Below are 137,779 nucleotides of genomic sequence, written 5' to 3'. Positions count from 1 at the left end.
AAACTTTGATTTTATTTTTTATTTCACCTGCCAATCCTTGTCTTCTTTTCCTTCTGTTTGGACAAGAAGAGATATAAAATATTTGACTAAGATTAGATTGTATGGCATGCAAGCTTACAGTGTCTCATACCTTACCACTTGATGCCACTGCTTTGCTCACTTTATTCCCTGCCGAAGATCTTCGTGAGGTAGGTTCTCGCGCTAGAGCTATTCCTAGACCTAGCGATAGAGATGAGCTAGAGCGTTAATACGAATCATCAATTGAAGCAAAGGGTTTGCCCCAGGACTAGCGTGAATACGGTCTTTCTCCACGGCAACAACGAGGAGGAGGAGATCTACATGGTGCAACCCGAGGGGAAAAAGTATAGGGCGGTATGGAGGGTCCCGGCTTGCCGTAGAAGGATCGAATTGTATCTGAGGAACAGGGGGATACAAAAAAGTAATAAGAGAAACGATTTTTTTACGGAAGAAGAGCAAGTTTTTTGTTTGATGTTCACCAAAACAACTCACTTTTCTTTCAATGGATCACACAGGGTTGGTAAGTAATACTACTCCTAGACCCCCTAGTAGAAGAACAAATCCCCCAAATAGCACAATGAATCTCATGTATTGGTCCAGGTAAATCCATTATGGATAACGGATCTCTTCCCTGTGAGCCGCCTTCAGGAAAACTGCACCAAAGATGTGTCTTTGTTCCGTTCAGATCAACAAAGCATTTGCTAATACCAGTCTGAAGGCGACGCTATGCAGCTCCATTATTCGTCCGAGCCATATCAAATTGAAAATATCTGAAATCAAATTCAATATAGAATTTGGAATAGATTCTATTAGAATAGAAAAATCCATTTGCGAATTAGAGAAATAAAAAGAGCTCTGCTCCTGAAAAGAGAAGGGAGACTTCAGGTTTGTGGCGTGGGTTCTACCCAACAAAAAACAAGAACATTCTTTCATTCCATGACAAAACAAAATGCTAGTTGCCTTGTAACGCATACAACTTCCGCGAGCTAAGGTAAGGAACTTCGTGTAGCGGCTGCTCCACTCCGCTGCGGTCTTTTGAACTGAACTTGAAATTGGTGGAAATGATCAAGTAGTACTTTCTTCAGATTCCGGTCTAGAGTATGTTCCCATTCACTTGTTAAAGAAATGGCTATCGAGAACGAATTAACCCTTTATTCTTTTTAAGTATACATCCTTCTATTCTTCAAGATAACTCGGATTTGTTGGCGAAAAAGCGAAGAAATGGGTTCGTCGTTCCATTACAATATCATCAAGAACAAGAGAAAGAGCTAATATCCTGTTTGGGTATTTCAATTGAAATACCCTTTATGGGTGTTTTATGTAGAAATACTATTTTTGCTTATTTTGACGATCCATGATACAGAAAAGATAAAAGGGGTTCAGGAATTGTGAAATTTAATCGGCCAGCTTGGAGGTAAGTCCCTGTCCGGAGAGAGGTAGAAAAGACGAGAAAGTTCTGAGCAAATTCGCTCAAAATCTTCGCCCAGATCTCTTTCATAGGTTGGGTTCAGACCAGGATGGTCTTCATAAATTCCAGTTTCTTCTCTCTGCCCGTTGGAGGAGAGGGAGGGCCGCAGGAAGGGGGAGGCTGTGCAGGGGCGGCGAGGTGGGAGGCGCAGGGGCAGGGCGGTGGTGGGGAGGGCGTTGCGATGGGAGCAGTTCCGCGAGGGCGACAATTGAAAGCGCATTGCGGTCCATTGAAAGCGTAATGACGAACCAAAAAAATCTTACTTAGTCTTTTTAGTAGTAGAGATAGAGATAGAAATAGAAATAGAGATAGAGGAGTTCCTGTGTATGTTAGTATGTAGGAATGCTTCACATCTGCACTATCATGTATAGATGAATCTTCATAAATGAAACCTGTCAACATGTTTATTGGTTTTAGGAAAAAGTCTAGTTTACCTCCCCCAACTTTCACGAAAATCTGATTTTCCTCCTCTAACTACAAAACCGGGTATATTTACTCCTTGAACTATCCAAACTGGTACAAATGTCCTCCCTGACAGGTTTTGACTCCGGTTTCATATTTAAAAAATCATAGTAAATTATAAAAAAATCATAAAAGGGACAATCCAATTTTGTTGGACCTCATATAAGTAGATCTATACAGTGAACATATAATATGGTATACTTTAGTACAAAGTTTTTGCTGCAGCTTTAGATATATACTATTCTGTAATTAATTCGTAGCTACAATTTATGTGGTCCAATTATGGTGAAATTTTTATGGTGGGCTAATCATTACATGCTTAAGCTATTTTTATGGTGGGCTAATCATAAAAATTTCACCATAATTAGACCAAGAAAACTGCAGTTATGAATTAATTACAGAATAGTATATATCTAAAGCTACATCAAAACTTTGTACTAAAATATACCATATCATATATTCACTGCATAGATCTACTCATGTGGAGTCCAATAAAATTGAATTTTCTATTTTCTATTTTTTTTATTTAATATGATTTTTTAAAGATTCAGCCAAAATAAACATAAAAGAAAAGAAGAAAAACTACTATATAATGATTAGCCCACCATAACTGAGGCATGAATCATCTAATAAGTACAAAATTTTTAGTACAGCTCAGGCATGTAATGATTAGTCTACCATAAAATTTTCACCATAATTGGATCACGAAAACTGTAGTTATAAATTATTTACAAAAAACTATATATCTAAAGCTGCAGCAAAAACTTTGTACTAAAGTATACCATATTATATATTCACTGTATAGATCTACTTATGTGGGGTTCAACAAAATTGAATTTTCCATTTTATGATTTTTTTATAATTTACTATGATTTTTTTAAAGATGAAACCGGTGTTAAAACCTGTCAGGGAGGACATTTGAACCGGTTTGGATAGTTCAAGGAATAAACATACCCGATTTTATAGTTAGAGGAGAAAAATCAAACTTCCGTGAAAATTGGAGGACAACTAGACTTTTTTCTTAATTTTAAGGATTGTGCTGATGGCCAACATGGCCCGCCTGGCCCGGCCCACCTGGAAGTTCCCCTGGTCCTGCCTGCAGCCCACAGGAAGAAGGCGGAGGTGGGGTCCCCCCCCTGTTCCTCCTCCGGATCTCTTCTTCCTCTTCCCTCCTGCTCGTGTCCCCCATCGGAGTACGATCCGATCTCCGACTGCGTTGAGCTCCATCGGATCCGTTGCAGGACCAGGAAGCGGAGCGAGGGCAGCATCCGCGGTTGCGAGCCATGGCGGGGAGGGCCAACATCCCCACCAACAACTCCGCCCTCATCGCCATCATCGCCGACGAGGTAACATGTACACCCCACCGGCCCACCCGGCTCAATCCTCCTTGCTCCGGTAACCGCATAGGAGAGGAGGAGACCCCATCGGAATATTGTGATCGGGGGCTCGGTTTCTTGGATCCAGCGTGGGGCTGGATTTTTGGGGTTCTTATCATCAGCCGCGATTTGTCGTTCCTCCTTTGCTGACATCGAAACGACCAATTGCTTGTTTTGTCACTCATCCTTGCAGGACACCGTCACTGGCTTCTTGATGGCCGGGGTTGGCAATGTTGATCTGCGCAAGAAAACCAACTACCTCCTCGTCGATAACAGTAAGTAAAACGAACGCCTTCACAATTTGCAGATTGTTACCGGGTTCCTTCATGAATCGTGCTAGTGACCACCAGCAAATAAGTACTGCCCGAAAGCTCTTATTTGCACAACAGTCCGATCGCTTTCACCCATACACCTCTTATATTTTTGTTTCCCTATACCTTTCCTGGTAATGGATCTTACAGTAGCATGTATCATATATTTCTTCTTCATGTCATGTTCTTTGCACAGCAATCCCATGCACTCAAATGCCTCCTAAATGTTTCTTTCCTCAGGCATTTCTTGGCAATGGATCGTGCGCAGTTATGAGTTAAATTAGTTCTGTTAGGCCAAGGCAGGCCGCAAGCCTACTTTATTAGGATATACTGCATCTGAGCTTCCTTCCTGCTACTAGTTTCCTTAGTCGTGAGCCTTCATGTACTTATATGTGTTTAGCTTGTAATCATATCAATGATGAGGAGCTCGAGTCATTATTTCATTTTGCAATCCTGATTAGTTGTTTGTGTTTCATATTACTTCGTGCTTTTGTTACTGCTGCTGATCCTGATGGTTCGGTACCAATACTTCCTGTTGTTCCATGCCACAGAGACGACAGTGAAACAAATTGAAGATGCATTCAAAGAGTTTACTGCGAGGGAGGATATTGCTATTGTGCTCATCAGTCAATATGTAAGTGAACCATCACATACACATGCATATATTTGTGTATTGATGCATTGTTAGGCCAGATCCTGGTAAACATATCATCTAGGCAAGAGAAAAGGGGAGTTCTGGTGCTTTTCGTTTAGTTAATTTTGTTTAATTTCTTTGGAGCCAGCTGCAGCTGCCGTAAACAATTTTGGTGATCTTGTTGGAACCTGAAAGGTTATCCCCGAGTTCAAAACTTGCCAGATTGTCGTGCTTCAGGATAAATTTGTCATTTCAGTGCGGAAAATGTGCTTTCGCTCAACTTAGATTCCCATTTTTTTTCCTAGCATTATCCTTTGTTACTTGAATCACCTTTTACAGTAATTAATATCATCTTTGTTGGTGGCTCTTGTTACTTGTAGCTTAATGAACTGAATCCTCTCCTTCAGCTCTTTTCAATCATGCTTTAATTAATTACATTGCATGTTCATTAATGACATTTTTGGAGAAATTACTGTTGAATACTCACACTGTTATGCATAAGCGTTAATTAATTTGCGAAAGAAGGAAAGAAAAAAAGTCTAGAAGCGTTGTGGAAATCATGAAGCACAGTAGTATCAACTAGCTAATAGAAGTAAGATCCATTCTATAAGTTGGATCCCTGCTGATGCCTATTTTGTTTTGTTTTGGGTTCCCCGGGCGGCAGATTGCCAACATGATACGATTTCTGGTGGATAGCTACAACAAGCCAGTCCCTGCTATTCTGGAGATCCCATCCAAGGACCATCCATATGATCCAGCCCATGACTCGGTCCTCTCTCGCGTAAAGTATTTGTTTTCTTCAGAATCAGTGGCATCTGATAGGCGATGAAGACACCCATGTGTAGTAGTATTTATTTTGTTTTTTGTGTTGAAGAAAAAGGTTGCTTGTACCATCTAGTGTGCGGGACAGCAAGAAGCATGAATAATGAGCTTGGAAACAATAATTGGGTTGAACCAAACTGAAATGTATGTATTTTACAAGATTGGGGTGCTGTTTGGTGCTTGTACTGATTTGGTTTTATATCGAGAATAATTTGAGGCGTGATTGTCGATTGACAAGTTGATTGCCACACATGACACGCCACAGGTAGGAGAGGAAATTGTGTGGCTGTATGACCTGAGCGTTGTGCAGATGAAGGGGTCCAAGGGGATCTTCAAGCTATAGGTTGTTTGTTATTTAAAGAAAAAAGCTTGGTTGTTTGATGGTAAGCAAGGAAGAAGAGATTGCTAAGAATGTTGAAGCTACACATTGTTTAGCTCGTGTCGTGCACATCTCCTGATTCTCCAGGCTCCAGCTCTAATATTCTGGGGAGCGGGAGCTGGTCATTTCTAGCTCTAGGAAATCTCGGAGCTGTAGTTTGCTGGCAAATGAACATACTAAACGTATTTATTTGAGCATTATTGTTATTAAATCCAAGTCGTACATACGCATCGGAGCTAGAGCCAGGGGAAGGACACCAAAATTAGCTCATTCCTTCCTGATTATCCGGTTCTTAAATTTAATTTAAAACGTGAAGAATGGGGCAAAAAAACTCAACCCAATGTTTAATAAAATTATCCTTCAGGGGTGTTGCGAGAATCGAACTCGCGACCTCTCGCACCCAAAGCGAGAATCATACCAATAGACCAAACGCCCGTTTCGAAATTTTTGCTTTCCAAAATATTTATCAAAAGCACTCCACTTAACAAAAAACAGGACGTAGGTGGTTTTCTCGTCCCCATTTCCATTCCCATTCCCTTTCCGACCAAAGAGCCGCCGGCGGCGCCGCCATGTCCTCGGAGACTATCGCCGCTGCGGCCACCTCCGCCCTCGGCACCCGCCGCCCGCGTCATCCCCCTGCCGCCACCGCCTCCTTCCTCTCCTTCCGTTTGCGCCCCACGGCGCGGCTGCCAGGGGCCGTCGCAGCCTCCGCCTCCCGCCTCTGCAAGGCCAAGGCTCACGGTGACGACCAACTTGGTAACTGAACTTCCTCTGAAACCCCCGCTCCTGCCCCCTCTTGCTCACCACCATGCATGCATCCATTCCAGTGAAATGAAATCCCCTCGCAGTCAGATTCGCCGTACCAATCGCGATCCGATCCCCTCCCCCTTGTGTGATTGTGTCTGTTTCAGATCGCAGTACAATCGATTGCCGCTGCTCTTGGTTGGTCTCGCCGTTCCCTAGTTCACCTGCTTAGTTTATTATTGCTTACTCAGCTCATGATGTTTATTTAGGCCGTGTTTAGTTCTTTATATGTAAAAATTTTACGTTGGAATTTTGCTAATTTGAAGTACTAAATGAAGTCTATTTACAAAATTTTTTGTACAGATGGATTGTAAATCGCGAGACGAATCTAATGATGTTAATTAATCCATGATTAATCCATAATTAGCTGATAGTTACTGTAGCATCGCTGTTGCAAATCTTGGATTAAGTAGGCTCATTAGATTCGTCTCGCGATTTACAGCCCATCTATGCAAAAAGTTTTGTAAATAGACTTCATTTAGTACTCCATGCATGTATTAAAACATTCGATGTGATGTTTTTTTTTTTGCGTTTACGGGATTTACGGGTAAAGATCTAAACAGGGCCTTACTACACCACTGACTGGTGTAGCACATCTACCCTTGTCAGGTACATGTACATCCATTAGCAGCAAAGACCCTTTCTATTGTGTTTGTGTGTTGTATTGTAGGGGTACATTTTAAAGTAGCACACAGCAGTAGGATCCTTTCCTCTCCTACCGTGATCATTAAGCAATCCAATGAGCAATACACCAGGTTGGTTCCACACTCGATGGTATCTGGTAGTAGAGATGGCCAGTTTCTCTTGTCTTCTCGTCATCATTCAGTAATCTCTATAGGATACTCCTATAGCAGTAGAACGCTATCAGGTAGCATCAGTGATTGCGTCACATGGGAAACAAACCTTGTTGGATTCTCACTGAAATCTTGTGATTGTCTCCTTATGGTATGTGAACCAGCATGGGAAAAACAACTTCAACTCAATTGTTCTGGTGATATCTGGATTGGATGGTTTCCATTCCTGTGTCCTTGTGATGTACAAATCCGCATGGGAACACAACCTGCTTTGCATTATCACATCCCAAATTCAGTTGCATGCAACACAAATTGTTAGCTGCTATTGTGACTGAGGCCTACATTGCCATAGTCTAATATGCGGTCTCATGTATTGCCACATCATCTTGAGACAGTGTAAAAAGCAATATATACAATGGATTGTCTTATAAGTTGTCTCATAGTATTACATAATTCCATAACTTGTGCATTGAAAAAGGAAATATTATGAGTTACATGACAACAACTCGTACAATTGTGAGAAAGTGGTCTCATAGTTCTAAAATGAGTAAAATGCACTGGGGGTCCTTAAACTAGTGAGGGTGTGTCAAGTAGGTCCACGAACTCCGAAAATGCAGATTCGCCCCCCTAATCTAATTAAGTGTGTCACTGGAGGTCCAAAACCCCTTTGACCGGGTTTGACCGCCTACGTGGCCTGCCACGTCGGTCCTATCTGGACCAGTTGGCGAGGGCGGAGCTCGGCCCGGCGGATCCGGCCGCCGCAGGATCCGGCCGCCACGCGGGGCTCCGTCGCCGCGTCACCATGGCCACGGCCCACGGCGGGCGGAGCTCGGGGAGGCCTGCCATGGGGGCGGGCGGAGCTCGGGGAGGCCCGCCATGGGGGCGGGCGGAGCTCGGGGAAGCCCGCGTTGGTGGGGATGGCCGCCGGGGAGGAGGATGGCCGGTGCGGGGAGGCGCCGAGGCCGCCGCGCCGCGCCCGCTCCCGCGTCGAGGTAGGGAGGGAGGAGGGGCCCGCACGCGGCCCTGCCTCCGGCCGCCGCTCTTGGCCCGGCGCAGGGGAGGGAGGTGCGACGAGGCCGGCGGCACGGACGGGACCCCGCGGGATCCAGCGCTCCTACCTCCTCGGCGGCGGCCATGGCGGAGACTGGCGATGGCGCTCCGCGACGGCGATGCGCGGGAGGCCCGGCAGTAGCTCCGGCCTGCCTCCTCCCTCCTCGGCGGGTCCGGCCTGCGCGGTGCGGCGGACTGCTCGGCGGGGCCGGCCGGCGCGGCAGGGTGGCCTGCTAGACGCGACGGAGGTGGGGCGGGTCGGCATGCGTGGCAGGGTGGCCTGCTGGACGCGACGGAGGTGGGGCGGGCCGGCCGGCGCGGCAGGGTGGCCTGCTGGACGCGACGGCGACGGCGGCGGCGCTCCGAGCTCCGGTGCCGACGGGGCCCGCCGAAATCCGCCCCTCTCTCTCTTTGGTCCGGTGGCCATGCACCCTCCTACGCGCAGCCATGCACCTCGGGTGAGGGAGGGGGAGGGAGCTCAGCGGGGCGCGCGCGAGCGCCATGGCCCCGGGCTCGAGCTCGGAGCGCCGCCGCCATGGCCCCGCGCCCCGCCGGCGAGGGAGGGGGAGGGAGCCCCGCGGGGCGTGCACGGGCGCCATGGCCACGGGCCCGAACTCGGAGCGCCGCCGTCGCCGCCGGACCTGCGCGGATCCGGCCGCCGGCGCCGTCGTGGCCGGGAGGGGAGAGGAGGGAGAGAGAGGCCACCGCCAGGCCGAGCTCCGCCCTCGCCAACTGGTCCAGGTAGGACCGACGTGGCAGGCCACCTAGGCGGTCAGACCCGATCAAAGAGGTTTTGGACCTCCAGTGACACACTTAATTAGATTAGGGGGCCGAATCTGTATTTTCGGAGTTCGTGGACCTACTTGACACTCCATCACTAGTTTAAGTACCCTCAGTGCATTTTACTCTTCTAAAATTTAGCCTATGAGGTGGTTGTCTCGCAAAACAACCACCTTATTCTCTCGCCACCTAATCAAAAATCCTACATGGATTTGCATGTGACAACCTATGAGACCGCTGACGTGTACCAATGTACTTGCCCTAATCTGGTTGTTTCTTTTTTTCTCTTTACTTCACAGTGCTGGATGTAGCAGAGTCGACATGGGATGATCTCGTCCTTGGCTCTGAGTCTCCGGTGCTTGTCGAGTTCTGGGCACCGTGGTGTGGCCCGTGCCGTCTGATGCACCCTGTCATCGAAGGTGTGGCGAAAGCATACACTGGCAGGCTACGGTGCCTCAAGCTCAACACTGACAAGAACCGGGACATCGCAACAAGTTACGGCATCAGAAGCATCCCTACCATCTTGATTTTCAAAAATGGGGAGAGGAAGGAGACGGTGATCGGCGCTGTCACAGATACCACACTGGCAACGACGGTGGAGAGGTTCTTGTAAGCCACCCACAGGCTGTTCACCATCTACTGAGAGGTCAAAATTCTGCAAACATAAAAAGATACTGAGATTGCATACAGTACTCGTGAAGTGTTTTGTTTTTTATATATTTTGGGCATATTGACGATGATTGCTGCCGTCATTACCAATACCGGCGGTTGCAAACATGAAAAGAAACATCTTGGTATGCATGGTACACGTGGTACATTATTTCCCTATGTGAAAAGATGTTTGCTGGCATGTTTGTCATCTCACCTCACACCTCAGGCTCTAGTGTAACCCGTTGTAACTGAAAATGGGCAAAATTACATCATATGTGCATCTTTCAACTCAAAATTGACCGTGGTTTTCATTCATTGTATTATTCGGTTCAGCCATACAAACAATCCTGTTGCATTGTATGTTATCAAACTATTGCTAACTAATTTGGCTCCTGCCTCTCTTCCCCGCTTGTTAAAAACAGAGACACATGCTCCTGTCCTGTAAATCGTAAATCCCATCAATCCTGAATTCCTGATTGGTAGCATATACTCCTATCGGTAACTGCTGGGCAGAGCAAACAACAGGCTATAACCATCGGCCATGGTAGTTGAGCTCTGATATGCATGATGACAGCGCCTCCCTCACCATCTTGTTATCTGCTTCCACATATAGCACGTCTTCAAACAAGCTCTTCGCCTGCTCCAGAAGCCTTATCTTCTCCCTGCTGTTCCGAGGCCGCAGATGGGATCGCTGCTGCAGTGTGGTGCCCCATCTGTAGAGAGCTGCAATGCCACAACAATTCTGCATAAGCACACATACCCACACCCACCCAACCCACAAAATATGGCAAACACCAGAGTAGTAATCAAACCTTCTGGGGCGTAAGTGTTGCTTCTCGACAGCATGGCATCAAACTTATCAATTGCAGCCAGATACACCTGGTCAGCATCAACTGCCGCTTCCTGCATCAAATCCCAAGCAAATGGAACCAGTATGAAAACATTTCAAGTCATCTGCACAACTAGCAAGGCGCAAGCCAACATTGGGTTTTAGCAAATTGTCACTGTTTCTCAGGCAAAATTCTGCTCAAGTGAATATTGATTATTGGCTGTTTGAATTCCTGGAGCGTAAAAGAAGACCTTCCAACTCATAATAGTTGATTAAAAAATTGCATATATTGACGTCCATACCGGTCCGATATCAGCAAGTAACTGCGCTCGGAAGATAAGTGCCAACCCCCAGTTGTACAAGGCCTTGACATCTCCAGAATCAATCGAGAGGGCCATCCTGTAGCTTCTGCCAGCCTCAACAAGGAGGCTTTCGCACTCTTCACATACATCAACAAGGGCTGATGAAATGCTCTCTCTGCTTAAGATTCTGCTATCTACCTTCCTGGATCGTGAAACACGCTCTCTTCCATTCAGAAAAGCCCCGCTGTTGGCCAAGAGCGTTCTGAGCTCGCGACTAATCTTGAGCTTGAGCTCTCCGTGGAGGAGGTAGGTGTTCCCAAGCTGACCCACTGCTACCAGACTAGTTGGCCTCAAAGCCACAGCCGTGGAAAGGAGCCTAGCTGATTTGTACAGCAGTGCGTCTGCAGTCTCTTCATCAGCCATGGCCACCATGGATTCCCTCGCCTTCCTCAATATCTGTGCAGCCTCCTTGACGTTACGGCTGAACTCCTCGCTGTCCGAATCGGCAGCGGCACTTCCATCATAGGCTGGATCCAAAGCAGCGGCATCATCAACGAGGTGTCCATCTGCTGCCCTGTCTTGTGCTTCATTCACTTGGCTACTACCAGTGTCACGGCGCTCAATCTTGAAACTGTAGGACCTGTCCCGAATTTCCAGCGCCCTCTCAAGCAGAGATGACTGGACGGATTCGGTGGAAAACCTACTGGAAGCAGCTTGGAATGGATCGTCCCGCACACGGTCACGGCCATGCCTGTGCTTGAACACTAGCCTCTCCAATCCAGCATCTCCCAGCTTCGCCTTGAGTCCAGTGTCATCCTCGTCAAACTGCAGCATGCCACTTGCAATACTAGCGGCGACGACAGATGGATTCTGTGGTTGCTGGGTGGCCTTGGACGACGCATCTGCATTGCTGGTGTTCTTAGTAGTAGACTGCTTCCTCCTTGGCGAGCTGAGGCTGAGATCCCGCACGGCGTGGCGAGCCCAGGCACCGAGGCAGTCCCCGACCTCTCGGAGCGCTCCGAGCACGGGTGGGAGCGCATCTGAGACGGCGCGGGTGGTATCGCCTTGGGCGGCCAATCTGGCGGCGTCGGCGACCGCATCCCGCAGGCGATCCACGGCCTGGACGAGGAGGGCCTGGTCGGCTTCAGAAAGCAAGTGGCCCCTCAGGGCGCGGAGCTGCGCGTCGAGATGGGCGAGGAGGGCGGAATTCGATTGCGGGGGCGGGGAGGAGAGGTGCCTGGCTGCGAATCCAGCGGTGAAGGCGGCGGCGAGGAGGGGGAGGGGAGGAAGGCGGGAGAGGGCGAGGGCTGCCGCGGCGGCGGGGAGGAGGAAGAAGAGAAGGCCATGCCGATGGGTGGTGGGCTGCAGCGGGAGGGAGAAGAGGGGAAGGTCGGGCGCCGCGGCGAGGTCGGACCAGCCGTTGTACGAGGAGGAGCAGCAGCAGGAGCTGATGAGGCGAGGTGGGGGTGGAGGCCTCCTCGGCTTCGATAGGAAGAAGAGAGCTGACGGCGGAGTGGGGGTGGTAAGGAGGAGGAGGCGGCTCCGGCTGCGGCTGGAGGAGCAGCAGGGAGGAAGAGGAGCCATCCTATTCCTATTCCTCTTCCTCTCTGCACGCACAGCCAGACCAGACCTTCCTTCCTATCCTTGTTGTTTTGCGGCCAGACACTACCGATCATCACAAGAAGCAAAGCAACCACTGAAAATTCATTCTCTCTCTGTGTTCATCTGCAGCAGCTTGTAGTCGATGCTTGTAGCAAATCTTAAAAAAAATGCATCAGAAAGATCAATGACTTCTTTTATCCATGTGTGTATGTATCATCCATTGTCAAAATTAGACTTGGAGTAAGACATGTACACATAAAGGAAATGCACTGCACAGACAGATCAAAGCAGGATTGACAGTCAGGCTTGAGAAATAACAAGAATATATAAAGACGAAACACCAAGGAAGCATAAAGTACATATATATGCAGCAGATATAGTCACGTAATAATACAACCAATTTGAACAAAGGAAAATCCCAAACACCTGGAAGACGAAACCATAATACAGCCTCATTTACCTTATTTGTACCAGAATACACATCCCACCTCTCTACAAAATGCAATAACAATATTGTAGTAATGTAATGAATCAAAGGTGCCTTAACAAAATACACACTAGGTGCCTCCGGCCATGCCAGCGATTCAGACGCGCTTTCAGTTTCACCAACACCACCTCCTCTGCAACAACTCTATCCTCCTACCGCAAATGATTAGCTTAGGCAGCCGCGATAGGCTCAGCTGCTGGTGCGGGCGCTGCTGCCGCCGCGGCCTTCTCCATCTCTGGAACACTGCCGTTGGCAGGGGCTGCTGGCTTAGCTCCATCCTTGGCAGCGGCAGCCGGAGCTCCATCCTTTCCAGCGGCAGCCGGGGCACCGTCCTTCCCAGCAGCTGCTGCAGGTGGCGGAGGTGGCTTCATGTGTGGCGGAGGAGTGTGCTTCAGCTTCAGCAATATCTGCCGCATCCGTGACATGTCCGTCGGCTTCCCAGGCTTTGGGCCCTGGATCACCACGATCCCAGGCTTCTTCTCCTTCTCCTTATCTTTCCTCGCCCCTCTCTTCTCGATGTTAGCAATCTCGTGTGGGATAAGTTCTGATATTGCCTTCCAGTACTGCTTATCCGCACCGGCGTGGAACTTCTCCTGGTTCGCTAGGAAAAGCTAGCAACAAGCAGACCAAACAGGAGGGTGATGATAAAGAGCAGTCAGGTTTCCATAGTGCGGGGAAACAAAGGATAAATAGGATTTACAGGGCCCTGATCTTAAGTACCACCTACCTTCTCCCTGTCACGGTTTTGTCCCTTGCTTGTCTCAACATTGAGCTTCTGCTTCTCGACAAAAGCTTTCTTAAATTCTTCGGCGTCAAGGATGATTTGGCTCCTCAGCTCCTTCTCCTTCTTTTCCTTTTCCTCAAGGAGGATTGCATTTTGACTGTAGATGATTGCAGTACACATATACTTAAACAGTGAGAGAGGGTGACAATCAGCAAAAATACAAGGAACAACTATTTAACATGACTGTCCGGCTCTAGTCGAAGATACAGCACAAGATACGGCAATCTACACGAAGATATTATGGGACTAGCCGCTGTGCATCTTGATTATCCTATTATTTCACGATTGTTATGGCTAGAGGATAGAGCAAAGTAGAACAAGCAAGCTGAGTAGATAGATAGATTCCACAGAGTACGGGACAAATAACACCAGTAGCAAGGCTTACTTTTAGAAGAACCAGCAGAATCACTGAGTGAACATATATCATGCACCAGCACAGCTGAAACTGATCGGCTTATGGTTTCATGAAGCAGTAAAGATAATTCCGATATATCTGTGTGTTATGGTAACCATTTTGGAAAAGATACACTTGATCTTAGATTGTATTAGCTCATTTGCATGTCATGGTCTAGACAATTGCAAGATGAAGTTGCGACATACTGCATCATGATGCTAAAATGAATAATATGCAAAATAGTTTTTTTATTACTTGAGCAAAAGGATTTCTAAGTCTGTACAAACAGCACCTATCTGAACGCCAGTAACATATGTGATTGTGAAGAATGCTGAAGACACAGGTATTTTACCATCTCATTGGTATAGCGGTAAGGCGATGCACTGAACTTTCAGCAGATGATGCATCAAATCTAGACTAGGACATGTTAACAGCTAGGTCTGTCTGTCTAGTACTCCCCCAGGTGATTACCTTTCAAGGACTAGGCCATATGACTAGGCATCTTGGTAGCTAGATCTAGCCCTCTATGCAACTTGGCGATCGGACGCGTAGATCTAGCAGAATTCAGCAGGCAGCGGACCCAGATCTGAGCAGCGGAAGGGGGAGGGGAAACTAAGCTTTACCGGCGCCACTCGCGGAGCAGGAATCCCTCCTCGCGACCCATCTCGGTGGGCGGCGGGAGGACGGGCCCACCGTCGGAGTCGGCGAACGGGTCGTCGTGGAGGCCGCCGTTGGCCTGGGGCATGCCAAAGGGCGAGGGTGCGTCGGAGCTGAAGGCGTAGGGGTCTGGGGAGGCCGGGAAGCCGTCGGCTGAGGCGGCCGAGCCGTCCACGTGGAGGAAGGCGTCGTCATGGAAGGGCGCGGCGGCCGGGGAGGAGGTCGGGGAGTCGAAGGCGGTGGCCATGGCCCCTCGGGATCTGGATCCGGGACTGGAGGGGAAGGTGATCTTGAGCTGAGCTGTCGGAGAAGGGAAGGGAAGGGAATGGCCGCGTCCAGTCGAATTGCCTTGCCTCAGGGCCTCCTCGAATATATAAGACCAAGCAGGCAGGCAGGTGGTGAGAGGAAAGTCCAAGCGCCGCTGGACAAGACCGTATTGCCCCTGGAGAATGGTTGTCTTCTCTGGCCATGCAATGCAACCTTCTTATGACTTCCTTCTTCAAAAGTACTATTTTAGGAAAGAGCACAAGTGAACTGATTTCGACTGATTCAATAGTATTTTGTGAATAGAATAAATTAGAATAAATTAAAAGCAGACAAGCTGAACATGAACAAAATAAAGAATGTATTTGGAATTATATAGTACGTCTAATTAGTGGTTCCTCGTGTAGAATTGCTTCTTCTTCATTATCTAATGCATTCCTTTAAGATTGGAGCTTGAATCTATTTATACTACATCAATTCTTTATCATGGCCTTCAATTCAATAACACCTACTTGTATATATTATTGTTTAGGCATGATTTGAATGGGGGTTTTCTATTTACCGCTTTAAGCGATTTTGCTCGATTCAATCGCAGAAGCCAGTGCCCCATGCGCCTCTGGCCGCCTCCGTTTCCGCTTGCCTCCGCCTCCGCCTCCGTCTGCGTCTCCGGCCGCCTTGCGTCCTCGCCGCCGCCTCCACTCTGGCCGCCGGATCTCGCCGAAGAAGAAAGACAGTGCTGGTGCTCGAGGTGGAAGATGAACAGTGCCTCGGGCCCACCTGCAGTGACAACGCTTCTTCTTCTGCGATGCATTGGCGCGCGATAAATAGATTCCCCCTGATTTGTTTCCCACCTTGTAAGACTACTTGCATTTTGTTTTTGGGGTTGGGTAATCTTCATTTATACATAATGTTAGAAATATAGGCAGTTTTCGCTATATTTTAATTCCAAATACTATTATCAATTTCATGGCATATGTCGTGGTGTGGCAAACCACAGCCGGGTGGCGGAATGAAATCGCCTAAGCCCAGAGGGTGAGTACTCGGGGGTTAGCTAGGATTATCCCAATCTCAGAGGAAGAACACGATGAACACAGCTGGTTTAGAGTGGTTCGGGCCGCCGGAGCGTAATACCCTACGTCCACTGTGTGTTGTATTGCTTGCGCTCTCCAGCTGAGTCCCGAGAGAGTATGAGGATCTGGTGCTGAGTCCAGCGTGAGTCTGTGTGTATCTCTGTGTTCTAGCGGGCGTGCTCTCCCTTTTATATGTCCAAGGGGAGCACGTACACTGAGCGGGGCCACGACATGTGGACCCGGCGATGTATTATAAACTACACATTGGCCTTCAATGCCTCAGATCCGGAGATCTTGTCGTCGGCTTCCGTGCGTAGTTTCTGACCAGGGATGGTCTTGAGCTGTCCTGTCAGAGTAGAGTCTAGCCTCTGCAGCCGCGCGTCGAGGTCATGATGAAGCGCCGAACTACTGACTCAGTCCACTGTAGCAGCGTGCACTGTTGCTCCAGTCAGTAGCTGGTCATCATGACTCGTCGCCCATGCGCACGGCGCTGAGTCTTTAATGCTTGTCTTGGTAACTGACGAGCCACCTCGGTAACTGGCGATCCACAGTGTGGACTGACAAATACTGCCCCGTGCCCAGAGGCAGCAGAGCCCGCCTCAACCACTCGCACTTAATGCGGGTGGGTGAGGGAGCTTCCAGCGGAAGGCTTGCGCCCGCGCCCGCGTCTGCGTGACACGTGGTGGCTCCAGACCCCTCCCGAGTAGCTAGCTGAGCCGAGAGCTCACGGGGGTCTGGATAGGCACGTGGAGGTCCCGGACCCATCTGTGGGAGTCCGGATGGCACGTGGAGGTCCCGGACCCACCTGCGGGGGTCCGGATCCGCGGTCACAGGTGCTGAGCATTTCCACCTCTGGGACACGTGGTGACACCGGACCCGTCCCCGAGCGGGAAGCGGGTCCGGGACCGTTGGTCCGGTGAGATGGAGTCGGACCCCAGGGGTCCGGCTGCTCAGCTCCTTAGGGCGTAGTTACGGATAACTATGCGAGTCTTGGCACAGTAGGAGTGGGTACCCCAGCTGGAGGGTACCGACAGAGGCCCGCGGGCCCGCCTCGGGAGAGGCAACGAACCCGTAGGTGGGGCCACTACTGTGAGCAACTTGGCTGCTTCTGGCGCCCAGCGGTGCGCGCCGCAAGGGTCTTGTCCTGCGTCGTCCATCCTTTGGGCCACCTGCTGCATCATCACGTTTGGACCTGCACATGACTCAAGGTAGATGCTTAGTAGCGTGCCCACGGGTCCCAAATCCTGTTGGCTGTAATCCTTTGAGATAGACAGCTAGGTTCAGTGAACGGGGCTCAAGGGGCCGGCCTTTAGGTTAAGAGAAAGTCCGGACCTCCAGGTTCCCAGTCCTAGGTACTGCGGCACTCATTCACAGGAGGTGGTGCGTGCAGGCTTAGGGTACGGAACCAGGCTAAGCGGTTACACAGCTCCGGACCTCCCCGGAGAATGAGTGCGCTTCCCTGAACCTGCAGGTTACCAGGGGTCCGAACCCCTCTCTTCCATGAGGGGTCTCGAGCTAAGTCACTAACTAGCCAACTCAATTCGGACTACAATCACCGCACAAGAGTAAGAAGCCACGTGGGGGTTAGCGCAAACAGAATGCGTAGATTGAAATTGGAATATAACATCCTTAGAGGCAAACTGAGAATAAACTTTTCCTTTATAAATAGATGTACATGAGATGTGCGATGTAAGCCAGAACACGTGTTTATGAGGCCGGAGCTGTCCGGACCTCCGGGCCCCCAGTCTTAGGTACTACGGTACTCGCCCTAGGGAGGTAGAGCATGCAGGCTTAGGGTACAGAACCAGGCTAAGCGGCTACACAGCTCCGGACCTCCTCGGAGGGTGAGTACGCTTCCCTGAACCTGGTTCCCAGAGGTCCGGACCCCTCCACGTGGGAGGCTCACCGGATTGGACCACACAGAAGTACTACCTAGTTACAAAGGAAAAGGTTTATTCCCCGCTGGGCCTCTAAGGATAGGACTTACATAGATGTAGAGTCGGGGGTGCGACCGGAGTCGGCTTTCCGCCGGAGAGAGCCACCAGAGTCGACTTAGTGCGACCGGAGTGGGCTTTCCACCGGAGCGGGCTTGGTGCGACCGGAGTGGGCTTTCCGTCGGAGCGGGCTTGGTGCGACCGAAGTCGGCTTTTCACCGGAGCGGGCTTCCTCACATGAGTGAGGTATGCTGCGAGCTGGGATTTGTTGCTCCGCCGCTCGCAGCTTGTGAGGGGGCCCTTGACGGACGCCCTGACTCTTGCCGAAGTGCAACGCGCGCCGTTGCCGACGGTGGCTGCTCCACGGGCACGGTTGCCCTGGCGCAGGAATGCGAGAGGTGTGTGGCGCGGATGACGCCACACCCTCCGTCATCTCCACGTCGTCATCGTGGTGGGAGTGCTCAACCACCCGAGCCATGGAGATGGGCAAGAGATGAGCTAAAGCGCCCCTACCTAGCGCACCAAATGTCATGGTGTAGCAAACCACAGCCGGGTGGCGGAATGCACCCGCTAAGCCCAAAGGGTGAGTACTCGGAGGATTAGCTAGGATTACCCCAATCTCAGAGGAAGAACACGATGAACACAGCTGGTTTAGAGTGGTTCGGGCCGCCGGAGCGTAATACCCTACGTCCATTGTGTGTTGTATTGCTTGCGCTCTCCAGCTGAGTCTCGAGAGAGTCTGAGGATCTGGTGCTGAGTCCAGCGTGAGTCTGTGTGTATCTCTTTGTTCTAGCGGGCGTGCTCTCCCTTTTATATGTCCAAGGGGAGCATGTACACTAAGCGGGGCCACAACATGTGGACCCAGCGATGTATTATAAACTACACTTTGGCCTTCAATGCCTCAGATCCGGAGATCTTGTCGTCGGCTTTCGTGCGTTGCTTCTGACCAGGGATGGTCTTGAGCTGTCCTGTCAGAGTAGAGTCTAGCCTCTGCAGCCGCGCGTCGAGGTCATGATGAAGCGCCGAACTACTGACTCAGTCCACTGTAGCAGCGTGCACTGTTGCTCCAGTCACTAGCTGGTCATCATGACTCGTCTCCATGCGCATGGCGCTGAGTCTTTAATGCTTGTCTTGGTAACTGACGAGCCGCCTCGGTAACTAGAGATCCGCAGTGTGAACTGACAAAGGCTGCCCCGTGCCCAGAGGCAGCAGAGCCCGCCTCAACCACTCGCACTTAATGCGGGTGGGTGAGGGAGCTTCCAGCGGAAGGCTTGCGCCCGCGCCCGCGTCTGCGTGACACGTGGAGGCTCCGGACCCCTCCCGAGCAGCTAGCTGAGCCGAGAGCTCACGGGGGGCCGGATAGGCACGTGGAGGTCCCGGACCCATCTGCGGGAGTCCGGATGGCACGTGAAGGTCCCGGACCCACCTGTGGGGGTCCGGATCCGCGGTCACAGGTGCTGAGCATTTCCACCTCTGGGACACGTGGTGACACCGGACCCATCCCCGAGCGGGAAGCGGGTCCGGGACCGTCGGTCCGGTGAGATGGAGTCGGACCCCAGGGGTCCGGCTGCTCAGCTCCTTAGGGCGTAGTTACGGATAACTATGTGAGTCTTGGCATAGTAGGAGTTGGTACCCCAGCTGCAGGGTACCGACAGCATAAATGAGTTATATTGTGCTAACAAAATATGTGCTCGTGTTCATATTATTCTCACTAATAAACATGAACAAAATAATAAACCAAAATTGGTTTAGGGTGTACCCTAAGGCGGGACCAGTGCCGGAGGCACCGGGTGGGTCGTTCCCATGACTGGACATTGTGTCGGTCAGGGTTGTTCGATGTAGCCGAACTTAGTCGATGCAGTGCAGATGGCCGTCGGGAAGTAGTCGAGATGATCTTGATATTCACTTGGGGAACACAGGTACGGCCACCAGGAAGTAGAGGGCGTAGGCGTTCGGCCACCAGGAAGTCGAGGACGTAGACGTTCGTTCGGCCACCGGGAAGTATACGAAGTAGTCGACCAGGGAGCGAGCAGTCACGTCAAGACGCTCCCTAAAAACCTGATTGTCTCGCTATCCCGAGCAGGATCTCAGTGTTGCAGAGGTTTCGGATGCCTGCTCTCGCCAGAACTATGCTCGCAGCGCTAGCGATGGGGATTGCAGAAAGCAGCTGAGGGAGAAGGGAGAGGTCTCCTAAGCAGGAGTACCTGAGAGCTTGAGAGTGTTGTGTTAGAATGAGAGGGGCTGGTCTCCTTTTATAGTCGATCCTAGAGGAAGGGGGGATGAACCTGGACACCTCTAGGTGCAACAATGGCCATCAATTTGCACCATTAACCGGTCATCAATCCTCTAATTTAATCGCTATTTATCACCCAGCCATCACTCTCCTCAATTACAATATGGTATTAACATCCTCATGACTCCCTAGCATTAGTAGTGAGGTTTAATTCTTTTCCATTGAATTATTGAATAATTGGGCTAAAAAGCCTCTCATATTCCAACACATAGGAGGGAAACTTTAGGTTGTGAATACTTTTTTTTGAACTTGGAAACTTTTTCAGGTAGACACGAGGAAAAAGTACAAGTCTAGACACTCCCATGCACATACTTCTATTGCTGCAAGGCTAAATTTTAGGACCATATAAAGCTAAATGTATCATGCAATAGTATTTACAAACCACACGGACTCTATATGTGTCCCTTTCATATGTCTCCGTGTATGTCATAAGAGCAAGCAATCAAGGTGCTTGAGAGAGGCATTTGGAAAGCTTATGTTACCACATGTTTGGTTCAAAAAGGGCCCAAACATTGCATAACTTGACAAGGATTAGCGCCGTTCAATCTTACTTCCCTGCATGCCCTTTGTCTCTTGCTCTTTTTAGGAGCATCATTGTTATCCTCCTCAGGATTTTCCACAAGTGAGGTTCATTGTGTTCTATCGGCTCAGCAGAGCTATCATCTTCGATAAACTCTTGCCTAGATGAACTTGTTCCATCTCTTATGGAAAAAATATTTTCAAAAAATGTAGCATCTCTGGACTCTATTATAGTACCAACATGCATGTCAGGTACTCCAGATTTTACTATTAAAATTCTATACCCAACGCTGTGAATAGCATAACCTAGAAAGACACAATCCACAGTTTTAGGTCCAAACTTACGTTTCTTGGTTATTGGCACACTTATTTTTGCCTAACAACCCCATGTACGTAAGTATAAAAGTGTTGGTCTTTTCTTCTCCCATTCCTCGAATGGTGTTATCTCTTTATTTTTTGACGGAACACGGTTTAGGACATGACATGCAGTCAATATAGTCTCACCCCACCATTTCTTGGAAAGTCCTACAGTATCTAACATGGCGTTAACCAAATCAGTTAGAGTGCGGTTCTTTCTTTCGGCAACCCCATTTGACTGAGGTGGATAGGGAGGCATCCTCTCATGAATCATACCATATTCCTCGCAGAATGAAGTGAATAAATTTGAGAAGTACTCGCCACCACGATCTGACCTAACTCATTGTTGTCAGTCAAAACCCACCGGCGAGCAGCGACGGGCAACACGAAGAGCCGGGAGGTTGCTGGGGCGCTGGCAGGCACTGCTCTCCTCGTCGACGGCCCGCAATTCCGTCACGCGCCCGGAGGATGTGTGAAAACCGGGCGTGCCACCTGACCTATACCCGATCAGGAGGGTGCAGACGTGCTCCAAACAGTTTCCTGCATACAAAGACACGTGTAAATGTAAGTCCGAGCCGTGGTCGGCTCCCCGGGACGACTCTTGCATCGGCTTTAAAGAGCCGATCGAGTCCCGGTGTCAGATGGGATCTGATTGTATCCAGATATGATAAATAAAGCAAATAACTATAAAACTGCTTCAAATAAATCTAATTGATCTAATCCACGATGGTAACAGCTTCACTGCTAGATCAGAACATCCTACGCGTGACTAGGCCTAATGAACATAACAGACAACTAAACCACAACCCAAAACAGAGGCCTAAGAACTAGCAAGAGCCGATTCTCGGAACAATCCCTATCTGGGCTAAGATAAAACATCTATTATACCACCGGATCATCCAATCCGTTTGCAAGGCCTAACCTAGCAGATATTATGCCAACTCTTAAGATAAGAGCAAACCATAACAGATCAGATCTACTAGACATAAAAGAAGCAGGGTGTTGCCTCTGTGCAACTAATTCTATGCGACAAGAGCTAGCATGAGATTGAAACGTGATTGCACAGAGACAACATGATATTCGTAGATGATAAGCAACGAAGCATAACAGATCTACTAAAAGCCATGCTACGAACATCAGGATAACTAGTACTACTCGCCATCAAAAACGCTTCAGTACGAGTAATACCAAGGTAAAAGCAAGAACAATACTGCTCTGATCGCAAGAAGCGATCAGGGCAGCATGGCACTTACATGGATGAAACCCTAGGTTTAGGGGTGGCGATGCGCCGAGAGTTGTTGTTTGCGAGACATGATGACGCTCTCCTTTACGAATAACAAAGGATACATATTTATAGTCCGGAGACTTGGGAAACAATCTAAACTAATCTTGTCCCGATCGGATTCTATCTCTAACCTTGAACTAAATCTAAAGATACATGGCCCATGTGGCCCAGATGCTCAGGCAGGAGCCGATTTACAAGTCTTCTTCAGTCTTCTGCTTTAAGCCCATCTTGATTTCGTCCCATAAATTAATCCTGTTAATTTATGGTGATAACACATGCCCCCCTGGTTTTGGCAATGATAGTTCCAAAACCAATCCGTCGCTTCATCTTCCCGTTAATGCTCATTAAACACACTGTAACCACCAAGGAAGACGCAACGTCTCTGCAACTGGCTTCTCGTAGAACGTGAAAACTGCCGATCCGTCTTCCATCTTTTCACTATTTAATCTCACCCGAATCGGCTCTTTTCCACAGCAAACTCCTTCCTCCTAGAGCCAGTAGCGCAGAAATCCCAATCCTCCACCAGCCATGGACATCTCTTCTTCCTCCGGCTCCAACTCTTTTGGAGATTCCTCTTCTTCCTCCTCCTCTCCTCCTTCTTCTTCTTCCCTCTCGGCCTCCTCCATCGACTCTATCATAGAGAGCCAAGAGCCGACCCCCGAGTGGGACCCGACAGCAGCCTATGAGGCGCTGGCTCCTCTGCACTGGGATGCAGAGGAGTTCGACTTTGGGGTCGCCTCTAAGGAGGACAAACCCATGACTGAAGGAGAGGATGACCTCCAGTTCCTCTTCCAAGAGGAACTGGAGAGCAGTGAAGACGACGCCTTCTCCTGGGAAGGAGCCGACTCCTTCGAAGAGATCGGCTCTTCTTCCAGCGACGATACGGCGGCAGGAGGAAACCCCCACCATTTCCTCAAAGCCCCCATGGAGGGAAGCGAAGAGGGAAGTAGCAGCAGCGGCGGGCGAAGCAGCAGCAACGCCGAGGACGATGGCAGCAGCAGCGGCGACGATGGCGATGATGACGACGACGATGGTGGAGACGCACCGTCGCGAAGCCCGAAGCGCCGTAGGAGTTCAGACACCTACGACTGGTAGATGTAGGTAGCATTGTAGGGGTAGGATCATAAAGCCGAAGGATTAATTCCTTTGTAGCAAACGGCTTTCCTTGTAATGAACTTTCCATTAATGAAATCAGTTTCCTTTCAATTCCATATGTCTGATATTTACTTTCCAAAAAGCCGATGGCAACGCATCAGGCTTCCATAAATATCCAAGAGCCGACGAAATTCAAACCAGAAGCAACCCGCACAGGATTAGAGTAACACTTCCAACTTGAAACGAACTCTTGACTCCGAGCACAATTCGAAAACCAAGCTCTACAAATCCGAGCAATAACTCCCCAAGCAGCCGGAATTCGAATCAGAATCTCCAGCAATCAAACTCTAAGTCAACAGATCTGACCATGGCAGATTCTGCAACTCAAACGACAAGCTCTGCAATCCACGATGCGGGCAATCCACGGCCTGAAGGTAATATTCGGCCTAACCTTTTAGTTTTCTTCAGCTTATTAAACTTCTGAAACTAAAATTCTGAAACATGACACCATACGTATGCTTCTGAATCTCTGAACTTCTGGTGTCAAACATCCTTCTGCCGCATCCCTCCAATCCAAAATCTTTCTGTCTTGGCCCACAAACCCATGAAAACCCCATAGATTTGATCTCTTGTGAAGCAAATAGGATCCCTTTTGTGAGTCAAAACATCGACCTGAACCTCTGGACCGACTGCTTAAGAGCCTGGCCTAATCCACCTGAGAGCTGGATTACATGGTACAACAGAGTAGCAAAAGCCTACATGCCCTTGTTGCAAGATTTGAACATAGCCGATGCACTTAACCTATCACTGTCACCCCTTGACAAAGATGAAAATCTTCTGAAAACCATCGGCTATTTCTGGTTTGATGCTCTGAATTGTTTCCTTTTTGGTCATGGACCCATGACCCCTACTCTGCTAGACATCACCATGATCACTGGACTAGACATTAGCTCTCCTAATCCTGCTGCTCATAAAATGGCAGAAATCCCCTTTAAACTTTCTTCCAAAGTCAACTGCACAAACTGGGGTACTTACATGAGTCAGCACATGAAAACAAAAGGTCCAGTGACTGAGAAGGAACACACAGCCTTCTTAAATCTTTGGCTAGAGCACTTCATCTTCTGTGGCCCTTCCTTAGCTCCAACTAAGAACTATCTCCCCTTGGCCTACCACCTGGCCCATGGTAATCACACCGGCCTAGGCAAACTCTTTCTTGGAGAAATTTACAGATATCTCCATTTGATGACATCTAACTTGATTAATAAAAAGAAACTGAGAACTGGAGGCCCTTGGTGGTTCATTCAGTTGTGGGCACAACTGTACTTCCAACATCATATTCCCAACTTCCAAGGCCTGACCAAGAAATCTTTCCCCGATGAAAGTGGCAAACCAATCAGATGTACTAGTTACGGCCAAGCTTTGTTCAGTCTCCCTGGCAGTAAACTGAATTCAACAGATGCAGCAAACTGGTTTAGAGTCTTCTACAAAGGACTAGACAATCCTCTCTACTTCCCGTTTACTGAATCTGAATCCTTTGAGAACCCCACTGCCTTCAGATTAGATAACTTTGCCGATGACGACAGCACTCGGCATCTATATTCTTTGATGATTCGACCCGGTTTCCTTCCTGTTGGCATCAGCACTTCTAACAGAATTATCAAGCCAGGTTATGAATCTTACCAACCAGTTATAGCAGCTCGGCAATTTGGCCTAGGACAGGTCCCTCCCCACTTCCATATTCACCACTTGGTGGAGAGCAGAGCCGATCTGCCTGATGGTCTCACCAGCTCGAGATGCTACAACATGTGTGACAATCTCCACGTTCCAATACCAGCCGATCTGTCCTTCACTTCTTCATCAATCGGCTTTGATATCTGGTGGAAGATGTGGAAAACTCACGTCTTCAGAAAAGCTTTAGGTCCTCGACTGCAGCAAATCGACCTTGAATATGCAATCCCCGAGGAAGAGGTACTAAATCTATGCATTCATCCTTCTAAGTCCTCCATCCTTTACATCTGTCTAATTCTAACCCACCCTGTTTGCAGCGACAAGATGGTCCAGAACCTATGACCAGCACTGGGGAGCCATTCCACTTTCTTCCAACTGCTCCTGATGTACTTTTTTGCAAAGGATCACCACCAATGAAGAAAATGATAATGACTGTTCAGCCAGACTTACTTCAGTCGGCTTCCAAGCGAAGACAAACTTCTGCAATCGTTGCCCCCCGAGTCTTGACCAAGAAAAAGAAGATGATCACAAGGCGAGTGGTCAAGAAACCAGCACCAGCATCCCCAAGTCCATCAGAGTCCAACACCAACCAGGTAACTCATCTTTCTAAAACCCCTTTTTTTATTTCGTATACGTATACTCCGGTTGACTGTAGTTCTATGTTCAGGATGCAGCTGAAGACATCCCCAATCCGAATCAACATGAGATGGCTGCAACTCCTGATGCACTGTCGGATGCAAGCGAGGAACAAGCCGATGCAGTAGATGCTCTTGACGTCAACACCAGCTCTGATAGGATGATTGCTCCTGAACCGCCCAACACTTCTTCTTCAGAACAGGTAACATTACAAAACCAATTCTGAACTAGCCGATAACTCCATAAATGCATCTTGCACTAACTCCAGATATGCCCATAGAGTTTCGATATTTCAGGTTTGCTTTCCTTTGACCCTACATCAATGGGCCTGACTACCCCTGGAGCAGAGACATCTTCTCTGCAACAATCGGCTAACTTGGCACATCAGCTTCAACTTATCAAGGATCTTCTATCTGCTATGATCACTGCTCTAGTTAACGACTCCAGCAAGACAAAGAACATCTTCAAGCAAATAGAATCCCAACTCCCGGAGCCATTGCAAATCAAGCTCTGGTCAGCCAGCAACCTTTCATTCTTTCGGATAGAAGTGAGTAAAGCACAATAAAGAATGGAAGCACGTCGCTCCCAAGCTTCCCTGAAAGCTGACATTACCCAAAAGTGCAAGGCCCTTAACCAGAAGAAAGCAACTCTAGATACCAAAGCTGATGTGTCTGCCAACATGAATCGACTTGACCTCCTGAAGAAAGAACTGTCGGAACTCGAAGAAAAGGCCCGTACTACCAAGGAACTCATCCAGGCCGAGGAAACTTCCATTGTAAACTCCAAACAAGAAACCTAGAAAATATCTGAGCAGATACAAGCAGAGTTTGCAGAGATCAGCACCTTGAGTCGGCAGATAGTTTCAGGTAATGACAAGGATGACGAAGCGATTGTAGCACGAGCAGATGCCGTCCGTACTGAAGCCATCCACGCCATAGAAGAATTCCTGAACCAGTAGATAGGCTCAAGAGACAATTAGTACTGCCTGTTAACCTAAAACTTGTACTTGTTTAAAAACATCTTAAGTCGATGGTTACACATCGGCTATCTTACTTCTCATATGCATTTTTTCTTTACTGGCCAACTCAATGTGTTGGCCTATCATCAATTTTTTTTTACCGGCCAACTCAACGTGTTGGCCTGTCATCATCATATTTTTTTACCGGCCAACTCAACGTGTTGGCCTATTACACTGCAGCCAGATGGATCTCATCGGCTTTTCGTTTTTTTTTACCGGCCAACTCAACGTGTTGGCCTATTACACTGCAGCCAGATGGATCTCATCGGCTTTTCGTTACTCGCCTTTCCACATGCTCGGGAAATACTTCTTCAGATGCTGTCCATTGACAGCAACAGGAAACTTGACGCCGTCCAAATCCTCGAGCACGTATGCATTCCCAGGCAAAACCTGATCAACCTTGTACGGCCCATGCCAAGTTGGAGACCATTTACCGAACTTTTTATCTTTAGTTCCCAACGGCAGTACTGCCTCCCAAACCAAGTCTCCCACCTGGAAATCCTTAGGCTTGACCTTCTTGTTGTATGCACGGGCGACTTTAGCCTTATTTTCTTTGATCTTTTCCAACGACCAAAGTCTTAGTTCCGTTAGGTCCTCCATGTTGTCATTCATCAAGGCTGCATACTGTTCAGCAGATAGACCATTCTGAAACTCAACACGCCTTGATCCAGCCGTGATCTCCCATGGTAGCACAGCATCCTGGCCATAGACTAGATGGTACGGCGACGTCTTGGTGGACCCATGACACGAAATACGATATGCCCACAAAGCTTCTGACAACACCTCATGCCAGCGCCTAGGATATTCATCGATCTTTCTTTTTATGAGCTTGATGAGGCTCTGGTTGGATGCTTCAGCCTGTCCATTAGCTTGGGCATAATATGGAGATGATCTGATCAGCTTAATCCCCATGTCATCGGCAAACTTTCTGAATTCCTCTGATATAAAGACCGATCCTCCATCGGTCGTAATGGTCTGAGGGATCCCAAATCTGTGAATGATGTGCTCTTTGACAAAACTGATCACATCTTTCGATGCTACCGACCTCATGGGCACTGCCTTTACCCACTTTGTGAAATAATCTGTGGTAGCTAAAACCCATTGGTGACCCTTACTGGACGACGGGTTGATTTGTCCGATCATGTCCATGCCCCAACCTCAGAATGGCCACGGTTTGATGATCGGATTCATCACTGAAGCTGGCACTATCTGAATTTTGCCAAACTTCTGACATGCCTGACATCCTTTATAATATTTGAAACAATCTTCCAGCATACTGGGCCAGTAATAACCCGATCGCCTAATCAGCCACTTCATCTTATGAGCCGATTGGTGAGTACCGCAGGCTCCTTCATGAACCTCATGCAAGAGCCGATTTGACTCTGAAGGTCCCAGACATTTAAGTAGCAGTCCTTCCAAGGTCCTGTAGAACATGTCATCCCCTATCAGAACATACTTCATGGCCTTGAGTCTTATCCTTCTGGGTGCCCCCCCGAGCCAAATCCTTCAAGTAATTGAAGATATCGGCTCTCCAGTCTCCGGGTTCTAGAAACTGAACCTCCACCTCGACTCCATCGGCTGTCTCCTTGTAGCCAGAAGCCATCTGTGCCAAATCATTGGCTTCATTGTTCAGAGTCCTGCGTATCCACTGGAAATTGATGTACCTGAATCGTGACATCAACTCACGGCACTGCATCCATATCGGGAAAAGAGCATCGCTCTCACACCTATATTCCTCCGTGAGCTGAGAAATCACCAGCTTCGAATCTCCAAAAATTTCCACCGCTTCTGCACCGGCTTCAAGAAGCAATTCCATCCCTTTGCGAACGGCTTCATATTCTACCAGATTATTGGTGCACGGGGCAGTCATTCTGATGGAGAAGGAGTAAGTCGCCCCACGAGGCGACACCAACAGAATTCCCACACTGCATCCACCATCACAAGCCGATCCGTCAAAGAACATAGCCCAAGCACGAATAAATAATGCAGCAATATCAATGCTGATCCTGTCCGCAACAAGATCCGCCTGTGCTTGTCCTTTGACTGCTTTTGCAGGCTGGTACCGGATATCGAATTCTGACAATGCAAACATCTATTTTCCAAGTCGGCCTTTAAGGACAGGGGCCGACAACATATGCTTTATGACATCCGATTTGCATATGACAATTGTTTCCGCCGAGAGCAAAATATGGCGAAGCTTCGTACATGTAAAGTATAAGCAAAGACAAAGCTTCTCGATTTCAGGATACCTGGTCTCGGCGTCTAACATGCGTCTGCTGAGGTAGAAAACCACCCTCTCTTGGCCGTCATGCTTCTGGACTAGCACCGAAGCAATGGAAGTGTCACCCACGGATAGGTACACATAGAACGGCCTATCTTGCTGAGGAGGAACCAATACTGGAGGCTTTGACAAATATTCCTTGATTTCATTGAAAGCTTGTTGCTGTTCTGCCCCCCAGCGAAACTCATCATCGGATTTGATCTTTACTAACCCCATAAACGGCTCAATGCGTCCGGACAGATTAGAAATAAATCGCCTGACAAAATTAATTTTACCGATGAGTTTCTGCAACCCCTTCTTTGTAGTAGGTGGCTTCATCGTCTTTACAGCTTCTTGACTCTTTAGGCCGATCTCGATTCCCCGTTCATGCACCAGGAATCCCAGAAACTGACCGGCCGACACACCGAAAGCGCACTTCTTTGGGTTCATTTTGAGCCCAAACCTCCGAGTCCGCTCCAAAACTTGACGCAGATCTTCTAAATGCCCCGCAGCTGATTTGGACTTGACCACGACATCATCAATATAAATCTCTACCAGCTTGCCCATGAGATCATGAAAAATATAATTCATTGGTCTTGATCAGATCGGCAGAAGAACGACCCAATCGGCGCATCACAGAGTATGGCATCAGGTTGACTGCGCCGCCAGTATCGACCAACATCCTGTTCACAGGCTTGCCGTTGATGAAACCCTTGAGATATAACCCCTTCAGGTGCTTGTAGCTCTTCTCCTTGGGCTTCTCGAAGATGATCGGCTGTGGGCCCAGATCCAACTGTGCGATGGCCGATTCTTCCGGTTGGGGTGTTCGAAATTCCGACGGGAGCACGAACACCATGTTCACATCAGCCGATGGTTTCTCATCGGCTTTTGTCTGCTTGGGGCGCCACTCTTTTCTCGGTGGGCGCCTTTCCTCCCTTCCCGGTCGTCTGACTTGCTCCGCGAGATCCGGACGCGCTTTCCTCAGCACGTCAAGATACTTTGCTTCTGCCTCTTCCAGATTGTGCAAGCGCTGTACTCTGCGCTTCTGCGACCGATTAAGCCCGTCAGGACACCACCGTGGGCGATGGTACTTGTTTTCTTCTTCTTCTTGCTCGGAATCGCCCCTGGTTGGCCTCTTCATAAGGTCATCATGACATGTTCCGGGCCCCAAGCGCCGGAACACTGATGTCTTGTCCTGCTGGTGTCCTCGAGGCCTACACTCCAAGCAATCATCTATAGTACGTAATCGACTCATGCCGGAATTCCAACAGTACCTGAAGAACGGACAATGCCAGTGATCGCGTATAGCCTGACGTTTCCCCAGTGTCCTTCCTGAGCGGTGCTCGTACTCGTCTTCTTCCGATTCGTATCGGCGGCGTAGCTGGTACTGGTACTGGTATTTTTCCAGAAGCCGATTAGAAGCTGGAAGCTGATTGCGGATGTGGCGCACCTGCTCTTCAGTCACATGCTGCTGTTCCAGCTCGCGTTCATCCTGCGGCCGTTTGCCAGAAGCGGCCTCTCTCCTCTGCTTGTCATGGCGGCGCGTGGGTCCCACCATGTTGATCTGGAATGCCAAGTCCTGGCCCTCGGATCCGAAAGCTGACAGCTCCACCACGTTAGCTTGCGGGAAGGGCTTGGTGTCAACCTTCATCGTGTGTTGAGCCAGGATTAATCGGCCTTGCTCGATAGCCGATTGTATCTGACGACGTAGCGCCTTGCATTCACCCGTGGAATGAGTGAACGAGTGGTGCCATTTGCAGTAGAGTCTTCCCTGCAACTCTTGTGGTGTTGGCAGCTTGTGATTTTCTGGGAGCTTCAGCTATTTTTCTTTGAGGAGCAGATCAAATATCTGCTCTACCTTGGTCACGTCGAAGTCGAAGCCCATTACAAGCCCCTGCTGTTTGACCCACTTGCACGGGACAGGGTTTGCCCCCCGAGTCCACTCTGCCACGGCCACTTCCTGCTCTTCACTAGAGTCATCAGATTCATCCGCCTGGGCCATATTTACATGGCGCTTGAACTTGTCCTGGTACAGCTCAGGATGGTAATGCTCGTATGCTGTAAGCTTCTGCACCAGGTGCGCCAGAGACGTGAACTCCAACTGAAAAGCCGCATCCTTGATCGGCTTAGCAAGTCCCAGGACAGCCAGATCGACTGCCTCCTTCTCTGGGATGTGCGACGAGTAGCATCGGTTCTTGACTTCTCTGAAACGCTGTATATACTCCGACACAGTCTCCCCTCACTTTTGCCTAACCTGGGCGAGGTCGGCAATTCCAGCTTCAGCAGCCCCCGAATGGTACTGGGTATGGAATTGATCTTCAAGCTGCCTCCAAGTCCGAATCGAATCCGGAGCCAGTGATGCATACCATCCAAAAGCTGGGCCTGTAAGGGATTGGCCGAAGAACCAGACCCTCAACGGATCCTACACTGAGATCATCCCAAGCTGCGTTAAGTATCGGCTCACATGCTCGATGGAGCTGGCTCCCTCTGACCCGTTGAACTTGGTGAACTCAGGAAACCGATACTTAGGTGGCAGTGGGATCAAGTCATAGTCGCTTGGATACGGCTTGGAATAGCCGATTGCTTTCCTCTTGGGCAGGATGCCGAACTGGTCTCTCAGTATTGCACTGACCTACTCCACGCTAAGAACTCCTGGGGCCGATGGCTCAGCACTCGGCCCAGTAGCGTACTTTGCCAGCCACACTTGTTTCTCCTCGTCTGCTCCAGAAGCTCCTGGGTTTACCATTTGCACCGAGTGTGCTGGACTGACGCTGTCAGGAATGTAGGCGCACGTGTAGCCGTGCAGAATCTCCTTGGGTGGCTCGGTGAGGAACTGGCCTTCTCCAGGATCACCGCCGATCTTGTGGACGATGTAGATCGGCGAGCTCTGTGGTCTGGGAGCTGCAAATGAGAATGGCAGTTGCGGCCTAGAATGCAGTGCAGCTTCCTCTGTGTGACTCCCCAGGGTTGGCCCTGATGGAGAGTACTGGTTCTTGATTATCTCCTAGAAAGACACAATCCACAGTTTTAGGTCCAAACTTACGTTTCTTGGTTATTGGCACACTCATTTTTGCCTAACAACCCCATGTACGTAAGTATAAAAGTGTTGGTCTTTTCTTCTCCCATTCCTCGAATGGTGTTATCTCTTTATTTTTTGACGGAACACGGTTTAGGACATGACATGCAGTCAATATAGTCTCACCCCACCATTTCTTGGAAAGTCCTACAGTATCTAACATGGCGTTAACCAAATCAGTTAGAGTGCGGTTCTTTCTTTCGGCAACCCCATTTGACTGAGGTGGATAGGGAGGCATCCTCTCATGAATCATACCATATTCCTCGCAGAATGAAGTGAATAAATTTGAGAAGTACTCGCCACCACGATCTGACCTAACTCATTGTTGTCAGTCAAAACCCACCGGCGAGCAGCGACGGGCAACACGAAGAGCCGGGAGGTTGCTGGGGCGCTGGCAGGCACTGCTCCCTCGTCGACGGCCCGCAATTCCGTCACGCGCCCGGAGGATGTGTGAAAACCGGGCGTGCCACCTGACCTATACCCGATCAGGAGGGTGCAGACGTGCTCCAAACAGTTTCCTGCATACAAAGACACGTGTAAATGTAAGTCCGAGCCGTGGTCGGCTCCCCGGGACGACTCTTGCATCGGCTTTAAAGAGCCGATCGAGTCCCGGTGTCAGATGGGATCTGATTGTATCCAGATATGATAAATAAAGCAAATAACTATAAAACTGCTTCAAATAAATCTAATTGATCTAATCCACGATGGTAACAGCTTCACTGCTAGATCGGAACATCCTACGCGTGACTAGGCCTAATGAACATAACAGACAACTAAACCACAACCCAAAACAGAGGCCTAAGAACTAGCAAGAGCCGATTCTCGGAACAATCCCTATCTGGGCTAAGATAAAACATCTATTATACCACCGGATCATCCAATCCGTTTGCAAGGCCTAACCTAGCAGATATTACGCCAACTCTTAAGATAAGAGCAAACCATAACAGATCAGATCTACTAGACATAAAAGAAGCAGGGTGTTGCCTCTGTGCAACTAATTCTATGCGACAAGAGCTAGCATGAGATTGAAACGTGATTGCACAGAGACAACATGATATTCGTAGATGATAAGCAACGAAGCATAACAGATCTACTAAAAGCCATGCTACGAACATCAGGATAACTAGTACTACTCGCCATCAAAAACGCTTCAGTACGAGTAATACCAAGGTAAAAGCAAGAACAATACTGCTCTGATCGCAAGAAGCGATCAGGGCAGCATGGCACTTACTTGGATGAAACCCTAGGTTTAGGGGTGGCGATGCGCCGAGAGTTGTTGTTTGCGAGACGTGATGACGCTCTCCTTTACTGTGGCAGCCCCGCCCGACATAAACCGGCTTAAGTGCGCTAACCATCATCAAAACGACAATCAGGGTTAACACGCACTTAAAACGGAGCAATCCGGCAGTGCTGTCGGGTAAAATCCCGATAAAACCACTTAAACCTGGATCGAACAAAGCAGCATAACTCACACGAAGGCGAGTCCAGAGATTACAACACCTCACGATATATTACACCACAGAGTTTGACATAAAAACAGAATTACAAACCAAGTTCCAAATTTAACAAAGTACTTTTCAAACCAAAGTAACAGAAGTTCAACAGAGTCCTTTATTTTAGCGGCAAAGTAAACATGAGAACTAACGACGATATGGATGTCTCGAGAAAGCCCGATACAAGACATCACTCGTTCTTGTCATCATTGGCCGGGGACGCATCCCACTCCACGGACCAACCAGGCGGAAGAGTGCAAGGCCAGGTCAAACTGGCAATCATATCCTCAAAGGTTTCACCTGAAACAAAATATAGCCACAAGCAAGGCTGAGTATTCTAATACTCAGCAAGGCTTACCCGACTGAGGGTATACTTAGCCCTTTATCTAGACATGCAAGGCTTTTGGCTTGAGGGGTTTGTTTTGCCGAAAAGCGATAAAGAGTGGGTCCTTAATTGCAGGTTTTAGCTTTCAGGTTCTAGTTCAATTACCCATTCTAAGTGAGCATCTATCCAACAACATACATGGTGAACAAAACTTATCTTTCATCAATCAAACATATTCATCATCGTCATCAAGTTCCACTTCTTACTCTATGTAGCAGAAGGGTTAAGCAGTCCCAAACCGTGAGAAGCGGACGATTCGAATCGAATTTGTTAACCTTGCAAGGCAGACCTAAACACACGTCATGTGGTTACTCGCAGAGTCACACGTGCAACATTTCCCCTTTCTTCCCGGGTTGTGGATCAGGGTCACCGTCCTCGACTACAGAGTACGACGACTCTGCACCCGCATGTGCGCGCATGAGAAACGACGTTCAAAGAAGGTGAAAGTAAAGTCCACTTGCCGGTCCAATCAGGTACTTAAGCTTACCGATTACCATATTCTCGGCATGTGTCTAGTACGTTCAAACGCTTAACCACCACTACCACACACTGCGGCCTTATCAAATTTCACTAAACAGACGGGGCATCACAAGTACCACAGCCCCGCCCGTAAGCCTTATAGTTACAGCAGGTATTAAACAACCAACTCCTATAATTCTCGCGAGTGACAGGAAATCACTCGACTTCTACCGAACAATTAGCATAGCCAACTAGCGACCTACACATACTAGTGTTTAAGCATAGGTACCTAGGATCATGCCACTAAGGTTCTAATCAACTCCTGTAACTTAGATGCACCAGTGGATAGAACAATAATAAGTTGCATAAGTTTACAATAATAGGAAATGCTCCGGGGCTTGCCTTCCTGGGCGTAGCTGGATCTGGGCTCTTCCGAAATCGGGTTCGGGTCTTGCGCAGCTTCAGTTAGATTAACTTGAGCTTCGCGCTGCTCACTCTCGGACTCAGGCACCAGCTCGTAAGTTCCGTCAGCGAGAGTAGTAGTATCTATATGAGATGCAATGCACATGAGTAAGTCGTTGTGATGGTAGGAATTTATGAATTATTTCACAATAACGGTGTAACGCAAACAAAACCCGAAGTTAAAGAGTGAAACACTTTCATTCATATTTTACTGGGCAATCGTTTATAGAGTAGCAACTCAACCTATCTAACTACACAAGACATCATGATCAATAGCTCAAGAAAGCTATACTAATCTCCTAAACAAGTGGGAGTAACTTCCTATAGCAATTAAATCATGGTTGGTTAATAATTTAACAACTCAGCACACATATAGTAGTAAACTCAACAAAAATTACTTCAAACAGAACATAAACAGGACTAGCTATCCCACAAAACTCATCTTAAATCTTGTAGCCAATTATCCAGAACAATTTATGTAATCAAACAATTCCTAGAAAAGATTGAATTATACAGGTTATACCAGAGTATAAAACAATTTCAAACTTTAACAGTAGGTCTAAAAAGAGATGAATTAGCTACTGTGAATTTTTCAGGATTTATTATGCCCAGAAATAAATAGGAGAAATTAAACAAAACATACATTAGCTCATCAAGATTCATTTTTAGATCCTGTTCTAATTATGAACTGAGGCTCAAACTCCATGGACAAGCTAAAATATGCAAAAAGAACACTCAGAAATATTTTCATGATTTATTATCAACATAAACTATTTATCATAATTAATATCTACTAAACAAGCATTAACCCAAAGAAATAGCTACACAAATCTAAAAACATTGAAACTTGGACAGTGGTGCTCATTTAGTATTAGAAATACACAGAAAAAGTTTCATACATATATATAAGTCATAGCATCCAGAAATAAAAAGCAAAATATTTTACTAGATCTAGCCAAGACTAGGGTTTCATCTAGTTACAAAGGTCAACTGGTGCTCAAATTTTTACACAACACTAAGCATGGCATGTACTACCTACCAGCCAAAAAATCAACTATAGATTCTAAGTAGAACTCCTAGAACAATTATAGTCTTGGAAATCTAATCTTTTTCCTAGATTAAAATACAAACAGAAAATAAACATGTGCATGTAATGAAAGTTGTAGATCTTGTTGCAAGGATTCCAAAACATTTGGATTTACATTTTTCTGATTTTCCTATGAATTTATATCGAATTTACAAGTTTGCGCAGAGGCCCCTGGAAGAAGTTTTCTTCTCGCGGATAGGCCCCTGACCGGAGTTTGAAGCAGGGGAGCGGCGGGCTGCGGGATTCCGGCGTGGGGGCTCACCGGGGGCGTGGGGAAAGTGGGGGAAAAAGCGTCACGGCGTCGAGAGGAATCCAAGGGTGGGCTCGTTTAGGCGCGGAACAGGGGCGGCGGCGGCGGCAGTTGGCGGCGGCGGCGGCGGTCCGGTGGCCCGGGGCGGCGGCGAGCGGGTCGGGGAGCACCGGTGGAGGCCAAGGGAGCTAGCTGCGGGTGATGTTGGGCACTAGGGAGGGTGGAGGGGTGAGCTCCGCGGGAGCCTAGGGCGCGGTGGCGGGCATGGCTGGCGGCGGCGGCCGTTCCAGGCGGAAAGGGGCGCACGGAGCCGGCTCACACGCTCAGGAAGGAAGGAGAGAGGGGTGAGGGCGTTGTGGAGCTCGCGGGATGGTTCTAGGCGATCCTGGGCGAGAGAGAGGGCGAGCGCGGTCGGACGGCACCGCACGGCGTCGCCGTGGCGCTTCGTCGGCGGTCTTCGGCGTGCGCGCACGGGGTGGCGCCGCGTGGCGAGGTCGAGCGGGTTGGGGTGGCCGGTCTGGGCGAACCAGGTGGCGGGGGGGGCGACCTGGCCGGGTGGGCGGCGCGCGGCGTGAGGCCGGCAGCCTCTGGTCGGCCGGCAGAACAGGGGAGGGGAGGAGAGAGCAGAGAGAGTAGAGAGAAAGAGAGAGAGAAATTTGATTGATTTCAAATTTGAATCTTTTTCAAAATTTTCAATTAACACTCGAAAAATTTTGAATACGAAAGATATTCCAAATTTCAAATCCTACCACTTTTGTTTCAGGCCTACTTTCATTTGGGACCCAATTCAAAAGTTCAATTTGAATCCCGACAAATGTAGTTATTACCCGGTTCGAGATAAATTCAAATTTTGTTCGACTATTGTTTGGAAAACTTAAAAATATTGGAGCACGAAAATTATTCAACATTTAAAACTCCACAAGTTTTATTTCAGGAAAAATGTTCAATTAGACCACGGGTTGAAAATTATTTTAAATTTAACACAACCAAGATTTTGAATTGCTAACCATTTTATGTAGACTTGCATTGGGTTAAGGGTACATGATTTGGTGTTAACGACCCTGGTTTGACTAATTAAACACCTGGTGTGTTACATTTACGAATAACAAAGGATACATATTTATAGTCCGGAGACTTGGGAAATAATCTAAACTAATCTTGTCCCGATCGGATTCTATCTCTAACCTTGAACTAAATCTAAAGATTCATGGCCCATGTGGCCCAGATGCTCACGCAGGAGCCGATTTACAAGTCTTCTTCAGTCTTCTGCTTTAAGCCCATCTTGATTTCGGCCCATAAATTAATCCTGCTAATTTATGACGATAACACTCATTTGATCTTTTTTTAAGTTAGTTTTCTACTTCAGCTTTATAGATTTTAAAGTAGTGTAAAGCTTCATCTTTTGACTTCAACAAATAGATGTAACAAAATCTAGTGCAGTCATCGATCAAAGTTATGAAATATCTTTTACCATCTTTTGTCAACACGCCATTCATTTTGCACAAAATCGAAATGAATTAATTCTAAAGGTGCCAAGCTCCTCGCCTCCGCGGCCTTATGAGGCTTACGAGTTTTTTTTGATTCAACACATACATAGCACTTAGAATTTTTGACAAAAGTAAACTTTGGAATTAAACTTAAATTAGCTAAGCGCATCATACAACCAAAATTAACGTGACAAAGCCTCAAATGCCAAATATTTGATTAATCAACGTTAATAATATTGTACGCAACTTTATTACAAACATCTGACAAAGAAAGACGGAACAAGCCTCCGCTTTCATAACTTTTTCCAACGAAAGTACCAAACTTAGACAGGATACATTTATTGGACTCAAAGACTAATTTAAAACCATCTCTACACAGTAGAGAGCCGCTGACTAGATTCTTCTTGATGGTGGGGACATATTGTACGTTCTTCAGCTGCTCGGTCTTTCCCGAAGTAAACTTCAGATTTACCGTACCAACCCCAAGAACACGCGCATGCAATCCGTTCCCCATCAGCAAGGAGGAAGTCCCTCCGACCAGATAAGAAGAAAATAAAGAAGCATCAGCATAAACATGAATATTAGCACCAGTGTCCACCCACCACTCGGGTGAACAAAAAACTGAAAGAACTATAGGTAATGAATTACCGTACCCCGATGTTCCTCCAGGCTCGCTAATTACCATATTGGCGGAATCCTTGCCTTTGTGGTTCGGACACTTTGCAGTAAAGTGTTCCGTACTAGCGCACACATAGCAAGCTCCCTTCTTCTTCTTCTTCTTCATCTTCTTCTTGAAGGTGGTTGTCTGCTTAGTCTTTGGTTGGTTCAGCGGTGGCTTTTTCTTATTCTTGTGGGAGTTGTTCTTCTGAACAAGATTGGCACTTGAAGCACCAAGAACTCCTTTTCCACATATGTCCTTTGCTCTCGTCTTCTCCTCAACATCAAGAATCCCAATGAGTCCATCTATGGTGGACTCCCGTCTCTTGTGTTTTAGTGAAGTAGCAAAGTCCCTCCAAGAAGGTGGCAGCTTAGAGATAATACCTCCGGCCACAAACTTATCGGGTAACACACATGCGGGCTCTTTGCTACAATTTCTGAGATCTTTTGCTAGAGTATGTATTTCATGAGCCTGTTCCACCACAGAACGGTTTTCGACCATCCTATAGTCAAGGAACTGCTCCATCGCATACAACTCACTGCCGGCATCAGACACACCATATTGAGTCTCAAGAGCATCCCACAATGATTTGCCAGTTGGCAGTCGGACATAAGAATCCACCAGGTTTTCAGCAAGAATACTAATGATACAGCCTCGAAAGAGGGTATCAGCCTCATCGAACGCACTCCCTTCCTCTGGAGCGAACTGTTCAGGCTTACCCTCTTTTACATGCATCACTCTCAGCACTGTTAACCATAGTATAAGCCGCTCTTGCCAATGTTTGTAATTGGAACCATCAAAAGGTGGTGGTTTGATTGTTGCAGCAAAGTTAGATACCGAAAGCCTATTAACAATTCATTCAGGTTTTTGAAATGTTAGAAATATAGGCAGTTGGGAGTTCCTGCATGTTGGGATCTTCAGAATTTTCAAATCTGCACCACGGCTAATTTTGTGTAAAGGGGTATAAATAAATATACTCCACATCCACACTCACTCTCTCCAAACCTATTCGGATTCACTCTCTCCAAACTAACGCGGCCAGAACTACTCCAGTCACATTTCTTCTCTTTAGTCCTCCTTAATGCTCCAAGTGAGATTTAGCGAGGGGAGCAGAAGAGGGATCGAAGGGATCATGAGCTATTGAGAGGGATAATATCAGTGTTTAGCCGCTAAGCCCACCAAAAAATACTCTCGAGGTGGTAAGTTTGCTTCGGGTATGACAGCTAGTGAGCTGATTTCCGTCTCTTAAACACTTTGCTCTTTATCAAATCAATGGATTTTGTATTTGCTACTCTTAGAGCCGCTCTTCTATCTACCAGTGCATCACGAGCATCACTATCAAGAGTCGGTGCGGTAGGTAGCGATGCACCTTTCCTTTTTTTCTAAAAAGGAAAGAAAAGATGTCGTTAGGCAATAATAATGTTTGTTTGGCACAAAAGCAGGCGCTAATTAGGCTTTTAAGCATAAAGGTTTTAAAAAAATATTATTTCTACTTTCGCTTCGTTTTACGGGCCGGGCCGGTTGGTGTTAAAAAAAAACCCCTACCTTCTTCCTCCTCCGTCCCCTCCTGCTCTGCTCCTCACCGCCACTTTCCCTTCCCCTTCCTCCATTTTCTTTCCTTTCTAGAACCCTCCCTCCCTCCAGAACCTTACCCTTTTCCCGCTGCAAGGAAACCCTCCTCGCCTCTAACCCTCCTCCACCACCTCTAGCGGGGAGGGCGGGTGTGGGGAGGACGCCGGGCTAGTCCAGCCCCTGAGCCCCGCCGCGATGAAGCACCAGCCGCGCCGCTGCGGCGTCGTGGCGGCGGTCGTCGCGCTCGTCCTCCTCGCCTGCCTCCAGATCCAGTACCACCACCTCAAGGTGAGATTGCCCTCCATCTCCGCCACTCCGCCCGCCGGGCCTAGCTACGGCCGCTTTTCTTTCCATTTTTAGCTCTCCCCCGCTGTCTCTGGACACAGCTCTGAATCCATAGTTCCATACGTGTATCTGCAGGTGGATCTCGGGAAGGCCGGCTTTGCCTCTTCCACGCAAGACAACTCGAATCGTAACCCCATTCACTTGGGGACCAGCACCAGCAGCAAGCCGGCCACTGCCACCACCAACTCCTTGCCGCGCGGCATCGTCGAGCGCCACTCCGACATGTACCTCCGCCCGCTCTGGGATGACTCCGCTGCTACCACCCACAAGGTACTAATATCTGTCTGCTTGCTTGCTCACTCACTACCTCTTGTCACTGTTTCTCTCAATTCATGCTTCTCTCAGTACCTGAATTTTTGCAAAGTTGATTCCTTTCTGCAACGTTTTATCACAGCGCAAACTATCCATGCCAGGAATACCCATTTTTATCCACTAAGGCCACTTCCTTGCCAAGTGCTATACTATCTGCTCTAGAATAAATTCAATTATTTTATTTTCAAAAATAAAATAATTTGGTGGCCTCCTAACAGCACGACTTGTTGTCAATTACCGAGGCAGGCTACTTCATTTGCTAATTATCATACTCCATTCGTTATGCACGCAGAATAAACATGACGACCATAATGCTCTGTTGGCCATGGCAGTTGGCATCTCCCAAATAAAAAACGTGGACACTATGGCTCGTAAGGTCTGTGTTTGTCTCAAGTTTCCCTTTCCCCTATCCTTAGCTGTCTGTGTTGCTTGGGAAATTAAAGACGAGAGAGGTTCATCTAATATGATCTGTCACTGTTTGCTTTCTTTAGTTTCTCAAGGAAAACTACGCAGTTATGCTCTTCCATTACGATGGAAATGTAGATGGATGGCGTCATCTTGAGTGGAGTGATAAGGCCATACACATTCTCGCTCACAACCAAACAAAATGGTAACTGTATGAAAGCTCATCGTTCTGTTATGTACGGCAGCGGACTTTTGATAGACCCTTTTCAGTATGTGCAGCTGTTCGCCTTGCACCATTGGACCCCCTTTCTCAGAAGAATGTATTCATATTCCTGCTGCAGGTGGTTTGCTAAGCGTTTTCTGCATCCTGATGTCATGGCTATATATGATTTCATCTTTTTATGGGATGAAGACCTTGGAGTGGAGAACTTTAACCCGAGAAGGTACGTGTAAACTTTTCCTCTAGTCAGACATTACTCACTTCTCCGAATTCAAACCTACCATATTGTCATCCAAGGGTGCTTAATATCGGCCAGTCCTAGAGCAGCTGCATTAATTTGATTCTCATACTCTTTTATGCTCTGGCCTGAGTAACCTTCTTTTAGATCTGGAAAGGGCTTTGTCAATCTGAATTATTTTTTGTGTTACTGTTTGGTGTGATTTACTCAAACGGAAATGGAGTAGGAATTTCTGCAAAATGGTCTGCACCTTCTTTATTTATATAAGCTTCCTGAATTTTTTTTTCTGTTGAAAGACGCTTCTCAGCCTTCATGTTATCTCCCTAGGTATCTAGATATAATGGTTTCTGAAGGTTTAGAAATAACACAACCTGCTCTGGATCCTGATTTATCAACTGATATCCACCACCGAATCACAATCCGCAATAAGATGACAAAAGTGCACAGGTGCTTCAATCTTTCTGATTCTCACTCATAATTTCCTTTGTGACCCCCCCCCCCCACCCAAAAAAAAACTTTCTATACTCTAAAAAGCATCCTTTTCATTTTTATGTAGGAGAATATATGACAATCGGCCTAGTATGAATTGTTCTGATGAAAGTAAAGGACCTCCTTGTACAGGGTAAGGACAAAGCTTTAACCTTATGCAGTTACTTTATTCGGGAGATACTCTAAAATTCATCGCTTCACATTTTATAATTTTCTTTTCACACAATTAGTAACATTGATGTATTCTATTCCTATTTTCGTTAGACCTGTCACATTGTTGGATTGCATTATTTGCCCATTTGATTAATGAAGCCAAATCGCATTTTGCAGCTGATTGATTCTTGACCAATTACCTTATGAACTATCCCAATGCATTCCATGAAACATTTGAAGATGTTGTAATTTACATTCTTGGATAGGTGGGTTGAGGGCATGGCACCGGTTTTTTCTCGCGCTGCCTGGAATTGTGTATGGCATCTAATTCAGGTGCAAATACTGTTCCTCTAGCCTGCACATTTTCTTTTAAGATTATCTTGGTGATAGTCAATAACAAGTTAACAACCTATTGTTTGGTTTCATAAAGTGGGAGTGGAAGGTCATATTTTAATAATCTTTTGCTTGTTTTTTTATCTCTTGTGCTTGCAGAATGATCTGATTCATGGTTGGGGTCTTGACATGAAGCTTGGCTATTGTGCTCAGGTACTCAATATACATTTCACATTCTTAAGAGATATATAATATGATGCCTTTCTAGGCATGCCATTTCAGCTACCATGCCCTCTGGTAAACAATATTTTGGCGCAGGGCAATTTTCTAGGAAAACTGAAATGCTGATTGACACAGGCACATGATATTTCAGGGTGATCGAACTGAGAAAGTTGGTGTAATTGACAGTGAGTATGTTGTCCATCAAGGGATACCATCTTTAGGAGGACCATCACGTGGCAGAAAGGTATGCTTATTGTAACAAACTGATGTTTTTAAAAAAGGTGTGAAGGAATTTAGGCCAAAGTGCACTGTTTTTTTTTCTTTCCAAAATTCATTTGAAATCTTCTCAGATCATCCATTCAGATATACAGCTTTGGTCACCATCTGAATCACATAAATGACTTTCCTTGGTGTGTTTTGCTTCCAGTTCTTAATTCTTTACCTTTGCTGGTGTATACCTGCATGATAGTAACAATAGAGAATAAAGGTAACTGACACATGTCATTACTAACATTCTTTTTGCTGGTTGCAGACACCTCGAAGATCACTGGATTTGAGGACCCATGTGAGTATAATCTATGGCATTGTCTTCCTGGATTAGAGGATTAAAAGTTGCCATATTACTTACTATCGCTTCAATAGATAAGAAGACAATCATCAGCTGAGCTGGAGAAGTTTAAAGAACGGTGGAACAGAGCTGTAAGAGAAGATGAAGGATGGAGGGATCCTTTCGAATCTTGATTGCTGCGAGAGCAGAATGCGACACCTGACATGAGTGAAGCTGGCCAGTGGCCTCAGCCATGGCAGTTCTTGGGGAGTCGAGGCTATCCCATCAGCTGGGCCTCATGTCAAACAGCTGGTTATAGGAATATAGGATACACATACCGTAACTTTATCCCCCCGAGACAAAGGAAGTACTGGAAATGGTATCATCAATACAGGGAGCAGGTGATGATGGATAAGCTGGAACTAAACTAACAAGGGACTATACACAGTGCTGTAATTTTTGGTCGAGTTGTATAGTGACATCATATAACATAGACACTTGATGCTTGTGCAGTTATTTAATCAGAAATCTTATACATACATAACCTAGAGCCATGTAAGAAGAAGAAGAAAAAGCATACTTACATAGGTGAAACCCATGGCTCAGAAATAGTACCAGGTCTGTGTAATTTTCATTCAACTCAATTCTGGGTGTTATCAGGTCTATACGCACATGAGTATACCTTCTCTTTTCATTCCTTTCCTTTTTTTTCTCTCTTGTTCCCTTTTGGAGAGGGAAGGAATTCTCTTGTTTTTCTGACCTTCAAAAGAAGAGAATTGAAGGTCCGAAAAAAGAAAAAGAAGAGAATTCCTAACCCGTGTATGTATTTGGGCCAAGCCCAGTCGCTATGTGAAAGGGCCATCCATCCGGTCCATTCCGGCCCACATTAAGGAGGGGAAGGCTCGGCTGGGAAGTGCAGAGGAGGGAGGAAGACGACGACCCCGATGGCGATGGATTCACTCTCCCTAGGGACTAGTCGGAGGGCGGACGCTAGCTAGGGTTTCGTCTCCTGATTTTCGATTTCGAGGATGCGGAAGCGGGATCTGGGGATCCTTCTGCTCGCCGCCTTCGCCGTCTTCTTCTCCCTCCACCACGAGGGCGACTTCTCCTTCCGCGAGTCCTGGTACCACCTCGCCGACGAGGACTTCCCCATCAAGTACGAGGCCGACCGCCTGCCCCCGCCCCTCGTCGCCGACCTCAACGGTGACGGCAAGCCCGAGGTCCTCCTCCCCACCCACGACGCTAAGATCCAGGTCCTCCAGCCGCCCCACGCCCGCCACCTCCATGATGACGCCGGATTCCACGAGGCCCGCGTCATGGCCGATATCTCCCTCCTCCCCGACAACGTCCGGGTCGCCTCAGGCAGGCGACCCATCGCCATGGCGGTCGGCAGCGTCGACCGCTCCTACAGGGCCGGCGACGTCAGGAAGCAGGTCCTCGTCGTCGTCACATCCGGATGGTCTGTCATGTGCTTCGACCACAACCTCAAAAAACTGTGGGAGCAAAATCTCCAGGATGACTTCCCTCATGGCGCTCACCATCGCGAGGTCGCCATCTCCATAACCAACTACACTCTCAAGCATGGAGATGCAGGCCTCATCATCGTAGGAGGAAGGATGGAAATGCAGCATCATGTATGTTACCTGTCTGCACTCTTTGTATTTGCCCGCCATGGCCCACATCCTCTGCTTGCTTGGATATGCTACTTACTTACACTTGTAATTCTCCTATCAGTCGGCAGATCTTTTCGATGAATTCATGATGCCAGAAGACCACCGCAGAAGCACCAAAGAGAAACAGGTTTTTTTTTCTTCCTTCCTTCCCCCGTGTCGGAAACAGCTTCTTAGATTGTGATGAACCCACTTGTTGCTTTATCTTCGCTCCTAGCATAGATCTAGAGACTAACCTAACCTTTGTCGGTGCTGCACCTCAATCCCATGCAGGGCTCTGAGACTGGCACTGCAGACCTGCGCCATTTTGCCCTTTATGCCTTTGCTGGACGTACTGGCGAGCGAAGATGGAGCCGGAAGAATGAGGTGTGCTGAATTCAACTTTTCATTTTATTTTAGTATAATTTGGCTCCACTGCTAGTCAACTGTTGTTCCTCTTTATTTCCTGTTCCGCCTTAGCATGGAAAGGTCAAAACTACGTGGCATTACATAAACATCATTGTCTTCAAAGGACTGTCTTATATATTGTTGCTATGTTTCTCTTTTGGTCTGCCAGAACATCCAGTCGCAGCCATCAGATGCTTCAGTGATAATACCACAGCACAATTACAAGCTTGATGTTCATGCCCTCAACAGTCGTCAGCCTGGTCAGGTCAGGGTTATGTTTACCCAGCAGCAGATACACACACTTGAGCAAGTGTTGTGTCAATGTTTTCATATGCTCTCTATTACTTGTTTTAAGTATCGTGTGCTGTGGATTGTCCTCAGGAACATAATGTCATCATCGATTTATTCCTTGTTTAGCAGCTATAGTCGTCATGGACTGAATTCTTAGATATTTGCAATGATATTCCAACCTAAAACTTGTGTTATGTTTGTGTTATGACGGGAAAATATTACCAAAGGCGCAAGAAGAAGGAAAGAGTAGATGCAGGGGCGCATGATGGAGGGGATTAGTTCCCTTGTAATCGGATCATTTAATTATTTCCTTAGTAGAACTCTTGCTTAGCTTAAATAGAGGATACATGTAATCAGGAAGGGACTAAGAAAGGAATTGATTCTAACTTCCCCTATCCTTGCTTCCCGTCTTCCTCCCTCCCCTCGTGCATCCTCCACGTCCAGCCGACGGCGCCCAAGCGCCGAGGTCCGGGACCTCGTCCGTCTACCTCGCACAGCTACGATCTACGTAGTGCTCCGGCCACCAACATCCCACCACGTGACAATCTGGTATCAGATTGCTCAGGTCCCTCGTCCATGGCCACCATGGACGCCGTGTTGAAGGCGCTGGAAGACATGAAAACCACGATGACTCAGATGAACTCCACCATGGAGACTCTGGCGCCATTGGCTCCTAGTGTCGCTGATATGGCGGCGCTACCTGGCAAAGTCTCGGATCTGCAGAAGAGTATGAAGGACGCGGGCGATCATCTACAGTCTGTCAGCGTAGCGGTGAAGCGACTGGAGTCCGGTGACCGTTCATCGGGATCCAGCAACCAGAATTACCGGCCACCACCGGTGCGTGATTCCAAACTTAAAGGTGCTGCCGATGATGATGGTGTCTTGGGGTCGCCGCCGCCGGTGCTCTCCACGCCCCCAATCCAGCCCCTGCAGCAGCCGCGCGTGGATCAGTACGAGGAAGATTGTTTCCTCAAGCCGAAGATGGTGTTTCCGTCGTTCGACGGCACCAGCGATCCACTTCCATGGTTGAATCGCTGTGAATTATATTTTCGAGGCCACAACACACCGGAACACCGCAAAGTTTGGATGGCGTCTCTCCATATGACCGATGCCGCGCTGCTGTGGTACTATCATTTGGAGACGGTTAGCGGCGAACCTGATTGGAGGCGTTTCAAGCAGTTGCTGCATAAGGGATTCGGCCCTGGCATCACAGAGTCGCCCCTGGGCGAGATGGCTTTATTGCGCCGCACAGGATCGGTGGAGGAATACAGCAAGCAGTTTGTGTCGCTGGCGTGCCGCGACGTCGAACTCTCGGAGAAGCAACAAGTCCAACTTTTTATCGCTGGTCTCAACAACCCCTTGAAGACCGACGTGGCAATTCACTCGCCGCCAACGCTAGACGACGCCATCCACCTCGCTAGAGCATATGAACAACGCCTTGCCCTCGAGCCGGCACAGGGGCGCACAGGGGGCTGGCCGCCATTCAGACCTCCGGGCCTGCAGGAACCTGCGGCCGTCCAAGGGAGTTGTACCAGCGCTGACCGCCCAGGTGGCCGTGCGTCCACCAGCGGCAGCTCGCATCGCCGCTCTACCACGCCGGCAACTCACACCAACTGAGATGGCGCAGCGCCGAGTAGAAGGCCTTTGTTTCAATTGCCCGGACAAATATTTTGTGGGGCACAAGTGCAAGCAGCTGGCAGTCATCGAAATCGTGCCAGACAGTGCTGATTTGGAGGACCAGGAAGACGAGGACGTGGCCGGCGCAGAGCTGCACTTCCTCCATGCGCCACCAGCTCCTCAGCCTGTGGGCGAATAGTCGGCGTCCATCTCCCTCCATGCGCTTACAGGAATCGATCCGCCTGATGTCCCAACCATGAATGTTTGGGTGTTCCTGGGTTCGCGTCGGCTCACAGCCTTGCTTGACTCTGGATCGTCCAAGACATTCATTAACACTCGCGTGGCAGAGGAATTACGTATTCCCTTATATCCTGATCAAGCTTTGAAGGTCACGGTTGGCAATGGAGACCAGGTGCATAGCCCTGGACGCCTGGCAGAAGTACGTGGCATGGTAGGAGGTGACTATTTCTGGTTCGATTCCCATTCGCTCCCCATGGGTTCTTTGGACATGGTTATTGGCGTTAGCTGGATGAGTCAGTTGGGTGATATCAGTTGGAATTTCAGTGAGCAAACCTTTGCGTTTCGTGTGGCTGACAAGAGGATCATGTGGTGCGGCGTCAACAGACCGGGTCCTGCATCTTATCGGTCCATCTCCACCAAGGCCGGCCAACTCTTACCAGAATTACTCCAGGAATTTCAGAGCCTTTTTGTTGAGCCGCATGGCATGCCTCCTTCCCGTGAGATAGAGCACAAGATTCGTTTGAAACAGGGCACTGAAGCAGTGGCAGTCTGACCTTATCGTTATGCTCATCTTCAGAAGGACGAGCTGGAAAAACAGTGTGCTGACCGTCTCAAGCAAGGCATTATCCGGCCTAGTTCATCAGCATTCTCTTCGCCGGCACTACTGGTCTGCAAGCCAGATAATTCATGGAGACTCTGCATTGATTATCGGGCCCTCAATGCGTGTACAGTCAAAGATAAATTCCCAATACCAGTGGCTGAGGAACTGTTTGGTGAGCTGCGAGGCGCCAAATATTTCACCAAGCTTGATCTTCGATCAGGATACTATCAGATGCGGGATCGGCTGGAACAAGCGCAGCAATATTCTAAGGTGCAGTATGATCGGAAGCATCGTGAATTGTCATTTGAGGTAGGACAGTGGGTCTGGCTGCGGCTTTTGCATAGGCCGGTTGCATCTCTTGGAGTACAGGGCCGAGGCAAGTTAGGCCCTCGCTATTTTGGTCCTTATAAGGTGCTAGAAAGGATTGGTGATGTTGCATACCGTTTGGACCTGCCACGAGGGGCTCGCTTACACGATGTCTTTCATGTGGGACTGCTAAAGCCATTCAGGGGCACGCAGCCTGATGCTCCTCCACCTCTTCCACCAATTCAGAATGGTCGTGCTTGTCCAAGTCCAGCGAAGGTGCTTCGGGGACGCCTCGCTCGTGGTCGCTATGAGCTGCTGGTCCAGTGGCAAAATCAAGATGCAGCTTCTGCTTCGTGGGTAGCTTTGGAAGATTTTCGTCGCTCTTATCCAGATTTCCAGCTCGTTTCCAGCTCGAGGACGAGCTGTTGCTCCAGGGGGGAGAGATGTTATGACGGGAAAATATTACCAAAGGCGCAAGAAGAAGGAAAGAGTAGATGCAGGGGCGCATGATGGAGGGGATTAGTTCCCTTGTAATCAGATCGTTTAATTATTTCCTTAGTAGAACTCTTGCTTAGCTTAAATAGAGGATACATGTAATCAGGAAGGGACTAAGAAAGGAATTGATTCTAGCTTCCCCTATCCTTGCTTCCCGTCTTCCTCCCTCCCCTCGTGCATCCTCCACGTCCAGCCGACGGCGCCCAAGCGCCGAGGTCTGGGACCTCGTCCGTCTACCTCGCACAGCTACGATCTACGTAGTGCTCCGGCCACCAACATCCCACCACGTGACAATCTGGTATCAGATTGCTCAGGTCCCTCGTCCATGGCCACCATGGACGCCGTGTTGAAGGCGCTGGAAGACATGAAAACCACGATGACTCAGATGAACTCCACCATGGAGACTCTGGCGCCATTGGCTCCTAGTGTCGCTGATCTGGCGGCGCTACCTGGCAAAGTCTTGGATCTGCAGAAGAGTATGAAGGACGCGGGCGATCATCTACAGTCTGTCAGCGTAGCGGTGAAGCGACTGGAGTCCGGTGACCGTTCATCGGGATCCAGCAACCAGAATTACCGGCCACCACCGGTGCGTGATTCCAAACTTAAAGGTGCTGCCGATGATGATGGTGTCTTGGGGTCGCCGCCGCCGGTGCTCTCCACGCCCCCAATCCAGCCCCTGCAGCAGCCGCGCGTGGATCAGTACGAGGAAGATTGTTTCCTCAAGCCGAAGATGGTGTTTCCGTCGTTCGACGGCACCAGCGATCCACTTCCATGGTTGAATCGCTGTGAATTATATTTTCGAGGCCACAACACACCGGAACACCGCAAAGTTTGGATGGCGTCTCTCCATATGACCGATGCCGCGCTGCTGTGGTACTATCATTTGGAGACGGTTAGCGGCGAACCTGATTGGAGGCGTTTCAAGCAGTTGCTGCATAAGGGATTCGGCCCTGGCATCACAGAGTCGCCCCTGGGCGAGATGGCTTTATTGCGCCGCACAGGATCGGTGGAGGAATACAGCAAGCAGTTTGTGTCGCTGGCGTGCCGCGACGTCGAACTCTCGGAGAAGCAACAAGTCCAACTTTTTATCGCTGGTCTCAACAACCCCTTGAAGACCGACGTGGCAATTCACTCGCCGCCAACGCTAGACGACGCCATCCACCTCGCTAGAGCATATGAACAACGCCTTGCCCTCGAGCCGGCACAGGGGCGCACAGGGGGCTGGCCGCCATTCAGACCTCCGGGCCTACAGGAACCTGCGGCCATCCAAGGGAGTTGTACCAGCGCTGACCGCCCAGGTGGCCGTGCGTCCACCAGCGGCAGCTCGCATCGCCGCTCTACCACACCGGCAACTCACACCAACTGAGATGGCGCAGCGCCGAGTAGAAGGCCTTTGTTTCAATTGCCCGGACAAATATTTTGTGGGGCACAAGTGCAAGCAGCTGGCAGTCATCGAAATCGTGCCAGACAGTGCTGATTTGGAGGACCAGGAAGACGAGGACGTGGCCGGCGCAGAGCTGCACTTCCTCCATGCGCCACCAGCTCCTCAGCCTGTGGGCGAATAGTCGGCGTCCATCTCCCTCCATGCGCTTACAGGAATCGATCCGCCTGATGTCCCAACCATGAATGTTTGGGTGTTCCTGGGTTCGCGTCGACTCACAGCCTTGCTTGACTCTGGATCGTCCAAGACATTCATTAACACTCGCGTGGCAGAGGAATTACGTATTCCCTTATATCCTGATCAAGCTTTGAAGGTCACGGTTGGCAATGGAGACCAGGTGCATAGCCCTGGACGCCTGGCAGAAGTACGTGGCATGGTAGGAGGTGACTATTTCTGGTTCGATTCCCATTCGCTCCCCATGGGTTCTTTGGACATGGTTATTGGCGTTAGCTGGATGAGTCAGTTGGGTGATATCAGTTGGAATTTCAGTGAGCAAACCTTTGCGTTTCGTGTGGCTGACAAGAGGATCATGTGGTGCGGCGTCAACAGACCGGGTCCTGCATCTTATCGGTCCATCTCCACCAAGGCCGGCCAACTCTTACCAGAATTACTCCAGGAATTTCAGAGCCTTTTTGTTGAGCCGCATGGCATGCCTCCTTCCCGTGAGATAGAGCACAAGATTCGTTTGAAACAGGGCACTGAAGCAGTGGCAGTCCGACCTTATCGTTATGCTCATCTTCAGAAGGACGAGCTGGAAAAACAGTGTGCTGACCGTCTCAAGCAAGGCATTATCCGGCCTAGTTCATCAGCATTCTCTTCGCCGGCACTACTGGTCTGCAAGCCAGATAATTCATGGAGACTCTGCATTGATTATCGGGCCCTCAATGCGTGTACAGTCAAAGATAAATTCCCAATACCAGTGGCTGAGGAACTGTTTGGTGAGCTGCGAGGCGCCAAATATTTCACCAAGCTTGATCTTCGATCAGGATACTATCAGATGCGGGATCGGCTGGAACAAGCGCAGCAATATTCTAAGGTGCAGTATGATCGGAAGCATCGTGAATTGTCATTTGAGGTAGGACAGTGGGTCTGGCTGCGGCTTTTGCATAGGCCGGTTGCATCTCTTGGAGTACAGGGCCGAGGCAAGTTAGGCCCTCGCTATTTTGGTCCTTATAAGGTGCTAGAAAGGATTGGTGATGTTGCATACCGTTTGGACCTGCCACGAGGGGCTCGCTTACACGATGTCTTTCATGTGGGACTGCTAAAGCCATTCAGGGGCACGCCGCCTGATGCTCCTCCACCTCTTCCACCAATTCAGAATGGTCGTGCTTGTCCAAGTCCAGCGAAGGTGCTTCGGGGACGCCTCGCTCGTGGTCGCTATGAGCTGCTGGTCCAGTGGCAAAATCAAGATGCAGCTTCTGCTTCGTGGGTAGCTTTGGAAGATTTTCGTCGCTCTTATCCAGATTTCCAGCTCGTTTCCAGCTCGAGGACGAGCTGTTGCTCCAGGGGGGAGAGATGTTATGACGGGAAAATATTACCAAAGGTGCAAGAAGAAGGAAAGAGTAGATGCAGGGGCGCATGATGGAGGGGATTAGTTCCCTTGTAATCAGATCGTTTAATTATTTCCTTAGTAGAACTCTTGCTTAGCTTAAATAGAGGATACATGTAATCAGGAAGGGACTAAGAAAGGAATTGATTCTAGCTTCCCCTATCCTTGCTTCCCGTCTTCCTCCCTCCCCTCGTGCATCCTCCACGTCCAGCCGACGGCGCCCAAGCGCCGAGGTCCGGGACCTCGTCCGTCTACCTCGCACAGCTACGATCTACGTAGTGCTCCGGCCACCAACATCCCACCACGTGACAGTTTGACCTTTACAGGTCTCATGTCCTTGTAAAAGTCATATAAACTCTAGAAATTCATTTAAACAGACCATCTATGTGCTGTTCTTTTCTTAATTTTGAACCATGAAGATGCTAAACAGTTGGGTTCGTGCGGTGATATCTTGACTAATTGGAATGTAGCATGACATATGTTAATTTTCAGTTTGAATGTCGCGAATTCAGAGAATCAATTCTTGGCGTCATGCCTCATCATTGGGTAAGAACAGTACATGTTCTCTTGTATTCAGTTTTGATACTCTGGAGTCGTTGAACTTAGATTTGATGTTCTCCTTTTTAGGATAGGAGAGAGGATACTACCCTACAGCTTGCACATTTTAGGAAGCATAAGAGGAAACAAGTGAAGAAAACTCAAGGGAAGGCTGGTATCAATAGTTTGAACAAGCCCATTGAGCACAATCCACCTGGAAAGGATGCTTCCAATAGAATAGCTAGAGCGCTTGGGAAGGCTGCAGATATGGCTAGCTCAAATAAAGCCAGGAAGGTATCAATACATAATCACAACAGTTGCATTCATAATTTACCTTTTCTTCTACGAATAATTGTGGTTATCTTGAAGTCTCTGCCTGAAGTAGCATGGATGTCCTACATATGCCGCGCCTTGTCCCTTTGTTGCACTTCTGTTTGTAGGTTTTTCCAAATAGAATACAGTGCTCAAACAAGTCAAACACGTCATTGTTTTCTAATGTCCTAACCTGTTGCTTTTGTGCAGACACAGAGGGCGATGTACATTCCGACAATCACTAATCATACTCAAGTATGGTGGGTTCCTAATGTTATCGTTGCACATGAGAAGGAAGGGATAGAGGCTGTCCATCTAGCTTCTGGACGTACAATCTGCAAGGTCTACAAGATATATCCCTGTAATTTTACTTTACTCTAATGCGATGCAACCATTCAGTGTATCACCTCTGACATTAATTTGTTTGGATACTATTCTTGTTTCCAGCTTCATTTAACTGAAGGAGGCCTTCATGCAGATATTAATGGAGATGGAGTTCTAGATCATGTTCAGGTGCGTTGGGTTATCCAGACTAGGGCCGGGACTTACTTTTGATATGCACCAGCTTCTCTTTGGTTCTGGGTTGTTCATGTAGTTTGTATTTTGTATCCATAATCTTGAGAAGAATTTGGGATATTTGGGTATACCCATTGAGTAGGTTGACTACTTGACTCGTAAGATGATATGGCATTCCAGTAGATTGATATTGTCCTTAAACCATTGAACAAATGAGTTCAAGTGATGGATTTCTAATTCCTTCTGGAAGGGGAAAATGATCTCTGTCTGACCTTATCTTTGATTTGTTTTCTATCGTTTTATCCCTGTATGTCGTAAAAATGAATTAACATTTCTTGCACTAGGATTGCATTGCTATCATGTGTATCTCATGGCGTCATGTTTAATATGCCATGCTTGCATCAATATAATGTTAATATGGTACAGGAATTTTCTCTTTAGCTATACCTTCAATTATCAGGCATTTTGTTTATTATAAACTGATGTCTAAAAAATTGATTTTTGGGAATGATAGTACTAACATGTGCCATTGGGACAGGCAGAGCCATCATAATATTGTTTACCTAATCAGCCTCCTCTTCTGAGATTGGCAAAGCATTGGGCTTACTGTTTCTTCACTAGCTACATGCATTGATGCTCTGTTCATTTCTGTGGCCTCCCGTTGTATATGTAGAAGTAATGGTTGGTGCTGGATCATTTGTGTAGGTTGTTGGTGGAAATGGTATTAAAGAGCAGACTGTTGTGAGTGGGTCAATGGAGGTGCTGAAACCATGTTGGGCAGTTGCTACATCGGGTGTTCCAGTGCGGGAGCAACTTTTTAATGTGTCTATCTGCCATTACAACCATTTTAATCTGTTCCATCATGGTGACTTTTCGAGAAGTTTTGGGAGGAAATTGGATACGACTGGTTTAGAGGTTGCAACTCCTATCCTTGTCCAGACAGATGATGGGCATAAACACAGGAGAGGAAGCCATGGGGATATCGTCTTTTTGACAAGCCAGGGAGAGGTGCGCATGTGTGCCCTGAGGTCATGTTGATGAAACCTTGAGCCCTAATACTAACAAGCGTGCACAAAATGGTGATATGTTTGTGATTGCAGGTGACTTCGTACTCTCCTGGGCTGCTTAGCCATGATGCGGTATGGAGATGGCAAGTATCGACAGGGGCAACATGGTCCAACCTCCCATCTCCATCGGGGATGATGGAGAACATAGTGGTGCCTACTTTGAAGGCTTTCTCCCTGCGTGCCTATGACCCGAAGGAGGTGATCATCGCGGGCGGCGATCAGGAAGCCGTGGTGCTGTCTCCTTCTGGTGCCATATTAGCCATAATTGAGCTTCCGGCGCCTCCCACTCATGCGCTGATCCTGGAGGATTTCTCCGGTGATGGGCTGACTGACATGGTTGTGGTAACATCCGGTGGAGTGTATGGATTCGTGCAGACAAGGCAGCCTGGGGCTCTTTTCTTCAGCACGCTTGTGGGTTGCCTGATAGTTGTGATCGGGGTGATATTTGTATCTTTGCACCTCAACTCGTCGGGCAGCGGTAAACCTAGGGCTTCTTCAGCGGAATACAGATGATGTTACTTATTTGATAGAAGAATTTTACATATATGAACCAACTCGACACGGGATTTTGAGTGGAAAATGGATTCATGTATGTTGTTGTATGATAGAGGAGAGCAGTATATTTTTCCACAAGTATTCCAATATACTATGATACTAGTCGGTATTTGTAGTGAGATGTCGCTGAAGAAGCCGCAGTAACATGGAACTGTAACTCTTGATGCCCCCATTTCATAAGACTAACTTTTATTATTTAAAGAGAGTAAATTGCACTCCAGATCCTTAAATTTGTCCACTTAACACGGGTTGGAGATCCAAATGGACGATTTGAGAGTTTGGAAATCTAGGTGAAACTTTGGAAACCTGGACTGCAATTTACTCTTATTTGAATATGTCCCTAGTAATACTAACCAAGTAGGACTTAGGCTTCGTTTAGTTTCCAAAAAATTTCACACACTATAGTAACTTTGAATGTTTGACCACTAATTATGAGTATTAAATGTGGATAACTAATAAAATTTATACCATAATTTTCGGATGAAATCGCGAGATGAATCTAATGAACCTAATTATACAATGATTAGATAATGTCGTGCTACCATAAACAACATCTAATGACGGATTAATTAGGCTTAATAGATTTGCCTCATGATCGCTCGTCCAACTGTGTAATTAGTTTTATAATTAATCTAATTAATGTTTGAAAATGTGCCAAAAAATTTTGCTAACTAAGCGGGGCCTTAGCACAACAGGTGGTGCCGTGTGGCCCATTTGTCAGCCGTCCTTCTCGTTGGTGCGTGCATCGTCGTCTGTCCGTCCGCGTGTTCAACTGCTGCTGCTGCTTCTTTCGTATTCCATCCGTCCCGTTTGCCGTGTGGTGTGGATGGGGTTGCAGGCCGGCAAAGAGGAGAGGAACAGAGGCGGAGGCACGCCAACGGCAGGAGGGCAATAAATTCAGTTCCGCCGGCCGGCCGGCCGGCGGAAGACAGCAGCTTCCAATTCCATTCCATGGCGGTGGCCTTGCTGCTGCTGGGCTTCCTCCTCGGCGTCCTCTCCCTGGCCATCGCCGAGGGGGCAGCGCTCCTCTGGGCCATCCGCAACCTCACGCGCCGCCCGTCGCGGCCGTCGAGGGACACAGCGACAATCCCCGTACACCCGCCGCCGCCGGAGCTCAAGCGACAGGTTGGAGCGCGGACTCGATTCAAACAATTCCATTCAATTCGTTAAGCAAGCAATTCAATCTCTGTGCGTTTCAGGGTGTTTTGTGGATGTTAGGGCAAGAGAAGATGCCCAAAGTCATCACCACCAATCGCCCATCGAATGGCGCCCGCCAGGGGATCAAAGAGAAGAAAACTATCGTGGAGGTCTTCCCTGTAAAAACGTTGGCTCAACTTGAAGGCCGCTCACTTACCTTGTCTGCACCTGATGGTTCTCAGCAAACTATTCACCTGCTCAATTGTACAGTTGTTGCTGTCTCTGCATCAAATCTACCCTCACGTAAATGGTTAGTGCAAATTCTAGCTTCTTCCCATGCTTCCACCATTCATCTTTGACTTGTCATAAACATTTTATTCTCCCTCTCGTAATAGCCAAATTTGTTATTATACTACAAAGCAACCAAATTTGTTATACTACAAAGCAGCAACCGGAGTAGTTGTTCCTATCAAGTGACTTTCGGTTAAATGGTTTCAATGCTGATGGTAGGATATGATCTCACATGCGCATGCAGTTTGCCTATAACCTCCATCAGTATTTTCCTTCAGGGCCAAGAGGTATCCAATCAAACTGGAAAGCAAGGAATCTGAGATTTGCAGGGGGAGCAAGGTATGCTATCTATATGCAGACACCTCTTGGGAAAAGGAATCATGGTGTAAAGCACTTCGTCTTGCATCTACTACAGACAAAGACAAACTCGAATTCCATGCCATGTTGACTCAAGAGTTCCGCGGTTACGTATCATCTTTGAATGCTGGTTACCCTTGTTTTCTTAAACCCTCAACGCTCTCCGGTCAGGAACATGTGCTTGGGGACAACATTGTCAAGACTGATGGATCCTCAAAAGTCAGAAGTTTTCTAAAAAGGTTGTCAAAGAAGTCAACTATAAAGGCTTCTCCGGAGAGTAAAACAAATCTGGTGCCATCTAAACAGGATATAAAACAACCCAGTACACCTAGTTCTTCTGCGAGTTCCAACAGCCAGCTATCTGATTCCCCACATACAAATGTGGAAGAAAAGCTAGCAAATGACGGTACACTTTGTTGGAACCTCCTATTCTCTCGGTTGTTTTTTGATGCTAAAATGAATGATGAGGTTAACAAGGCCATCAAAGCACGCATTCAGGTCAGATCATGCAGACATTTTCAGGTGCATTCAACCCCATTTCCATAACTTTGTATTGATTGATTCTCGTATGTTGGTCAGCGAACATTATCAAACACGAGAACTCCAGCCTACATTGGTGAAATTACACTTGCTGGCCTCAGTCTTGGAAAGCTTCCACCATATCTGCACAGAATGAGAGTCCTCCCACTGGATTTAAATGAGATGTGGGCTTTTGAGGTAGATTTTGAATATTCTAGTGGAATGCTTCTGCATATTGAAACAAGACTCGAGATTCCGGAGCCAGAGTTGGAAAAGGACATAATGAGTACTAGTCTTCAAGATGATTCTAATGGGGACATGGGTTCGGATGTCCTTGATAGCATTGAGCAATATGGTAACCAACTCAGGTCTTCAGAAGTTTTGGATTCTGTAATGAAGGATAATGATGAAGCAGGTCTGTGCCAATTCTACTTTTATGTGTTTTCTGTCTGATTTTTGTTATTGGAATTGGCATTTACTATGTGCGCAAATGATCAAATAATTAGTATATGATATGAGAACTTTATCACTTATCTATTTTGAGCATGATGGTCTTGTGAAAAGGATCATAACTTGAGGCAAATGATGACCTCTTGAGGTTGTGACAGATGCATTAAGGAAGTCGAAGAGCACTGGATGGACATCAACATATATGTCAAGGTGGAAAAGAATCTTGCATTCAATTGCTGACCAGGTCTCACAGGTTAGTTCTTGTTTGTTATTTACATGCATACTGACACATTACCTGAGGGAAAATTGGTTTTGCGCTGTGTAGTCATGGAAAAGAGCCTCTAGTCTGGACATTTTTCATGTTTCTATATATGTAGTGGTTTGCTACTGTTTGAAATATGTCCAGGAAGTCCTGACTTGTACTGTGCTTTCTCGTTTTCCATGCAAAAAGGTGCCATTATCTTTAGCAATTAAAATTTCATGTGTTCGTGGGACAATGCGCGTACATATGAAGCCTCCTCCGAGTGATCGCATCTGGTATGGGTTTACATCCATGCCGGAAATAGAATGGGAGTTGGAATCATCAGTCGGGGACAGGAAGATCACCAACAACCATATTGCCTCACTTATCAGCAACAGAATCAAGGTGTTTTTTACTTCCATGAGCCATGACTAACCTGTTATTTGCTGGTAACTTTGTGTTAAGCACTTGGTGTCTTACATGCATACAGGCTTCGCTTCAACAGAGCTTGGTCCTGCCCAACTGTGAAAGTATTCCAATCTCGTGGATGTTATCTGATACGGATGACTGGGTGCCTCGCAAAATTGCACCTTTTATATGGCTCAACCGTGAGCCACCCACTGAGACTACTGCAAGGCCCACTGCAGGCACGACTAGAGAGCTGCCTGGGGGAGCTTCAGTGTCGAGGGCCATTGCAAAGAACAAGTCAAGTCCGCCTACTTCTTCAACGAGAAGCAAGACTGAATCACCCAAGAAGACAAAGGTATGTGTTGATGGGTCACAGCAAGCAGAAGCATCAACGAGTTGGCTGTCCCGGCTGGTTGCAGCAAGTGAAGCACCTCTGCAGTCTAGCGAGGATGCGACAAGGGATCTGCTCAGGATACCACTGATGAGCAGCAGCAGAGATGACAGAGCAGTGGTGGTGGTAGCAGGGACCTCTGCCAGTGAGGAGGCTGAGGATGTGAAGAGAAAGCGCGGCGGTCGGCGTGCTCGGGTGATGGATCTGGGGAGGAGGATGGGGGGCAAGCTGGAGGAGAAGGGAAAGCATATTGTCGGGAAGATGAGGGAGAATGCAAAGAGCAACAGCCTGCTCCTGCCGGACTTGGAGCAGGCCACCACCCCTGCGCCTGCTTCTACTACTAGTTAGCCAGTTAGGATGTTTGAGAACTGAGACGACAACAGTTACTCAACAGAAATGAGAATTCCTCATTTTATAGTGCCCCGGCAACAGCTCCTGCAAATTGAAATGATACGGGAGACTGTTTGCAATTGTATGTACAAAAAGCTTATGAATGTTACCACACAGCTAAAGCTAGGTGTGCAGTGTTCACCTGACTAGATAGATAGATGAGTACTCCCGATAGATATATGCATCTTGTCATCACTAAATAAATATCACGAGCAGGTACACTTGACAGTCCTTTGTTGTGACCTGAGCGGCCTATTTCAAACTTATAGGCATCCTTTATACGTTTCACACGCAAAGTATTATTGATGTGTAGTAGGGGGAAATGTTTAGTTTGATAATGAAGACCCCAGAAAAGAATGCTTACAAGTTTTGAAAAATTCTCAAAAGGCAAAACTCAGAAAAGTTGACGAAGGATGAAATAGAAATGCCAAAATCAACCTCACTTGTGCGGATATGAAATCAAGATGAAATTGATAATATATTTTCACTTTCAGCTACATTCTTGTGATAAATTAGTAGCAATTGAGGAAAGTGGACTGGGAATAGCAGACATTAAAAGGTTGGGGAGCAAGGGCAAGGCATAGGGGGACTTCATGCACACCAGGAGTTTCTTTTCCGAATTTCCGTTGCAAAATAAGTTTTCTGAAAGAGCCAGAATGTCAAAGATTCACTCTGTTAAATGCAGCATGAAGGCATGCTTCGTAATCAACACACTAGTTTGATACGGTAAACGCAAAACAGGACAACTACTACAGCTCGGGCTTTCAAGAGGCACTGGGCACATTTCACTCTAGTTTTATATGTTAGCTTTCCTCTCAAAAACAAGGACTAGCCAGACACCACGTCTCATACTCATCAAGGTTGGTTCACTTCAGTTCATCCCCACCAGTAGATACACTAAGCACCCCCAGTACCTTACATATTACAGTTTTTGTCACTGACTCAGTTTGATCAATCTTGAGCTTCCTCCAGGGCTTCTTTCTCCCTCTGTTGCTCCACTGCAAGCCGGTGGAGTAGTTAAATATCAATATGTGTAAATGCCAACCAAGCAAACAAAAAAATATCACACAATAAATTCAAATTCAAAGGAAAACGAAGGAATAATCTGCTAATCAATCATACTTGAACACTTACATGCAATCTCAGCCAATGCTTTCTGTGTGCGCTTCTCCAGTTTATCAATTCTCTTCTGCACATCACGTTTCAGATCCCAGTTTGGATTCTTTGGGGCTATGTTTCCAAAGGGGTTCTGCATGCACAATATAATTAATTGACAGCTTACCTTGTCAAAAGTACAAACAAGAGATCTTGAATTTGAGAATACCAAGATAGTACCTCCACTTGCTTTGGTTCTGTAGTTTCGGCACTGATTGGATCTTCAAACTTAGGAAGAGAAACTGGAGCCATCTTACCACCTCGAAGTTGTTCATCGTGAGGAAGGTAGTTTCTGAACTTCATGGCAGGAAGCTCACTGCATCAAAAAGAATGCACACTTGTAAAGAAAAAGTATCTCACTCAGCACTAAACAGAACTCGAATCTACCAAAACCATTAAATCAATTATGGAGGTTTTCTTACATCCACATACAGGAATTCAGTGAATGGCTTAGAACTATAATATATGGCAACACAATTCTTCAATGAAATGAAAAATGCACAATCCATGTTCAAGGAAAAAAATAGTTGACTCACCCAACATCTTCAACATCCTCGACCTCCTCAATGGAGCTAATATTCTCCTTAGAAGCCTCATCAGGTGCATCCTGTGGAGCTGGTAATGCTGGCTGTTCCACATGTTCTTCATTGGCACTATGGGTCCCATTTCTGATATAATCAACAACCATAAGAACCAGCATTTAGTAGAATGTACTGAATAGAGCATAGATAGAATCTGTACTTTATGTCCATACTTCATGATACCCACTAAAGCAGATCATCAAGACCCAGCAATGTATCTACTTGGTACCACCCTTCCACTTGTTCAAGCATAAAACAGTGTCCAGCATCAACAAAACAATTCAACTCCAACTCCACCATTTCTGTTTCACCCCCCCCCCCCATTGAAGAATTAACAGAGCAGCTTATGCCCTAGATGGTGAAGGAATCGCTAAAGCAGTGGCCCTAAGGTTTGTGAGAGTGGTTCCTGATGTGCGCACAGCTCCATTACAAGCAGCTAATCAATAGAAACCGAGAGAGATAGTTTTACTAGTTGAAAATCAGCCGCCGCTACAGTAGGTGCGGAATTATCTAGTGAGATAGGGTAGGGGATGGGAGGGAGAGATCGTACTGCTGCTCTCCGTCGGGGGCTGGGGTGGAGAGGAGCTCCTTGGCGGCGCGGAGGGCACGGAGGCGCTCGCGGCGGGCGGCAGCGTCCTCCTCGACGCCCATAGCTTCCTCCTCCTAGCAGCCGGGAAGCTGGAGACTGGAGAGGGGGAGCGCAGGGCTAGGGTTTCGAGGTTTCTTTCTTCTCTCCCGACTTGGACTTGCCGAGGAGCGCAGCAACACGACGAACAGGAAGGGCTTTTGCCAGATGGACCCTTTGGGCTTGTTGGGCTTGTTTTAGTATATAAAACATAAACTAATTTTCTGTGTTTGATGATAGGTTAATTAGATTATTATTTTTATGATGAGATGAGTTAGTCCACAGTAATATCTAGGATAACACTTTACTACCTTAATTGTCTAGAATTTAAATAGCTTTAGGTCTTGTCGGTGCCCAGATCCGGCGGCCTAGCACCAACTAGTGATGATGCTGCGTGTCCCTAATTCCAGATGGTTGATGCAAGAGGCAACACAGGAACGCACGGTTTATCCTGGTTCCGGCCGCAAGGCCGTACGTCCAGCAAGGGGGTGTGCGAGGGCACTGTATTGTCTTGCACCGGGGGTGCCTGTAGTAGGGGATACAAGCGAGGCGAGAGAGGGAGGAAAGCTCCCAAGTCTCTGCTAGAAGAGAAGTCGATTGAGGCGAGTGCCAATATCGAGACTCAGAAGAGCGTGTGCGCTTTGTGGGTTGTGCTGACTGTGGTGTTCTGCCCGGATAGAGAAGACAGTGACCGCCTCCCCCTTTTTATAGACACAAGGAGGGGCGGTGTACATATACGGGAGGGGGAGGGGGAAGTCGTCGTTCTTCCCCAAATCGGGGGCGCACAGTGGCCGTCTACTGTATGAAGTATACTGTGGGGTACTGGAGATCATGGCGCCGGGCGTACGGCTGTCCTGAACAGCGTCCTTGGCCTTGCGGAGATCGCGCCGGCGTCCTTGTGGCTCCTGTAGGCGTCGTGGCGGTTGCTGTGGTGGGTACCGTCCTCCAGGCGTGGCGTGGCGGCATTCCGAGGGTCCTGCAAGCCGGGGTCTCGTCCCGGTCAAGGTCGGGGCCGCTTCCGAGGGTCGTGCCCATGCCGTTCGAGGGTTCCGCGGAGGGGAAAGTACAAGGGAAGTACGGGGAGTTGGCAGCACAGTGGCTGGAGCAGTGCCGAGCACGTCTCGCACAGCGTCGCAGGTTCTCACAGTGTCACCACAGCGCCGGGGATGACCTGAGCAGTGACCGGAGTTGGCGGATAAGACCCTGGTCACAGCCGCTGTGTGGAGTGGAGGCCTGACGCCATCTGATCCGGGAGCTGCGGCGGAGTGGTTAGCATTTAATGCCTCCGTACGGCGGGCGAGTGAGCGGATGGCCGTTTGTCCTTTCTGTCGAGGGGGGGCCTCGAGCGAGGCGGAGTTGATCCGCTTGCTCGAGGGTAGGCTCGCTACCCTCGAGCGAGGCGGAGACGCAGGGTGCTGTCGAGGGTCCCGACGGGGAGCCCTCGAACGAGGCGGAGTTCACCCCACGGGTTCGAGGGGGTTCGGATGGGCCGCACTGTGTTCTTGGGCCGCGGATTGAGCTTCTTTGAGTCCTTTCCTTTCCTTCGAATCGGAGGGAGGCTGTAGGCCTTCGTAGGCCGATTTCCTAACATACGCTTTGTGTTTTAAGGGCGATTGGGTCCCCTAATTAGGGTGCCCCTCGTTATGGTATCCGACAGTAGCCCCCGAGCCTTTGTAGGGATGAGCATCAGCCCTGCAGAGGCTTAACCCTTCGAGGGCGTGACTCGGGTGCTGACCGTGGGGATCTTAATTTTCCCGGCGGGGGCGCGATGGTGCTCCGAAGAGTGTTGTCGGAGGAGATTGATCCAAGGTCGGGGTTCCTTGTTGGAGAAGCAATGAGGAGGCCACTCCGAGTTGTCTATGCAGATCATAGTCGCCTCGAGCACTATGGCGTAGCCGCTGGGGATGTCGCCGTTGTGTTGATGAGGGCGTTCAAGCTGGTCTGTGGAGGGTTTTGCTCCTCGAATGTGTGAGATTCCTCCATGGGGGCGCGTCAGCGCACCCGCGGGTGTAGCCCCCGAGGCCTTGGAGGAGTGCTTGCACTCGTCCAAGGGCTATAAACGTCGCCCTGCATGGTTAATTTACTGGGGTGGCTGTCCAGCGTCTTTTCCAGCCGGCCCAATTTTTGTGCTGGTGCAGCGACCCGTGATTCTGTTGAACCATCTGGCAGGCGTGCATTAAGTGTGGGGGAATTGTTGAACACATGGAACTCCATAATCGACGGTTGCCGATTCATTCGAGGGTGCGACCTGGGTCGTGACGTGCGCGGAGCCCCCGAGCCCTGGCCTGTGTGAAGGCGTTCAGGGGATCCTCAACTTTTATTATGACCCTCGTCGCCCTTCCGCGGGGAGGAGGGGTGAAGCGCGCCATGCTACCCATGCCCGGGCCGCGAGTCATGGTTGCTTCGGTGAGCTGTTAGCGGGTGGTTCAAGTGGATGTCCGTGCCCCATTCGGTAAGGGTCGGCTTGTGGTCCGTGGACACGTCACATAAAGCGCTCGCAAAGGTTCACTAGGCGGGGCTCCGACCCATTCGATAGGGTCCGAGGGCTCGGTGCTCTCCCTCGCTGGGATCCCCCTACTAGGCACCTTCGACTAGCCTTGAACACTGCGTAGGATGTCTCGAACTCCGCGTTCGAGGGTAGCTTGTACGGCACATCCATGCAGTCCCTGACTCTGGCGATCTGGGGTGCCTATCGAACCCTCGATGGGCCAAGCTTTGAACCCCTGATCAGTAAGACCTCGAAATTGGTTTCCTTCGACGGTAAGGAATTTCTGGAGGAATATTCCGTAACAGTTCGTGGACGGCGCAGGGTTGTCGGTCGTGCGTGCGGGTCTCCCGCTGGTCGTGGGCGACGTGGCCCAGTACGCGTAGCGTGGTGCAGGGCGCACCTTTTCAGGTGGCTGCCTCAGGTAGGCGGAGAGGCGTGGGCGGCGGCTAACGGATAGGACGGCGCTACAGTCCTGCCGCGCTCCGTCGGTTACTGCACCATAATTATTCGATAGGTGCGCGCGTGGGGGACTCAGCGGTCGTGGGGCCCAGCTGTCGATGACAGCAAAATCCACCGCATTCAATGCGATGGATTCGGGCTGCGGCGGCAAATCTGCCCGTCTTGATGGATAAAGCGGGGAAGGGGGGATCGTTTGGGCTCACCTGGCCATCTTGCCTTCGTCTCCCTTGCCTTCTCCGCCTCTCCTGCATCCGAAGCCCAGAGCCGAGAGCGAAAGGAGGAAGAAGAAGAAGAGAGCGAGAGCACACCTTAGCAATCATCGAGCTTGCTTCCCCGTGTTCCCCGGAGATTCGAAGCGATGATGCAGATCGAGGAGCTGTTGCCATGGGGGAAGTCCACCGCCACCACAGTGGTCTTGGAGCAGCTGGTTGCCGAGAGGCTGCTGCCGATGAACATCAACTCGGAGCGGCCGGCGTGGATTCCCCCGCGACCGGAGGAGACCGAGCCGAATCCCCCCGACGGCTACGTCGTGAGCCTTGTGCGGCTCCACGAGCGGGGATTTGGTGTCCCCGTCGGCAGATTCATGCGGGCGATGTGCAACTACTACGGGGTAGAGTTGCACAACTTCGGCCCCAACTCCATCTCGCAAGTGGCGGTCTTCGTCGCCGTCTGCGAGGGGTATTTGGGGATTGAAGCACACTAGGATCTATGGATCCACCTGTTCTGCGGCGAGCTCTACATCGGGAACGTGCGGGGCCAGCTGAAGAGGTTCGCCCACGCCGGCGGTATGATGCTCCAATTGCGCACAACCCGGTCGGATTTGTACATCCCCAATAGGATGACGACGAACAACGCCGGGTGGACCCGAGGGTGGTTCTACCTGCGTAACTTTGGCAACCGGCTCCCGGCCTTCACCAACAAGGTGCTCCGGGAGAGGCCGGAGAAGTGGGGCTGGGGGGTGTCGCCCCCGAGCAAGCAGGCCAAGCTCGAGGTCCTCACCAACGCGTTGCAGCGTTTGGCGAGGAAGGAGCTGACGGCGGCGGCCGTCATCGCGAACTTCCACCGACAGAGGGTGATTCCTCTCATGGAGAGGAAGCTGCCGATCTTCGATCTCACCCTCGAGGCTTCGTACGAGGGCTCGAGGACGTCGAACGTGCTGCTCCCCCTCAATGGTGCTGCCCGGAGGGCGAAAAGTGCGGTGGCAGGGTTCCCTGACAACCCAGATGATCTCTGGAAGGTCAAAATGTGCCCCGAGGCGGGGGTACATTTCTGTGGTGAGTTTAAGTTTCAATTCGTTGTCAGGGGGTGAGCCACAAGGGCCATGTCTCAAAGCCCCCAGTCCTGGAGGAACGCGAAGCCAACAGCCTGCATGGAGAGGCAGTGAAGAAGAAGAAGAAGGACGCGGCAAAGGAGGCCGCCACCAGGAAGAGGGAGAGGAAGGAGAGGCACGACAAGGAGTGCAGGATTGCACATGCGGAGGGGAGGCCATGGCCCGCCATGCCCGAGTCCACCGAGGAGGAGGAGGACTCCTCGGACGTGGAGCTCAATTTCTCGGACGATGATGAGGGCTGACGGCGAGGGCTCATCAGCAGTGCCGAGCGAGGCGAGGCTCACGCCAGGGTCGCTGGTGGGGCCGCCCACCGCGAGGACAGAGCAGAGGTCGCCCACGCCGGTAGCGGGTCAGAGGTTGCCCGCGTCGACAGCGGGTAGGAGGTCGTCCACGCCCGTGGCGGGGCAGAGGGCGTCAACGCCGGGGGCGAGGCAAAGGTCGCCCACGCCAGCGGCGAGCGAGAGAGCACCCGTGCCTGGGTCGGGCAGCGGGGGGTCCATGGCGAGCACGGGAACGCCCGCGTAGACAGCCTCGAGGCGCCAGGCCGACCCGAGGGCGGTGCCCTCGGGTCAGTCGTTGGGAGGTGTTAGTGTGCCGCGGGCCCGGAGGAGCAGCACGGGCAAGCGCAATATGAGCGCTCGGTCGGAGTAAGTAGTCCTGACTTTACCCTTTGCGTCCGTCTACTCGTCCTTCTCAATCCTGCTGACTTCAGCGCTTCTCCCCCGATTACCCAGCTCCGGGGCCATCACCAGGAATGCTGCCCAGCTTGCGCCGACCAAGGCCCTCAAGACCAGGGCGCACCCAACGCCGCACACGGCGCCGCAGCCTCTGCCCATAGTGGACATAGTGGCGGAGGCCGTGAAGCTCCAAGAGGCGATGGCCGGCGATGGCCCGGGGGACCTTGGAGTCCCAGCTGGCCCGAGCGCGGGAGAGCAGAGGCGACGCCGGCTAGTGCAGGGCCGCGGAGGCTGCCCGGGCCGACGCCGAGGATGAAGCCGGCCGGGGCGGCGTGGGGAGAGCCGTCCAGCCGAAGGACGAAGCTGGCAGGGGCGGAGCGGATGCCGCCGCCCAGCCGAAAGTCAGAACCGGCGAGGGCGAAGTAGGCAATGTCGCCCAGCCGGAGACAGGGGGAGCAGGAGTTGGTGGGGGTGCACAAGAACGCCCCACCAGCCAAAGAGAGGAGGAGACCCTCGCCCCCCAGCCCCCGAGGGCTGGGGTTGAGGGTGTCACCGAAGTGGAGTCAGCGCTAAGGGCGGTGATAGTGGAGGAGACCCGTGTCCCGGAGCCTGCGAGGGTCGGGGACGAGGGTGCCGCAGCGGCGGCGATGGAGCAAGCGGCGCTGGAGAGCGTGGTGCCGCTGGTGGAGCTGCCACAGAGCAGCGGGGAGTATGGGGACTCGGAGGAGGTGCTCGGCGCAGGGACGTCCGGGGGGCCTGGCCATGGAGCGATCATCCAATCTGGGATCCCCTTGGACTTTCTCCGCAGCGAGCAGGTGGAGGAGGCGGTCTAGAAGGCGCAGTTCGAGGTTGGCGGTCAGATTCAGGGCCACCTTGACCGCGCCCTGGAGCTTCACCGGACGACGGAACTCCAGATCAGTCAGATAGGTGCCTCTCTCTTGGGAATCGTTCGCGTTTGGTCTTGATTTTGTGTGTTTCACTCACACTTTTCTATTTGCAGCGGCTGAGGTACATTTCGCGCAGAAAGAGCACCGAGTTGACCCGGCTGTACTCCCAGCGCTGGTTCGGGCAGCACAACGCCAGTCTGGTGCTCCGGAACATCGACGCCAACACCTAGATGACTGACTTGGGGGCGTGCCAGTGGGCGCTAGAGGAGGAGCTGGCGCGGACCGCCGGCGAGCGCAACGCCCGAAGAGCCGCGGCGGAGTAGAAGGCTCAGGAGGCCGAGGCGCAAACTGCCAAGCTGCAGCGTGTTAGGACGGCGCTCGAGCAGAAGGAGGCCGAACTCCAGCGCAAGTAGGCCGAGCTCCAAGGCAAGGAGGCCGAGCTCTAGCGCGAGAAGGCGACCGTCGCTTCGCTGACCGGGACCCTCGAAGAGAAGGAGGTGGCCGTCCGAAACCCGGAGGCCGCCCTCAAGTAGAAGGAGGACTCCTTGTCCTCGCTTGAGGAAGCCGCCCAGGTCAAGCAGGAAGATGTCTGACCCGGGGCAGCGGGACTGCTTACAGACATAGAATGTTCTAGAGTAAGGGATAGCTCATGGATGTACCTTACCTCTTTTGTAACTACCTGAATAGGCATAGAACTAGCTGCAGTACAAGAAAACTACCCAATCGTGTTGTAGAAGGACTCCAACTGTACTCAGCTAGGACTTTCCATGTAACCCTGTCCCCCCGGATATATAAGGGCGGGCAGGGACCCCCTCGAAACACATCTACACCTAAGGCAATTCAAACCACCACACAGGACGTAGGGTATTACGCAACTCGCGGCCCGAACCTGTCTAAATCTTTGTGTTCCTTGCACCATCGAGTTCCAGAGCCGTCGATCCCTACCTACAAACCCTACTGCTAAGGGTATCCCTGAGCAGGCTTGGGGTAAACACCGACAGCTGGCACGGTAGGTAGGGGACTCGGCAAGTTCATCGGCGAGTTCGATGGCCACTTTCGCTTTCAGCACCATAACGCCTCCCAGAGGCGCCACCTTCATCTTCGGTTCGTGTTTCTGCGTCGCCAATGGTTCAGGTGGCTTCGATAGCCACTTAACCAACTCTCCCACGCTGAAGAGCTCCACGTCGGAAGACTCCAATAAGCTCGCCAGATCTCATGATCGCGGCATTATGTTGCTTCCCGACCTTGCCAAGGAGATCGAGTCAAAACTCGAAGACAACTCGAGTTGTACTCGGACTTAGATTGATCTCAAACCGAAATCCACTCGGATTGGGACTCTTATCGCGCAACCCGTCTTTGGTTTGCGCAATTCATCATCTATTTACAAATAGATGATTAGATCCTCCTATGAAAATAGCTTGGATCGCATACTTCACATCGAAAACCAATCAGCCACCGCTAGCCGGGAGGCACCTGGTGATGTTTACTCAGATTCAGTCGAGTCACCTCAAGACAGCCTTGATTTCATCACCAATGCGCTGGCTAAGATGCAACTCAAATCTTGCTGAGGTTATACTCTCGCAAAACTACTCGACAACCTACAAGAAGTCGCCAGCATTGATGATCTCCCGTTTCAACATGGCACTCCCCTCGAAACTGAGAGGGAAACTGGCTCCAGCGGAACTGTCCTAGCTGATTACGAATCAGACCTGGAAAGCTTCTCTCACGAGCGTTTGGTTCCGGTAATCATCCAGCCCGGAGGTGCTCCAAGCCATCATGATCCAAACGAAGCCTTGGATCAGATCTCAGCAGACAACCTGACCCAAGACGCTCCAGCTGATGAAGACGAAGTTACTCGTACAGTCCGCATGGAAAGGAATCAACGCAAAGAAGTGTGCAGGACTCATGCGGCCGAGCATGCTCATCTCCCGCCACGCAACCTCAACAACAAATTCAACAATGTTGCGGATCCCATCTTCAGAACACCAATCGCCACAATGACAGAAGCAACCCTGCGACTCATGACGATGCCGCAGAATCCCGAGTTGGAACGAGTCATAAATCTCACCAAAAACGATGTTGAACAACTCGAGAAACAGAACCCCCTGTCCTCGCTTCACGGTACGCGATCAAGGGCTACCGCAATAGTAATACCTCAAGCAAGCCGTACCCCCGGAGGCCACCAGTGTCAACAGCAGCAGGAATAGCAGAACCGAAGAAACCAAGAGGATCAGGAAGCTACGAGTAGTCATCGCCCCAGAGGTGGCCAACCACAAGCAAATCAAGCTCCTGGCCCTCAGCCAAACCGCAACAACAACAATCGTGGGAACAACAGGGAAGAGGTAGCCGATTCCATTGTGGACGCGCGGGACACCATCAACGCAAGATGCAGAGCGCAACCTGCGGACAACTCCGACCGCTTCCAAGCCCTGAGCAAGGCTTTTGACAACATCGAGTACCCGAAGGATTTCAAGCCTACGAACATCCAAAAGTACGACGGTAAGCAAGACCCTGCTCAATGGTTACATTTATACTCGACCGCTATTAGTGTTGCAGAGGGAGACACCAACACCAAGGTCCTCTACCTCCCGATGGCCCTGGAGCCCGCACCCCTCACATGGCTCGAAAGCTTGGCGCGCGAGTCAATCCACTCGTGGGAGGACCTCAAGAAGGCGTTCGTTGACAACTTCCAAGGGTCGCTACATCGAGTAGCTACTCGTCACGCCCTATCCATGATCAAGCAGGAGCAAGGCGAGTCGATCAGATCCTATGTCAAGCGCTTCTTCGACACAAGAGCCACCATCCCCAACGTTGCCGACGACGACGTCATCGACTACTTCCAGAGCGGCATCACCGTCCAGTCACTATACCACGACTTTGGGCGTAATCAGCCCAAAATGGTGGTAGATCTACGTGACATGATGCAGCGCTGGGCAGATGAAGAGGAGCAAGAACGCAGTCGCTTTCCCCGCCGCAACAACGACAACAACGGGAAGCGCCACAACGACCGTGGAGGGCCCAGCAACCAGCGGGATCCTATGCGTAAGCGTAAGCCTGACGACACTGTCAGCACTATGGATCACACACCGCGTGGTAAGAAGGGCGACAAACCGCAGGACCAGTTTGACAAGATACTCCACAACAAAAGATGTCCAATCCACCCCAAGCGCAACCACTCGATGTGGGAGTGTACGATCCTGCGTAAATCCTTCCAGTCGGCACCTGCAACTGCTCCAAAGAAAGAACAAGACAAAGATGATGAAGACGACAAGAAAGACCGTGATGGTTTCTAACAGCAGCAAAACGCCGTCAACATCATATTTGGAGGAGATTCTAGCTTCTCCAAGCGAACTCAGAAGCTCCTACTCAGAGAGATCCTCTCAGTCGAACCAGCAATTCAGAGGCCACTCAAATATAGCGAGGTCCCCATTACCTTCTCCAGGGAGGATCAGTGGACCAGCTTCTCTGAACCTAGAAAGTTCCTGCTAGTACTCGATCCAGTCGTTCAGGGCTCCAAACTTACTCAAGTACTCATCGACAACGGAAGTGGGCTCAACCTGATCTTTGCAAGCACACTGGTAAAGATGGGCCTCAACTATATGAGTCCGCTTACTCCAATCAAGGCTCCGTTCTACGGCATCGTCCCTGGAAATTCCTCTACACCAATTGGCTCGGTTAACCTCCCAGTCACAACTTTCGGACAGAGTACATCAAATTCGAAGTAGCCGGCTTCGAGTCCTCTTATCATGCTATCTTGGGAAGACCTTCAGTAGCCAAGTTCATGGCAGTGCCGCACTATGTCTACCTGCTCCTCAAGATGCCAGGCAACACAGGAGTCCTTTCACTATGGGGTGACCTCCTCAAGTCCTTCGAGTACGACAAGGAAGCAATAGATCATGCTTCTACTATCTGGGTTCCTAGCCCTATCAGCGAAATACTTGCCGCTTCTAAAGAACTCTCACTCAAGGAGTCAACCCCTTCCAAGAAGCCAAGCCAATCATTGGTGAAACCAACCAATGGTGTGGGCACTAAGACTATCCAGCTACAAAAGGGAGACGACTCCAAAACATCCATCATAGGAGCAGGACTGGGTGACAAATAGGAACTCGAGCTCATCAACTTCCTTAGGGCCATCCGAGACATATGCGCATGGAAACCAGCGGATATGCCAAGGGTGCCCAAGGAGTTGATCGAGCATGCCTTGAAGGTCGACCCTAAAGCAACAGCAAAAAAGCAACGGTTACGGCGGTTCTCACCGGACAAGCGAGAAGCCATCAAGAATGAGCTGGCAAAACTACTCGCAGCTGGGTTCATCAAGGAAGTCTACCACCCTGATTAGTTGGCCAACCCTGTGCTCGTCCAGAAGAAGAACAACAACGAGTGGAGGATGTGCGTCGACTACACTGATCTAAACAAGCATTGCCCGAAGGATCCTTTCGGGCTACCAAGTATTGATCAAGTAATCGACTCGACAGCAGGATGTGTCCTGTTATCCTTCCTCGACTGCTACTCAGGGTATCATCAGATTGCCCTAAAAGAAGAAGACCAAATCAAGACGGCCTTCATCACCCCTCACGGGGCATACGCCAACAAGACCATGTCCTTCGGGTTGAAGAACGCTGGCGCTACTTACTAGCGTGCGATATAACTGTGCTTCTTCGACCAGCTACATCGCAATGTTGAAGCCTATGTTGACGACGTCGTTGTCAAAACGAAGACCCAGGATCAATTCATCACTAACCTAGAAGAGACCTTCAACAGCCTCCGAAAATTCCGCTGGAAGCTCAACCCAACCAAGTGCGTCTTTGGAGTACCCTCTGGAAAACTACTCGGATTCATCGTCAGCAACCGAGGAATTGAAGCTAACGCAGAGAAGATCAATGCCATCATGGCCATGGACGCCTCAGCTGCCATCAAGGACGTCCAGAAGCTTACAGGCTGCATGGCAGCCTTAAATCGATTCTTGTCCAGGCTTGGCGAACGGGGATTACCCTTCTTCAAAATCCTAAAGCGACAAGATAAATTCGAGTGGACTACAGAAGCCACGGAAGCACTCGAGAATCTCAAGCATCATCTCCAGCCACCGCCGATTCTAACAGCCCCACTACCCGGTGAGGAATTACTCCTCTACATCACTGCGACTACGCATGTAGTCAGTACGATGATAATAGTCGAACGCCCGGAGGAAGACCACGCTTACGGTGTTCAGAGACCAGTCTACTTCATCAGCGAAGTACTCTCTAAATCAAAGGTTAGATATCCATCAATTCAGAAACTTTTGTATGGAATTCTAATCACCTCCAGGAAGCTCCGGCATTACTTCGACGAATACAAGATCTCAGTCATAACTGACTTCCCATTGGGGGATATACTCCACAATCGGGATGCCACTGGACGAATCTCAAAGTGGGCAGTTGAACTGGGAGCTTTGGAAATCAACTTCAAGCCAAGAACAACAATCAAGTCACAGGCACTAGTCGACCTCTTGGCTGAATGGCAGGAAAACCAAATTCCAGCACCCCAGAACATTCCAGAGCATTGGGTGATGTACTTCGATGGTTCACTCAAGATCGATGGAGGCGGTGCAGGAGTTTTGTTCATCTCCCCCAAGGGAGAACAATTGAAGTATGTGTTCCAAATCTTGTTCAAGGTCTCCAACAATGAAGCTGAATATGAGGCATTGCTACACGGCCTCCGACTAGAAGTATCTCTCGGCATCAAGCGACTACTTGTCTACGGCGATTCTCTACTCGTCGTTCAACAAGTCAATAAAGAATGGGACGTCAACAAGGATACAATGGATGCATACGTTGCAGAAATCAGAAAGCTCGAAAACAAGTTCTCAGGATTGGAAATCCACCACATCGATCGCAACAACAATGTGGGAGCTAATGTCCTCTCCAAACTTGGGTCCACTCGAGCAGCTGTTCCACAAGGAGTTTTTGTCCATGAACTTCACCACCCATTAGTCAAGGAACAAAGGCAACAAGCCACTGACACGGAGGCCCCGGCCACAGTCAGAGAAGTGCTGATGATTGATGAAGATTGGCGAACTCAGTTTATTGATTTCATCAAGGAATTCAAGCTTCCACCACATGTTGATCCTAAAAGCGCTGAAGCTGCCCGCATCACCAGGCGCAGCAAGGGTTTCGTCCTCGTTGGCGACAACCTATACAAGTGCTCTGCTTCAAGCATCCTCATGAAGTGTGTTACCTTTGAAGAAGGCAAAGACATCCTCCGAGAAATACACGAAGGAGTTTGCGGCAATCACACTGCATCAAGGACACTAGTCGGCAAGGTGTATAGATCTGGATTCTTCTGGCCAACAGCTACTTCGGACGCAGAAGACTTCGTCAGACGGTGCCCTGGCTGCCAATTCTTTGGCAAGAAGACTCGCGTCCCAGCACACAACTTGATAACAATCCCTCCATCATGGTCGTTCGCTTGTTGGAGTTTGGACATGATCGGACCATTAACCATCGCTCCAGGAGGATTCAATCATGTGCTGGTAGCAGTCGACAAGTTCACCAAGTGGATCGAGTACAAGCCCATTGTCAAGATCTCATCAGATAGAGCAGTGGACTTCATCTCCGACATTATCCATCGGTTTGGTTTTTCTCACACCATTATTACAGATCTTGGCTCCAACTTCACGTCACAATCTTTTTGGGATTCCTGCGACAACTCCTGCATCGAGGTCAAATATGCTTCCGTGTCTCATCCTCGGGCAAACGGTCAAGTTGAGCGCATCAATGGTTTAGTACTCGACGGCTTGAAGAAAAGACTCTACGACGCCAACACCAAGAAAGGCGGCAAGTGGATTCAAGAACTACCTCATGTAGTCTGGGGGCTGCGAACCCAGCCTAGCAAAGAAACTGGACAATCTCCTTTCTTCCTTACTTATGGGTCAGAGGCTATACTACCCACTGATATCATGTGGAGATCCCCAAGAGTAGAAGCCTATCAAGAAGGAGAAGCAGATGAAGCTCGACAACTGGAGTTAGATTCAGTCGAAGAGGCCAAAGTCAACGCCTTAACTCAATCAGCTAGATATCTTCAAGGAGTCAGACGCTATCATGACCGCGACGTTCAGTAAAGATCCTTCAACATTGGAGATCTAGTACTTCATCGGATTCAGGATGAGACAGGACTGCACAAGTTAAATTCCAGATGGAAAGGTCCCTTCATCGTAACTAAGGTTACAAGACCAGGTTTATACAGAATCACTGAAGCAGATCGTAATGAGGTACCGAATTCCTGGAACATTGAGCACTTGCGCAAGTTTTATCCTTGATCCAAGCAGACTAGTGATGTCAGTTGATTTCTTTAATAAAGTGAGGATCATTATTGACATATCGACTACATTAAAGGCAATCTGACAGCATCACCAGTCCGGGATAAGTTTACACAGTTTTTCATCAGAACAACTACACAAGCTGCATCCTTTCCCTTAAAGGGCACAACCTACTCGCCTAGCTCGAGAAGGTGAATGGATACCTTCACTGGTTGTCCATCTTGGATAACCCGACGGAGTTCATCCTAACAGGTCAACTATGAGGAACTCCAGCATTGCTGTCAATGCAAAACTACTCGCTCGCTCGAGTACATTATGGATACTACTACATTTTGTCCATCTTGGGCAACCCGACAGGGTTCGTCCTAACATGTCAATCTTAGTAGTTACTCCAGTCTACAAGTTAGACACCTTACTCGCCTCGCTCGAGTAAGTTTTGGATATCTTTCTAGCATTTACGTCTTGGACAACCCGACGGGGTTCGTAACTAACAGTTTTGCCTTAAAGATTACTCCAGTCCTTAGTTAAAGGACACCTTACTCGCCTTGCTCGAGTAAGACTTGGATATCCCTATGACATTTACGTCTTGGGCAACCCGACAGGGTTCGTACCTAACAGTTTTGTCTTACGAATTACTCCAGTCCTTGGTAAGGACACACTACTCGCCTGATCGAGTAGTTTATGGGTATCTTTACAAGTTTTTCTATTTGGATAGTCCGACGGGACTCATCCTAACTGATTAACTTTAAGGATTACTCCATGCGGGTATTCTACTCGATTGATCGACTAGTTCATACTTATCCTACGGTATCAGATTATGCTTCTGAAGACACACCAACAGGATACAAGCCATGAACAACGACAAGAGCTTACTGAAGATTATAAGAGTTATTACAAGCAGTCTACTCTGCCATGTTCTTCAAAATTTCCTCCGCAATCACTTCTGATTCCTTACAATACTATCAGAATTTCTCATCAGAGCAACTGGGAGCTATTCCTTTAGCTATTGGAGCTAAATTAAACTGATGCAAGTATGACTTGACAACTCCTATCATGTGGGTTAGATAATTCTTGGAAGTAGCTGTCATAACGTCAAAAAAAATTTGGGAGCTTCTTCCAAACGCTCCACGAAGGACTTGCTACTCGATGACTCTTCTTTAGTATCAACCACATCCACAAGAGCTTGAGCTGCTGCTATTAGTCGAGTATGGTCTTCTGGAGAACCTGATGGGAAGATATCTCAGAAATTGATATGACAAAGTAAAATCAAGACAAAAGATCGAGTACTTACAGGCTTGGGCAGTCTGCAATTGCTTCTGTAGCCTGGAATTTTCCTCTTGAAGCTTTGATCTTTCTTCTTGAAGGTTCTTAATCTGGCACTTCATGTCACAAACCTCCAGATGATGCTGTTGACTTGCCTCATAAAGTTTGTTTCGAGCAGCAAGGGTATCATCCAGTCATTTGGCAATCATGGCGTTTTGCTCCTCTAAGATCTTCCGATTGTCTATAGTCTTATATAAAGCATGAGACTTCAAGAAAGATCGATTGGCTACATTCTGAGGTATACAAGGCAAATCTGGTCAGACATCAACAACTACTCGACGAAGAAAAATAGTGGTAGAAGTCTCACCTTGGTAAATTTAAAGCTCCATTGCATACAATCTACAAGTTTCTTTATGTTGTCTAGAGACAACAGCGGATCATCAAACAGTTCCTTTCCCAACTCTTCCTGGGTTGACTGAGGCATAGACTGGAATGGCACCAATCGAACGAAAGGACCTTTTGACCCTTCTGCTCTACTACTCCCAGATCCACTAGCTTTGGAGGCTCTTTCAGCAGCCGCAGGAGTATCAGATGTTTCAGGGCTTGGCTCGCTTGGTTTCTCAGCTGTGTCTGCACTCGGGAAATTAGCAGCCGGGTTCTCGATCAACCCAATTACAGGAGAATCGGGGGCTGATCGACTAGTTTCTTCCGAACCACTCGACACCCAGTTGCGGAAGTCTTGGACTTATTTTTTTCATGCGCCGAAAGATGTTGGACCCTAGCCAAGCAAGATTCTGAATAAGAAAGCTGAGGCAAACGGGATACAATCAACAAAATATTATATACTTACCAGCCGGCATCGAGACGAGGAGCTTTCCTCTGCAACATTGATCCGCGAGCCACTTTCCATTTCTTGCTGTCGTCAGAATCAGCATTTGCAGAAGTTGGAGGCATACAATACCAGGATTTATAATTCTTCTACAGAAAGACGCCAATACTTAGTCAGAAGATCAAAAATGTTTAACTACAAGTACTCGACATGGTATCCAAAGCACGTACCCAGGCATTCTCGGGAGGATTTTATGCCGAGAAGAGTGTTGGAAGCGTAAAAGACTTGTTGAAGTTATCGAGTACTTTGCAGCATCTCTTTATTACTTCAGACTGAGCCATTGATTCTGAGGACATCCTAGTGGGATCCTGTGTACCTTCATATCTAAAGGCAGGATGCTTTCGCAGCTGGAGAGGCTGCGTCCAGCGACCAATAAATGAGAAGACCACATGATCTCCAATGACTCCCTTTTTCTTAATAATGGCAATTGCACGAAGAATGGCTTCAACTTGCTTGCCACCAGGTCCTCTACTCGACCAGCTCTCCTGGACTCGGGGGGCACCAGCAGTCCTTTCTAGAAGTGGGGATTCAAAGTTCCCAACATGGAACCAGAACTTCTTCTATTCGGCCCCTTTACCCGTCGGATCATAAGCCAAGTACTCGCCTCGATTCTCAGGGCGGAGTACAAATTCACATCCCCCGATGATGGCGGGATTGGTGGCATTAGGGATTGGAGCAAGGAAGAAGAAATGTTTGAAAAGGTGGAAATGGGGGAGAATTCCAAGGAATGCCTCACAAAAATGAGTGAAAATTGAAAGATGCAAGATGGACTGAGGAATGAGATGGTGTAATTGAATTCCCCAGAACTGAAGCAGTCTATAGAACAATTCTGACACAGGAAGAGTGAGACCACGTTCTACAAAATCGTGAAACATAACGGTCTCAAGAGTACCTTCCATAGGGTAATCTTCTTCTTCACCAGTGCACCATTGACTCACGCCCTGCTCTTGGAGGAGACCCATATTCTCCAACTCCCGGATCAGTGATTCAGTCATCTTGCTTTTACGCCAACCTATGGACATATTGGCGACAGTTCCCTCCTCAACTTTGGATTTGTTCTTCTTGAAAGCCATCTCAAAGTCACGAGTTTTGGCTCGGGGGCTACGAGAGGGGCTTTTGGATTTTGACTGAGAAGAGGCAAATGTGAAATCTGAGTTTGACAGCGTCTAGGAGTTCAAGGGGTAAAACCCTTAGAAGTTTTCAACCAGCTTTATACGGTCTTCAAGGGCAATTTTGTGAATATTTGGGATGCCAATGGATTCTTTCCTTCTCAGGGAAGTTTTCAGTTTTTGTCACGAGTTTACATTGATTCTTAAATCTAAATGGAGGGATTTAAATTCAAGACTCGGGGGGCTGCGGAATATATGTATCAGAGATTTATTTTTCAAATTTTATGAAAAATAAAGAAGAAGAAAAAGACTGAAGTGATCATCAGCCTGATTCTACGATTCAACCTAAGGCTCGGGGACTACTCCATATGGAGCGCGAGTACTTCGCGCACCATATATGATCAAGATTTCGGGGCTTGAGCACCTCATAGCCTCGAAGCAAATGGAAGTACTTGAAGCACTACTCAACGTATCTGAAGGAAGAGTCAGAAGCAACCAGAAGGATGTTATGACTACTCGAAGAACTCGAAGACGCCCAGCCAAGTACTCGACGCCTGCAGGACTCGGCTACGAAGAGCTCGGGGGCTTGTCAGACCCGGGGCAGCGGGACTGCTTACAGACATAGAATGTTCTAGAGTAAGGGATAGCTCATGGATGTACCTTACCTTTTTTGTAACTACCCGATTAGGCATAGAACTAGCTGCAGTACAAGGAAACTATCCGATCGTGTTGTAGAAGGACTCCAACTGTACTCAGCTAGGACTTTCCATGTAACCCTGTCCCGCCGGATATATAAGGGCGGGCAGGGACCCCCTCGAAACATATCTACACCTAAGGCAATACAAACCACCACACAGAACGCAGGGTATTATGCAACTCGCGGCCCGAACCTGTCTAAATCTTTGTGTTCCTTGCACCATCGAGTTCCAGAACCGTCGATCCCTACCTACAAACCCTACTGCTAAGGGTATCCCTGAGCAGGCTTGGCGGTAACGCAGAAAAATATCGCGGGTAAGTGTTCGAAATTTCATTGTCGTTTGATTTGAGTTTATCGCAACTTATCTTGGTTCCCCTGATCAGAGCTGAGGCAGAAGGTGGCGGACGAGACCGCGGCGAAGGAAGCTGCCAACACGGCATTCACGGCAGCGCAAGACGAATACGCCGAACTGGAGCGGACCGCCGTGGCCGTGTGTTAGGAGCTCGAGGGGAGCGGTGCTCAATCTGGTAGCTCGGTGGCCAGCCGCTTGCGAGTGCTGGGCGATCGGGTCTCCGAGCACGCCAAGAGCACGCACTACCTTATGGATCTCAAGATGGTGTCGTCGGGGTATGTCGTCCCATCCGACGCCAGTCCGGACACCGCGTCAGCCATCATGAATGATGCCGACGCCACCGTCCCGGCCGGGAAGCTTGAAGGTGACATCCCCCCATAGCCGAATTCGACGCTGTTGAAGATCCACAGGGAGGGGAGGATGACCTGTAAAGAATCCGGGCCTCAGAGCCCATGTAAATAAGTTAGTACTTCATCGTAATCGTACTTTTGGATTGAGAAATTTGTTAATGTAAATCGACAGTGTGGCCCATCGAGGCCTTGTTCGAGCCCTCGTTTTTCCTACTTTATTTCCGTGTTCTCGTATATACTTTAGATAGGTTTCGGCGAGGAAGTTTGCGTCCATAAACGACCTAGGCGTAGGCATGTGAGTGGGGATGCCATATCCCGGAGGCGTAGGCAGTCCCGCGGCTCAGCCGACCCGTTCCTTAGTCGCTTACGCCTTGCGTCTACCTTTCTAAGTATGCGAGAAACTTAGATACGGAAATTTTTCGAAAAAACATTGGCGATTTTTGGGGATGTTCGGTGGTTCCCCCCATAGTAGCCCCCGAGGGAGGCTTGGCTTTGCCGAGGGTAAAGCCAAGCGTACCTCAGTGTTCGTGTGCATCCGAGCCCCCGAGGGTTTGGAAAGTTCCCAAAGATAAATAAGTAAATCATACTCTTTATTGCTTCGGGAAATTTTAAATACGAGTACAAGTTATGTACAAAGAGCTTGGAATTCTAAGGATAGAAGCGACGTAGCTACTGTCAGACCCGGGATAGCGGGACTGCTTATAGACATAGAATGTTCTAAAGTAAGGGATAGCTCATGGATGTACCTTACCTCTTTTGTAACTACCCGAATAGGCATAGAACTAGCTGCAGTACAAAGTAAACTACCCGATTGTGTTGTAGTAGGACTCCAACTGTACTCGGCTAGGACTTTCCATGTAACCCTGTCCTCCCGGATATATAAGGACGGGCAAGGACCCCCTCCAAACAATCATCATCAACACCTAAGGCAATACAAACCACACAGGACATAGGGTATTACGCAAACTCGCGGCCCGAACCTGTCTAAATCTTTATGTTCCTTGTACCTTCGAGTTCTAGAGCAGTCGATCCCTACCTACAAACCCTACTGCTAAGGGTATCCCTGAGCAGGCTTGGAGGTAAACACCGACAGCTGGCGCGCCAGGTAGGGGATTCGGCGAGTTCACCAACGAATTCGATGGCCAGATCAAGCAACGCCGACAGCATGCCAGAAGGCACGACTTTTGTTTTCAGTTCCTGGGCTTGCACGGCTGATGGAATGGGAGGCTTTTCCAGCCACCTTGTCACGCCTAACTCACCTAAATCGAAAACCCGCTCCTAACTCGACGGCATCCTCGAGTCCGTGGATCTCGACGAGAAAAGAGCTCCACCCGAACTCGACTCGGACAATCCAGGAAACGTGACAACTCAAAACCGAACTCTTGGTTTGGTCGAGTTCGACACAAATTCTGATTCCGAAAAGCCTTACTTTTCCAAAACTCTTGGAAAATACCTGGCTCATCTGAACACAATCAAACGCCCTAAGATCAAAAACTCAGAACTACTCGCCGGAGTGGATCAAGTTTCACGATCGATAGAGGGCTGCATCAAACTTGCAGAAACCGCTCTCAGCCCATATGCGCTACAGCAGAACCCTAAAGCACTAAACCCGCCGCAGAAGAGGTCGGGCGACATGCTCTCAGGGATCGATCGGGTAAATTCAAAGCTTGTTAACTGCATTAAGGTGGCTGAAAGCACTCTGAAAACAAATAGCAGAAATCGGGAGGAGGAATCTGCGGGGGAGCTGGTGAGACAAACCCCCGGCTTGTTCGGATGGGACCGTCTATCTCCAAGATACCTCAGAGCCCTTCACCGAAACCAGCTCACACTCGGACTCCGAAACCAGTCAAGTCCAAGTTCGATCAGGACTTTGATCGCTTCATGAACGGTCTCGAGAACTTTGAACCATTTGACGATCTTGAAGAGTGGTCAGACAATGTCGAGCTGCTCATGGACGCTATGGCTAAACCAACCGAGCATGCCGACGCTCTTTGGGAACTAGCCAAGCTTAAAAAAGGAAAAGCCAAGGCCCAGAATAATCCAGCGACTCAATCTATGACAAACCCTGGATTAAGGAGCCTGAGGGGCTAACTCCTACTCAATCATGGCTACACTGGATGAACGAGAACACCCTCCATGTAGAGATGGGCATACCGCTTCTCACTCACCCAAAGCATACATACTCAAAAATCGGTGGGCTAACCGACTCCGAATCCGAGTACTCCTCCGACCCGGAGGAACAACTAGACGACCTAATCCAGTATAGTAAACAAGTCGAGTCCAACTCGGCTAAGAACCTCAAGTCCGATCAGGACTCCCTCCTTAACCTGATTATATATGCAACACCGCAAGGACGGACAGTGCACCTCAGGAAGGCACAAGATCCCAAGGCTTCTGCCTCACAGCTAGAGGATCTGCCCTACCAACAGAGCACTCCTTTAGACCCGTCCTCAAGTAAACAAGACCAAGAAGATCAAGACCTCTGCCGTGAAATTCTCATGGTTCGTATCACCGAAGAACCTGAGGGTGATCCCACGAAGCGTCTCAACCTCGACGACTACAATTCTGATGATTTCAATGAGTATCTTTCCGACAACATGGAAACTACTCCTCCTACAATCACAGAAGCCCAAGTCGCTACCAAGGAGAATCTACCTGCTCCTCCCCCAACTCCAGTGGTGACCGTCACCGTCCAACTGGACGAGCAGCATCGAGCAGAAGATCTCTATGAACATCGTCGCCAGCTCAACCAGAAGAGGGCGTTCAGGCGTCAATGCCTCGCTAACACCCTACAAGAACAACAAGGCGACAACTACGACTACTCCAACTGCGACCTCTGCAGTGTGATCAACGTTGGGCGCGATGCGCGCAACGTCATCATCTCAAGAAGAAAGGAACGGGAGGAAGTCGAGGCATACAACCCTTCTTCCAACTACCGCATCCCGCCAAAGGCTTCCGCATCTTTCAAGAAGTACAAGCCGGCAACCACCAGTACCCGTCCTCAGGGTAAACCACGCACCCAGCATCAAGCTGAATCATCTCAGAGCAGAAACAGGATCAACAAAGTACTGCTACGCAAGTGCTTTATCCACCCAAAGAGCTCTCACTCGATCTTCCAGTGTGACTCACTCCACAAGGCCCTTGGGGCACCTCTCCTAAAGGAGACACCACCAATAAATCTAGTCGACCTCTGCATCGACTAGTGGTACTAATCGACCATCATATCGACTAAGTTCCTTTTTCTACAGTCATATAAACCATTGCATCGACTAGTGGTACTAGTCTTATTCAGTCATATAAATCATTGCTCACGTCCAACGAGCAAGGGGTAGGTCTTAAGAGTCAGAGTCTGTCACTTTACAGTTATTATAATTTCGACAAACCCAAATAAAGTTGATTTCTTCTATATCAATTACTTGTCTCTCGTTCACACGACCAATACCCCATCTCGAAAGTCTTGCTCAACATTAGAGCAGCTATCGAGTAGTTTTTATGATTCTTACTCGGGTGCTTTTTTGGCATTTACGTCTTGGGCAACCCGACGGGTTCGTACCTAACAGTTCTGTCCTAAAAGACACTCTAGTCCTCTGGTAGGACACCTTACTCGCCCTGCTCGAGTAAGTCTTGGACACTCTTTCGGCACCTTCATCTTGGGCAACCCGACGGGGTTAGTACCTAACAGACTTGCCCTAAGAGTTACTCCAGTCCTTGCTTAAAAGGACACCTTACTCGCCCTGCTCGAGTAAGTCTTGGATACTCTTTCGGCACCTTCATCTTGGGCAACCCGACGGGGTTAGTACCTAACAGACTTGCCCTAAGAGTTACTCCAGTCCTTGGTTAAAAGGACATCTTACTCGCCTTGCTCGAGTAAGTTTTGGATATCTTTCTGACATTTACGTCTTGGACAACCCGACGGGGTTCATACCTAACAGTTCTATCTTAAGCATTACTCCAGTCCTTGGTTAAAGGACACCTTACTCGCCTTGCTCGAGTAAGTTTTGGATATCTTTCTGATATTTACGTCTTGGGCAACCCGACGGGGTTCGTACCTAACAGTTCTGTCTTAAGGATTACTCCAGTCCTTGGTTAAAGGACACCATACTCGCCTTGCTCGAGTAAGTTTTGGATATCCCTTCGACATTTACGTCTTGGGCAACCCGACGGGGTTCGTACCTAATAGTTCTGTCTTACGGATTACTCCAGTCCTTGGTTAAAGGACACCCTACTCACTGGCTCGAGTAGGTCTTGGATACTCTTTCGTCACCTTCATCTTGGACAACCCGACGGGGTTAGTACCTAACAGACTTGCCTTAGAGTTACTCCAGTCCTCAGGTAGGACACCTTACTCACTCTGCTCGAGTAAGTTTGGGATGTTTCTAGAATATTCACGTCTTGGTTAACTCGACGGAGTTCAATCCTAACAGTCATATTCTAGAAATCAATCCAGTCCATTAATAGGACGTACTACTCGATACGATTGAGTAGTTTGGGTCATTTTCGTAAATAGCTGCATACGATCTGGGTAACCAAACAAGGTCTATCCTAAATGGTCAACTACGAAAACCCCTCAAGGAGTACAAATAAGTTCTTGATACTCTAAAATAAGTTGACACAAGTTTCCCGCTTGCTTGGTTTACTATGGGAATCTCCGTTACAGAATCTTTTTGCCTCGAGTATTTGACGGGTACTACTCGCTTGCTTGAGATACAAAAAGAACTCCTGTTCTCCCTTAGTAATCTAAGTATTTGTCGAGAGCTTCCTGTCTTCTTATCTATCGAGAAACTTCTTAAAACTCCTAAATACTCAATAAGAGTCCCCCCCCGATTGGACAACAAAGTTCATATTAGCCACGTGCTAATTGAAATTTTTTCCTCCAAAAAGGAAATTCACACTAAGCTACGGCTTCTCACACCTTTAAGTGCTATTCCCACTTGGTTAATCCCACGGGATTCAATCCTAACCGGTCAGCACTATGATTATGATTTAGAACCATACAAACTTGATTTGATTTGAGAATATGTTGCCTCCAAAGGCACCCATGGATACAATGCATCGTATCTACTATTATAACTGAGTGGGTCCGACACTGCCTACACTCAGAACCCACGAGTACAACTACTCGACACATTAAGGGATTCCACAATCCTAGCAAGTACTTGACTTTACACAAACATCCAGCATTTTTTCAAAGTACTTTTGGCTCACACGCCAACTCAAATACAAGAAAAGCTTAAGGAGACTATGCCCTGCTCAAGGCTTCTACAATCTGATCAGCCACCCCAGAAGTTTCTGCCAAATACTGACGGAACTGATCATCAGTACAATCAGCCTTGGCTCCTCGTCCAAGAGCATCCAGAAGAGTGGTTGGCCAATAAGATTTCACCAGCCCAAGTACGTGACCTACGTACTGGCGGGTAATGTGGGAGACAAACCTCTTGAAGGCCCAGGCACCCTACGAAGCCTCCCGGCCAGCGTGAGTGGTTCATCTCCATCCCTAACTGCGATATCCGTGGCCTCTGCTACCTCCAGGGCGGCATCTCTGACTTCTTTCAGCTCCACGAGCTCACGCTGCATCGAGTCTCGAGACTCTGACAAAGTCTTGAGTTGTTGCAGCATCGATGATGCCTCACGGTCAGAGTCCTCCTTGATCTTCTTAAGCTTCTCTATTTCATCTGCGTTTCGATACATAAGAATCTTTAAATCCAGTACCAAACTTTCCTGAATCTTTAAAGATTTGGCACAAGCTGTATACTCGATTAACAAGAAAATCTTATAAACACCAAGCGAATCTACTAGTCGAGTGCATATCAAATGCTAAAGACTAACCTTTCTTAGACTGAGAAAGCTTTTTCAGCTTTCCCTCAAGCGTAGTCTTCTCAGATGAGAGCGTCTTAACCCTCTCCTTGAGAGCATTCAGCTCTATCTCATCTAGCGACTAGACACCCTTTCGTCCCAGTGCCTCCTGCAAAACAAAAAGATCAGTATACTACTCGATCTACTCTAAAAGTACTCGAAGCATTCGACTACTTACCTCCAGCAGCTTGAAAGCTAGCTCCACCTTCTCTCTTGGCAAGTCACTTCCCGATATGACTTGGGAAGTACTCGTAGGCGTGCTCGAATGAGGAGCCGACGGTGATGACACACTTCGGGCCAGGTATCTTCAGCTTCAGGTAGGTGTAGTTGGGGATGGCCATGAACTTGGCGTAGTAGGGACGGCCAAGGATGGCATGGTAGGCACCCCGGAACCCCACCACCTCGAAGGTGAGCACTTCCTTACGGAAGTTGGCCGCCGTGCCGAAGCAGACGGGCAAGTCGATCTGGCCGTGGGGTTGGACTCGCTTCCCCAGCGCAACGCCATGAAATGGTGACTTGCTGGGGCGGAGATTGTCTAATCCGATCCCCATGAGCTCCAAGGTGTGGGCGTACATGATGTTGAGACTGCTACCCCCGTCCATGAGCACCTTAGAGAAGCGGGTGTTGCTGATGATGGGGTCGACAATGAGTGGATACCGTCCCGGGTGCGGGACGTAGTCGGGGTGGTCCTCACGGCCGAAGGAAATGGTGTCCTCCGACCAGTTGAGGTAGGATGGCGTGGCCTTGGTGACGGAGAAGACTTCCCAGCGCTCACGCTTGCGCTGCCGAGAGGTCATGTTCGTCGTCGGCCCTCCAAAGATGAAGAAGGCGTTCTCCACCGGGGGGAACTCGTCGTCTCCACCTTTGTCGCCAGCGTCCTTCTTCTTGTCCTCGTCGCGGTTCATGACGCGGTTGTAGTATTTACAGAGCATCACGCACTGCTCGAGGGTGTGGTTGACCGAGCCCTTGTGGTAAGGGCACGGCTTCTTGAGCATGTCGTCGAACTGGCCGCCACAGCCTCGAGGGGGGCCTTGAGGACCTTTGCGGTCCAGGGCGGCAACGAAGGCCTCGTCGGAGTCCTCTGCCTGCCCCTGTCCACGCTGGTTCTGTGGGGCTGGCTTCTTCCCTTTCTTCCCCCGCTTTTGTTTCTTGGCGGGGGCCTTGGTCTTGCTGCTGCCCTCTGCGGGCGCGTCTTCCTTGCGCTAGTTCACCTTGCCATCGAAGATGACACCAACCGCCTCCTCGCTGGCGGCGTAGTTGGTGGTGGCGTCGAACAGCTCGTTGGTGTTGGCGGGATGGCTTCACGCAAGCTCGTGCACCAGGTTCCTGCACGTCGTGCCTTCGAGGAAGGTGTTGATGACCTCGACGTGGGTGACACTGGGGAGCTCGGTGCATTTCTTGGAGAAGCACAGCACGTAGTCGCGCAGGGAGTCATTGGGCTTCTGCCGACACCCTTTGAGGTCCCAGGAGTTTCCAGGGCGCACGTAAGTGCCCTGAAAGTTGTCCACGAAGATCTTGACCAGGTCAGCCTAGTCGTGGATCAGATCCGCGGGCAAGTGCTCGAGCCACGTTCGTGTGGCGTCGGCAAGGTGAAGAGGAATGTTGCGGATGATCACGGCGTCATCAGTCGTGCCGCCCAGCTGGCATGCCAGGCGGTAGTCGTTGAGCCAGACCGCGGGATTGGTCTCGCCCGAGTACTTGACGAGGGTGGTGGGCTGTCGAAAGCGTGGGGGGAGAGAGTGGTGCGAATCTCCCGACTGAACACGCGAGTACCTGGAGGCTCCGGTGACAGTCCCCTGTCATGCTCGGGATCGAAGCGGCCACCCCATCGAGGAGTGTATATCCTCCCATTGATGATGTTGCGGGCATCGCCATCGCCGGCGTGCCCGCGCGTGTCATGGAGGCGCTCCTTCGCAGGAGTCCTTTTGATGCGGTCGTGCACCGAGGGTGCCCTCGTGTCGTCCGCTGCGGCCGCCTTGCCCTTTCCTTCTGGGGGAGGGTGCACCGAGGCCTCGTGGCCCTGGTATGCTGCACCTCTGGCCTTCGAGACTACCGAGCGCATACGAGACGCAGAGCTCTCAGCCTACTCGATGAGCACCTTTTGCGCAAGTTGCGACCCTCGGTCGTAGAGGGCTCCGGCATGGCTTGGAGTAGGTAAGCCGCGGCGACGAGCTTCTCGCTAGCCCTTTTCAGTTCCAGCGATTTGCTGACGTTGTCGTCGGCTAGGATCCGTTCCCGGGCGACCCGTCCCGCTGCCTGAGCTCGCGCACCGCGCACGGCGCGCTCCTGCTCAAGCATGGTTCATAGCAGTCGTGTTTACCGACGCTCCTCTTCGATCTTTTTCTCGAGCTCCGTGAGTTGTGCCAGCTGCGCCTACCGTGATGCCGAGCTTGATGAAGCGGCAGGGTTCGGAGGGGGCACTGGTTCGCTGGTGGGGGGTGCCACCACCTGGTTCACAGGTGGGTGCTCCCTGCAGTCCCCGTCGTTGCTTGACGTTTCCTCGACGTCTCCGTCCGCCAGCTCGACCATGAATCATTCCCGAGTGGGATCGTAATCCCCCTCGCTGGAATCCTCGGAACAGGTGAGGCAGTAAGCCGCTGCAAGCTGGAATGAGCGGAAGACATCGGGGTCACGGACTCTAGAGTAGTCTACGGCCTCCTCGGCCGTGAAGTTGTCCATGAAGAAGTTGATGTCGTCAGCGATCGAGCCCGCCGTCTCGGGGTAGGAATCGTCGGGAGATGACGCGATGAGGTTGCGGATCGAGAAGAGGTGATGACCCGGCAGATCCTCGTACTCGGTGAAGTTGGTGCTGGCTGAAGAGGCGTAGGTGGCAGCATTGCGCATCCCGAAGGGAAAAGGCGATGGCGCAGTCGCGCCCTCCCTGGGAGGCACTGGGGCTGCAGTCGATGGTGGTGCCGGCGCAGATGGCGCCGGAGCATGTGGTGACGAAGTGGTGACTCCGTCGGCCGCGATGCTGAGCTGTGACATGCCAACCTCGACCTACGTGGGGGAGCTGAGGCGTGCCGCCCTGCGCCGCTCCATGCGCACTTGTCGCGAGCGCTGGCCCGAGCGCCTGTTGCGCCGGGCTGGTGGAGTCAGAGCATCGGGGTTGCGTCTGGGCGATAGGAGCTCCATGAGATAACCATGTCCGGTTGCCCTGAATTCCAGACTCCCGAACCGAATCACGTATCCCGCCGGGAGCGGATCCGAGACGCCCATGGGAAATGAGTTGGATCTGCCCGCCATCCTGGATATCAAACGGGAAGAAACGAGGAATGTCACGCAGCGGACACCTACCTGGCGCGCCAACTGTCGGTGCCCAGACCCGGCGGCCTAGCACCAACTAGTGATGATGCTGCGTGTCCCTAATCCCAGATGGTTGATGCAAGAGGAAACACAGGAACGCACGGTTTATCCTGTTTCCGGCCGCGGGGCTGTACGTCCAGCAAGGGGGTTGCGAGGGCACTGTATTGTCTTGCACCGGGGGTGCCTGTAGTAGGGGATACAAGCGAGGCGAGAGAGGGAGGAAAGCTCCCAAGTCTCTGCTAGAGGAGAAGTCGATTGAGGCGAGTGCCAATATCGTGGCTCAGAAGAGCGTGTGCGCTTTGTGGGTTGTGCTGAGTGTGGTGTTCTGCCCGGATAGAGAAGACAGTGACCGCCTCCCCCCTTTTTATAGACACAAGGAGGGGCGGTGTACATGTACGGGAGGGGGGTCGTCATTCTTCCCCAAATCGGGGGCGCACAGTGGCTGTCTACTGTAGGAAGTACACTGTGGGGTACTGGAGATCATGCTGCCGGGCGTGCGGCTGTCCTGGACGGCATCCTTGGCCTTGCGGAGATAGCGCCGGCGTCCTTGTGGCTCCTGTAGACGTCGTGGCGGTTGCTGTGGAGGGTACCATCCTCCAGGCGTGGCGTGGCGGCGTTCCGAGGGTCCTGTAGGCCGGGGTCTCATCCCGGTCAAGGTTGGGGCCGCTTCCGAGGGCCGTGCCCATGCCGTTCGAGGGTTCCGCGGAGGGGAAAGTACAAGGGAAGTACGGGGAGTTGGCATCACAGTGGCTAGGAGCAGTGCCGAGCACGTCTCGCACAGCGTCGCAGGTTCCCACAGTGTCGCCACAGCGCCGGGGATGACCTGAGCAGTGACCGGAGTTGGCGGATAAGATCCTGGTCACAGCCGCTGTGCGGAGTGGAGGCCTGACGCTGTCTGATCCGGGAGATGCGGCGGAGTGGTGAGCATTTAATGCCTCCGTACGGCGGGCGGGTGAGCGGATGGCCGTTTGTCCTTTTTGTCGAGGGGGGCCTCGAGCGAGGCGGAGTCGATCCGCTTGCTCGAGGGTAGGCTCGCTATCCTCGAGCGAAGCGGAGACGCGGGGTGCTGTCGAGGGTCCCGATGGGGAGCCCTCGAGCGAGGCGGAGTTCGCCCCGCGGGTTTGAGGGGGGTTCGGATGGGCCGCACTGTGTTCTTAGACCGCGGATTGGGTTTCTTTGAGTCCTTTCCTTTCCTTCGAATCGAAGGGATGCTGTAGGCCTTCATAGTCCGATTTCCTAACATACGCTTTGCGTTTTAAGGGCGATTGACTCCCCTAATTAGGGTGCCCCTAGTTATGGTACCCGACAGGTCTCCACTCATGTACATTTGGTAAATTGTAATCATGTACATTTTGTAAATTGTAATCATGTACATTTGGTAAATGGTAATAGATACATATGTATATGTTTAAAAAAATTTACAAGTTGAGAAAAAAGAAGAGAAACTAGGGATAATGAATAGTACTTCAAATCCAAGCAACCTTAGCCGGAGGGAGGGAAGGAAGGAGGAAACTCTAAATAAAATCCAAGCAACCTTGACATGAACGAGGGGGGATGCTGCGGGTGGTGGGCTCGTCGTTGCCCCGCTGCAGACTTCGTCCGCTTCTCCCACGCGCGATCTCTCCAACGCTCTCGCGCCGCCGCGCTCTCCTCCTCCTCCTCTCCTCCTCCTCCGGCTTCGGGGCCCCTTCCTGCTGTCGCGGCTCTTCCCTTGCGCACTCCTACTCCTCCATGTCCATGGCGGCGCCGCCGGTGGCGAAGAAGGTGCCGCGTGAGCTCGTCGACCACGGCGACGTCCGCGTCGACAACTACTACTGGCTCCGCGACGACTCCCGATCCGACCCCGACGTCCTCGCGCACCTCCGCGCCGAGAACGACTACACTACCGCCGTCATGTCCGGTCAGTCCAGCAGTACCACTTTACCACTGCAGTTGTCGCACCGCCCCGCCGGATCGGATGCTTCCTACCTGTTCCTTCGCAGCTTTTGCGTATCGCTTCGATCTGTGCTCGCGCGCCTTGGATCAGCGACGATCTGTGCTCAACGCCAGATAATCTAGATGGCTTTCACTCTTTCGGGCCTTGGCTTAAACTAGCTTCGATCCACTTCCTAGACGCACCATCGTTTCGTCACGATATAATTCTAATTCTAATTTGTCGCTTATTATTAGAAGCTACAAGATCAGTCCCTTCAGACTAGTTGCCGAATTGATTGTGTATCATGCTGTAGAGCGGACAGGACAATCTATCCTCATTGTTTCCTGCTCTGCTAGAGTGTCAGTTCTATTTCGATCTTACTGCTGTAAGGAGTCTGTCCCTTCAATTTCACTCCTCATATCTATAGCTTACCCTGGCAACTCAGATGTCAAGCAACTCGAGGATGAAATATATGCTGAAATCAGAGGAAGAATTAAGGAGGATGATATAGATGCACCTCTTCGCAAAGGGCAGTACTACTACTATGAAAGGACATTGGCTGGCAAGGAGTATGCACAACACTGTAGGCGCCTTGTACCACCCGATGCTCCAATTACAGTCCACGACGTGATGCCCACAGGACCTGATGCTCCTGTTGAGCATATTATTCTGGATGAGAATGTCAAGGCTGAGGGCCATGATTACTACAGCATTGGTGCTTTCAAGGTAAACCTGTCAGTTTGACCTCCCTACCCACTTCTCCCTTTCAAGGTGTTTTCCTCTCACGCGTGCCCCTTGGATGTTCCTTGTGTCTAATACAATTTAACTGTTCGTTTCAGGTCAGTCCCAACAATAAGCTAGTGGCTTATGCAGAAGACACTAAAGGCGATGAAATTTACACTGTCTATGTCATTGACTCCGCGAGTGGACAATATGTTGGGCAACCACTTAAAGGAATTACTTCTGACATTGAGTGGGCTGGTGATGATCACCTTGTTTACATTACAATGGATAGCATTCTTCGGCCAGATAAAGTATGTCGCTTGTTCCTCTCGCTTCTTCTAAGTCCTACATGGCATGATCTTGTTTTATGAGTTCAGTTGAAATTTCAGGTCACTTTTTTTTTAGATTGATTAGTTATGTTGCTGTGCCTGTATACGTTATTTTAATGAATGGTTCTTAGTTCTAGCATCAGCTGTGACATAATTTTCACGGTGGAATTTTTTATAATTATATTCATCTTATATTTTATGGGCCTTTGCAGGTATGGCTCCATAAGTTAGGGTCTGATCAATCAAGCGATGCTTGTCTTTATCATGAGAAAGATGACACATTTTCTCTTGGCCTTCAAGCCTCTGAAAGCAAGAAATATTTATTTGTTGGGTCTGGAAGCAAAAACACTAGCTTTATATTCTACCTGGACACATCCAAACAGAACAAGGAACTTGCGGTTTTGACGCCTCGTGTGTATGGCATTGATACAACAGCTAGTCATCGTGGAAATCATTTCTTTATTACAAGGCGAAGTGATGAATTTTACAATTCTGAATTGGTTGCTTGCCCACTGGATAATGTAGCTGAGACCACTGTACTGCTACCACATAGAGAAAGGTACTTACCTGTTATACAAGTTTCAGAAATCATTCTTGTGGTTGATATGTCACGAACCCAGTATCATACTAGTTCAGGAATAACTTCGAACAATTTGTTTATATTGTTGCGATACTATCTTGTTAAGTTGCTCTTGATGAAGAATGATTTGTGAACCTTTCATAACCATTTGGCAACAAAAGTACATAACATGTCACCATCACATCAAAATTGATACTCCCTTCAGTGTGAAAATACAGGACATCCAGCTCTTTGACAACCATATTGCTGTATATGAGCGTGAGAATGGCCTGCCCAAAGTAACCGTATACCGGCTACCTGCTATTGGAGAGACAATTGGACAACTTCAGGGAGGTCGGACGATTGATTTTATTGATCCAACATATGCTGTGGACCCTGAGGAGTCACAGTTTCATTCCACTGTTCTTCGATTTCATTATAGCTCAATGAGGACCCCACCCTCTGTTTACGACTATGATATGGATTCAGGGGAGTCTGTGCTGAAGAAGATTAAACCCGTAAGCTATTAGTTGCACTAGATTTTTTTGTGTGTGTTTTTGGTATTCTGACCTGCATTGACATATTTTTTATTACTTTTGCAAAGCAATTGTGATATGATCTCCTAAATTTTCGTAGGTTTTAGGTGGATATGATGCATCGAATTATGTAACAGAAAGGAAGTGGGCTGCTGCAGCCGATGGCACTCAGATCCCCATGTCCATTCTATACAGAAAAGATCTTGTGAAGCTTGATGGCTCAGACCCTTTGCTGCTATATGGCTATGGCTCCTACGAGGTATGCATCTTTGGGTCATTTTGGGATGCGAATATTTCATTTGGAATGTTTATGTAATTCTTCTTTATATGTATGCAACACTTATAGAACACAGACTGTATTTGCTTATTTGCTAATGCGGCTGTTATGGTCGTTGTTGGGATTGAGATCGAGAGAGAGGGAGGGCAGCAGCGATGGGGGCTACAGTGCCCGCGGTGCTACAGAACCCGCGGTACTGTTCACGAGATGGCAGCGGCTAGGGTTTTGGGGCTGTAGGGGCGCTGGGAATGCCGGCCGCGGGGCTTTGCCCACGGCCGGCAAGAGAGAAGGGATTTCCTTCTAATCTCTTGCTTGATTAGATTGATACATCTCCTCTCTTTATATAGAGAGGTTTGACTTTGCCCCTAAGCAAGCAACTAATAAACCCTAATGGGCTAAGGCCCAATAGGCCCTTGACTCCTCTAACACTACTCCCCACCCAGACATGCAGCTCGTCCTCGAGCTGCAACCTAATGATGACTCCACTAGACGCAAACCGAACACCTAAGAACAAGCCTTTTACATCTCGGCTTATTTTAAATAAACTGCGATTCTTTATTTTTGACTCCTGAAGATACGGCGGACACCCTCCGTGTGCTGGACCTGCATGTATGTATCCGCCTGGGTCCCAGGGAAACAACCATGGACTAGTCTGAATGTGGCCCAAAATCTTCCAAAAACAGCAGCAGATCACCAGCCCATGCAGCACGCCTGGGAGCAGCCGTGTAATGGCCTGATCGTGGGCCAAAATCTTCGAAAGGACCAGCTCACCAGGCCCGTCTAGCAAGCCACATGTTATGGTCGTTGTTGGGATTGAGATCGAGAGAGAGGGAGGGCAGCAGCGATGGGCGCGCTACAGTACCCGCGGGTACTGTTCACGAGATGGCGGCGGCTAGGGTTTTGGGGCTGTAGGGGCGCTGGGAACGCCGGCCGCGGGGCTTTGCCCACGGCCGGCAAGAGAGAAGGGATTTCCTTCTAATCTCTTGCTTGATTAGATTGATACATCTCCTCTCTTTATATAGAGAGATTTGACTTTGCCCCTAAGCAAGCAACTAATAAACCCTAATGGGCTAAGGCCCAATAGGCCCTTGACTAGGCAAGAGAGAAGGGATTTCCTTCTAATCTCTTGCTTGATTAGATTGATACATCTCCTCTCTTTATATAGAGAGGTTTGACTTTGCCCCTAAGCAAGCAACTAATAAACCCTAATGGGCTAAGGCCCAATAGGCCCTTGACTCCTCTAACAGCGGCATCTTATATTCATTTGCCATTATTCATTGTCATTTTGAAGTGATAACAGTGGCATTCAGTTATTCAAGTGTTTGCTTGCTGAATGATATGCTTCAATAATTTGATACTATAAAGATTAAAAATTCCTTGTCAGGACCTAGCAATGAATTACCAGCAAAATTTGATCAGAATTCTGGTCTCTCGATGATCTAGGTTTCAGGAACAGAATGGTATTGGCTCACACTTTGTTATGGTTGCAGATTTGCATTGATCCGAGTTTCAGAGGATCAAGATTCTCTCTAGTTGATAGAGGTTTCATATATGTGATAGCTCATATTCGTGGTGGTGGGGAAATGGGCCGGAAATGGTATGAGGATGGGAAGCTTTTGAAGAAGAAGAACACTTTTACCGATTTCGTTGATTGTGCTGAGCACTTGATACAAAACAAATACTGTTCCAAGGAAAAGCTTTGCGTCAATGGCAGAAGTGCAGGTGGCTTACTGATGGGTGCTGTCCTAAATATGAGGCCTGACTTATTCAAGGCTGCTGTTGCTGGAGTCCCTTTTGTTGATGTTGTGACAACTATGCTTGATCCAACTATCCCACTGACAACAGCTGAATGGGAGGTATCCATCCTCTTCGGTTCAGATGCTTATTATGCCATTATTCCCCCCCCCCCCCCCCCCCCCGCATGTTCCACTATCATATTGCCATTTTATAATTAGCAAAAAAATAATTTGTAGAGATACTTTCTGGAAATGTTCTTTGGTGCTGTTTTTTCCTTTCCCTAACACTTAATCACATTTGGGTACCACATCATCAGATCAATACCAATTGATATATCCATCCAAATGTTTAAGCAATGCATCCTTTTGAATATTTGTCCCACTACACCATGGACGGGCTAGATACTTGGGCAAAGATTGGTACGTTAGACTTGAGCAAGTCTCGGGGGGTAGGATACGATGATTCCTTTTTATAATAGCTATTATAGACTCCTTAATAATCTGAACAAATTTAGCTTATGAATTGTCCTTTAATTTCCTTATGCTTTGTGCCTGAGAATAGGAACAGAATAGTTGGCACTTGCGTGACAATTGCAATTCTGTGATGTTTTTTGTTCGATCTGTACACTCGTCCATTCTGTTACGGCTATCTACTTGTTTCCGTTCTCATGAATCCGTGTTTGTTACCCTTGGTTCAGGAGTGGGGTGATCCAAGAAAAGAAGAATATTACTACTATATGAAATCATACTCTCCTGTTGACAATGTAAGTGGTGATGTTTGTGTTCCCCTTGGCATATTATTTACTAATGATGAAGCTAGGATGATGTTTATTTCTGGTGAAAATATGTATGTTAGCCGTGGAGTGGGCCTCTGAATGCATGCATTAATATGTAGTGTTATTAAGGTGCGGTGTTTTGTTTGTCCATGTGACAGGTGGCAGCACAAGAGTATCCCAACATTCTTGTCACCGCTGGCTTAAACGGTAGGTGTCCCTTGGATTTGCATTTGAAAAAAACACTGGTAGGTTGCTGAGTCGTTTGGTTTGTGATAACGAACCAGATCCTCGCGTGATGTACTCTGAACCGGCGAAATACGTGGCGAAACTGAGGGAGCTGAAGACAGATGGCAATCTTCTGTTGTTCAAGTGCGAGCTGGGTGCTGGACACTTCTCCAAGTCGGGAAGGTACAGAAGTAGTTTGTTTTGTAGATGAAGCAAAGTAAGGTAGGAGGAGTAAGATGCTGATGATGGTTTTGTTGTGGTTGCAGGTTTGAGAAATTACAAGAAGATGCGTTTACTTACGCATTTATCCTCAAGGCGCTGGGCATGACTCCAAAGCTGGCTTCGTTGTGAATGTGATGGAAGATGACATTGGGGGGGGGGGGGGGGGGGGGGGGGACGGACGTTGATGGAACTAGGATTCATTCAACCCATATGATTGGAGCAGGGCAGTATGGCGGTTTAGCCCAGAGCCTGAGAGGTCAGAGGAGGAGAGGAGAGTTTGTTGATTGATCATTACCATCATCATCATATTCAAATTGGCATAAATTCAGGAAACGTCACTACTTTCTGGTGGTGTCCAGCAAACAGCACTCTAAATTCATGTATTTATCAAACAACACCGGTTTCATAAAATAAATTTGTAAAATAGCACTTCATATGCTTTTCCTATTCTTAAACTAAAAGCCATCAAATTTATTATGAAGATTTTGATTCAGCAAAACTGCCATCAAATTTGTTAGAAAACTAAAAGCGGATCAAAATTTATTACGCTACCTGAGAGATATATATTATATCTCTAAAGAAATGCATTGACAGAAAGACAAATGAGATTAAAAGCAATCATTAACTCTTCTAATAAATAGAGTCTCATGCGTATACATCATATAAGCAAAATATTTTAGTCTATCTTACCACACTAGCACACATTTTGGCTAATTCAACTAAACAGGTTAAAACTATGAAAAATTGAAGAAAAAAATCATCTACAACCAATCATGGATATTAGACTTTTTCATCTCATACTACACTAGCATATAAATTTTGGTTAATTCGGCTTTAGCATATTGTGAGGTAAAGGAGTTATTGTGCTCGGGAATCTGTCGACAAATACAAAGGATAAGTTGGTCTTTTGCTTTTGATAAAATCATGATGAAACTGAAAACGACGGAAAATGAGGACTAGTGTTGTTTCGTAAATTGCATAGGCACTTGTGCTATTTTATGAATACACAAATTACCGGTGCTATTTCTTGAGCACCAACAAAACAAGTGCTGTTTTTTTTTGAAAAACCAAACAAGTGATGTTTTGTAAAGTATTATTTTTTGAAATAAAATAAGTGTTGTTTTGTAAATTATCTTTTTTTAAGAAGTCTGTTTTGTAAATTATCCCGTAGAGATATCATGTGGCATGTGTTGCTGGGCCCGGACAGGCAGAAAGTAAGGAGGAGGATGCCATTGCCGCAGCTGCTGTGCAGTGCGCAGTGGCAATGGCAACCAAAAGCGAGTGGGTTGGGTTCTTGGGTTGGAGGCAGCTGGGACTGGAGCAAAAGCATCGGGGTAGGGAAAGCCGACCCAGAAATCCATGGGATGGTTTGGATACTGATTACAAATATTAAACATAGATTAATTATAAAATGAAGACTAATTTATAGGATAAATTTATTAAATCTAATTAATCTATCGGATAAATATATTAAATCTAATTAATCTATCATTACTATATTTTTATTGTAGAATAATATGATCAAATTATGAACTGCATGCCTGTCTTGACCAGGTTGTGTTGCGTTGCTTTACTTGGCCACAAACAACAAAGAGAGGCAAGGAGGGAGCATTGACCTCGCCTGCCTGCCTACATTGTAGTAATTTGGGTCGTGCTTTTGACATGATGAGAGAGAGAAAAGATCACACCCTCTTCCGTCCGTCCGTCTCTTGCTGCTTTGCTTGATTGCTACTAGTGTTGTGTTGTGTTGTTTTGAGCCAGGCATGAATACAAGTAAAAGGTGAATGAAAGAAAATGATATGCTCCAATAGTAAAATAAAAGAAAAAGGATCATCGACAGGGCCTTGAAATTTGATTTAGATAATTTAAGATTCGGATCTTGAAAGAGCCGAATTTTAATTCTTTACAATTTTGAACTATAATGTATAAAAATTAAGTTGAATCGTGAAGAGACGGTCATGATGCATTACCATCCCTGATCCTCGCAGGGGAATGGAACGCTGTCCAGTGGGGGAAGTTCCCAAGGCAAAGCAAAGCAAGGCAAGGCCGAGCCCTTTCTCCCTCGGCCTCTCCCCGCGCGGAACGGAACGGAACGGACCCGGCCCGACTCGACCCGACCCGACCCAGCAGGCGAGCACCAACACCGCAGAGAACACGCCACCTCCACCCCCTCCAGATCCAGGCCTCCCGCCGCCCCCTCCCTCCCTCCCCTCCTCCCCTGCTGCTGCTGCCGCCGCCGCCGCCGCCGCCGCCGTGGAGGTGGAGTCGGGGGCCGTCCGTCCTCCCAACCCCCCCAGTCCCCAATTCGATCGGGATTCCCTCCTGCCTTCGCCTTCGATTCGATTCCATTCGATTGGTAAGAAGGAACCCTAACTAACCTCTGCCTCCCGTCAATTTCAATCCATCCTTCGTCCTTGCCGATTGCCCATGGATTTCTTTGTTCGCGCCGGCCAGAACCGAATCAAATGACTCTTCCTTCGTCTAATATGCCATAAAAATACTTTATTTACCGCTAGCACACGTTCCCCATCTCATTTCATTTCTTCAATACCAATATGGGATTATCCATCCGCTTGCTTAAGATCCATGGTACCACATTCCTCACTTGCTGCTGCCCCTCTCTTGCAGACGTTCACCCCTGGGGACTTCCAAGGTCATATGACAGCCGCCACAGCTCCGCAGGTAATCCAACCTCTCTGTATCCTCCTCGGTCGGCCACCGCTGGGCTTTTAATTATTCGCCCACCACTGATTGCAATAATTAGCCTCTATTTATGATGAATCACTACTGATTTGATACCAACTATGTTTGCTAAGGCGATTCATCAGGTCGCACTTATATGCTACTGTTGCAAATGATACAGCATGCCTTGTTAACACGAATTGCTACTGTTGCAAATGGTACAGCATGCCTTGTTAACACGAATGGATTATTTACTCCGCGCGTTGCCCACGCTTACAGCTTTAAACTACTTTGCCTCCCGTGTTACTCTCTCTCGTTGGTTGCATGAGTAAAGCCTCTTTTCTTATTTACACCGCCGGCCGTTTAACAACAAACTCTTGTCCACATAATCCATGCACACCAATAATTTTTCTTCACATTCTGCCCCTATTACTCGTTGTTGACTGAATTACTATGCCCCTTTCAGGAATTTTTTCCAACTTAATGAATATTGGTGAACCTTGGACCCAAAAAAGATTCCATCCAAGGGTCAAGTAGCAGACCAGCGGTAAAAAAGGCAAGATGCTCGAGGATTTCTTCACTCTAACTGAGATGAAGGATGGAATTTCAACTCCTGCAAGAATGGCCGAGCTTATATCCGAGATCCAGAAGCTAAAAGACGCTGCTGAGATTAACACAGCCGACATGATAAGGCAGTGTTCTACTGCTGCAAACACACTAGCATCCACAAAGAATGAAGAGTGCCTTCAACATTTTGTTCACCTCAACGGTGTTGGCTTTCTCAACCATTGGCTTCAGGATGCTCAAAATTGTGGTGGGGATGTGAGCGTTTCAGCTGAGGATCTAATTGTTGCAATACTAACTGCCTTGGAGTGTCTTCCGATCAATAATGAGCAGTCAACTTCGAGTGGAGTTATATCTACTGTTAACCACCTACTTGCTCACGGAAATGCCGTGATCAACCAAAAGGCAAGAGCACTCTGTCAGAAGTGGAGCACTGTACCAAAATATGGTACAAATGAAAAACATTTTGGTACAGAGGAGGCATGTCGGACTGATCAGAAGACTCCAGAAGTTAGCCTTAAGACCGAAATTGATAAGCAGAGTGTAGCGAACGAAGTTGGAAATACTGTTGATCAATCAAAACCTGAGGTGATGACTTGTTCAGATGCACCTTTGTCTGATCCTTCCCGGACCAATGATAATACAGATGTGACAAAGCAACCACCAGCGCTGACATCGCCAAATTCGTCAAATGGAAACACAACACTAGGAGATGCGAAGAACTTGGTACCGTCCCCTACATCTGCATGTCATGGTGGCTTAGAAGATGGACAGTCCATCACCAAGGAAACTTCTGCTTCAAATGATGTAGATTTGTCCGTGAGTGCCATACTCCGGTCAAACTCGATCAATGCAAAGAGCAGTTCTGCGCAAGATGCACCTTTGGATGTGACGCCAGCGGCCATGTCTGTAGAGCCTAATAAACCTGACAAGCTATTTGTTAATAGCAAAATGGATTTGGAGGATAACATTGTTTCAACCAGCTCATGTATTAGGGAATCTGAACCATTTGCAGCTGGTAGATTTCGTTTAGAGAAGGATACAGTGGCCACTTTGAACCATCTCACTGCTGTAACCCGTGATTTGCAAGGTTTGTCTGAGGAAAGTACAGGCAAAGAAGAGGGACCTACATCATCATCTAGTACAGATGATACAGGCATGGACAGTGAATATATATTGAAGAGATGCATGAAGAGCTTTGGGGATCCCTCAAAGGCAACAGACACAAAATCGTCTGCATTGAAAGGGGAGAAGTCAACACGACTAGCAGAGTATGATGATACAGATGCACTAGAAGTAGCACGTCTGGTAGCTATTGAGGTGGAACGGGAGGTCATTGATTACAGAGGACCCTTTTGTGGTTCTCCTGATATTAATTCCAGGAATGCTGATAGTCCTGGCTTGGAAGCACGGCGGCAGCCTGTACCTACTGTTGATGAACTGAATGACAATAAATCTTCCACTACAGGTGCTGATTCAGGAAGTTCCTCATCTCTTAAGGAGGATGGATCAGGCATTACCGATGGCAGTGGTCCATTGAGTAGAAAACATACACGGGGTGTGGAACTGGGGAACTTAGACCTCAATGAAAATCTGTGTCCAGAGGAAGCTGACTGTAATCCCAAGTCCATTCTTAGTAATTCTGTCAATCTGTCAATGCCTATAGCTGTGGCTGCTTCAAGAGGCTCATCTGTGTTTCCAGCTCGACTCCACTTTGAAGGTGAACTCGGGTGGAAAGGCTCTGCTGCAACCAGTGCCTTTCGGCCAGCTTCACTTTGGCGGACTCCTGATGCAGAGAAGTCGCTGTCAGCTGCTTCACATAAGACAAGCAATGTGCTATTTGATTTAAATGTAGCTGACAGTGATAGTGCTACTTCTGGTGAGCCACTCTCAACAGCAATCCTGCCAGCTTCATTTGACCTAGCTTCCAAGGGTGCTTCTACAGCAGTTGGTGTGAGCGGAGGACTGAAACTTGACCTCAATTGCTCATGTGGCGATGAGGAAGATGCTGTCACTGCAAGCAATGTAGCGCCTATGTGGAACCGCCAACAATTCAATGGCAACTGGAGTCAACCTTCTTCCTCCTCTTCTTCAAGGCAACCTGCAGTCAGAAACTTTGACTTGAATGACAACATGTCAATCACTGATGGTTCTGGACGTGGAATAGATGGGTCTTCTGTCAAGACTCCTGCAAGGGATTCATCCGATCATTCTGCCGTGACAATTATGGGTAAGAGGATACTTGTTGGGCAGAAAGAACATGGGCAACAATACCAGCATAACTTTCTGGGACCGAGCGCGGAATCAAGAGTTCCTGCGAGATCTATTCAGTCTTTTGCACATACTTCTGATTATAGTGGGGTCAGTTATCCATTTCAACCTGCTATGCCTTTCCCGTCCGCTTTCTTTGCCCCAGGAGGCGTTCCATACATGGTTGATGCAAAGGGTGCACCAGTCATACCACCGCTATCAGGTTTAAGCCTCGGCATTTCTCATCCATCTTTCAGCACCAGAGCAACCCCACCCTCATCTAATGAATTGAGTTACTATCATCCTAGCATGGATTTCAACTATGTAGTGCCATCTGAAGGTGCACGTAGGGAAGCCGGAAGCTACTGGCCTGTGTCCTACCAGGGTCAGACCATCTTTATGGATGATCGCACGAGGACTATGTCACAAGGTGGCAGTTCTGGGTTGGTGCTGAAGCGAAAAGAACCAGAGTCAGGCTGGGATATGTACTCACGTCGTTGAGCATGAAGGTCTGTTGCAGCAGTAATCGATTTTGTCTTGTTTTCTGAATGGTTTGTTCGATGTTCCGTTTATGGCGGCACCTTGGACATTGTATTCTAGGGTATTTCTTTGACACCAGAAAATGGGTCAGCTTTATTAGGTCTGAAGACATACATACACAGAGAACTGAATAAGAGGTCAGCTACAGGTAGATTTAAGAGACGTTACCATGGCATGGACATTGTTAGCTGCTGGAAAGCCACCCTGTGTAGATCTGGTTCTTTGTGAATGTATTAGCTTGTTTTAGATGACATAATATAGCCAAATTGCTCTCTGCGGATAGCTGAAATTATGTAAATCATCGTATAACTCAATAGATGAAATGCATCCTTTTCTTATCCATCTCCTTTTCCCTGGGTGGTGCAAGTTGTATGATCAATTAATGTTGTACATATCATTTTTACGAGCTACACGTTTAACCTTTGTATCTTGCTGGCAGTTTTTGAAACTTGGCATGCATCAGTTGTTTGCACGAGTTGCGTTCTTTGTGGTTGATACCTGATTTTTGGCAAGTGTCTTGGTGGGTATTTCGGTTTTGTATGGAGGCCTGAGTTTTGTGCCTGCCTGCTTGAGATGACATGTGGTATTTACGTTACCAGGATATGGACAAGCGACTGAGATTGATTGAATCAGTACTAGACATGTATGATATACAAGGATCGAAAGTGAGGGCTGAGCCACTGAGGTTGCAATTACAATTGCAGTCCTCATCTTTCAGCAAAAGTGCACAAAGGAGCAGCCCTGTCAAGTACCAACTGTGTATCATTGCCATCATTAATCAATCGAACTAACAATCAGCTCTATGAACTGTCTGGCTGCCAATTCGTGTAAAACTGCTGCAGTGAGAATGGAGGGCTGGTTTACATGTCAGAATAACATCCATCAGGCACTGTAGTTTGCAGCTACTTGCTCAGGCTAGACTGACGACAGAGCCATTTCCATTCCAACAGCGGCGGGTTCAGTTGGAGTCCGCTTCTACTTAGTCAGATTTAACACGCCCTTGTGGTTTTGGCACTCCTGTTGCTTTTCGTCTCTTTGGACTCTGGGCATCCTCTCCATCGCACCTGCATAATAATAGCAGAGTAATAAATTTCTTTTGCTAATAGCAACTGATAGTTACAATCCAGTCCAGTGGTCGAAACAGAAATTATTATCATCCAGACATGTATTGCAATAACAAGGAAAGCAAGCAGCAGCAGAAGCAGCAAGAAGTAAGTACCCATCCTGCATCTGCTTCCGTTTCTTTTTGATACCATTTGGCATTGGCATCACATCTTGGCTGGGCCTGACCACCTCCTCATGATCATGGCCATTTAGCAAGGCAAGCGTCTCCAAGATGCTCGTATTAACCGAGGCTTGTCTTAGTCGCTCTTTCAACTCTTCCAGCAAAACGAACACTGCAAAATCCACAATAAATTTTGCATAATACTTGGGTGGGAGAGAGAGAGAGAGAGAGAGAGAGAGAGAGAGAGAGAGAGAGAGAGAGAGAGAGAGAGAGAGAGAGAGAGAGAGAAGCAGGGAGGTGAAATACCAAGAGCCCGCAGCGCGCGGACATGGAAGACTCTGTCGGCGAGGTCAGGATGGCCGGCGTTGGAGGCCCGGGTCATGGCAACCTCCTTGAGGCCGATCAACAAACCCTAGAAAGATTGATATGGAAGGTTGATTATCACTGAATTAGCCATCAGAGAAGAGCAATCAATCGATGTTGCATCCCAGAGAGGTTGGGCGGGAAGGAAGCAAGGAAGAAAGATCGCCTTACGAGCTCGGGCTCGGAGAGGGTTTGAAGCCACCGCTTGTCTTGTGCATCTTGCCGCGTCTTGCTCTCCGACTCTGTCCTGGTGGCGGAGGCGGCGGCGGGCGCCATGAGGAGAGGAGAGGTGAGGTGGGGGACCTCCTGCTAGGAAAGGTGAGGAGGGACCTCCTGCTTTCTTCCGGGCCGCCATATGGCCCAAAAGCATTGTATCATGATACAGGCCCTCTTTCTTTTCTTTTCTTTTTCCTTTTTTTATAAATATATAAACATAAATGATACAAGGCTTCTTTTCTTTTCTTTTTCCTTTTTTTTATAAATATATAAAAATAAAGGGAAAAGTCTGTTTTTCAACCCTTAACTATCACGCTAGTCCGATTTTGGCCCTTGAACTACAAAACCGGATATCCTATACCTCCAACTAACGAAACCGTTTGAAAAACAACCCTGACTCATCTAAAGGCGGTTTTGCTACAGTAAAATTTCTGAATTTCTAGAATTTCACACCTCTCTCAATTAAATAATAAAGAAAGCATAGTTAAATATTGTCTAAAAATTATGATATTTTTTTGGGAGGTAGATCAAAAGACAAGGAATCTATTTTGGCTAGATGTGCTACAATAGACATAAAGGAATTTGAATTATAAAATTTTAAAAATAGATAGAATTCAAAATTCCTTGAATTTTTAGGTCAGCTAAACCTATAATAAAAATGCATTAAAATATGATAATTCATAATTTTTTATTTAGTTTAGTTAGGTACTTTTTATTGGCCCAAGTTCTATAGAAAATTCATAAATTAAAATTTGAGGAATCAAATTTGATTCAAATTTGAGCATTGCGAAGGAATTCAAAAACTTTCATAAAAACTTGGGCCAATAAAAAATACCTTATTAAACTAAATAAAAAATTATGAATTATCATATTTTTATTTCATTTTTATCAAAGGTTTAGCTAACCCAAAAATTCAAGAAATTTTGAATTCTACCCATATTTAAAATTTTATAATTCAAATTTCATTATGTTTAATGTATCACATCTAGCCAAAATAAATTCCTTATCTTTTTATCTACCTCCCAAAAAAATATCATGATTTTTAGACAATATTAACTATACTTTCTTTCTTATTTAATTGAGAGAGGTGTGAAATTCCATAAATTCGAAAATGTTACTGTAGCAAACTGTCCTAAAACATCTTGCTACAGTGCTCGAGGGGTGATTCGGACGGTTTTGCCAGTTCGAGGGCCTAGGTTACCCGGTTTTGTAGTAGGAGGTTGAAAAACGGACTTCTTGACTAGTTTGATGTTGTAAAATAGACTTATCCCTGGTACAAGGCGTTCCACAATTCAAAGAATAGTCTTCTTTCACCCAGAACCAGAATTGATAGATTGGCAGAATGCAAATCAGTTTGACAGTGAGTCCAAACAAAGAATCCACTCATTTTTTCTTTTTTGTTATCTCAACGTTTTTTTACAACTGTGCGCCTAGAGTCAGCCCCGCAAAAGGGAAGAACAAGAACATGTCAGAGTCTCCTGGTATAACCGACCGGCATATATCCCTGGTACATTCAATTCAAAGACCACGGAGCAAAAGAATAAAACAACCAACTGTTTTGTATTCTGCCGCAACAATGTGATTATCATGACGACCCTGCATCCTCGCAACGGTTTGTAAGGGCACATTCCTCCAAGAAGTTGCTCAGCTCAGAGGTGTACAACCCAGGATTGCTCCGGTAGTGATCCACATGGGGGGATGACACAAAGTCGCAGGCTCTCACCTCGCGCCCAGCTCTCCGCTGCCCCTCGATGAATGACTCCACTGATTTTGCTGGGATGACCCTGTCAGCGGAGCTGTATATATATAGTTGGGGGCACTTTGGTTGCTTCGACGACAAAAGCTCCATGACATCAGATAACCTCCTGTTAAAAAGGATATTGATGAGCTCAGCTGTGGTGGAGTTGCCACCATTTTTAAATACTCAACCAATTTAAACATATGTTATCATGGTGTATTTTCTAGGCTATGACCATATAGGCATTGTGTTACTTGCAAACCACACTCATCTACACTTTTCTGATGCAAATGCAATATCTTTTCTGATGCAAATGCAATATCAACTACCACAAAGATAACATCAAGGTATGGTGGACCATCATGTGACTGTACCACCGCAATCAGCAATTCAATTATTTAGTTATTGTGATGTGAGCAATTAGAGGTCTTCACTTGGGGGCTACTCAGTTGAAAAGGGCTTATAGATAAGACTGAAACCCAAATGATTTGTTTCATATGTGGACAACATGCACACCTGTTGATCCTTGGATAGTTCAAAACAACATCAAAAAAGGTCTCCAAAGATGATAGCAGAACTGCCTCTGTTGCTGCCGGCTTGGGCTCCATGCTAGACTCCACAACTACGACACCAGACCTTGAATCATTTGATCCTAGTCCTTTTGTGGTGATACTACGTTTTTTCATGAGGACAGCTGAGAAGCCAGAGGCCCAAACCTAGAGTTCAGAAGAAAACAATAAAAACAAATTTGTTATTTACAATTTACAGCAAACATGATGCCAGGAACAGATGGCTTGCTGTTTAATTCAGATATAAGAATGCAGACGTCAATTTCTCAATAACAGCTCAAGAACCACCAAGTCAAATTAACTGAAAGGTCATGATGAGCTGTAAATCCAATAACTAAATGTGTCTAGCTAAAATTTGTACCTGAGGATCAGGTGCAGCAACAGGCGCAGAGTCTACTATGCAAGCTTTAATTTTCTCCACTGCTGAAGCATCCCGCCGTTGTAGGTTCTCCAGAATTACGCCATAGCTGCAACATAGAAAAAAGAAAGAAAGAAATCAAGCATCAAAATCAAGATGAGAGCTCATTCTCCATGAAGGAAAACCAGGAGGAAGGGTATCATACCAAAGCCAACCAGTATTACTGAAGGTGTGAAAAATAATCTTCTTCCCACTTTCCTCCCTTACCCAGCCAGCAAGATGTTCAGATAGCATCTCTACATTCTTCTCAGCCTTCCCTCCAAGGTTATAACTGAGGATGTCAGACATTGGGAGGGTGAAAGTGACAACATGGAAGCCCCTGGAGGTGTACCAATCAGCATATCTCTTGAGATGCTTCTGCCTTGAGCCCAGCCACCCAAGAAGAACCACCACAGTCTGAGACTTGTCAGGGAATTTGGCACAGACCCTGGGGTCTGGCAGATGCCAGCGGTACAGCACGTCAGATGACGATGAAGCAACTGCGGGCATCGCATCGTCTTGTTCCAAGGTCTTGGTAAACCTTGCATACTGGTAAACGGTCTGGATGACCGGCAAAGATGCGAACGGAGCCTTCATCGGTTGCAAACTCTGGAGATTGTGTGGCAATAGCTGCACAGACAGGGCAGAGGCTGAAGGCGCCGCTGGAGCATTTGTCCTGGTGGCTCGAAGTGACACATGCGCATCTGCTTTCGCGCTTGCATCAGAAAGCTTGTGGTGGGACAACTTGTCAGGCAGCTCGAGGGAGGAGACGGCAGCAAAGGCTGCGACGGCCATGGCGGAGAGGGGGCGGTGGAGGGGTCCTGAGAAGGAAGCCATCATGGGTTGTGGAGCCTCTCAGAAGCAACAAGATTCTTGTCACAAGCCAAGGAGGAACTTGTGCACGTTATTTATGTGCCTGCACCTTTGTCCTGCTTCACAGGAAGGGAAAAAAGGCAGTCTTAGCTGTCTGTCTGTGTCGGTCCTAACACGCGGTTTGCATAAGTTGAATTGATTTTTCCTTGTGTTTGGAAGAAAAAGAAAGAAACATGTGTAGCCAACGGGGACTTGGAAGAAGCTCTGGCTGGCAATTTATTTATGCGTGGCGCAGTTGACCCAAGAAGAGGGCTGAACACGTCTTTGTCATGGTCCATATGACCGAATGCAAAAGAAAACATAAAATTGGTAAAATAATAGAAAGAAAGAAAGGTGGGGATTAACATCTACCAGGTGGTGTCGGTAAAATTGCTGCCAATTAGGATTGAGTTGGACACGGGCTGGCTGCCAAATAGAGGATTTGACAGCCGAGCCCGGTGGTTGGCAGTAACTCCAAGTGCTGTCTGCTTCCTTACTCCTGCAAACGCAACAGCAATTTTTAGAAGGAAACGTACAAGGAGCAAGTCAGAGGAAAAATAAAATAAAGTTGTGAATACGGGGTCGGTAATTTGGCGTTTTCAAGGAGATAGCAGGAGAGGAAGAAAAGAAATCGGGCAGTCCAAGGACGGTGGGCGGCGGTTGTTGGAAGCGATTTGCGTTGCGCGCGTAATCAAACTAAACTAGGAAGCGAAGGTAGACATTGCTTTGCGTTTTGGATTGGTCCCCAACATTGGCGGAAGGAAAGGATGGAGGTGCCCTTGGAATTGTTCCAGGAAAGCAGGAAGGGGAATTGCAGGAAAACGAAGGAATCAAATTGTGTTTGATGCATGGGGCAGGCAGGCAGATGGATTCGACCCGATCCGATCCGATCCGATCCATTCATGGTGCAAGAGGAGGGGGAGGGATACGTACCAGGGCAGGCAGGCAGGCAGGGAGGAAGAAGACGCGACGCCCCCAAGGAGAGAAGGGCGATATCCTATACTTATACGGGTGGAAAGGGAAGGGGCCAAGCACGAGGGAGAGCAAGCTGGAGGAGGAGGCGGCGGCGGCGCGGTGCCGGTGAGGGCGCCCGACCTGGGGGTGGGGAGAGGATGAAGATGTGGGCTGGGCCAACGATATGGACTCTCCCTCGAACCGAATATTCCATCCTCCTCATCAGTTGGAGAGAACCAGAACAATATTCCATCCTCTTCAGTTGGAGAGAACCAGAACCAGACGCGGGGGGGGGGGGGGGGGGGGGGGGGGGGGCGCTCGCTCGGTTAGCTGGGTTCGCTTTCGCTCGGTGGAGCGCCCGCGCGTCCGTGTTCCATTGCCGCTCGACGCCCATTTCGCATCCGGGAACAGTAGGTTCCTAAATAATTTTAGAAGAGTCTCCCAGGTCCTGTTTTGTTCCAAGGATTTTTTTAAGTCTCTGAAACTTTTTAGTATTTAGAAGTATTAAATAAATGTTAATTATAAAACTATCTGCAGAACCCTAGAGCTAAACTGCGAGACGAATCTAATGAGGTATATTAATCTATGATTAGCGAATTGTTACTGTAGCATCACTGTAACAAATTATGAATTAATTAGGCTCATTAGATTCGTCTCGCGAATTAGCACTCAGCTGTCAAAAAACATTTATAAATAAATTTTATTTAATACTATAAAATAGTAAGATTCTTTTTGATGTGATAGAGACTTATGGAAAAAGTCTGGGAGCCAAACAAGGCCTCAATGCGTAGAGCCACAAAGGGACTATGATACATCTGTCGCCGGAGCCTCGATGACTCTAGTGATCTCTCTAAGGACACGACTTGGTATCTGTGTATAGTTATAGATCTGGTTGTATACTTGTGGTGTGTGTGAGATGTGCGTGTGTGTGGTGTAGATGTGTGTCTGTATACGAACATATGCTAGAGCTGTATCCAGATGAGAGGTTTAAAAAAAAACAGGGTGGGGGCCTGGGGGTAATATTCTCCGGATATTCTTTCCATGCCCTCCGGCACTTGTTGACCGACTCCTTGCAAAAGAGGAGGAAGCATCATCCATTGCACAATCCAATGAGCACAAGCAACAGAATACTCTCTTCTTCATGGGTGGCAGCATCGCATCATGCTACAGTAATTCACTGACGAATGACGATGATGCTCAACCAAGGTCAGATGCAGACAGAAAAAAGAATAAACAAACGCACTATGTGGATGGAATCTAACCACAATTCAGATATCAATCAATACAGTGGATGCTCATTCATCACCCGAGACCTCAAAGCATCAACTGAAAAAAGGAAATTTCCAGCTTGAGCGGCAATCTGCATTGAGCATCAGTACCAATACCTCTTCTCTTACACCAATTCCCTATGGTGGCCGTGTTCCCGTTACAAACAAGAGTAAGAAACAACGCAGCCCACTTCTGACTAATTATATACTCGATTTCATAAACTCAAACTTATGTCACCCAAATTACAAACGGAACAGCACAGTATCAACATTGTATATCAGTCGTCACTCGTCAGAGAAGGTCAATGGATGCAGATACGGCGTTGTGTGCCTCCCAATCACATCCCTCCTTTCCACCATGCATACATTCTGCATTCTTCGCCGATTACGAACCAACCCATGCATGTGAATATGCGGTCCACATACAAGAGCGTCACTCGGCCCAGTCCTCGTCACTATCGTCACCCACATCATTATTCTGTACCAATTATTATGATTACCTAGGTAAGTATGCAAAACCTTTGTGCTCAAAAGATCAGAAATGCGTGTGGCGAAATGGAACCTTCTACATTTGAGATGCATTCTAAACTGCCACAGGTAAAAAGTAACGAAATGCACATTTCTGCTTATGTCAGCTAACAATATTTTCACCTGGGAAGAACTTGAAAGCTCTTCGATTCCATCATCTACCACCTGAAAAAGGCCAAAGGTCCTCAATCTCGCAGGTAGGCATTTACAAGACCAAACAATGAGCAATACTTGAATCTAGATCCCTGCTCTACTCATTCATATTAGCAGGGGCGGGCCCAGTTGAATTCAAGGGTATTCAACTGAATACCCATTATTTTTGGCATAAAACTTTGTATATGTGTTGTATTCCATGTATATGATTCAAAAAAAATAAGAACTCCACAGTATAACAGGCCTACCGTCTCTCCTCTTGTTCAGGCCCAAAAATAATAGTAAGTCCATCTCCTCACCCTCCCCACTTGCCGTCCCAAAATACGGCCCATATCAGCACCTGATCCATCCTGCAGTATTGCCCCCTTCCAAGACCGAGTAGCCACCCAGCACCCTTTCGCCCAGGAATCCTAGACTGGCGGTGCGCAGCGGCGGACCCTTGCCGGCGGCCAGACTGCGGCGAACGAGGAACGGGCGGACGGTGGCAGTTAGTCGTGGCCCGAGCCCAGGCCGTTGCGGCTCCGGCACTCCGCTTGCCGGGAGGCGGCTCCGAGCAGGCCGGCTAGGCGCATAGGCATCGGGCGCATGGCGTGGGGGCACCAAGCTACCAGCCCCTCTTGCCTGAAAGCTGCTCAGTGCGGAGGCGCCACGCCCAAGCGCCACGCACAGCGCACAGCCTAGTGCCCAAGGCCGCAAGGACGGTGGGCGGCAGCATCACAGGTCTAATGTTTCATGCTTTGTTAATAAACCCTTGTAATAGGTGAATAGTTGTGAATTTGTGGTGAATCGTTAGCAATGCAGTGAGCAAAAAATGTTTGTGATAAACTGATAGCGAATTTGCGTTAAATTTTTAGAGAAGAATGGTAGTGCCACCACTAATTCTTGATGAGGTCTTTTTTTTTGGAAAGGGTAGCAATGGATTATGTGATATGAGTCTATATTTGAGGCTGTCAAAAAAAGTCTTTGAAAATTTTGAATACCCATGCTCCAAATCCTGGGCCCGCCCCTGCATATTAGGCCTTTTATCTCATCTGCCAAGGGCAACCAACACTGAAATTCCAGAAAACAGTACCTTTGGCGTTTGCTTTCTCCGAGTTCCGCTGGCTGCATTCAGCGAAAACAAGGGTCAATGTCCTCATATAAATGAAGCTGAAAGCTTATCTCACAACACCCTTAGAGTTTTTTACTTGTACTAGGACATATCTTCCCCACTAACAATGAGAAAAGCTTTTGATTGCTCACACCACATGCTAGCAACCAAAGCCAATGGTAGATGGCTGATGAATGCCACAGCAGTGCATTTACCTTTCTTAATCCCTGCTGGCTGTTTTGCCATTGGACTTGCTCGCTGCTTCTTAGCAGCAGGACCTAAAAAAACATGGCAATTACAAATCAAATAATAAAAAAGATTTTTTCCCCCCACAATACACGTTTAGCAAGGATCATAGAAAGGTGATAATACGAAACCTTTTGTTGCAGGGGATCCTTTAGGACTTCTTGTGGACCTCTGAAATAGGAACCCAATTTGCTGTGATGAGTTAAATTTGATGATACTGATACCAAATGTAAACATATAATGTTTAACACATCCTTGTCGAATATTTCCGCATTGCTTCAATGCAATCGGGAATTAGGCTAAAGCTAAAGGGGGCATAGCTGTCTGCTAGTGATAGTGAGGAATAAATAATATATCTAGTGTGCATCTTCATAACTTTTGTGTCTACTTATGTCTAATGCATATCGATTTCCATGAATGTACAGTCAAAATGAAGGCACATTACTATCTAGGTGATTTTGCATTCTCACCTTTTTCTCTTCGGCTTTTTTAAACATACTAGACAGAGTAGCCTGAACAAGAGGCTCTTTCTTGCTGGAGATAGGCAATGCTGAAGAATCTGCAGGTTTGATGTCTTCGCTTTGGCATTCGTTCTTAACAGATAGACTCTCCATCTCCTTCATACATAAAGTAAAATAAGCCGCAACATCGCACAATTTAGTTATTGGCATTCTAAATTTGAACCAATAGGAAAAGCAACTTTCAAGTGCTACCTTCTCATCCAAGTCCTCAGGTACCTCAGCTTCGTTGTCACTGTTAGATGAATCATCACCAGAAGATAAATCTGTGTACCTGTACACAAACAGCAAGGAGCCAAGGAGGAATTTGTTAATTACTTCATGGGAGCAATGGGTGTATTCAGGTTCGAAGATATTAGCAGCGGGTAAAAAAAATCAGGCAACTATCAGTCATTAAGCAAACTAGAGTTAGCAAAGTATTTAGGCATCCAAGAAACCATCCAAGCAGAGAGACAGGGCTTACTTTTTCAAGGCTTTCCCTGCATTTCTAGAAGACTGTCTAACTGAAGGTGCTCCACTTGTAGATTGTGTGCCATTCCCATCCCTTTGATCTGAATCGTCAGAAGCGTCGCCATCAGATTCAAAATTAGGGGAACGGGGTTCTGCGATTTCCTTTCCAGCTTTACTTGCAGTGGCTTCATCAATGGCAGCACCTGCTCCACCTCTGAAATCACAATCTGCCGCTACGCCATCCTATCAGTAGAAAATGAAGAAGCATATGATACACAGACAGAGAACATGACATAGAAGAAACAGATGGGGTTGCAAAGGGCACTGACATTTTGGAATTCTTTCGGAAACTCAAGTTTCAGTTCTTCTGGGTTATCGTCTTTTGTCCCAACCCACCAGGCTTCAGAAAATACAATCTGGCAAGAGATAACATCAGAACGGATTAGCTGCTCTGCCCACCACGCTATTTCTTAACATGAACGGTAAGTTCCTGAGAGAAAGAAAATCTTTCTGTTGCAGGTAGAACATGAGACATCCTAATCTGAAAAATAACCGAACATGTGCATACCAGATGGAATTTTTAGTTTGCTAACACGGTGTAGTACTAGAATCGCAGGATTTGACAACGACCCACGTAAATCTAATCAGTAAATTTGCACAGGCGCACACGCACATCGATCTTACCTAATCAGCGCACGTAATTGGAAGGAAAGGTAACGCTGACAACACTCACAAGGCTCTCGAAGACGTCCTCACAGACTACGCCCTTGGCCGATCTTGTCATCTGCAGCGTGAGGTACTTGTTCTTGGGGTAAACGTGCGTCCCGAAGAGCTTCATCCTTCCCTGCAAGCAGCCGCAAGAATGCGCAGGAAAGAAGAAAAAAATCCCGTCTTTATGACATTTGCTGGTGGCAAAACCGCGGAATCCTTGGGAAGGTCCGTCCCGTACCTGGGGGAACTCTAGGTAGAGCACGGGGTTCTTGGTCCCGAGGTCGGCGAGCTCGCCGACGCGGTCGCCCGAGGCGGCAGGCGCGAGGAGGCCAGGGAAAGAGAAGAGGAAGCGGCTCTTCCGCTGGCCGCCGCGGCGCACGATGTCGCGGCCCTGGAGGCGCGCGACGGCAGCCGACGGCGCGAGCGGCGCCCGTGGCGCCGGCGGGTCGCCGCGCTGGAGGAGGCCGTTGGAGAAGGCGAGCGTGCGGAGGCGGCGGCGCTCGTCGGCCTCGGCGTCGGCGGGGGCGGCGGAGGTCTTCTTTACCATCCTCCCCAGTTTATGCTTTGATTTTTGAAATCAAATCAAACAAACAAAAAGAAGTTTATGCTAGGGTTTTGGGCGGGGTTAGAGCAAGTTTGAGGGGAGGATTTGGGAGGCCGGGGACGAACGAGGAGATCGGAGGGCGAGTTGGGTTTGGGTGTCTCTGCTGCTCTCTGTCCCTGGGGCTGGGAGACCTCCAAGCTCTTGTTCAGTTACCTTTAAAATTCCAAAATTTTATAAAATTCCTCTAATCGAGTTTTTAAATACATGCATGAAGTATTAAATATAGTTAAATAAAATAACTAATTATACAATTTATCTGTAATTTGCGGGACGAATTTTTTACCTAATTAATTCATGATCGAATAATAATTATCAAATACAAACAAAAATGCTACAGTACTTTACACTCTAAAATTTACGCAACTAAACAAGGCCCAAGTCCAACTGGCCCAGACGCAGGATTGGAAAGCGCCAAGGCTGTGTTTAGTCGGTGAAAAAGTTTAGATTTGGCTACTATAGCAAATTTCGTTGTTATTTGACAATTATTGTCTAATTATAGATTAATTAACATCATTAGATTCATCTCGTAGGAATCAGTTAGACTATATAATTAGTTATTTTTTCAACTGTATTTAATACTCCATACACATATCCGAAAATTCGATGTAACAAGTACTGCCCAAATTTTTCTAAAAACTAAACGCCGCCCAAAGCGGCTTGATTTGCTCAAGTACGTACAGAGGCAATGGGCCCCCAATGCAATGTAGAGCGAGAGAGAGACACACATAGAAATAGCAGAGACACAGATGCAATTAGCACTGCAGACAGACAAATTCCATATCAGGTTGCAGATGAACACCAACAGATTGCTTACATCAACAGGCCGGCGAGCTGAATAAAAGGAGCTCAGCAACCATCACACCAATAATCTAGTATTAGTAAAACTAATACATTATTAGTATACTGTCTTCCTGAAGGGAGCAACCCAAAATCAAGTGTCAAAAGTCTTGAGACCCTCATGGCACCTGCCGGTGCCGGGCGCGGAAGGAGGGCAAGGCGGCGACGAGGAGATACAGGTGGTGTCGTCCGGGTCGTCGGTCTCCTCGGCGATGGGGTCGAGGCAGAGCGCGGCGGCGCGGCGCAGGAGCTGGCGCTGCCTGCGCACCACGTCCGCCGTCTCCGGGAGCGCGGGCTCGTCGGCCAAGGCGACGATCCTAGCGGCGGCCATGTATGCTCTCCAATGGAATGGATGATCGATAGATACTTAGTATTGGAGTAAATTTCCTCCTGTTTGTTGCTTGCTCTGAACTTGAATCTTGCCACGTTTATTTATAGATAGATACTTAGTATTGGAGTAGTAGAGTACTCGTAGGAGAAGCAACAAGGAACTGCCAGGGAAACATCTAGATAAGAAAGATGGCAAACGCAACTGACTGATTTCTTTTGGGGAAAAAAGGCAGTTGGAAGTGGTTTCCCTTGAGGTCCACAAGCCGGCTACTCTACTTTTTTGGCCGAAGATTGGATTGCTTTGGAGCTCAGTAGTAGCATGAACCTTTTGGTCCGGTAATCCATTCATAATCCCAATCAACTTGCAGATTGTGACGGAACCGCTAAATTAAAACTCTAATTAAGCGTAATTACCGTCATTTGAACACATCGGGCTCATTAGCTTAACGGCTTAATTTGGCGATCCTTTCTCAACCCACGTCCCGATCAAAACATCACCGATAGTCCCACGCGAAGGTGGGCACAGATGGTACAAGCACAACACTCCTTTGGAAATACAACAGATATACATAAGATTTTACCTTAAATTTTACAAACCAAGTTTGAATAAACACATAATTTACAAACATTGCACTACTGGGATCCGGGTTTAACTAGAGGAAAGAGCCTACAACTACCAAAAATGTGCACTAGGGAGATCCCTAACTAAACGTCTGGCTCCACAACTTCCCATCCCTCAGCATCCCGGCGGATGAATTTGGCGCAGCAGGGACAGAAGTCTACGTCTGCATGCCCTGAAATAATGGTGGCAACAAACCCTGAGTATACTAATACTCAGCGAGGCTTACCCGACCAGTGGGTATAACTTAGCCCACATATCTAGACATGCAAGGCTTTTGGCTGGTGGTTATTTTGCAGAAAAACAGCAACTAAAGTTATTCCTTACTTTCATTATTTTAGCTCCAGGTTCCATATAAATTTACTCTCATCTATTATTTGCATAGACTCACTATAGCAATCATGGTGAGGCAAGCAAAAGTAATCCAATGTGCCCAATATTTTATATATTATACATAACTCTCATTCTAACATTTTGCTATGATGCAGCAAAGAGATCAAGGCCCTCATAATCGCGAGACATGGCGAATCGATCCGATTTAACTTGCAAGGTGGACCTAACCAACATGGCACGCATTTGCCCCGTCGGACTATACATGCCAACCATTCCCCTCCCTGCCTCGAACTACAAAACCGCCCCACCTGCATATAGTCAGCCAAGCCCTACGAGAGACCACCAAAAGTAAATATATGCATCCCGATTCTCCACGGCCACTCGACTCGCCCTAAGGGGTGGGTAGAAGTTCTGTACTTTCGAAGCAAGGCAGTACTCGGCTTACCGGTTTCGACTACCTCCTACTCCCGGCATGCGGTTAGTACAATTCAATCCCGGATCAGCACTGGCGACAACGACCGGTCCTTAATCGACTCAGACGGGGCTAAGGCACACAGGAACCCTGCCCTGCGGCCATACCTATACATCATCCCCGCCCGGTCTCACATCTCCATCTCCATTTCAATAACTCAGGTACTAATATCAGTGGACATAACCTATATCTCGCGAGTAACTGGATATTACTCGACTTCTATATATCCTATATCTCGCAAGTGACAAAAAGTCACTCGACTTCTACCGAGAACTCTTAAGCATAGCATTACTATCGTCCTATCATACTAGTATAAACACAAGGAAATTTAAAGATCAGGCAACTAGGATTTCAATCAATTTCTATACGTAATGCACAAGTAATAGATATATATATATATATATATATATAGATGTCATAATTTAAATTAATAGGTTGTGCTCCGGGGCTTGCCTTGCGTCTGCTGCTCAGAACTGGGGTCAGACGGGCCTTGGGCCGGGTGCTCACACCTCTCCTCTTGGGCTTGCGTCGGCTGCTCATGCGGTGCCGCGATCACCTCAAATACGGCGCCCTCAGCTGCGGATGCTACACGTATGCATATGAAGTAAATGAGTGCAGCCCAAAGATGTAACTATTTTACTTTAACTGGAATACCCTGCGGACTGTCCGCGCCCCAGTGGGGCGGACCGTCCGCCCTACTATTCTACCGACCCACCAGATCCAAACACCTCTCTGGTGTAAGCATCTAGGCCCTCAAGGTATGTTTCGGTGATTAATGACAACCATTATTGTGACTAATGAGTTTGTGCAGCTTAATAGATCATTATCGCTCATTTGGTGACATGTCAAAGAGGTCCCTCAATTTCATTATTCAAAAAGGCGATCTCGGTATTCAACTCAATTTTATGTCAAGACTAAGGATCTTTCTAGTCCTAAGTGTCATATGGTTGAGAAGTACACTTAGGTTAGTATAGGTTTTATAGTTTTGTAGTGATCGCACTATTAAGAGGGGTTAAGGCTTAGTAACTTGAGCATGGACATGGTCATTTGAAAATGGATGCACACTATGGTCACTCAGGTTTCTAGAAGTTCAAATAAGTGGTTCTCAAACTATATCTCAAGAATATTTGGATTTCATTCAAGACTCAAATCAGAAAAGACAAAATCAGAAAAAGTCTATACACCGGTTTAACCGACGCTCTCAATTTTCTATACGTCGGTTAAACGAAGTCAGCAGAATCTGGACAAATTCAATACACCGGTTAAACCGACGTGTTTGAATTTAACGTCGGTGCATTAGTCCAGAGTTGGTTTTTCCAGGGCAATTCAAGTTCTATTCATCGGATTAACCGACGCTGTTTGAATCAAGACGTCGGTGCAATTGACCAGTGAGATGGTTTTTCAGTGGATTTCAAAAGTTGTACTCACCGGTTAAACCGACGATAGGTTTGAGTTAACGTCGGTGCAGTTGTCCAGAGACTTGGTTTTTCAGTTGATCAGTGGACAACTACACTCACCGGTTAAACCGATGATACGTCGGTCAATCTGCCCAAGTTGTAACGGCTAGTTTTCAGAAGAGGCAGTTTACATTCACCGGTTAAACCGACGATGACAAATGGAGGGACGTCGGATTAACCGGCGCTACGCAGTTTTCTGGCAGCTTTTCTCCAACGGCTCTATTTGTGTGAGCTGCCTATATATACCCCTCCAATGGGTCATTTCGCCCACTCTTGACACCAGGCAACATCCATACACTCATACTATAGTCAAGAGCCACATTGAACTTCATCATTCACATACTTGTGCATTCAATCAATCAAGAAGCAAGATTAAGGACTTGAGTAGAGAAAAGCTAGTGTGCATCCGTTCTTGGTGATCGGTTCTTGCTCAAGTGAAGGCCTTAGCTTGTTACTCTTGGTGATTGGCATCACCTAGGCGATCTTGGTGATCGGGGTGTTTCTCGCGGAGCTTGCCAAGGATTGTGGGAGCCCGGAGAAGAAGATTGTACGTGGCTTGAGCTCCACCACGCCGGGATGGTGAACGGAGACTCTTAGTGAGCGCCCAAGTCTCGGTGACATGGGAGGTGACAAGACTCTTAGTGAGTGTCACAACGTGGACTAGGGGTGTGTGCCAACACATCGACACCACGGGAAAAAATCCGGTCGTCTCTTGTCCACTCTCTTTATTCAAGCATTTTCTTTCATGCAATTTACTCATGTGCTTGACTTAGAGATCATAACTTAGCTCTACCTTGCTAGGCTTTACTTTGTTTTTATCTCTCTTAGCTTGTGTAGGTAGCTTAGTTATCCGGTTGGTGAATTGGTGCCCTACTAGTATTGCATAGGTTAAGGTTGCTTTACCTTGTTTTAGAAATTGAAAAAGGCCCAATTCACCCCCCCTCTTGGTCCATCGATCCTTACAATTGGTATCAGATCCTCGTTGCTCATTTGGATCATTAGGCTTCACCGCCTAGAGCTATGGCCAAGATGGGTGGTTCGCCGCCTCACTTCGAGGGCAAGAACTTTGCTTATTGGAAAGTTCGCATGGCCGCATACCTTGATGCGATTGCCCCCGAAGTGTGGTTGGCCACTAAGACCGGGTTCACCGGAATTCCCACCACCGAACAATTAAAATGGAATGCCAAGGCTAGAAATGCAATTTTCGAGGCCATAAGTGAGGAAGTCTTTGCTAGAGTTAATGGCATGGACTTAGCAAGTGATATTTGGAAGGAACTCATTGAAATTCATGAAGGCTCCACTAAAGTTCGTGAGCAAAAATATCACTTGTTTAGAGCTAAGTATGATTCCTTTAAAATGCTAGCTCATGAAAATTGCAATGATATGTACTCTCGCTTGAATGCCATTGTCAAGGACATTAATGCTCTTGAAGTTTCCAAAATTGACAGTGGCTCCATCAACCGCAAGATTCTCATGCTCCTTCCGAAGCCCAAGTACAACATTATCAATGCTATGCTTCAAAAGGAGAATCTTGATACAATGGAAGTGGGAGATCTTGTGGGCGAAATTCGCGCTCATGAAATGAGTATCCTTGGTATGACCGAAGAGCCAACAACAAGCAAATCAATTGCTCTCAAAACCAAGGCCAACAAGCACCGCAAGCTCAAGATGGTCAAGCAAGAATCTAGCTCAAGCAATGAAGAAGAAGATCATCATGAAAGCTCATCCGGGGAACTTGCTCTCATGATGAGAAAGTTCACACGCTTGAGCGATAAGATAAACAAGAAGGGTTACAACTTTGACCCCAAAAGAAGGATGTTCCGGTATAAGGAAGATGTCAAGTACAAAACTTGCTATAATTGTGGAGAAAAAGGACACATCTCTCCCGATTGCCCCAAGCCGGACAAAAGAAAGAAGGACAACAAAGGCAAACATCGACATGATTCAAGCGATGATGAAGAAGATGAGAAGAAGAACAAGAACAAGAAGCTTGGAAAGAAGAAGAGTCATGACAAGAAGACCAAGCTCTTCCCAAAGAAGAAAGGGCAAACCAAGAGAAGCTTCTTGGTGGAAAAACAAGAATGGGTGACCGATGTCTCATCAAGCGAAGATTCAAGTGATGAAGAAGACATCGTCACCATCGCCCTCACCAATGAAGAACCACCACTACCTCCGCCTCCTATGTGCCTAATGGCAAAAGGTAACACCAAGGTATGTGAGGTGGATAGTGAAGATGATAGTGATGAAGAGCTTGATCCTTATGAATTCACTAACCTCATTAATGAGTATACATCCGTCATCAAGAGGGAAAAGGGCAAAGTCAAAATTCTTGAGAGCACTCATGCCAAGTTAGAGCTTGCCCACTCCGACTTGCTTGGCAAGTACAATGACTTGCTCAAAAAGCATCAATGAGTCACTTGTACTTGCTAAGCAAGTTGAAGAGAGCCACAAAAAGCTTAAACAAGAGCATAGGGAGTTGGCTCACAAATATCAAGAACTTGAATTTGCCTATGAAGCAATTGACCCAAGTCTTGAGAACTTTGCTCATGAAACTATTGAAAAGGTCAATGCTTCTACCTCATGTGATGACCTACTCATTAATGCAAATGCCACTAATATTGTGTCCAAGCTTGCTCCTTCTAGGGAAAAGGAGTTGATGGATCAAGTAGCTAGCCTCAAGAGTAGTGTGGAGAAGCTCTCAAGAGGAGAATACATCCACCAGGAAATTCTCTTCAACAATGCACGTGACTATGGCAAGAGAGGTCTTGGTTCATTTCCGGAGCCAAATCAAGGCACTACTCCTTCTCCGGAGATCAAGATAAGCTTCATCAAGGAAGTTGGTTTATATTGCCAACATTGCCAAGTCACCGGGCACCACACTAGGGAGTGCACCTTACCATCACGTCCTCTTCCCACTTTACCTAAGAATTACTCATCAATGTTTCAAAATAACCATTTTCTCTTGAGTAAAGTGAAGTGCAAAGTGAAGGCCAAATTTATTGGCAAAATTGCTAAGGAGTCAAAGAAGAAGCTCCCCAAGCAACTTTAGGTCCCAAAAGCTCTTGTCACACATGTGCAAGGCCCAAAGCTTGTTTGGGTTCCTAAAACTCAAAAGTGAATTCTCATGTGTGTAGGTGAACTACAAAGCCGGTGGAAAACATTGGTTACTAGATAGCGGTTGCTCTCAACATATGACCGGACAATGATAGCATGTTCACCTCCCTTGAAGACCCCGGCGATCATGAACATGTCACCTATGGTGATAACTCAAGGGGAAAAGTTTTAGGTTTGGGTAGAATAGCTATCTCTAAAGATTTGTCCATTTCTAATGTCTTGTTTGTAGAAGCACTTAGTTTTAATCTTATTTCTATTGCTCAATTGTGTGATCTTGGACTAACGTGTACCTTTGACAAGAATGGTGTTGTAGTAACTCTTGAAGAAGACAAGTCAATGGTATTCACGGGGTTTAGGCATGGCAACATCTATTTAGTGGACTTCTCTTCAAAGCAAACAAGTACCATGACATGCCTCTTCACCAAGTCTTCTCTTGGGTGGCTTTGGCATAGAAGAATTGCTCATATTGGCATGAGCAACCTCAAGAAAGCCCACAAGAGAGGGATGATCACCGGCTTGAAGGATGTCACGTTTGACAAGAACAAGCTATGTAAAGCATGTCAAGCCGGGAAGCAAGTTGCAACACATCATCCCATCAAGACGATGTTGTCTACCTCCAAGCCGCTCGAGCTACTTCACATGGATCTCTTTGGTCCAACTACATACAAGAGCATTGGTGGTAACCTCTATTGCCTAGTAATTGTTGATGATTTTTCACGTTACACTTGGGTTATGTTTCTAGGCGATAAGGGTGAAACTCCGGAAATCTTCAAGACCTTTGCAAGAAGAGCTCAAAGGGAGTACAACTCCCCAATTGTGAAGATCCGGAGTGACAACGGCACCGAGTTCAAGAACATGAAGATTGAAGAATGGTGCGATGAAGAGGGCATCAAGCATGAGTTTTCCGCCACCTACACGCCTCAACAAAATGGAGTGGTGGAAAGAAAGAACAAGACTCTCGTCACCCTAGCTAGAGCAATGTTGGATGATTATGGCACGTCCGAGAAGTTTTGGGCGGAAGCAATCAACACGGCGTGTCATGCATCCAACCGAGTATATCCTCACCGACTCCTCAAGAAAACTCCATATGAGCTCATCACCGGGAAGAAACCAAATATATCATACTTTTGAGTCTTTGGTTGCAAATGCTTCATCTACAAGAAGAAAAGGCTCAGTAAGTTTGAAAGTAGATGTGATGAAGGTTTCTTTCTTGGTTATGCATCAAACTCCAAAGCATATAGAGTATTCAATCAAACCTCCGGGTTAGTTGAAGAAACATGTGATGTGGAGTTTGATGAATCTAATGGCTCCCAAGAGGAGGTTGTTGGCTATGAAAATGTAGGTGATGAGGAGATTGATGAAGCTTTGAAAAATATGTCCATTGGGGATATCAAGCCGGAAGAGGTGCATGAAGGCAATGATCAAGGGGGAGGACCTTCCTCATCTACACCAAGCACCTCCACGGCGCCCCAAATGGATGAAGATCAAGAAAAAGATGATACACAACCTCAAGAAGATGTGCCAACGCCAACACCCCAAGTTCAAGAACAAGAAGAGCAAAGTGTTCCACCACAAGCAGAAGTCACCCATGATCCACCTCAACAAGCATCCACGCAAGTACCGCTAGTGAAGCATGGTCGCATCTCCAAGGATCATCCAATTGGTCAAATCATTGGTAGTCCATCAAAGGGAGTAAGAACTCGATCTAAACATGCTTCATTTTGCGAATATCACTCGTTTGTTTCTTGTATTGAACCCACTAGCATAGAGGAAGCGCTTGAGGACTCGGATTGGGTGATGGCCATGCAAGATGAGTTGAACAACTTCACCCGCAATGAAGTTTGGGTCCTCGAAGCTCCTCTGAAAGACAAGAACATCATCGGCACCAAGTGGGTCTTTCGAAACAAGCAAGATGAACATGGGGTGGTGATACGCAACAAAGCAAGACTTGTGGCAAAAGGGTTCTCTCAAGTCGAAGGTTTGGATTTTGGTGAAGCTTTTGCTCCGGTCGCAAGACTTGAAGCTATCCGTATCCTTCTTGCTTACTCTTCACATCATAACATTAAATTATATCAAATGGATGTGAAAAGTGCATTCTTAAATGGCGTTATTAACGAACTTGTTTATGTTGAGCAACCTCCCGGGTTTGAAAATCCGAGGAATCCTAACCATGTTTATAGGTTGCACAAGGCACTCTATGGGCTCAAACAAGCTCCAAGGGCTTGGTATGAGAGGCTTCGTGACTTCCTAATCATGCAAGGCTTCAAGATCGGGAGGGTGGACACCACTTTGTTCACAAAAGATGTCAACGGGGATCTTTTCATTTGTCAAATTTATGTTGACGATATTATCTTTGACTCAACTAATGATTTACTAAGCCATGAGTTTGCTACCATGATGTCTAGAGAATTCGAGATGTCCATGATTGGTGAATTGACCTTCTTCCTTGGTTTTCAAGTCAAACAAATGAAGGAAGGGACATTCATCCATCAAGAAAAGTATACTAAAGATATCTTGAAGTTCAAGATGGATGAGTGCAAGCCAATCAAGACACCCATGGCAACCAATGGGCATCTCGACTTGGATGTGGACGGTAAACCGATTGATCAATCCCTCTATCGTTCTATGATAGGGTCTTTGCTTTACCTTACCGCATCTAGGCCCGATATAATGTTTAGTGTGTGCTTGTGTGCCCGCTTTCAAGCTAACCCAAAGGAGTCACACCTTTCGGCTGTGAATAGGATCCTTCGGTATCTCAAGCACACTCCTAGCATAGGCTTGTGGTACCCCAAAGGCGCTAGTTTAGATCTCTTGGGATACTCGGATTCGGATTTTGCCGGAAGCCGTGTGGATCGCAAGAGTACCTCCGGGGGTTGCCACTTGCTTGGGCGTTCTCTAGTTTCTTGGTCAAGCAAGAAGCAAAATTCCGTGGCTTTGTCCACCGCGGAAGCGGAATATATAGTGGCCGGTGCATGTTGTGCCCAAATCCTATATATGAAGCAAACCCTTTTGGACTTTGGTGTGAAACTAGATAGGATCCCACTCCTTTGTGACAATGAAAGTGCCGTAAAAATTGCCAAGAATCCGGTTCAACACTCTCGCACAAAGCACATTGATATTCGCCATCACTTCTTGCGTGATCACGAAGCCAAAGGAGACATCTCTTCAAGGTGTGAGATCCGAGGAGCAATTGGCGGATATTTTCACAAAACCATTAGACGAGAGTACCTTTGTTAGGCTAAGGAATGAGCTTAATGTGTTAGATGCGGCAAACGTCATGTAAGTTGCCATGTCATATAGAAAAATGCATACATATAGGACACTTGTCTAACCATGGTAAGATAGTGATGAGCAAGGGTTTAGCTAGAGGTGGTGGTCCACTTGTTTTCCTCTAGATTTGTAGAAAGGCTCATCATGAAGAAGCTTCCCGTGGGTTCAAACTTGACAAGTAGATCTTAATTTCTTATCATGCATTTCTTGTCATATAGATGTGCACTTCATGTTTATTTTACTTTCGCATGTGGTTATAGTTTGCATCATCATTGCATGCGTAAGGGTCACAAAGGAGATCACTTGATGAAAATGAGACTTGTTTCATATACAAGATCTTAATTCATGAAAAGTGAAAAGAGCAAAGTGTTAGGTGCGTTCTTGCCTAGTGAGTCATGTCATAATGAGTTTGAAGCTCTCTATCTTCAATATTCCTATGACAAGGCTCATACATTTTATTTGGCGCTTTGTCTCTCTTGCGGCTTTTCCTTGTGTTTGAAAAGAAATTTATTTAAGCAAGTGTGCTATCCTATTTATTTTGAGGGGTAAAGTCGTCTATGCAAGTCCATTAACTTGAGTTTATTTGAATCTTATAAGTTTATTGGACTTAGCATAGAAGAGTGAGCTGAGTGTGGGGTTTTTGGCTTCACCGGTTAAACCGACGTTCAAAGGATCTATACCCATCGGATTAACCGACGTTACTAAAGTTTGTCTCAGCTCAGTCAAGTTTCAGGCGTTCAACCGGCGTATACAAAAGTCAGAGCATCGGATCAACCGGTGATAGTAAATGCAAATCAGACCTAGCAATCAACCGGTGTTTTGATCAATCAACCGACGAGGACACTCTTGACAGCATCGGTTCAACCGGCGTTCAGTTTCAGATCTGCAGAAGCCTCGGGTGAACTGCACCGACGCAATCAACCGGTGTTCAAACCCTACGCGTCGGATCGACCGGTGTTAAAGAAAATCGCGGGTCCCACCTGTCATATATGTGTCTTGTGCGGGCTGCGGTTTCTTCTTCCTCTCTGTTTTCGCCCGACTTCAGCCGCCGCCGCTTGCCCTCGATCGCTTCACGCCGCCGCCTTCACCTCAAGCCGCCCCCGCGCCGCCACCACTCGCCGCCGCTCGCCTGCAAGCCGAGCCGCCGCCGCCGCTCCTTGCTCGCTGCCACGCGCCGCCGTTCCAAGCCGCAGCCGTGCGCCCTCGCGCCCACCCGGCGCCGCTTCTCACCCGCGCCCGCGCCGCCATCACGCCAGCCGCGCGCGCCGCCGTGCTCCACGCCCTCCACACCGCAGCCGCAGCACCACGCCGCAGCAGCAGCTCCACGCCGCAGCCGCATCCGTAGCATCCTTCTCGCCAAGTGCTCGCCAGGTGCTCGACGTTTTGCCTGTGCTGGTACTTTCGCGCCGCGTTCGTGTTCCGCACACCGTCAGTCAAGATGGGTCGCGAAAAGAGGAAGGGGAAGGAGGTCGTGGTCGAGAAGCCCGCTCGCAAGCGGACTCGTGCAGAGAAGGAGGCCGAGAGGGCCGAGATGGTGGCCAAGGCCGCCGAGGAGCAGGCATCAGGCCGTGCTCGTCCGTTCCAGATCAGGGAGGACCCCAGAGGCAGAGGCAGAGGCAGGGGTATGGGCAGAGTGAGAGGTGCCAGGGCCACCAGAGCCGCGACAGCAGCAGCAGCAGCGACAGATTCAGATGGCTCTGACTCAGAGGCAGCACAGTCAGAGGGGCAGAGTTCTCCACAGCAGTCGTCTGAGAAAGGTTCCCCGGCAGTGACAGAGCGTCGCACTGGACCGAGGACTCGGGGAGGACACCAGCCACAGGAGCCCCGCAGGTCAGCAGCAGCAGCAGCAGCAGCTCGCAGAGCCGAGGCCCTAGAGGCCGAGCGCGCAGTGTTCCGTATGGACACTGTTGTGCGTCTGGAGCCAGGTGTGATGCTCCAGAACTTGACCCGAGCCAATGCGGCCAAGGTCAAGAGGCTCAGGTGGAGTGTTGACGAGGAGGTCTGGTTCCTAGTGACCCGAGACAGCAGAGTCGACAGGAGGTTCTGGACTCTGCTACAGGCCAGCTTCTATGAGACTTTCCAGCGGAGGGGCCACCGGATCTTTCAGCACCGGGTTCTTGACTGGGTCTCACTGAGGACAGCCGCAGGGGGAGCAGATGTGAGGGCACACTTCGCTCACTTCAGAGGACTGCCCAGGCTGCTAGAGATGGAGCAGAACCGTTATATCGAGGACTGGGTCAGAGTGTTCTACGCTACAGCTTGGATAGCCCCCGAGCGCAGAGCCGTGCACTTCAGGTTTGGAGGGCAGGACTTTGGTTTATCGAGGGCGACCATTGCTGGTATACTTGGAGTTGACCTGGTCGACGTCTCGCTGCACGAGAGGGTTTACGGGGACTCAGATCCACCCCGCAGGGCGATGGTTGGCGGGAATTGCTCCTTCCCACGAGGCGATCACTCAGTGCTTCCGCCAGCCGTTCCCAGCCTCTTACGCCAGAGTGCCGAGCTTGCTGACCCCAGAGGCTTACGCTGTTCACATGGCACTCCGAAGGACTCTGTTACCGAGGAGTGGCTACCCAGAGGGGTTCACAGGTTTGCAGCAGCTCTTGCTCCTACACATCCTCACTCACGAGCCATTTGATATAGTTGACTTTATTCTGGCTGAGATCGAGGATGTGATCACTGATGGGATGGGTGTGGTGCGATAGTTTCCCTATGCGCACTGGATCAGTTACATATGCTCTATGATAGTGCCAGCAGAGTCACCCATCAACGCCCCTTACTGTCACGACGAGGCTCCCAGGTTCCCTGTCTACCGACCCACAGCTCCACAGGACAGGAGGAGGGGCAGACACGCAGATAGAGCAGCGATGGCTCGACTGTCACCGGAGGTTCAGGCACGAGTGGCAGAGGAGGATGAGGCACTCCTAGCAGCAGAGGCACAGCTTCCCGGGGGAGATGATGAGATTCACTGGTCTGAGCTTGAGTCAGACTCCTCCGACGACGTTGAGTACTTTCCTTCAGCTGCCCCAGCCAGTCACGATCACGAGGCAGGAGGTTCAGGAGAGCCAGCTCCTCCGACTTCAGCAGCTACTACAGTCTCTGAGTCTCAGGTGACTCAGCCGTCCGAGCTCACTTCACTACTACAGCAGCTCGTGACTCAGCAGAGAGAGGACAGGCTTGCACAGGAGGAGGCCAGGAGAGCCCATGAGGCTCAGCTTGCTGCTATACAGAGAGAGGTCGCCCGAGAGCGGGCTGCGACCGAGGAGCGTTTTGTCGGGCTTATCGACAGAGTTTCACAGAGGACAGACGCTCAGTTTCAGCAGATGCAGCAGGGGATGATGGCGATGTTCGGGATGATCTCACAGCTTTACTCTCACACCGGACTTGCCCCGCAGCAGCCAGGACAGCCAGGCCTTCAGGGTGTTGGAGCACCTCAGCTTGCCGTTACACCAGCTCCAGCCCCTACTGCAGCTCCAGCTACCTCAGCGACACCGAAGACCACGTTCTCGATGTCCGCATTACTTGGGTCTGCCGGTCGTCCACTATTCTCTCCACTGCCAGCGACTTCACTCTTCCAGGAGTCTCCTTCAGCAGTCCAGTCAGTCGCCCTCCCCGTCGTACCACAGACACTACCTTCAGGGGGAGGAGGAGAGGGTTCCTTGCTTCAGCAGCCGTCACAGCCGGCAGCTTCAGCACTCACTACTTCAGATGTTGACACATCTTCTGCTGAGCCGGTTACTACTTCTACGGACCCTCTTCCAGGCAGTGCCAGCACGCGAGCCTCTACCACAGCTACACCCCCAGTCACTTCAGATCCAGCAGGCAGTTCTGACCAGCAGCTCCCGTCTGTCACCGAGGGTACACCGTCCGACGACGACGACGATGATGACCCGGACCGCTTCCTTGCAGTACCACGACAGCCGGACCAGTAGCTTGCCTTTTTGGTGCTTTGACGCCAAAGGGGGAGAGAGTCAGGGGGAGTCAGAGTTAGGGGGAGGGTAGAGCTAGAGAGAGCTCGTAGTTATCAGGACTTTGATTCTTTGTATCACATTTGGTGTTAATTCATGGATATGTACATTTGTCGTTTGAGTATGCCGTTCTTTGAGACATATCTATGGATTTCGTTTGAGCCGTTGAGCTCTTTGGTCCTGCTTTCGAGTTTGCTTGTGTTTATCCTGCTTTATCTTTTCTCGCTCTCTTGTTATTTATGTTTGTGTTGTCATCAATCACCAAAAAGGGGGATATTGTAAGCATCTAGGCCCTCAAGGTATGTTTCAGTGATTAATGATAACCATTATTGTAACTAATGAGTTTGTGCAGCTTAATAGATCATTATCGCTCATTTGGTCACATGTCAAAAGAGGTCCCTCAATTTCATTATTCAAAAAGGCGATCTCGGTATTCAACTCAATTTTATGTCAAGACTAAGGATCTTTCTAGTCCTAAGTGTCATAAGGTTGAGAAGGACACTTAGGTTAGTATAGGTTTTATAGTTTTGTAGTGATCGCACTATTAAGAGGGGTTAAGGCTTAGTAATTTGAGCATGGACATGGTCATTTGAAAATGGATGCACACTATGGTCACTCAGGTTTCTAGAAGTTCAAATAAGTGGTTCTCAAAATATATCTCAAGAATATTTGGATTTCATTCAAGACTCAAATCAGAAAAGACAAAATCAGAAAAAGTCTATACACCGGTTTAACCGACGCTCTCAATTTTCTATATGTCGGTTAAACGAAGTCAGCAGAATCTGGACAAATTCAATACACCGGTTAAACCGACGTGTTTGAATTTAACGTCGGTGCATTAGTCCAGAGTTGGTTTTTCCAGGGCAATTCAAGTTCTATTCATCGGATTAACCGACGCTGTTTGAATCAAGACGTCGGTGCAATTGACCAGTGAGATGGTTTTTCAGTGGATTTCAAAAGTTGTACTCACCGGTTAAACCGACGATAGGTTTGAGTTAACGTCGGTGCAGTTGTCCAGAGACTTGGTTTTTCAGTTGATCAGTGGACAACTACACTCACCGGTTAAACCGATGATACGTCGGTCAATCTGCCCAAGTTGTAACGGCTAGTTTTCAGAAGAGGCAGTTTACATTCACCGGTTAAACCGACGATGACAAATGGAGGGACGTCGGATTAACCGGCGCTACGCAGTTTTCTGGCAGCTTTTCTCCAACGGCTCTATTTGTGTGAGCTGCCTATATATACCCCTCCAATGGGTCATTTCGCCCACTCTTGACACCAGGCAACATCCATACACTCATACTATAGTCAAGAGCCACATTGAACTTCATCATTCACATACTTGTGCATTCAATCAATCAAGAAGCAAGATTAAGGACTTGAGTAGAGAAAAGCTAGTGTGCATCCGTTCTTGGTGATCGGTTCTTGCTCAAGTGAAGTCCTTAGCTTGTTACTCTTGGTGATTGGCATCACCTAGGCGATCTTGGTGATCGGGGTGTTTCTCGCGGAGCTTGCCAAGGATTGTGGGAGCCCGGAGAAGAAGATTGTACGTGGCTTGAGCTCCACCACGCCGGGATGGTGAACGGAGACTCTTAGTGAGCGCCCAAGTCTCGGTGACATGGGAGGTGACAAGACTCTTAGTGAGTGTCACAACGTGGACTAGGGGTGTGTGCCAACACATCGACACCACGGGAAAAAATCCGGTCGTCTCTTGTCCACTCTCTTTATTCAAGCATTTTCTTTCATGCAATTTACTCATGTGCTTGACTTAGAGATCATAACTTAGCTCTACCTTGCTAGGCTTTACTTTGTTTTTATCTCTCTTAGCTTGTGTAGGTAGCTTAGTTATCCGATTGGTGAATTGGTGCCCTACTAGTATTGCATAGGTTAAGGTTGCTTTACCTTGTTTTAGAAATTGAAAAAGGCCCAATTCACCCCCCCCTCTTGGTCCATCGATCCTTACATCTGGACAAACTTCAATTTATACGGCGGACTGTCCGCTCACCCTTAGCGGACCGTCCGCAGTACACCTGTGCTAGCCCACCAGAGACAACAACGCCTCTAGAACATTTTCTAAACTCTACTGCGGACTGTCCGCGCCCAAGTGGCGGACCGTCCGCAGTTAAATCCTGCGAACCCCCACCAGAGACATCGTCTCTGGACAAACCTTAAGTTTGACGGTGGACCGTCCGCTCCCCTATAGCGGACTGCCCGCAGTTAAATCCTGCTAACCACCAGAGACAGCATCGTCTCTGGACGAAACCTAACCTGACCGGCGGACTGTCCGCGCCTCCCAGGCGGACCGTCCGCGATACCTAGCTTCTGACCCTCGCCACAGGCGGCTGCAGGGGCGGCGGCGGTGGCTGTTCACCGGCGGCGGCGACACACCACGGAAAGGGAAAAAGACCGGAAAGCACAAGGAACTCACCACGAATCCATTCCCGCGGTCGGTTCGAGTGGAGGACGACCGAAGAGACGGATCGACGGTGGAGCATGCTTCAAGCGCCTCCCATGGTGTCCGGCGGTGGCGGGGGCTATTCCGACCGTAAGAAGCCGGTCTAGGGTTTAGGAAGGTGGAGGAGGTGCCGAGGAAGGTTCCCGCACGAGGAATCGAGGTTTGGTTGCCGGAGGAGGGAGATCGAGGAGAGCGGCGACGTCGAGGCGAGCGGTCGAGCCCCACTCGTTTCGGGACGGAGTGAGGAGGAAGAGAGAAATGACGAGTGGGTCCCACACCCATCTAGATAAATATCTGGCGATGCCTGGCGGACTGTCCGCCGGCCCTGCGCGGACTGTCCGCGAGGCAGGTGTTACAATCCTACCCCCTAAAAGAAATCTCGTCCCGAGATTTAATGAATGGCGAAAGGAAGAGTTAGATATTGGTGTGTACCTTGATAGGCTTGTAGCAATTCCGGACACTTGGATTGAACAAATTCGTCCGTTTCCCAAGTGGCTTCCTGCTCGGAGTGATTGCTCCATTGCACCTTATAGAAATCACTGGTTTGATTCCGAGTGACCCTGGTTTTGTGATCCACAATTTTAATTGGATATTCGGGATAGACAAGATCGGGTTCCACTTGTAGCTTTTCAATGTCAATCACCTTCTCTAGAACACGAAGGCACTTTCTGAGCTGAGACACATGGAATATATTATGAACCGTGGATAAGTGGGCAGGAAGTTCCAAACGGTATGCCACTGGCCCACATTGCTCAACAACAAGGAAAGGCCCAACATAGCGAGGTGCGAGCTTTCCCCACACCCCAAACCGTTGAACCCCTTTCATTGGAGACACCCGCAAGTAGACATAATGCCCCACTTGAAATAGGATAGATTGGCGCTTCTTGTCCGCGTAACTCTTTTGTCGGGATTGAGCAATCTTCAAATTTTCCTGAACAACCCGAACTTACTCTTCTGCTTCATTCACCACATCAGGCCCAAAGAAAGTTCTCTCCCTAGCTTCTGACCAATTCAAAGGTGTTCTGCATTTCTGTCCATATAAGGCCTCAAATGGAGCCATCTTGATGCTTTCTTGATAACTATTGTTATAAGCAAACTCGGCCAATGGCAAGCATTCATCTCATTTCTGGCTGTATGTGAGCACGCAAGCTCTAAGCATGTCCTATAATATTTGATTTATTCTCTCCGTCTGACCGTCAGTCTGAGGATGATAAGCCGAGCTACGGATCAGTTGTGTACCAAGAGCGGCATGAAAATGTTCCCAAAACCGGGCTATGAATTGAGTACCACGGTCCGAAATGATTGTCTTTGGAATTCCATGGAGGCTCACAATACGGTCCATATATAATTGTGCATATTGTTTTGTCGTATGTGTCGTCTTTACCGGTAGAAAATGCGCGGTCTTGGTGAGACGATCTACAATAACCCATATCGAATCATACCCCTTAGAAGTTCTGGGTAAGCCGACAATGAAATCCATACTGATGTCCTCCCACTTCCAGGAGGGAATACTCAGGGGCTGCAAGGGGCCGGCTGATCTCAAGTGGCTAGCCTTAACCCTCCGACAGGTGTCACATTCTGACACATAACCAACGATTTGCCGCTTCATCCTTGTCCACCAAAACCGCTGTTTCAGATCCTGATACATCTTGTTGCTGCCAGGATGGATAGAATACCTAGAAAGATGAGCCTCATCGAGAATCTGCTTTTGAAGCTCCAGATCCTTAGGTACCACTAGTCGGTTCTTAAACCATAACACACCCTCGTCATCTAGATGGAAACATGCCACTCGAGGGTCATTTTCTCCAAGCCTTTGCCTAATCCTTTCCATGCCACCATTGTTTTTCTGAGCCGCAATAATATGATCTCGAAGTGTTGGAGTGAGGGTAAGATTAGCAAGAGTACCCTCAGACACCATAGTCAAGTTCATCTTCTCCATTTCTTGGCACAAAGTGTCATGCACTGCTGTGGCTGAGAGGCAACTGCAACTGGCTCTATGACTTAATGAATCGGCTACAACATTAGCCTTGCCCGGGTGATAATTAATTTCCAAGTCGTAACCCTTTATCAACTCCAACCATCGCCTCTGGCGCAAATTCAGCTCGCTCTGGGTGAAAATATACTTAAGACTCTTGTGGTCTGAGTATATGTGCACTGGATTGCCCAGAAGATAATGGCGCCAGATCTTCAATGCATGCACTACTGCTGCTAGTTCCAGATCATGGGTGGCATAATTTTCTTCATGTCATCTAAGGGCTCTGGAGGTATAAGCAATCACTCGCTGGTCCTGCATAGGGACGCAGCCTAGGCCCGTACCTGATGCATTACAACAAGTATTAATGGCCGAATAATTTCCGGCGAAAACAATCAGGGATGAGGACACAGCCAAGACCCGTACCTGATGCATCACAGTACACATCAAAAGGCCGGGTAATATCTGGCTGAGCGAGGACAGGGGCAGACGTCAGAAGCCTTCTCAAAGTCTGAAAGGCCTGCTCACATTTGTCGTCCCAACTAAATCTCACCCCTTTCTTGAGTAACTCGGTCATGGGCCTAGCAATTTTTGAGAACTCTGGTACAAATCGGCGATAATAGCCTGCTAGACCAAGGAAACTCCGGATCTCTGAAACAGACTCTGGAGTCTTCCAATTCAGAACATCCTGAATCTTGCTAGGATCAACAGAAATCCCCTTGTCTGAGATGATGTGGCCCAAAAACTGGACTTCCTTGAGCCAGAAATCACATTTGCTAAATTTGGCATACAACTTGTGCTCCCGCAGGCACTGAAGCACAATGCGGAGATGTTCTGCATGTTCTTCCTCATTCTTGGAAAATATCAGGATGTCATCAATGAAAATTACGGCGAACTTGTCTAGCTCGGGTATGAACACCGAGTTCATGAGATACATGAAATGAGCAGGGGCATTCGTTAGCCCGAAAGACATGACCAGATATTCGAAAAGTCTGTATCTGGTGGAAAAAGCCGTCTTGGGAATATCCTCAGCTGTAATCTTTATCTGATAATATCCAGAGCGGTGATCAATCTTGGAAAATAGTTTGGCCCCGAATAGCTGATCAAACAGAATATCAATCCGGGGAAGGGGATATTTATTTTTGATTGTGACGGCATTCAGAAGTCTATAGTCCACACACAACCTGAGACTTTCATCTTTCTTTTTCACAAAGAGTGCATGACAGCCCCCAAGGTGACGTGCTAGGACGGATATAGCCCTTATCAAGCAATTCCTGCAATTGTTTCTTTAATTCTGCTAATTCATTAGGTGGCATCCGATATGGCCTCCTGGAGATTGGCGCCATGCCCGGTTGCAGTTCAATAGCAAACTCCACAGCACGGTCAGGTGGCATGCCCGGCAATTCATCCAAAAAAACATCCGGGTATTCACATACCACTGGTATATCCTCTAGATTCTTGCCCTCAGCGTGGTGCACCGCATGGACCAACGGGGCGGAGCTCATGAGACTCAAGATCATCAAACCATGAATAGGAGAGTTGATGTGCACAGATCGAGAAACAGTGTCAAGAATGACTCTGTGAACTCCCATCCAATTCATGCCAAGAATAATATCTATCTTCTGGGATGGCAACACTATAAGCTGGGTGGCAAAAATCCTTCCCTGTAACTGCAAGGGTACTTGTCTAACAAGTTGATTAGTAATCAAGTGCCCCCCGGGTGAGTGAATATTATATGGCCTGGATATGCTCTCCACTTCTAATCCCAATCTGCTTACACATTCCTTACTAATAAATGTGTGAGACGCCCTAGAATCAAATAGTACAGTAACGGGGTGTCCATTAATAGAGAACGTACCCGACATCACTGGTGCTCCCTCAGGGATGGCCTCGAAGGTGGTATAGTGCACCTACCCTGGTTCGAAGTGAGCCACTTGCTGCTTTTGGTTTTGCTGGCTTGATTGCTGACCTTGCTTTGGTGGCATCGGACAGTTCCGTGCAAAGTGACCAATCTGTCCACAGTTGTAGCACGGAAACAAATTGGGGCGCATCCCCGGCTGCTGCACCCACACCTTCTGCTCACTCTGCTGAGGAACAGGAGGTCTAACTGTCCCCTGTGGCGGTGTATACTGAGGTGGCCGATACCCCCACTGCTGCTGTGGCTGGTGCTGAAAGGGGGCTCGCTGTGGGCCCGACTGCACTAAGCGAAACCTCTAAGGAGCACTGCTAGAAGATCCCCCTGCCGGTGCCTTTCTCTTCTTTTCTGCCTTGTGAGCTAGATAGGCATCCTACTAAACGATAGCCCCATTGACTAGCTCACTAAAAGTGTTAAACTTGAACATTGCCAAGCGATCCTGGAGCTTGCTGCTAAGCCCCTGCCTGAAACACGCCTGCTTCTTTTCATCAGTATCCACGTGATAACCGGCGTACTGTGAGAGCGTATTGAAGTTCTGGGCATACTGCATCACATTGTTGTTATCCTGCTTTAGGGCCAGGAACTCGGTGAGCTTCCTGCGAATGACCCCTGCAGGAATATGGTGTGCTCTGAAAGCTTCCTTGAACTCATTCCAAGAAAACCGAGTGCCAACAGGAAACATAGCCACGTGGTTGTCCCACCACGTGCGTGCGGGACCCCTGAGCTGTTGTGCTGCATATGACGCCTTGTCATTGTCATTGTAGGGGTACAACGTGAACTTGGACTCTATGGTCTTAAGCCAGCTGTCGGCCTCCAACGGCTCGTCAGCCTTGTGAAACAGCGACGGCTGGGTCCCCAGGAACTGGTGGCTGGTGGTGAGGCTCAGGCCGCGGCGCTCTGCCCTGCTGCACAAGCTCACGGAGGAGTGCGGTCTGCTCGTCGCGCCCGGTGAGCATGACCGCAATGGCCTGGGCCAACTTAGGAGGGTTCGGTGGTTCTCCCATTCTGCATTCAACCATGACGAGGTTAGTTCTATCATTCAAATAAATTAAGACAAAACCGATAGTAACTAATCCTTTCTATTCATGGCACAATGCAGAATGTAGAGCCTCAAAACAATTCTGAGTAATGCTTGCAGGCGGGGCTAGGCGATCGATCGGCGCAACCGGTCCGTCTGACTGATCTGCCCTGGTCCAGCCGAAAATGGTATGGCAGACCGTCCGCAGTACATGGGCGAACCGTCCGCTTTACCGAAAATCCAGGTAACCGGACCGTCCGCTGAGCTTATGCGGACCGTCCGCTTCACATAATGGCAACACAACTCCGTTTCAGATGGTTCTGCATGTTTCTCCTCAATAGCCGGCGGACCGTCCGCGGGTCCTGACCGGACTGTCCGCTGAACACAATTTAAGCTACCAGACACTGTCTTCGGCCCGGCAGACGACACTTCTGTAACGTTTCACGACAAGTCTATGAAACCTTACGACCCGAACTTCATCTACAAAAAGTCCTTAGGGCCATAAACTCACGCCTCTATCAATTTCCTAGGGAAAAATCCCAAAACACTACATAAATATGATGCATGCTCGCCCTACGCAAAAATTCATTTTTATAATTTTGGAAAAACTTGAAATTAGTCATGCCTGTACCATCCTCGGTGCGTTTCAGCTCTGATACCAGCTGTGACGGAACCGCCGAATTAAAACTCTAATTAAGCGTAATGGCCGTCATTTGAACACATCGGACTGATTAGCTTAACGGCTTAATTTGGCGATACTTTCTCAACCCACGTCCCGATCGAAACATCACCGATAGTCCCACGCGAAGGTGGGCACAGATGGTACAAGCACAACACTCCTTTGGAAATACAACAGATATACATAAAACTTTACCTTAAATTTTACAAACCAAGTTTAAATAAACACATAATTTACAAACTTTGCACTACTGGGATCCGGGTTTAACTAGAGGAAAGAGCCTACAACTACCAAAAGTGTGCCCTAGGGAGATCCCTAACTAAACGTCTAGCTCCACAACTTCTCATCCCTTAGCATCCCGACGGATGAACTTGGCGCAGCAGGGACAGAAGTCTACGTCTGCATGCCCTGAAATAATGGTGGCAACAAACCTTGAGTATACTAATACTCAGCGAGGCTTACCCGACCAGTGGGTATAACTTATCCCACATATCTAGACATGCAAGGCTTTTGGCTGGTGGTTATTTGGCAGAAAAACAGCAACTACAGTTATTCCTTATTTTCATTATTTTAGCTCCAGGTTCCATATAAATTTACTCTCATCTATTATTTGCATAGACTCACTATAGCAATCATGGTGAGGCAAGCAAAAATAATCCAATGTGCTCAATATTTTATATACTATACATAACTCTCATTCTAACATTTTGCTACGATGCAGCAAAGAGATCAAAGCCCTCATAACCGCGAGATACGGCGAATCGATCCGATTTAACCTTGCAAGGTGGACCTAACCAACACGGCACGCATTTGCCCCGTCGGACTATACATGCCAACCATTCCCCTCCCTGCCTCGAACTACAGAACCGCCCCACCTGCATATAGTTAGCCGAGCCCTACGAGAGACCACCAAAAGTAAACATATGCATCCCGATTCTCCACGGCCACTCGACTCGCCCTAAGGGGTGGGTAGAAGTTCTGTACTTTCGAAGCAAGGCAGTACTCGGCTTACCGGTTTCGACTACCTCCTACTCCCGGCATGCGGTTAGTACAATTCAATCCCCGATCAGCACTGGCGACAACGACCGGTCCTTATTCGACTCAGACGGGGCTAAGGCACACAGGAACCCTGCCCTGCGGCCATACCTATACATCATCCCCGCCCGGTCTCACATCTCCATTTCAATAACTCAGGTACTAATATCAGTGGACATAACCTATATCTCGCGAGTAACTGGATATTACTCGACTTCTATATATCCTATATCTCGCGAGTGATAAAAAGTCACTCGACTTCTACCGAGAACTCTTAAGCATAGCATTACTATCGTCCTATCACACTAGTATAAACACAAGGAAACATAAAGATCATGCAACTAGGGTTTCAATCAATTTCTATACGTAATGCACAAGTAATAGATATATATATATAGATGTCATAATTTAAATTAATAGGTTGTGCTCCGGGGCTTGCCTTGCGTCTGCTGCTCAGAACTGGGGTCAGACGGGCCTTGGGCCGGGTGCTCACACCTCTCCTCTTGGGCTCGCGTCGGCTGCTCCTGCGGTGCCGCGATCACCTCAAATACGGCGCCCTCAGCTGCGGATGCTACACGTATGCATATGAAGTAAATGAGTGCAGCCCAAAGATGTAACTATTTTACTTTAACTGGAATACCCTGCGGACTGTCCGCGCCCCAGTGGGGCGGACCGTCCGCCCTACTATTCTACCGACCCACCAGATCCAAACACCTCTCTGGACAAACTTCAATTTATACGGCGGACTGT

The 137,779-nt window shown here is 48.2% G+C and overlaps 13 protein-coding genes and 1 non-coding gene across 22 annotated transcripts; 7 read left to right on the top strand and 7 right to left on the bottom strand.

Moving 5' to 3' along the window:
- The first annotated feature begins 3,033 nt into the window (after nt 1-3,033).
- Nucleotides 3,034-5,325, top strand: LOC120668956 (V-type proton ATPase subunit F). The gene is made up of 4 exons (XM_039948783.1): nt 3,034-3,294; nt 3,518-3,599; nt 4,187-4,269; nt 4,934-5,325. The coding sequence occupies exons 1-4, from the start codon at nt 3,232-3,234 to the stop codon at nt 5,096-5,098; spliced, it is 393 nt and encodes a 130-aa protein (XP_039804717.1). The 5' UTR covers nt 3,034-3,231; the 3' UTR covers nt 5,099-5,325.
- Nucleotides 5,326-5,833: 508 nt separating this feature from the next.
- TRNAP-UGG lies at nt 5,834-5,905 on the bottom strand. Its single transcript has one exon. It is a non-coding gene; the product is annotated as a tRNA-Pro (tRNA).
- An 80-nt stretch (nt 5,906-5,985) lies between these two features.
- Nucleotides 5,986-9,757, top strand: LOC120668955 (thioredoxin M5, chloroplastic-like). The gene is made up of 2 exons (XM_039948782.1): nt 5,986-6,226; nt 9,198-9,757. Exons 1-2 carry the CDS (start codon nt 6,040-6,042, stop codon nt 9,509-9,511), a joined length of 501 nt encoding a protein of 166 aa, XP_039804716.1. The 5' UTR covers nt 5,986-6,039; the 3' UTR covers nt 9,512-9,757.
- Nucleotides 9,758-9,794: 37 nt separating this feature from the next.
- LOC120668953 lies at nt 9,795-12,331 on the bottom strand. Its single transcript, XM_039948780.1, has 3 exons — nt 10,681-12,331; nt 10,362-10,452; nt 9,795-10,272 (listed from the first exon to the last, which is right to left on the bottom strand). Exons 1-3 carry the CDS (start codon nt 12,262-12,264, stop codon nt 10,076-10,078), a joined length of 1,872 nt encoding a protein of 623 aa, XP_039804714.1. The 5' UTR covers nt 12,265-12,331; the 3' UTR covers nt 9,795-10,075.
- A 285-nt stretch (nt 12,332-12,616) lies between these two features.
- LOC120668954 (clathrin light chain 2-like) lies at nt 12,617-14,959 on the bottom strand. Its single transcript, XM_039948781.1, has 3 exons — nt 14,571-14,959; nt 13,497-13,650; nt 12,617-13,380 (listed from the first exon to the last, which is right to left on the bottom strand). Exons 1-3 carry the CDS (start codon nt 14,849-14,851, stop codon nt 12,940-12,942), a joined length of 876 nt encoding a protein of 291 aa, XP_039804715.1. The 5' UTR covers nt 14,852-14,959; the 3' UTR covers nt 12,617-12,939.
- Nucleotides 14,960-39,944: 24,985 nt separating this feature from the next.
- LOC120668951 lies at nt 39,945-43,950 on the top strand. Of its 3 annotated transcripts, XM_039948776.1 has the most exons (12): nt 39,945-40,280; nt 40,413-40,607; nt 40,942-41,025; nt 41,141-41,259; nt 41,396-41,497; nt 41,840-41,959; nt 42,069-42,134; nt 42,421-42,487; nt 42,647-42,700; nt 42,861-42,953; nt 43,242-43,274; nt 43,352-43,950. In XM_039948776.1, the coding sequence occupies exons 1-12, from the start codon at nt 40,188-40,190 to the stop codon at nt 43,448-43,450; spliced, it is 1,125 nt and encodes a 374-aa protein (XP_039804710.1). In that variant the 5' UTR covers nt 39,945-40,187; the 3' UTR covers nt 43,451-43,950. The 3 variants fall into 3 exon arrangements, 2 of the variants coding, with proteins under 2 accessions (XP_039804710.1, XP_039804712.1); XR_005672639.1 differs by lacking the exon at nt 43,352-43,950 and having other exon boundaries at nt 39,967-40,280; nt 42,845-42,953; XM_039948778.1 differs by lacking the exons at nt 43,242-43,274; nt 43,352-43,950 and having other exon boundaries at nt 39,966-40,280; nt 42,806-42,911.
- A 204-nt stretch (nt 43,951-44,154) lies between these two features.
- On the top strand, nt 44,155-55,012 carry LOC120668949. Its single transcript, XM_039948774.1, has 10 exons — nt 44,155-44,890; nt 44,991-45,056; nt 45,200-45,292; nt 45,483-45,578; nt 52,346-52,399; nt 52,481-52,684; nt 52,913-53,044; nt 53,150-53,215; nt 53,924-54,226; nt 54,319-55,012. The coding sequence occupies exons 1-10, from the start codon at nt 44,285-44,287 to the stop codon at nt 54,796-54,798; spliced, it is 2,100 nt and encodes a 699-aa protein (XP_039804708.1). The 5' UTR covers nt 44,155-44,284; the 3' UTR covers nt 54,799-55,012.
- A 613-nt stretch (nt 55,013-55,625) lies between these two features.
- LOC120668948 (testis-expressed protein 2-like) lies at nt 55,626-59,256 on the top strand. Of its 3 annotated transcripts, none has more exons than XM_039948771.1 (7): nt 55,626-55,965; nt 56,040-56,287; nt 56,547-57,123; nt 57,205-57,559; nt 57,753-57,847; nt 58,046-58,240; nt 58,326-59,256. In XM_039948771.1, exons 1-7 carry the CDS (start codon nt 55,792-55,794, stop codon nt 58,980-58,982), a joined length of 2,301 nt encoding a protein of 766 aa, XP_039804705.1. In that variant the 5' UTR covers nt 55,626-55,791; the 3' UTR covers nt 58,983-59,256. The 3 variants fall into 3 exon arrangements, with proteins under 3 accessions (XP_039804705.1, XP_039804706.1, XP_039804707.1); XM_039948772.1 differs by having other exon boundaries at nt 55,652-55,965; nt 58,109-58,240; XM_039948773.1 differs by having other exon boundaries at nt 55,660-55,965; nt 56,534-57,123; nt 58,326-59,255.
- Nucleotides 59,257-59,650: 394 nt separating this feature from the next.
- On the bottom strand, nt 59,651-61,556 carry LOC120668950 (coiled-coil domain-containing protein 12-like). Its single transcript, XM_039948775.1, has 5 exons — nt 61,311-61,556; nt 60,716-60,847; nt 60,360-60,495; nt 60,159-60,273; nt 59,651-60,022 (listed from the first exon to the last, which is right to left on the bottom strand). The coding sequence occupies exons 1-5, from the start codon at nt 61,409-61,411 to the stop codon at nt 59,976-59,978; spliced, it is 531 nt and encodes a 176-aa protein (XP_039804709.1). The 5' UTR covers nt 61,412-61,556; the 3' UTR covers nt 59,651-59,975.
- Nucleotides 61,557-89,864: 28,308 nt separating this feature from the next.
- Nucleotides 89,865-96,077, top strand: LOC120668946 (protease 2). The gene is made up of 11 exons (XM_039948769.1): nt 89,865-90,239; nt 90,700-90,980; nt 91,094-91,288; nt 91,519-91,865; nt 92,092-92,383; nt 92,502-92,660; nt 94,169-94,534; nt 95,113-95,178; nt 95,349-95,397; nt 95,475-95,598; nt 95,682-96,077. The coding sequence occupies exons 1-11, from the start codon at nt 89,894-89,896 to the stop codon at nt 95,764-95,766; spliced, it is 2,310 nt and encodes a 769-aa protein (XP_039804703.1). The 5' UTR covers nt 89,865-89,893; the 3' UTR covers nt 95,767-96,077.
- Nucleotides 96,078-97,789: 1,712 nt separating this feature from the next.
- Nucleotides 97,790-102,103, top strand: LOC120668944 (serine-rich adhesin for platelets-like). Its single transcript, XM_039948766.1, has 3 exons — nt 97,790-97,993; nt 98,266-98,319; nt 98,786-102,103. The coding sequence occupies exon 3, from the start codon at nt 98,881-98,883 to the stop codon at nt 101,632-101,634; it is 2,754 nt and encodes a 917-aa protein (XP_039804700.1). The 5' UTR covers nt 97,790-97,993; nt 98,266-98,319; nt 98,786-98,880; the 3' UTR covers nt 101,635-102,103.
- Nucleotides 102,104-102,276: 173 nt separating this feature from the next.
- LOC120668945 lies at nt 102,277-103,620 on the bottom strand. The gene is made up of 4 exons (XM_039948767.1): nt 103,433-103,620; nt 103,205-103,310; nt 102,893-103,070; nt 102,277-102,737 (listed from the first exon to the last, which is right to left on the bottom strand). Exons 1-4 carry the CDS (start codon nt 103,535-103,537, stop codon nt 102,653-102,655), a joined length of 474 nt encoding a protein of 157 aa, XP_039804701.1. The 5' UTR covers nt 103,538-103,620; the 3' UTR covers nt 102,277-102,652.
- A 1,210-nt stretch (nt 103,621-104,830) lies between these two features.
- LOC120668943 (transmembrane protein 53-like) lies at nt 104,831-108,205 on the bottom strand. 3 transcript variants are annotated; one of them, XM_039948765.1, is made up of 6 exons: nt 107,967-108,205; nt 107,406-107,532; nt 106,348-107,110; nt 106,146-106,251; nt 105,732-105,931; nt 104,831-105,342 (listed from the first exon to the last, which is right to left on the bottom strand). In XM_039948765.1, the coding sequence occupies exons 3-6, from the start codon at nt 107,019-107,021 to the stop codon at nt 105,063-105,065; spliced, it is 1,260 nt and encodes a 419-aa protein (XP_039804699.1). In that variant the 5' UTR covers nt 107,022-107,110; nt 107,406-107,532; nt 107,967-108,205; the 3' UTR covers nt 104,831-105,062. The 3 variants fall into 3 exon arrangements, with proteins under 3 accessions (XP_039804699.1, XP_039804698.1, XP_039804697.1); XM_039948764.1 differs by having other exon boundaries at nt 104,846-105,342; nt 106,348-107,113; nt 107,967-108,201; XM_039948763.1 differs by having other exon boundaries at nt 104,846-105,342; nt 106,348-107,316; nt 107,967-108,184.
- A 1,033-nt stretch (nt 108,206-109,238) lies between these two features.
- On the bottom strand, nt 109,239-113,683 carry LOC120668942 (DNA-binding protein RHL1-like). Of its 3 annotated transcripts, none has more exons than XM_039948760.1 (11): nt 113,190-113,681; nt 112,974-113,084; nt 112,570-112,656; nt 112,254-112,483; nt 111,986-112,064; nt 111,743-111,889; nt 111,404-111,464; nt 111,242-111,304; nt 111,009-111,040; nt 109,907-109,948; nt 109,239-109,733 (listed from the first exon to the last, which is right to left on the bottom strand). In XM_039948760.1, the coding sequence occupies exons 1-11, from the start codon at nt 113,496-113,498 to the stop codon at nt 109,689-109,691; spliced, it is 1,206 nt and encodes a 401-aa protein (XP_039804694.1). In that variant the 5' UTR covers nt 113,499-113,681; the 3' UTR covers nt 109,239-109,688. The 3 variants fall into 3 exon arrangements, with proteins under 3 accessions (XP_039804694.1, XP_039804695.1, XP_039804696.1); XM_039948761.1 differs by having other exon boundaries at nt 111,404-111,443; nt 113,190-113,679; XM_039948762.1 differs by lacking the exon at nt 109,239-109,733 and having other exon boundaries at nt 109,910-110,050; nt 110,954-111,040; nt 113,190-113,683.
- Nucleotides 113,684-137,779: the final 24,096 nt, after the last annotated feature.

This window comes from Panicum virgatum, chromosome 4N, assembly GCF_016808335.1.
Source record: "Panicum virgatum strain AP13 chromosome 4N, P.virgatum_v5, whole genome shotgun sequence".
Classification (NCBI taxonomy): Eukaryota; Viridiplantae; Streptophyta; class Magnoliopsida; order Poales; family Poaceae; genus Panicum; species Panicum virgatum.
This window is presented reverse-complemented; position numbering and strand designations above follow the sequence as displayed.

Excerpts from the sequence above, each read along its gene's own strand:
- LOC120668950 (XM_039948775.1), bottom strand. The coding sequence starts at position 61,411 with ATGGGCGTCGAGGAGGACGCTGCCGCCCGCCGCGAGCGCCTCCGTGCC. Across the intron at positions 60,848-61,310 it reads GCCCCCGACGGAGAGCAGCA|AAATGGGACCCATAGTGCCA; the intron begins GTACGATCTCTC and ends TGATTATATCAG. Across the intron at positions 60,023-60,158 it reads AGCATTGGCTGAGATTGCAT|TGGAGCAACAGAGGGAGAAA; the intron begins GTAAGTGTTCAA and ends ACCGGCTTGCAG.
- LOC120668955 (XM_039948782.1), top strand. The coding sequence starts at position 6,040 with ATGTCCTCGGAGACTATCGCCGCTGCGGCCACCTCCGCCCTCGGCACC. Across the intron at positions 6,227-9,197 it reads TCACGGTGACGACCAACTTG|TGCTGGATGTAGCAGAGTCG; the intron begins GTAACTGAACTT and ends TTTACTTCACAG.
- LOC120668953 (XM_039948780.1), bottom strand. The coding sequence starts at position 12,264 with ATGGCTCCTCTTCCTCCCTGCTGCTCCTCCAGCCGCAGCCGGAGCCGC. Across the intron at positions 10,453-10,680 it reads TACTTGCTGATATCGGACCG|GAAGCGGCAGTTGATGCTGA; the intron begins GTATGGACGTCA and ends GATTTGATGCAG. Across the intron at positions 10,273-10,361 it reads CAACACTTACGCCCCAGAAG|CTCTCTACAGATGGGGCACC; the intron begins GTTTGATTACTA and ends GTGGCATTGCAG.
- LOC120668944 (XM_039948766.1), top strand. The coding sequence starts at position 98,881 with ATGCTCGAGGATTTCTTCACTCTAACTGAGATGAAGGATGGAATTTCA.
- LOC120668949 (XM_039948774.1), top strand. The coding sequence starts at position 44,285 with ATGCGGAAGCGGGATCTGGGGATCCTTCTGCTCGCCGCCTTCGCCGTC. Across the intron at positions 45,579-52,345 it reads ACAGTCGTCAGCCTGGTCAG|TTTGAATGTCGCGAATTCAG; the intron begins GTCAGGGTTATG and ends GTTAATTTTCAG. Across the intron at positions 53,216-53,923 it reads GAGTTCTAGATCATGTTCAG|GTTGTTGGTGGAAATGGTAT; the intron begins GTGCGTTGGGTT and ends TCATTTGTGTAG.
- LOC120668951 (XM_039948776.1), top strand. The coding sequence starts at position 40,188 with ATGAAGCACCAGCCGCGCCGCTGCGGCGTCGTGGCGGCGGTCGTCGCG. Across the intron at positions 42,488-42,646 it reads GTGTATGGCATCTAATTCAG|AATGATCTGATTCATGGTTG; the intron begins GTGCAAATACTG and ends TTGTGCTTGCAG. Across the intron at positions 42,954-43,241 it reads GACCATCACGTGGCAGAAAG|ACACCTCGAAGATCACTGGA; the intron begins GTATGCTTATTG and ends TGCTGGTTGCAG.
- LOC120668942 (XM_039948760.1), bottom strand. The coding sequence starts at position 113,498 with ATGGTAAAGAAGACCTCCGCCGCCCCCGCCGACGCCGAGGCCGACGAG. Across the intron at positions 112,657-112,973 it reads AGGACGTCTTCGAGAGCCTT|ATTGTATTTTCTGAAGCCTG; the intron begins GTGAGTGTTGTC and ends ATCTCTTGCCAG. Across the intron at positions 111,041-111,241 it reads GCCAGCAGGGATTAAGAAAG|CCAGCGGAACTCGGAGAAAG; the intron begins GTAAATGCACTG and ends CGCTGAATGCAG.
- LOC120668946 (XM_039948769.1), top strand. The coding sequence starts at position 89,894 with ATGCTGCGGGTGGTGGGCTCGTCGTTGCCCCGCTGCAGACTTCGTCCG. Across the intron at positions 92,384-92,501 it reads TGCTGAAGAAGATTAAACCC|GTTTTAGGTGGATATGATGC; the intron begins GTAAGCTATTAG and ends AAATTTTCGTAG. Across the intron at positions 92,661-94,168 it reads ATGGCTATGGCTCCTACGAG|ATTTGCATTGATCCGAGTTT; the intron begins GTATGCATCTTT and ends TTATGGTTGCAG.
- LOC120668956 (XM_039948783.1), top strand. The coding sequence starts at position 3,232 with ATGGCGGGGAGGGCCAACATCCCCACCAACAACTCCGCCCTCATCGCC. Across the intron at positions 3,295-3,517 it reads TCGCCATCATCGCCGACGAG|GACACCGTCACTGGCTTCTT; the intron begins GTAACATGTACA and ends TCATCCTTGCAG. Across the intron at positions 3,600-4,186 it reads CTACCTCCTCGTCGATAACA|AGACGACAGTGAAACAAATT; the intron begins GTAAGTAAAACG and ends TCCATGCCACAG.
- LOC120668954 (XM_039948781.1), bottom strand. The coding sequence starts at position 14,851 with ATGGCCACCGCCTTCGACTCCCCGACCTCCTCCCCGGCCGCCGCGCCC. Across the intron at positions 13,651-14,570 it reads CTGCTCCGCGAGTGGCGCCG|TCAAAATGCAATCCTCCTTG; the intron begins GTAAAGCTTAGT and ends AATCATCTACAG. Across the intron at positions 13,381-13,496 it reads AAAACCGTGACAGGGAGAAG|CTTTTCCTAGCGAACCAGGA; the intron begins GTAGGTGGTACT and ends GCTTGTTGCTAG.
- LOC120668943 (XM_039948765.1), bottom strand. The coding sequence starts at position 107,021 with ATGATGGCTTCCTTCTCAGGACCCCTCCACCGCCCCCTCTCCGCCATG. Across the intron at positions 106,252-106,347 it reads AGTAATACTGGTTGGCTTTG|CTATGGCGTAATTCTGGAGA; the intron begins GTATGATACCCT and ends TCTATGTTGCAG. Across the intron at positions 105,343-105,731 it reads AACTATCCAAGGATCAACAG|GAGGTTATCTGATGTCATGG; the intron begins GTGTGCATGTTG and ends CCTTTTTAACAG.
- LOC120668948 (XM_039948771.1), top strand. The coding sequence starts at position 55,792 with ATGGCGGTGGCCTTGCTGCTGCTGGGCTTCCTCCTCGGCGTCCTCTCC. Across the intron at positions 57,124-57,204 it reads CCATCAAAGCACGCATTCAG|CGAACATTATCAAACACGAG; the intron begins GTCAGATCATGC and ends TATGTTGGTCAG. Across the intron at positions 58,241-58,325 it reads TTATCAGCAACAGAATCAAG|GCTTCGCTTCAACAGAGCTT; the intron begins GTGTTTTTTACT and ends ACATGCATACAG.
- LOC120668945 (XM_039948767.1), bottom strand. The coding sequence starts at position 103,537 with ATGGCGCCCGCCGCCGCCTCCGCCACCAGGACAGAGTCGGAGAGCAAG. Across the intron at positions 103,311-103,432 it reads CCCTCTCCGAGCCCGAGCTC|GGTTTGTTGATCGGCCTCAA; the intron begins GTAAGGCGATCT and ends CAATCTTTCTAG. Across the intron at positions 102,738-102,892 it reads CGGAAGCAGATGCAGGATGG|GTGCGATGGAGAGGATGCCC; the intron begins GTACTTACTTCT and ends ATTATTATGCAG.